General features: G+C 38.9%; 8 protein-coding genes across 8 annotated transcripts; 4 read left to right on the forward strand and 4 right to left on the reverse strand.

Moving 5' to 3' along the window:
- Positions 1–5,895: 5,895 nt before the first annotated feature.
- LOC120286051 (sugar transporter ERD6-like 5) lies at positions 5,896–11,069 on the reverse strand. Its single transcript, XM_039306589.1, has 18 exons — positions 10,757–11,069; positions 9,910–9,972; positions 9,419–9,508; positions 9,248–9,307; positions 9,029–9,094; positions 8,886–8,951; positions 8,728–8,803; positions 8,577–8,641; positions 7,845–7,937; positions 7,679–7,759; positions 7,507–7,591; positions 7,381–7,424; positions 7,240–7,302; positions 7,100–7,159; positions 6,950–7,003; positions 6,649–6,708; positions 6,428–6,542; positions 5,896–6,283 (listed from the first exon to the last, which is right to left on the reverse strand). Exons 1-18 carry the CDS (start codon positions 10,928–10,930, stop codon positions 6,135–6,137), a joined length of 1,464 nt encoding a protein of 487 aa, XP_039162523.1. The 5' UTR covers positions 10,931–11,069; the 3' UTR covers positions 5,896–6,134.
- Positions 11,070–17,772: 6,703 nt separating this feature from the next.
- Positions 17,773–23,224, reverse strand: LOC104432352 (sugar transporter ERD6-like 5). Its single transcript, XM_010044827.3, is given in 19 exon segments — positions 17,773–18,211; positions 18,356–18,470; positions 18,574–18,633; positions 18,873–18,926; positions 19,023–19,082; positions 19,163–19,225; positions 19,302–19,345; positions 19,423–19,507; positions 19,597–19,677; positions 19,764–19,856; positions 20,499–20,563; positions 20,650–20,725; positions 20,808–20,827; positions 20,830–20,872; positions 20,947–21,012; positions 21,167–21,226; positions 21,337–21,426; positions 21,821–21,883; positions 22,634–23,224. Coding segments are annotated over 19 exon segments (1,443 nt in total). The 5' UTR covers positions 22,814–23,224; the 3' UTR covers positions 17,773–18,086.
- Positions 23,225–30,944: 7,720 nt separating this feature from the next.
- LOC104432360 (autophagy-related protein 18h) lies at positions 30,945–38,460 on the forward strand. Its single transcript, XM_010044839.3, has 9 exons — positions 30,945–31,415; positions 33,165–33,620; positions 33,848–34,291; positions 34,619–34,864; positions 34,940–35,740; positions 35,810–35,985; positions 36,885–37,003; positions 37,093–37,623; positions 38,062–38,460. The coding sequence occupies exons 1-9, from the start codon at positions 31,242–31,244 to the stop codon at positions 38,064–38,066; spliced, it is 2,952 nt and encodes a 983-aa protein (XP_010043141.2). The 5' UTR covers positions 30,945–31,241; the 3' UTR covers positions 38,067–38,460.
- A 2,277-nt stretch (positions 38,461–40,737) lies between these two features.
- On the forward strand, positions 40,738–43,100 carry LOC104432359 (protein CROWDED NUCLEI 2). The gene has a single exon (XM_010044838.3). It carries the CDS (start codon positions 40,861–40,863, stop codon positions 42,772–42,774), a length of 1,914 nt encoding a protein of 637 aa, XP_010043140.2. The 5' UTR covers positions 40,738–40,860; the 3' UTR covers positions 42,775–43,100.
- A 1,577-nt stretch (positions 43,101–44,677) lies between these two features.
- On the reverse strand, positions 44,678–47,359 carry LOC104432357 (gibberellin receptor GID1C). Its single transcript, XM_010044837.3, has 2 exons — positions 46,971–47,359; positions 44,678–46,305 (listed from the first exon to the last, which is right to left on the reverse strand). The coding sequence occupies exons 1-2, from the start codon at positions 47,007–47,009 to the stop codon at positions 45,307–45,309; spliced, it is 1,038 nt and encodes a 345-aa protein (XP_010043139.2). The 5' UTR covers positions 47,010–47,359; the 3' UTR covers positions 44,678–45,306.
- A 12,327-nt stretch (positions 47,360–59,686) lies between these two features.
- Positions 59,687–60,878, forward strand: LOC104432356 (histone H2AX). The gene is made up of 2 exons (XM_010044835.3): positions 59,687–60,025; positions 60,432–60,878. The coding sequence occupies exons 1-2, from the start codon at positions 59,828–59,830 to the stop codon at positions 60,654–60,656; spliced, it is 423 nt and encodes a 140-aa protein (XP_010043137.1). The 5' UTR covers positions 59,687–59,827; the 3' UTR covers positions 60,657–60,878.
- Positions 60,879–61,518: 640 nt separating this feature from the next.
- On the forward strand, positions 61,519–67,606 carry LOC104432361 (probable protein S-acyltransferase 17). Its single transcript, XM_010044840.3, has 10 exons — positions 61,519–61,833; positions 61,929–62,022; positions 62,657–62,751; positions 64,008–64,175; positions 64,252–64,324; positions 64,404–64,456; positions 65,152–65,243; positions 65,322–65,374; positions 66,319–66,444; positions 66,962–67,606. Exons 1-10 carry the CDS (start codon positions 61,685–61,687, stop codon positions 67,244–67,246), a joined length of 1,188 nt encoding a protein of 395 aa, XP_010043142.2. The 5' UTR covers positions 61,519–61,684; the 3' UTR covers positions 67,247–67,606.
- A 1,808-nt stretch (positions 67,607–69,414) lies between these two features.
- On the reverse strand, positions 69,415–75,603 carry LOC104432362 (protein BONZAI 3). The gene is made up of 16 exons (XM_010044843.3): positions 74,738–75,603; positions 73,931–73,978; positions 73,151–73,299; positions 73,001–73,049; positions 72,099–72,155; positions 71,799–71,978; positions 71,561–71,695; positions 71,414–71,475; positions 71,250–71,346; positions 71,057–71,171; positions 70,889–70,965; positions 70,632–70,769; positions 70,362–70,526; positions 70,164–70,277; positions 69,958–70,054; positions 69,415–69,874 (listed from the first exon to the last, which is right to left on the reverse strand). Exons 1-16 carry the CDS (start codon positions 74,915–74,917, stop codon positions 69,768–69,770), a joined length of 1,770 nt encoding a protein of 589 aa, XP_010043145.1. The 5' UTR covers positions 74,918–75,603; the 3' UTR covers positions 69,415–69,767.
- Between the last annotated feature and the right edge of the window lie 52,501 nt (positions 75,604–128,104).

Consider the following 128,104-nt stretch of genomic DNA (forward strand, 5'->3'; position numbering starts at 1 on the left):
AGTATGAGCTAAGAGAGAGCGAGGCTAATAGGGAAAAATACGAGATAAAAGAAGCGATTGAAAGAAAATGTTTTCTCTGACCAATTCATTTTCGGTGAAACAAACACTTGAAAATCCAAAAAATTATTTTCCTAAAAATTATTTTCCACAAAACAAACAAAACTTAGGTATCCTATCATTTGGGAATAACAAACATAGATTAACTCCCCTCCACATATCTCCATTTGGCCCGTCAACCTCAGATTTGGGAGGCCAAGCGAGAGATTTGAGGCTCGAGTTCCAGTCAAGTCTCGGCAGCTTCACCACTCTTCCTCATCGAATATAATGATATAGTATGCGAATATGTAGATTTTGTTGGGGTGTAGTTCTTACCCCCTATCAATAATATGACACCAAGCAGGGTTTCGGGGCACCTTGAGCAAGGTTATAGGAGGCAACTCCCTATGAAACCAAAGAGCTTTTATAATTTGAATCCGTCTTTATTGATATTTTGAGTTTGAGCTAATAAATAGTTATTTAGTATATATAGCATATTTATCTTATAAGTAAGAGCCGTAACAAATAGGTGGGAGGCAATTCTTATAGTAAAATACTTTGCTAGATACAACTCTAATATAAGGCTAAACAAGGATAAATCGTGTGTTTTAAATTTCTCTTTCTCACCTTTATCCTATATTCGTTGTGTTTGTCAATTTTTTTTTTTTTTTTGGTTGTGTTTGTGTGCTTAATTATACCAAATTTATTGGTAGGCGAGAACTTGTTTTTCTAATGGCATCTTTCTCGCTAATGTGATTGAGGTAGTTAATGTAGATCATTGGGCCTCTCTTCTTTTTTCTCTTTTCTTTCTTCTTTTTTTTCTTTTTAGGAAGACCTCAGTCTAATGCCGTGCACTTGACTGATCCTGAATCAGCCACGTGCTTTATCGTGGTACCTTACATGAAAACCTGCAACAAGTGTCAGACCCTCCAACCCATCATCTCCTCCTTCCTTTGTCCCGAGTTGTGGGAGTGGGAAAATGTTACAAAGTAGTTGTCGGAACAAATTAGTACATTCTTAAATAATCCAGGTCAATCTGATGCCTTGGGATCCGCCCAGTGATCAAGAACAGGATACACAGGTGCTTCTTAAAATTATTCAGCACAAGAGGTTGAGATTAGAAGAGTGCAAACAATATCTAAGATGGGTCAATGTTTATGCTCTACTCTACCTTTTTATTGAGAAATTTTGGACAAAAATGATGAATGGCAATACCATTTTGAGAGATAATTCGAAGATATTCTATGTCACTATATTCCATGACATTATCAAAACGGATGATCTTGATGTTTTGAGAAAACTATGTTTTGATCGTGGCAATAAAATCACAATAAATACAAGCCAATTCAAATCAATGCTACATCAGATAGAGACACTTATAATGAGAATGATCATCTCCAAAAAACACAAAGTAGCGGGACACTCCCATAGTGGGAGTTGGAGATGGACCCCAAATGTCAAAATGAATTAAATCAAAAGGAACATGAAAGATAAATTCACTAAGATGAAAAGGTGAAATGTGATGATTTCTCAACTTACATGGTAAACAATCAAAATGCTTATTGTCAACAGAGCTTAGATGACCAGTAGAAATCAAATGACCAATCTAGAAAAAAAAAAAAAAAAAAAAAATGGCCTAAACAAGAATGTCAAGTTTCAAAGGATACCATGGCAACACAGCCACTAAGAGCATTTAGAATCTTAAGATAAGCTTGAATAGGCATCCCAGTTTACGACTTGTCCCAATTTCTATATGGCTAACTAACATTGTGAGTTATTAGCTATATGACTAGTAGGTGTTTGTGAAAGTAGGGACTTTGACTTAAACAAATTGATGTTCAAAATCATGTGATTGTAATGGGCAGAATAAAAAAACCATGAATCAAGACTACGTGGAGTCACAAATAGAGTAGAAGTGCTTGGGACATAGGAGCTAGAAGTACCAAATTCTTGAAGAATGTCACAAAGATCGTCTAAAGATAAAGTAACAAATGAGCTGCTAACCCTCAATGGTTACAATAGTGATGAATAAGCGTGTGGTCACCTTTGTATAAGAAATGTTTATTTGTCCCCATAGGTTGCCTAGGTTATCATCAATAGCAAATGGATGCAAGATGATCAGTTCAATGACAATATGTGCAATATGGTGTTCATGATGAAGAAGAGGCGGGGTGGTAAGCACTGCACCTATAGGAGTAGACAAAATAGGGCTGGGCGCCTTCAAAGTAGCAAGCCAAATCTCTTTAGTCAATGATTTTGAAACAACTACCTCAAGAGGAGGTGATGAATCTCAATGTTGAAGTGAAGCTCGTATAAGTTCAACTCATCATCAAGTGACATTAGAAATTACATAGCAGGCATACGATCACAATATTTAGCGAACTTGTGAGCATTGACATCAACTTTCTATTGTCGATTAGAGTAAGCTAGTTGATCCCAAATAGAATGCATATAGGACAAAAAAATCATTAATAGACTAACTTGTCTTTTGAGGCATGCGATGCAAATTTTTAATAGCTGATACTGGTGAGCAATATCCGAGGTGACATATTAGCTAGAAAGCAAATCCCATGCCTCTTTTCTTCAGCCCATAAAAGATAATTCTACCCCTTCAAGATAGTTTGAATGGGTATTGGCACGTTCATTTTATTAATTTAAATGTACTAATTTATATAATAAATACCAAGAAACTAGTACTGGAAATGAAAATATGGAGATAATAATGCCAAAAACGAAATCAGCACGTTGAAATACCTCGGAAATCGATCGGTCAATTTTGGGTCAACGATCAACGGTTAACGGTCAATTGTTAGTGGTGAGAGGCGGACGACGTGGCGGATCACACAGCAGACGACAACAGGATGACTTAATAGTGACATAAGCAGTACACGGCCGGACTTCTGATCACGTGAAATGCATGTGAGCGTGTAGATCTCCCGTTCAGGCTCCTTGGTGGCAAGGTTTGGCTAGTTGGATTCGTTAAGAGTGATGTCGAATCTGCTTGTGGTCTTGTATTATAAAAATAACCAGTTAAATGTGTCTAAAATTGACTTACAATTGACGGATTCATTGACTCTGAAACTACAGCACGTGGTGGAAAAACGAGAGCGACACGGCCTATACAGCTGACATCAAGATGATCATGGTGGAGCAATGCGGCCCATGCAGTTGGCGTTGCAAAGTAGAGTCAAATACACCGCCTATGAAGTTGGCATTGCAAAGCATAGTTGATTACACTTATCAAGAAAGAGGTTTTGATACCGAGTCAAGAATGATGCGGAAGTGACGAATTTGGAGAATTTTATGTGCATTTCAAAATATTTAATAATAAGAAGCATAAGAGCCTATTTATAGACTTTACAGGATGACCATACATAATAACAAAATATTAAACATCAATTACAGTCAATCACAAAAATATCCAAAAGAAAAATTATAAATCATAAATAATTTAAATATATCGAACGAGAAGGATTCTTGATAAACACTGTAATGGAACGACTACCTACCTGATGAAATAGCTCGTGGATGTGGTCAAACCAAATAATTTAAATATATCTAACAAGAAGGACCTGCTTAAATTACTTTTCGTACTGTTGGACAAATTATAACGCCTCCACCACCTACTAGGATTCAACGCATATAAAGGAGATGAGAGATGGCATGGAGGGATAATTTTTGAAAAATCGATAGCAAAAATTTAAAAGGCAAGGTGGCGGAGAATACTGAGTACCTCATCTAACATGCAAACTAGGCTCGTAGCATGTGGAATTGACAATAGAAAACCTATCGAATCCATGACGGATGTAGAACTTTTTTTCGTGGGCCAACCCTAACAATTAATTATATGTTTTCATATATTTTAAGAGTGCGTTTGTTTCATAAAAAACTTAGTGATAGATGAAAATGCTTTATTAGAAAGCATTTTCTAATAATACTGTTAATCTTCCATTGTTTAGTGATATATGATCGAAAATGTTTTTTGATGTTTGGATCTCATTGAAAAATTATTTCAACCTCATAATTTTATTTTAGGAACAAAAAAATTAATAATGTACAATATTTAATTTTAATTTTTTAAAAATAGATTTTTAAATTATTTTTCTTTTTCTTTTTCTTTTTTTATTTTTTATTTTTTTCTTTCTTCTTTTCTTTCCTTTTTTTCTTTTTCCCTCCTCCGTCGTAATTAGCTAGCGACGACCACAGGTGAGCTTAAGGTTCATTTGGCGATGGCCATAGGCAAGCCATGAGCTCACCAGCCTCGGTGGAGACCAAGCTCACTTGAATCTGGCAAGCCCGAAGCTCACTAGAATTGACCAAGCTGCAGCTCGCCTAAATCAAGCAACTCTCATGCTTGATGGCCTCAATCGGACAAGCTCACTTGGACCAGCTAAGCCTCCAGCTCGTTAGCCCACATCATGGCTAGTCACTAAGTCACACGACCAAGTGAAAGGAAGAAGGAGAAAGGAAAATAAAAAATAACAAAAATAAATTTGAATTTTAAAATGAAAATAATTAAAAAATTCTATTTTTATAAGAATAAACAATTTATCAACAATAGGAAAACATTTTGGAAAACGTTTTCTAGTTCTTTCAAAGGGAAAATCATTTTCTTGAATTTAAATTTCAATAGGCAAACATTTTTATGTTGATTAGGAAAATATTTTCCGTTGACTCATTTTCCTAAGCAAACTAAATGCTGGAAAATGAGGAAAATATTTTCCTCGAGAAGTTCCATTTGTTTAACAAGAAATGCATAATTTGAAAAATATTTTCCTAAAAATGATCACTCAAATCGTTTACAAAAATAAATGAACAAAAAAATGTTATCCATGAAAATGTTTAAATATAATTTGTTATCGATAATGAAAGGATTTTTATCAACTAAATTCCAAGCAATGCAAACAATAATTCTTAAAAACTGTTTTCTAAATCATTTATTTCTCATCAAACAAACAAAGCCTAATATTGTCAAACTTGCAGTATCTAAAATAATGGGTTACGTATGTATGATAACAGAATTTGTTTGTGAACTAATTATTTCTCAATAAATATATAATTGTCTATAAACGGTTCGCAATTAGTGGGGCAAAAAATAATGAAATGTGGGAATAAATAGCTTCTCTTGTAGCTTTCTTTTTAAACTCTTGTGAAAGATGGGGCAAATTGGACCAAAAAAATATTGCAAAATTTAGGCTGGTTGTCTATTTTATTCGTGGAAAATGAATAATTTAAGCCAAAAAAATATTTTCATGTGCAAAAAATGATCATTTATATCATTTACAAAATAAATGAGTGATAAATATTTTCATCTTCCATAAAAATATTTGGACATGAATTACTATTTGTTATAAAAATATTTTTCATTAATAATTATTTTAAGCAATATAAATACAAATAATTTCGAAAATCATTTTTCCAATCATTTTTTTCAGCAAAATGATTGGAGTTTTAAGGTTCAATAGTGGGCCATCAAACAACGAGTGGGGGAATTGCTCTTCGTGAAAAATAAATAATTTAAAAAAAAAAAACATCACACGGCATGGATCTGTCCCTATTGCCTTCATCAAAATCTTATCCAAATCAGCAAATCAAGTACCATGAAAAATGATTTTATTTCTAGATGTCACTTTTAAAATGGTCCTACCGCTACAAATCGAGTAGACCCAAGTTGGCGGTACAGGAGGGGCTCAATCATTCGATACCGGCATCAAAACTCAGACTTAATTGCCCATGCAGAACTCGACCGCACCTCGCTAGAACTTTTATTTCCCATCTCACGTATCGTAAATTGGAATTGATGAAATGGAAGTATAACTCGTATATAACATGCGGAAATCCGTAACAAGTAATCGGCGAAGTTGACTGAAGTTTTAAAGCCTTAATTGTTTGCACATCAATCGTCATTGGTAATGGCAATTTGCCAGAATCCAACAAAATTGACCTGAGCGCGGTGAAATCAATCAATGTAAAAGGTTAAACAAATTGCAAGGAAATCTCCTTTATTTTCCCCCCTTCTGATATCGCAAATGTTTGCCGCAATCAGGCACAAAAAAGTCAATCCTACATAAACGCTCTCGGCAGCCTGACGCAATGCCTTATATGGCTGGCAGCACAATGATCCTATTCCTGAAATGGGCAAGTGATGCTTGCAATTCTTCCAGTGCTCGCCCCTTGGTCTCCGGCACTAGCTTCGCAGTAAATAAGATAGTTAAACTGCAAATGCACGCGAAGATCAAAAAGGTTCCTGAAAGCAGGATTGTCAAGACATAGATTTGTTAGTATTTACGCCCGACGTAAGAACCCATGCAGTTCATGCATTTAGGCTCCAAAGAAGCATTGCCAGTGAATACTATAGAGCAAGAAAAAAAAAAAGAGGAGGACTAATTACCGGGTGCGCTCCATTCGAACATGAAGTTAAAACTGTAGCTGACGATCCAAGTACAGGACGAATTGGAGAAGGTAAGCAGGCTTCCAGCCGACCCTTTAACATTCACTGGGAATATCTATCGAGAATATGTCCACCAGTATAAATAGGCTTTTAATCCTTTTATATGGTCTTAAAATAGAGAGACTATAGAGTGAAATGTTAGAGAGAATGTATCTATTTACCTCGGACATGATGACCCATGGTAACCCCGCCATGCCAAGTGAGAAAGCTACGGAATACACCTGATTGCAATTATCATCTGTCAGCAACTTCAACACAACTAGTCCTGGAAAGACGGTTGAGGACTTAGAAGCAGCAATTTTATAACGAAGGTTTCTTTGTCAAAGTGTGCTCTCCTTCAATGTATTATTGCCTGGAGAAGTAGGATTGAGCCGCGACTCGATATGCCCTCAACCATGTAAGAGATAGCCGTGTGAGGGTTGAAAAACAAGAAAGCAGAAAATATTTGTTACACAGACTTACCATAATGGATACATACACCAAAATGGGAGTGACTTCTGTCCAGTACTGCTGGTCCTGGTTTCACATGAAGATATTTAACGAAAAAGAAAAAAATCAGGCTCTCTTTAAGAGATTAAGAAGAATGAGTAAGCTTGGTTAGCGTTCGAATACCTGCATGAAGAATGATAATGCCAGAACAAAGCAACTCAAGCTCATTCCAGCTGAAGAAATCTGCAAATGAAAGTCAGATTTGGTAAGCTTACGAGCAACTTACTTTAGGAGAATGCATCGATATGTATTGGCTTCTTCACCATTAAAAGTGGTCTTCTTCCAGCTTTATCCGTCAAAATTACACTAAGAGCTGTTGCCGGGATCTGCAAAACAGGTGAGAAAATCTTGAAAATGTGAAAAATAAAATTCCTCTTCCAGCTTAATTCTCCAGAGTTTATTACCTGGACTATAGCCATGCTTCGGCTACCAAAGCTGCTTGAAAAGCCTGTCAGGATAATTAGTAGAGATTACCAAGTCTTTGTTCTTTATGATTAACTAAACTCACGAATTTATAGCATGATTTTTACCAGCTGATTCAAATATAGAGCTCGCGTAGTAGACAAATGTACTAGCCCCTCCAAATTGTTGAAGCATCATCAATCCAACTCCTATCTAAGTTTTGAAAAAAATTAGGAAATAGGAAGAAAAAGTGGGGCGAAAAATGGCAAGCAATTTGAATATTCTGGAGGCAAGGCTTACTATGAGGGAATGAGCGTATCTTCGTTGAAACAAATCGAGAATTCTAGACTGGGAGGACTGTTCAAAGATTTCTGTATATTCCTATAAGACAATTGAATTGAAACATTAAAAAGCAAAAGGTAAAGGGAAAACTTTCTCCTATTGATATGCAAAATGGAGAAATTACTCTGATATCCGTTGCTTCCTGGGAAATGTCAACACTTTTGCCACGGAGTCTCTGCAATGTGGCTTCGAACTCCTTTTCTTGACCCACTTTTACCTGTCAGTCAAAAACTACACTAATCATCTTCCTTGCAATGGAAATTCCCGAGTCCTCACTCCAATATTCCTACAACATTAACTTCATTTCATTTTATGATTTCAGATTTTTAGATAATTAGTGAACTCTTACAAAATCTGATCATGCGAATTGTCTCGACATGGAAATTGTAATGCCTATGCCTCTGGTCATTCTCAGTTCACCACTAGACTTAAATTTCAGTCATGAGTAAAATTATTCTTTCATAAAATATTGACTTCATTACCACTCTTCCCTTTTTTTATAATTTCCAACAAAGTAATGTGTTTGTGCATGAGGATGTTCAAAATGATTTCCGTGCCTTGCGAGACATCAAGGTGGGCTACAAAATACTCTGCATGGCATGCAGCATGCTACTTGTGCTATTTAGACAGCCCCTAATTATCCGAGTTCCATTACGCCATGGTTACTCAACCATGAAATCGTCACCATTGAACGCCAAATCTGGACATAACACCAATGAAATCGTCACCGTCGAATGAAGCTACATAGAGCAAAGTGCTGGCCACAATCGAAATTTAAGTTTCAGATAAGAACGACACAAATCACCATATCACGCGGCTCCTCTTAAGTACTTGGTACACCCCATAAACAACTTACCAGCCATCTGGGCGACTCCGGGATAAAGAATAAACCGAAAATTTGAAGTACGCAGGGGATACAGCCTGAAAACAAAATCACGCACAGTGACCTTATCATGTTTCCCAAGATAAATCTAACAAAACAAAGCAGAAGAGAACTGAGACAGTACCTATCAAAGACAGGATACGCCAGGAAACAACAGTTCCAAGAAAGAAAATAAACGAAATGCCACAGCATACCAAGAACTGCAACCAGATTCAGCAAAGGTTGATAGGCAATGCATTGAGTTGACACCATTAACATTTTACAGGGGCCCAAAATTTTCACCTGATATAAAGCGGTGAACGCTCCCCGGACACTTTTGGGTGTTATTTCAGCAATGTACACAGGTACCTGTTTGGCAACAATATTATGACCAACGTCTTCTAGAAATTAATTAGTGTAAGAAATCCGAATGTTTGTGCCTTTACCACGTAACATACAATCCCAATGCCAAGTCCATTTAACAGTCTTCCAATATCGAGCCACCAAGCATTCTGCAAGGTAAGAGGAAATACACCATTAACTGCTTCTCAGCCTTTTTGGAGAATAGATAACTCAAAAACGTAGAATATGATTGAGTTTTGTGGACAGGTCATTGACAAACTATGAAGCAAAATTCTGAAGCGGAAAATAGACACAGCACAAACCTTGGCAAATGCTATAGAAAGCCATCCTGCAGTGCAAAAGATTTGCGAAATCCCCATTGCCTGCATCACATTGCATCAATTAAAAATTCTGAAAGATTTTTTCAGGTTCTTCGTTGAACATATATGATTTCAAATTCACGAATAGCTGGAAAAGGCTAGAGAATGACTTACACGTCTGCGACCTATCATATCTGTCAACCGCCCATTTACCAAAGCTGCTATTAACCCCCCTACTGTTAATATAGAACCAAAAAGCGAATACTGCAATACGAGAAGGCAGGAATATTAATATTAGAGAACCCGGATCGTGACTGAAAAATTCCCCAATTCCAACAGCATCATAGATAAAGAAGTCATTATTAGCTAGCTCTTTAGGTCATGAGATTTTTGGCATCAACCATCCTTTTAAGGAAAGGTTCAAATGAAATCACAATGACAATATCAGTGGTTCTGCACAAAATCTACTGAACAAGGAATCGACTGGCCATGTTTCATCATACTTCCTAGCATTGCACGGAGGACATCTAATATCTCGGTTCCTCACAGAAAATTTTATTGTAAGACGCACAATTCCCAGTATTTTCCCTTGAATAACAGAACTATACAGGGCTGAGAGCTAATAAAATGGCAGCCAGGTGGCATGTATGCTTAATAGGACTCACCTCTGCCGTGGAGAGCCCCAAGTCCTCCATTATGCCCGACTCGGTGGGTGATGAATAACCAGACTGCATTATAGAAATACATCGCTAGTTATGGTAACCTCTACTTGGTGGAGAGTAATCCCATGAGAAACTAAAGACTGAACAGAGCAATAGCCTGGGAGATCAAATTACAAAAGGAAAACATAAAAGATTACATTACCCAAAAATTGGTTTTTCAGAAGTATCTTTTCTCAAAAAATGCAATCCAAGTAGTGATTTGTGATAATTTCATGTCTCTTTGCCAAACCGAGTTTCCATAACAAAAGTAATTGATCATACAGGAGCAACTTCAGTTATGACATTTTTATTTTTAAACAATCCAGGTCAACCTTGCATCTTGGGTCAATTAAGCCATGTGATCCCACAACACGCCAGCAGGAGCTTCTGCAACATTATAAACTAATTTCCACCCCTCAAAAAGAAAGAAAAAAGAGAGAAAGAAAAAGCAATCAGACATTCAACGAGAGTTGCAGTTATAGATCTTGCTGGCTTGCTTGTTGCAGCATCATACGAATGCCAAAACAAGAACCACCATCTTGAATGAAAATGAAAGTTTGACCAATCACACGAGAAAAAAGACGGACATTAATCGAGCAATTTGTCTCTTCCTCTTTCTTTCTCTAACAAAACATTCACTCGAATTTGAAAGAACCTGTGACAGAAACGCAAAAAAGGAAAAAAAAAAAAAAAGGGGGGAAGGTGGGGTGGTGAAGGAAAGCAAGACAGCTCCACAGAAAACAGAGCCGGGTTCTTAGTGATCGAGCTACGTGCAAGCAATTCACGGAAAGTTTGATGCAATATTACTCACAGCACATCCAAGGACAAAAGATCCGCAAAGGGCAACCAGCGTGCTGAAAACGACGAGAGGCGTGACCGGGGGATCACTCGAAGGCGTGGAGTTGCCACGGTTGCCATCATGGGCATCTTTGAGAAGCAGAGAGCTAGTGGGCGACCCATCTTCTTCTGGGCTCTCCCTACCCATGCGTCCTTTTTACTACAAAGCTCTCGGGGAGAACGAGATTTGCCAAGCATGAAGGAGGCAAGAATCAGCTGTGCATGCCCTTAAAGAGCAATGGATTTGTGAGAGAAAGAGGTAGATATGGACTTGAAAGAAATGGACTGTCGGACGGCTGCATGGGGAATGTATCGGCCAATAGCCGCATCCGATCATCCAACTTTGCATTATTTTTGTCCTTAATTCTTTGTTTAAGCACTGGGTCGCTCCGCTGTCTCTTTCTTACTTCTAGACTTGAATAAAGTATCCGGTCGTCTGGGAACAAGGAACGTAGATTAAATTCCACTCCACAGATCCCGATCCGGGCCGTCGACCTCAGATCAACCCAAATCCGAGGCCGAGCAGGAGATTCAAGGCTCAGGTTCGAGGCAAGTTTCGGCAGCTTTGCCGCGCATACTCATTAGAAACAATGATATAGTATGCAAATATGTAAATTTTATTGAGAATGTGATTTATTCTCTCTATCAATAGGAAAGTACTGAACAAAGGTCCAGAGCACCCTAGGCGAGGGTCGTAGGAGGCAGCTACCCATGAAGCCAGAGAGCTTTTATAATTTGTGTCTATATTTTGAATATATATAAATATATATTATTTTTTTAATAATTAAGAGTTATAATAAAGAGGTAGAATGTGCTAATTATAGTAAAATACAATACCGAATGTAGCCCTAATCTTAGAGTAAATTGGGATAAGTCTCGTGTCGATTTCTCTCTCACCTTTACTATTTTATATTTTGTTGTGTCCGTCACTTTTACTGAACATTTCTTTGTATTTGTGCGCACCTTTACTATTTTATATTTTCTGTCACTTTTACTCTCTCTTTCCTTGTATTTGTCCGCATAATCTTATTAGCTTGATTGGTAGGTGACCTCTTTCTCACAAATGTGATTGAAGTAGTTAATGAAGATCATTTGTCCTCTTTTTTTTCTTTTCTTTTTTTCTGCAAATGTGAGTTTAATGCCGTGCACTTGACTGACCCTGAAGCAGCAACGTGCTTTATCGTGGTTCGTGTAGATATAATTATATGAAAACCTGCAACAAGTGTATCCTCCAACGCATCTTCTCCTCCCTTGTCCCGAGTTGGGAGTGGGAAAATGTTACAAAGTTGTTGTCGGAACAAATTATTATATTCTTAAATAATTCAGGTCGACCTAATGCCTTGGGAATCAGCCAAGTGATTAAGAACAGAACATACAGGTGCTTCTCAAAAAAAATTTACTATTGTTTGCACCAAAACAGTGACCATGTGGTCGATATGGGCAGACACATGACTAAAGCGTCCACTATCATCAAGTGTGTGACCCTTTGTCAACGATCACAAGGATCGACATCAATATTGGCGCATATTGGTGATTATTACCGATTAGTTGTCAATATGCGATAACGTATGATTAATGATGATCTGCAAGGATATTGATTAGTAATATTGAGGTAAGCCACTAAGGTATCAAAAGAAAGTAGAAAGCATAAGGGGCGTCAAGATGTGATTCCAAGTTTGAAGTCGGTGGAGAACAAAGCAATTGAGAGCATGGAACAACTAGCACATGTTTTTAAAGGAACAACCAACTAAAGGCAAGATTATGGCATCATGAGGATAAGGGCACAAAACTTTTGGAAATAAAGAAAAATGGATAATCACAAGAGAACTGCTTAGAGACAGTTATGGCATGACCATTATAAATACCATTGCTCGCCCATTAAAGAACCCCATGCAAATAAAAAAAAAATGCTTTTCTTTGATTATCTTTACTTTGATACACTGCACTTTTAGTTTCCAGACTCGCGTCATCAATTAAGTTACAAGTAGGTTTTTAACTATAGCTTTTATATCCGCATCATCGATTAAATTCCAATTGTATCTCTATTCTTAGTGTTGCATCGTTGATTAAATTATGACGTGGCATCTTTGCATTCTCAAGCTTTGTTGTCAATTAAATTTCAACATGTTTGTTTACATTTTTTTCCATTGTTGTGGTTGTACTTCCTAAGTATTGTCGTCAATTAAATTTTGGCACAATTTGTGCTTATTTGTGATATTTCCTATTGGAATTTGCCACAAAAACCTATCTCCCTTAATTAAAAACCAAAGAATGGCTTTCCGCGAAAGATAATTTGTTGCAGGAGAACTTCCGACAAAGTGTCTTTTTGGCATGCCAGGTGGAACGTTTATGGCCAATTTGCAGAAATACGATGGTGAGAACAAGGAATCAACTCGATCCTAACAATGGTGATGGTAACAACCCATCACCACCACTTGGCAATGACAGAATAGGATGTCCCGAGTTATCGACTACACAGCTAATGGCAGAACAACAAGAAGCGGAAAATATTGATATCCCAAGACAACTCACTAATGAGCATAAGAGGCAGTTAGAGCCTAATCCTATGATGTTGGCTACCATGAGGAGAGTTAAAAATGATGCGAAAGAGAGGAATATGGAGAATTTGTTGTGTATTTCAAAAAGTATAATAATGAGGAGTACATAAGCCTGCTTATAGACTTTATAAGCAAAAGAACGCTTCAAGTGTCATAACTTGGCACAAGGGGACACTTAAGTACCGTAACTTATGAAAGTGACAGTTAAGTGCCACATTTTAAGAAAAGTGAGACACCTGAGTGCCATCTCCGGCGAAGCTAGCCGGAAATCATACGTGACAATTAAATATTAATATTTCTCGCCGAAGTGGCTCGCCGGAGAGCTGAGTCAACTCTAATTCACCCAAACGACGTCATTTCAAGTGTTGGCCAAAATAGAGCTCTTAAATCAGCCAAAATGACGTTGTTTTGGCATAATTTGAATTTTAATATAATATAAAAATGTAATTAAATTAAATTAAATTAAATTAATAATATAATTTATATTTATTACCCAAAAAAAAAAAACGGAGGAGGAGGAGAAGGAAGGCAATCGGTGGCGAGGGCGGAGCCCTCATCGCCACCGCCTCCCGATGTCGCCGGAAGGTGGGGGAGGGTCAACCAGGGCCGCTGAGCCCTAGCCGAGGGCCGGCGGCCCCGTCGGCGCGGCGAGTGCCGGTTGGCCTACATGCCCTCTCCGCCGATCGGCCTGGGACCCACGAGCCCTCGGCCCAAGGCTCGGCGATCCCAACCCTTGCCGCCGGCTGCCCTCCCTCCTCCTTCCTCCTCCTCCTTCCCCCTCGCCCGGATCGGTGAGGGCTCACGGCCCTTGCCATCGATCGGTCGAGGTCGTCGCCCACAGTCGGGGCCCGGCAACCCCGGCCGACCCTCCCCCTTCGTCGCCGGCCCTTCACGGCGGCGGCGGACGAGGGCTCCTCGGCTACCTCCTTTTTTTCAAAAAGTTTTTAAAATTTTTTTAAATTTTTTTACTTTATTTTTAAATTTTTAAATAAATTTAGTTTTAAATTTTTAAATAAATTTAGTTTTAAATTTAATTTAATTAATTTTATATTAAGTTTTTTTACCACGTCGGCACCAAAACGACATCATTTTGCACTCGCTTCGCCGGAAAATTGACACGTCGGCATTTTAGCTGGATTTTGGCCGAATTGACACTCAAGTGATCCATTTTGCTCCGATTTTAACACTTAAGTATACATTTCATAAGTTATGTCACTTAAGTGTCCATTTCTACCAAGTTATGGCACCTGAGGTCCACTTCTCGATAACTATAGAGGTGTGCAAAATATCCGGGAACCGCCCGGACCGCACCGGCAGGACCGGAACCGCTCGGTACCGGCGGTTCTTGAGGGAACCGGTCCGGTTCCTAGTTCCAATTTTTCGGAATCGGTGGGTGCAGTCCAGTTCCCGGTTCCATGGGCGGATCCGCCCACCCGGACCGGATTTGGAACCTTTTAATATTAAAAAAAATTACTAAAAGAAATCATAAATTATATCTCATCTCCTCGCTCCCTTCGTCTTCGGTTCTCTCTCTCTTTGTCTTTTCCTCGGTTCCTCCTAATCCTATCGCCATTTCGATTCCTCCCCGAGCGTTGACGCCGCCGTTGTTACTCCTCGCCGCATTCTTTGTTCACCCCCTCGCGTTGGCCGCCACCAGCCACGAGAATTGTTTGCGACCGTTCTATGTTGAAAACTTCGACCATAAACCTCCTCCCATCCTTCCCAACTTATAGACCCGACCATTCTATGTTGAAAACCAAAATTATTTCGCGTCAAGATCAGTTCCATGGATCCACCCGGGAACCGGACCGGACCGGTGGTCCGGTTTCCGGGTGGATCCCGGTTCCAATTTTTCGGAACCGGTCCTTAGCGGGCGGTTCCTGGTTCTAGGTCGAGAACCGCCCGCCCGGACCATGCACACCCCTAGATAACTATATGTAGTAACAAAATATTGCAATATCAACTAAAATCAATCACAAAGACATCCAGAATATTACAAATTCCCAAAATATCATAAATAATCTAAATATATCTAACAAGGAGGATTTTTTACTAACACCATGATGAAACCACTAATTACCGGATGAAATAAATGTGATCAAGCCAATGATCATCAACACCTCCCATGAAGTCATTGATGGGCCAGGAGCATCGAACCATTCTATTTTTTATTTTTTTTTGGTCGAAAGGAAATTTTTTTTTTGCATTCATTCGAGCAAAGTTTGGACAATAGAAGCACTAGCTTCAGAACATAACAAGTCCAAAAGACAAGAGGGAGGATAAAAAACCCAATTAGCTGGAAGGGCCTTTCTATCGAACCATTCTATTCAGATGCGGGCAAATCCTACTAATTTTGCACCATTCGAGTATGTTCTTGCTCGAGTTACTTTTGATACCGCTGGACAAATTGTACCATCTCCACCGCCCATTAAGACCCGACGCATATAAAGGAGATGAGAGATGGCATGGAGGGATAATTTTTGAAAATTTGATACCAAAAATTTAAAAGACAAGGTCGCTGAGAATACTGTATTACCTCCCCCAAATTGCAAACTTTGTTGATAGCACGTGGAATTGATAATAGAAAACTAAGAAAATTCTAGAAAATTTAAATAAGAGCCCAAAGTGGATATTATTTCAAATAAAGGTCTAAAATGTCCTCATTTTCTCAAATAATGACCTGAAGTAAATCTTATTTAAATAAGGGTATGAAATAGTCATATCAGTTTCAAAAAAATGATTCAACTCACCGGCTAATGAAGGATAATTTCATCTTTTAGATTTTTAATATTTTTTTTCTTTGAGGCTCAGCGATCCTCGCCCAAGTCCCTCCTACTTGTAGCCATCGCCCCATCGTCGGTGAGGCAATGGCAATGGCCAGCAAGGGATGCCAACCAGAGGCAAGGACCAACAAACCACCAAAGGCAAAGGCCATTAGATCGAGGGCCCTAGGCGAGGGCCACCAAGTTTGTGCGAATGCCAACGACCTTCACCCAAACCAATGTGATGGCAGGCAACCGTTGCCCAAATTTGGGAGAGGGTCACTACCCTCTCCTATTTCTAGCGAGGGCCTAGCCCTCCCCTAGGCACAAATAGCCCTATTTTTTGCTTTTTTTTAAATATTTTTAATTTTTAATCTAATTTAATTAAAAATTTGTTTTGACGAAAAATATCCCTAATTGGCTATAATTTTTGCCCGGCTGACAAGGCTAATCCCTTATTTGAAACAATCATAATTATTTCAAACCCTTATTTGAAACATGATCTTTTTTATACCCTTATTCAAGAAAATAACGGCACTTCGACCTCTTATTTGGAATTTTTCCTCAAAAACCTACCAAATCCAGGATGAGTGGATATAGAAATCTTTTTTCGTGGGCCAAACTTAACAATGCATGATATTTTTCATAGATGTTAATAATCTAAATCTCCATTTGTTTTATAAATAATTAATAATTTGAAAAATATTTTCTTAAAAATGATCATTCGAATTGCTTACAAAAATAAATGAACAAAAAAATTCTATTGTCCACGAAAATGTTTAAATATAAATTTTTGTCAATAATGAAGATATTTTCCATTAATTAATTATTTCAAGTAATGTAAACAATTATTCTTAAAAAATCATCTTTTAAATCATTTATTTTTTATCAAACAATCAAATTTTAAGTTAATATTGTTGGATTTGTGGTATATAGTAATAATGGGTTATGTATATATGATAACAGAATTTTTTGTGAGCTAATTATTTCTTGATAAATGCACAACTGTCTATAAACGGTTCGTAAATAATGGGGAAAAAATTAAGGAAATGTGGGAACAAAAAGCTTCTCTTGTGCCCTTCTTTTTGAAACTCAGGGAAAATTTGAAAAATATTGCAAAACTTAGGCTCGGTTTCTTTCTTGAAAAAGGGATGATTTTGAAAATAGTTTCCAAAAATAATAATTTATATCGCTTACAAAAATAAATAGATGATAAATATTTTCATAATCCACGAAAATGTTTAGACATAAATCATTATGGGTGATGAAAATATTTTTCATTGATTAATTATTTTAAAAATACAAACCATTATTTTTTTGAAAAATATTTTTAAAATTATTCATTTTTTCCGAAACAATCAAAACCTTAAGGTCAAGCAGTAGGCCATCAAACAATGAGCGGAGGCAATTGCCTTCACATCACATGGCATGGACGCGTCCCTACCACAATAGCCTATGCAAATCGGAGTACCATGAAAAAGGATTTTCTTTCTAGATGTCGCGTTTAACATGGTCCTACCGTTACATAAATCGAGTAGACCCAAGTTGGCGCTACCGAAGGGAGTTGATCATTCGGTGCCGACATCAGAACTCGGACTTAATTGCCAATTAAAGCTCGATTGTACTACACTAGAACTTTCATTTCTCACCTCACGTGTCGTAATCTGGTATTGATGAAAAGAAAGTATAACTCGTATATAACATGCTTAATCGGTAACAAGTAATCAAGGTTTAAAGCCTCAATTTTTTGCACATCAATTATCATTGGTACGGCAATGTGCCAGTATCCCACAAAGTTGGCCCGATCATGGTGAAATCACCCAGTGTAAAAGGTTGAACAAATTGCAGGGAAATCTCTCTTTTCTTTTCCCCCTTCTGATATTGCAAATGTTTGCCGCAATCAGGCACAAAGGGTCAATCCTACAAAATGGCTTTCGGCAGCCTGACTCAATGCCTTTTGTGCTTGGCAACAACAGTATACCAATCATTGCAGAAAACGGCCAAGTGATGCTTGCAATTCTTCCAATGCTCGCCCCTTGGTCTCTGGCACTAGCTTCGCAGTGAACAAGATAGTTAATCCACAAATGCATGCGAAGATCAGAAAGGTTCCTGAAAGCAGCGTAGTCAAGACATAGGTTTGTTAGTACGTACGCTGACATAAAAACTCATCCAGTTCATGTATGTAGGCTCCAAAGAAGCGTAGCTGGTGAACACTATAGAGCAAGAATGGAAAAAAAGAGGAGGATTAATTACCGGGTGCGCTCCATTCGAACATGAAGTTAAAACTGTAGCTGACAATCCAAGAACAGGACCAGTTGGAGAAGGTCACCAGGCTTCCAGCTGACCCTTTAACATTTACTGGGAATACCTATTGAGAACATGTCCACCGGTATAAATAGGTTTCTAAACGTATATATGGTCTTGAAGTAGAGACTATAGAGTGCAATGTTAGACAGAAGGTATCCATTTACCTCGGACATTATGACCCATGGTAAACCTGCGATGCCTAGTGAGTAAGCTACGGTATACACCTGATAGCAATAATCATCTGTCAGCAACTTCAATACAACTAGTCCAGGAAAGACAGTTGAGGACTTAGAAGCAGCAATTTTATAATGAAGGTTTCTTTGTCAAAGTGTGCTCTCCTCGATATATTATTGCCTGGATAAGTATGATTGAGCAGCAACTCAATATGACCTCAACCATAAGAGATAGCCGTATAAGAGTTGAAAAACAAGAGAGTAGAAAAATATTTGTTACGCAGACTTACCATAATGCATACATACACCAAAATGGGAGTGACTTCTGTCCAGTTCTGCCGGTCCTGGTTTCACATGAAGATATTCAACGAAAAAGAAAATGAATCAGGCCACTTTATGAGATTAAGAAGAATGAGTAGGCTTGGTTAGTGTCTGAATACCTGCATGAAGAATGATAATGCTAGAACAAAGCAACTCAAGCTCATTCCGGCTGAAGAAACCTGAAAATGAAGATCAGACTTGGTAATGCTTATAAGCAACTTAATTTAGGAGATTCCATCGATAGTATTGGTTTTGTCACCATTAAAAGAGGTTTTCTTCCAGCTTTATCTGTCAAGATTACACTGAGAGCGGTTGCCGGAATCTGCAAAACAGGTGAGGAATCTTGAAAATGTGAAAAATAAAACTCATCGTCCAGCCAAATTCTCAATGGTTGCTACCTGGATGATAGCCATGCTTCGGGTACCAAAGCTGCTTGAAAAGTCTGTCAGGATAATTAGTTGAGATTACCAAGTCTTCACTCTTTATGATTAACTAACGAATTTATAGCATGATTTTTACCAGCTGATTCAAATATAGAGCTGGCATAGTAAGCAAATGCATTCGCCCCTCCAAATTGTTGAAGCACCATCAATCCGACTCCTATCTAAGCTTTGAAAACATTAGGAAATAGGGAGAAAAAAAGAACAGAGCAAAAAATGGCAAGCAATTTGAACAGTTGGAGGGAAGGCTTACTATGAGGGAATGAGTGTATCGTCGCTGGAACAAATCGAGAATTCTAGACTGGGATTCACGTTCAAAAGTTTCTGTATAGTCCTGTAAGACAATATCAATTGAAACATTAAAAAGTAAAAGGAAAAGGGAAAACTTTCTCCTATTGATATGTGAAATGGAGAAATTACTCTGATATCTGTTGCTTCCCGAGAAATGTCGACACTTTTTCCACGGAGTCTCTGCAATGTGGCTTCAAACTCCTTTTCTTGACCAACTTTTATCTGTCAGTGAAAAACTACATTAATTATCTTCCTTACAATGGAAAAGGCAGAATCATCACTCCAACTGCAACATTAACTTCGTTTCTTTTTATGATTTCAGATTTTTAGATAATTAGTGAACTCTTACAAAAAATGATCATGCAAATTGTCTTGACACGGAAACTGTGATACTTATGCCTCTGGTCATTCTCAGCACACCCCTAGACTTCAATTTGAGTCATGAGTAAAATTATTCCTTTGGCAAAATATTGACTTCATTACCACCCTTCCCAATTTCGGTCTAAAATTTTAACAGAGTAATGTGTTAGCGCATGAGAACAATTCAAAATGATTTCTATGCCTTGCGATACATCAAGGTGGGCTACAAAATACTCCACGTGGCATGCAGCATCCTACTTGTGCTATTCAGATTGTGCCATCATCTAATTATCGAAGTTCCATTATATCATGGTTACTCAACCATGAAATTGTCACCATTGAATGACAAATTTGGACATAACACCGATGAAATCATCACCATCGAATGAAGCTACATAGAGCAAAGTGATGGCCACATTCATAATTGAAGTTTCAAATAAGAACGACATAAATTACAATATTATGTGGCTCCTCAAGAGTACCTGGCACTCATAAACAACTTACCAGCCATCTAGGAGACTCCGGGATAAAGAATAAACCAAAAATTTGAAGTAAGCAGGGGATACAACCTGGAGATAAAATCATGGACAGTGACCTTATCATGCTTCCTGAGATAAATCTAACAAAACAAAGCAGAAGAGAACTGAGACAGTACCTATCAAAGCCAGGATACGCCAGGAAACGATAGTTCCAAGAAAGTAAATCAATGAAAAGCCACAGCATAGCAAAAACTGCAACCAGATTTAGCAAAGGTTGATCGGCAATGCATTGAATTGACACCACTAACATTATACAGCGGCCCAAAATTTTCACCTGATTTAAAGCTGTGAATGCCCCCGGATACTTTTGGGTGTTATTTCAGCAATGTACACAGGTACCTGTTTGGCAACAACATTAGGACCGTCTTCTAGAAATTAACTAGGATAAGAAATCTGAATGTTTGTGCCTTTACCACGTAACATACAATCCCAATGCCAAGTCCGTTTAACAGTCTTCCAATGTCAAGCCACCAAGCATTCTGCAAGGTTAGATGAAATACACCATTAATTGCTTCTCAGACTTTTCGGAGAATAGACAACTCAGAAAAGTAGAATATGATTGAAGTTTTGTGGATAAATCATTGACAATCTATGAAGCAAAATTCTGAAGCAACATTTAGACAGAGCACAAACCTTGGCAAATGCTATAAAAAGCCATCCGGCAGTGGAAAATATTTGTGAAATCCCCATTGTCTGCATCACATTGCATCAATTAAGAATTCCGTCAGATTTTTCGAGTTCTTCATTGAACATATATGATTTTCAAATTCACAAATAGCTGGAAAGGCTAGAGAATGACTTACACGTCTGCGACCCAGCATATCTGTCATCCGCCCATTAACCAAAGCTGCTATTAACCCTCCTATTGTTAATACAGAACCAAAAAGCGAATACTGTAACATGAGAAAGCAAGAACATTAAAATTAGAGAACCCAGATCGTGACTAAAATCCCAACAGTGCCACAAATAAAGAAGTCATCAGTAGCTAGCTCTTTAGGTCATGAGTTTTTTGGGATCAACCATGCTTTTACAGAGAAGTTCGAATGAATTCGCGATGATTATATCAGAGATTCTGCACAGAATCTACTGAACAAGGAATTGGCTGAACTGGCCAGAATTCATCATCCTTTCTAGCAATGCACTGAGGACATCTTATATCTCAGTTCCTGACGGTAAATTTTATTTTAAGATGCACAATTTTCAGTGTTTTCCCATGAATAACAGATATGCAGGGCTGAGACATTATGATATGGTAGCCATGTAGCATGTATGCTTGATAGGACTCACCTCTGCCGTAGAGAGACCCAAGTCCTCCATTATGCCCGACTCAGCGGGTGATGAATAACCAGACTGCATCATAAAAATATGCCACTAGTTATGGTCACCTCTACTTGGTGGAGAGTAATCTCATGGGAAACAACAGCCTGAACAGAGCAGTCGCCGGGGAGATCACATTACAGAGGCAAAACAAAAAACATGAAAGATTACATTAACTGAAAATTGGTTTTTCAGAAGTAGCTTTTCTCAGAAATGCAATCCAAGTAGTGAAACGTGAAAATTTCATGTCTCTGCCAGATCGAGTTTCCCTAACAAACCTAACTGATCAGAAAGGAGCAACTTCAGTTTATGACATTTTTATTCTTAAACAATCCAGGTCAACCTAATACCTTGGGTCTATTAAGCCATGTGATCCCACAACATGCCAGCAGGGACTTCTGCAACACTATTAACTAACTTCCACCCAAAATAAAAAAGACAAAAGGATAGAAAAGGCAATCAGACATTTAACAAGAATTGCAGGTATAGATCTTGCTTGCTTGTTTTTGCAACATCATACGAATGCCAAAACAAGAACCACCACCTTGAATCGAAATGAAAGTTCGACCAATCACACAAGCAAAAAGACGAACGTTGATCGATCGAGCAATTTGCTTCGTCGTCTTTCTTTCTCGAACGAAACATTCACTCGAATTCGAAAGAACCTGTGACAGAAATGTAAAAAAAGGAAAGCAAGACTGCCCGACAGAAAACAGAGCCGGGTCCCCAGTGATCGAACTACATGCAACCAATTCAGAAGAAGTTCGATGCAATAGTACTCACAGCGCACCCAGTGACGAAAGACCCGCAAACGGCAACGAGCGTGCTGAAGACGACGAGAGGCGTGACCGAGGGGTCGCTCGAAGGCACGGAGTTGCCATGGTTGCCATAGCCAGGGACTTCCCTGAGAAGCAGCAGAGAGCTTGTGGGCAACCCATCTTCTTCCGGGCTCCCTCTTCCCATGTTTCCTCTTTTATCATAAAGCGCTCGTGAAGAGCAAGATTTTGCCCAAAATGAAGGTGGCAAGAATCAGCTGCTCTGGCATATAAAGGACAGAGTGTTAGCGAGAGAGAGAGAGAGAGAGTTAGATGTGGAATTCGAAGACATGGACTTTCGGGTAGGCGAAAGTGCCGCAGAGACGGCTGCATGGGAGATTTACTGGCCAAAATCCGCATGTGCTTTATTCAGTGTTGTACTTCTTTTTCGTTCTCTGTCTTTATTCTTTGCTTGAGCAAGCGTGGCTGGCTTCCCCCTTGGTCTATTCTTTTTTTCTAGACTTGAATTAAGAATCCGCGAGAGGAACGTAGATCGACTCCCTCGGCCGATGTCCATCCCGGGCCATCGACCTCAGATCGACCCAAAACCAAAGGCCGAGTGAAGATTCGAGGCTCGAGCTCAAGTCGAGCCTCAGTGGCTTCGCCACTCGTCCTAGTCGAACGACAGTGATATAGTATGGAGATTGTAAGTTTAGGTGATTGGATTAAGCAAGTCCTTGCAAATGAAGAAGAAAAGATCTAGGCGAGCCCGTTTCGCCACTCCAGGGTCTATCTAAGACGAAAGAACCGATAAGCCCTCGCCTTTCATTTTACCTTAAAGTCTGGTTTTCGCTTTATCAGGTGGGGGTAGAGATGCGGTTTCATCGTCACGTTTGTCTGAATTCCGTTGTAGTTAGCCAAGAGGGTGAAAGCAACATGTGAAAAAGAAGATGAAGAAGAAGGAGAGACGGAATACTGAAAGGGACGATACGGACCAAAACGCCGGAAAATGGACCATCTTGAAATGTGGTTACGACAGGAAAGATGCCTGCATAAGATTGTCGGCTTCTCGCTTTTCAACTTGCAAGCACGGTCAGACTACTGGGGCTACTAGAATCATTAGTTGTCGATGGAGCCAATAAAGAAACAAGCGTGATCTGGGCCTAGGCAAATCAAAGAAGGGGGGCGTAAGATGGGAGTTGAATGTCGGATGAGGTTCGTGTCCGAACCGGGTGTTGGAAAGGTGGAGACGTGGAACGTGATAATCGTGTGGGATCATCGAAGGGGAAGGGGAAGAAGATACAGATTAGGTCCGTGAAATATAATATCCTGTCTTTCAAACCCCTCTCTCTCTCTCTCTCTACCTATCTACCTGTTTGGAGGGCGGACCAGATTAAGGCGTGAAGCAAGAAATGGGGAGTCTTTCAGGAGATGGGAGGATCTGATGAGGGGGGCCCTTCCGGGCTGCAAATCCTCTTGAGTCCACGGTGAGGGAAAACGACATATCACACGGACAGCAACCAGCCCGGCCCTGCTCATCGGAATGTCAACTTAGTTCTTGAAAGTTCCTGTCTAAAGCTGTGTTTGGTTCGCCTTTTGGGGAAAGTTTTGAGAAAATGCAAAGGATTTAAGCTTAAGGGTTTTCATGAAAAAGCAAATGAAGTGCAGAGTCAAAGGAGGAACTAAGCTAAGAGGTGGATGTGATGAACCGGGCAAGAAACCAATGCAGAGATGTAGATCTAGGTTTTATTTTTTTAGAAGGGGTAAAATTAGCCTTTTAATAAGTTTTAGTGGGCAAGAAAAGCAATTGAAATTTTTTTATTAATTGACAGAAGTTACCTATTGAAAATGCTGAAAGCCCAATATCAACTGGGGACTTTTAGCTTTGCCAAGGCTAATTTTCACTCAAGGCATGTGCAGAAAAGTTTTACCAAATGCCCTCAATTTTTCCTCCTAGAGATCCAAAATCCCTTAGGAAAGATAAACCAAACGCTGCCTTAATCCCCTAGGTCGTGCACTTGTGTTGAGGCGTAGGGGGACTTTCAATTGAAGAGACTCAAAGTTATCGGGATTTAACCGATTCACAAGACTTGCACATTGTTCCGTGAGTCTCTAGAAGCAATGGCTATGCTCTCGTACCCTCAATTATCAGAAAAAAGAATTGGACGATGAAGTTTCCATCTTAATAGAGAACCCAAACATCTAGATCTAAGGGCTCTATCTATGGGATGAATATTGCAGTACAAATGAACCCGTGAGCGGCTCATCTACTCTGATGAATATCTTAGATCGCCTACCTAAACAATGCAAAATAAATAATAAGCTTTGGCAATTGGTGAGCACGATTAGTATCTTTTTGACCAACTTGACCTTCTACTAAAGCTAGGACCTGTTCATGATGCTCTTCTTGACCATCACATTTTCACGTGAGTCTCGTTGCAATACCCGATCAAGGGCCTGCTAACATTTTGGGCGGGCTTGAACAAATTCCTAGACCCGTCAAATCGGGTCAGATCAGGCCCAATCAGGACCTTTTCAAGAGATGGGTGGGCTAGAGGACAAGGGGCTTCTTTTATAAACAAAAGCTCGACTAATTTTATGCAGATATGCTATTAATCTCTTTTATGTGTCAAAGAATCCTATTGTAGGCAAACTCAGAGCTCATGAACAATCAAATTGACGGTCCAAGTAAGATGCAAGCCAAAATATAGAATCCCACGCAATAAAAATAAGTTAATTTTTGGAAGGAAAACATGTTATACGTCTTATTCATATCTTCATGCAAAATCTATCGATTGCTAAAAGTTAACTCTTGGAATTTGTGAGAACCTAAATGAAATTTAAAGTGTTATTGGAAAACCCAGAGGAAGAAGGAAGGCATAAGACTGAAATTCCAGGAACGATGAAGAAAGCATCCTATGTGATTGGAGCATGTTTGTGCGGATAATACTTTTCCAACAATTCATAGGGCACGGTCATTGTCGCACTCGATCACGATCACAGGCTGACCCGTTATATGGGCTGGTTCCAATAAGGTTTCCGCGTCGAGTTGAGCAGGACTAGGCTGCAATAACCCAATCGAGACCTTTTTAATTTTATCAAAGATTGCGACTTTCTCATTTCCTTTAGTCTCGGCTTTAATTTCAACTTGGGCAATTGGTCAAAAATCAGCAAGTTGCTTCCTTCTTGGCCTGTCCTAAATCCGGAACCTTGAACGTCACGAAGTCCAGGCAATTCGGATTTTAAGGTGTGCAAGCGCGTGAATACACTTTCCTATAAATTACATCTGCCTTCATACGATGAACATTTGAAATTCAAAGTCATTTTAGGGCATACCAAAATCTCAAAGTTATAATTTTTATTCTTTTTTCGTGGTATTATCTAAAAGAATTAAGTGATCATCTCCAAGACTCCAACCATCATCAGCGTTGACAACAAGGTCGACAAAATAAAATAGCCAACTCTTAATTGCAATTGCCAATTGCCAATATAAATGGGTGCTTCGTTCAAAACTAGGTAGGTTGGAGATTAAGAACCCGAAACTAGAGTTGATTCCTAATTTTGGGATTGGGAATCAAATTGATTATATGATTGACCCTAAAACCGAGCCTAACATTTAACTAATATGACTATTATTTTATGGCAACAGATCACGTGATCAATTTATGGAATAATAAAGTAAGTAATATAACTTACGACCCAAAAAAAAAAAGCAATATAACTACTATATCTTATAGAACCAGAGTTTCACAATGAAAAAATCTAAAAACCAAACCAATCAAGATCGGTTACCTAACTTCGATCTAAGAACCTACTCGACCCTATGTAAATTAGTGGGATAAGACCGGTTTAGTTCTAATCTCGAATTAAATCAATCCAGTTGCTCACCCCTAATATCAAGATTGGTTGAGGTTCGTTACTAATTAATGCTCTAACCTAAGCCGGGTAGACACAAAAGCCTAATTAGATAGTGCAAAGAATCGCACGAGTAAATAGTAAAACGCTTTCGGTGCTAAAACGGTGCGTTTGGTTTGGAGCCGTGCAGGTGCAGTCTTGCAGAAGCCACCATTAATGACTTGTACGCAATCAACTTGCGTCCCTTGAACTTGGCAATCATTGGAGCCGTAAGGCCAATTCCTACGGCCTTTCTCCTACACAACAAGAAGCAAACCTCCAATTTGAGGACCAGTTTCTTGGCCTCATGTTGGACCAGGACGGAGATACATTTAATATGGAATGGTCTCATCTTTGTAGAATCGGTTATGCATGTCTGACACCAAAAAAATACCAACTCTTTACTATCGAGAGGTAGTAAATTCAGTCGACTAGAGCAAAATTGGGTCGAGACAGAAGTCATCGGTGAACAAGATTGATCGGGAAGCTACAAGCTTGTTGATAACATGGGAAAGTGATGATACAATATAGAAAGTCATCGATAAGAGCCTTCACCGAAACTTAAGAGAAGTTGATTGATGGAGTCATTGAGATTAAGCGACCTCGGATTTTGGTTATGTGTCGAGGTGGTGCCATTAATGAACGGAGCGAAAGTGTGCCGACGCACCAATTGAAGATAGAGATGGTGGATCAACACTGTTATAAATGCTAAGTTGTTAAGCTGATATTCTCAACATTTGTAAATTGTAGATAATCATTGCTAGATAACATACAATCGTGCATATAGATTGTAACATATTATCAGTATCTGCAAATAGGTTTAACAAGTTATTGATAAATTTAAAATCAGTAATTTCTTATAAGTAACCGCCGATGGCAAATAGGTTTACCTTTCCTGCATTTTAATTTCCTTTTTCAGAAAACTTTTCACTTTTCCGGTGAAACAATTTGTAACGCAGGAATAGTCGGTGATAGGATGAGATGAAGTTTACTTAATCGATTGCTTAATGCGTGTCACGCATATCTCTAATTTGTTATGATTGATTTAAATGACCCAGTTTCTATTTCGGGAAAAAGATTAATTCCATTTAAATTTTAAGCATGTTTTTGTTTTATTATCTGAAAGGTGAAAGATTTTTTATTTTATTTTTTTTGTACACTGGACGTAGTTTTTGCGCCGAAAGCCAGCAAAACTCGCCTCTTGGACTGCCCTGAATTTAAATGATATAGCATCAAGAAAAAATACATGACAAATCAAATTCAATCATAGTAATAAGTTGAAGAATAAGACCGACAAAATTACAAAGGAAGGAACATAAAAATTAATCCATGTTTATAAAAATCCATATTCGTACTTATCACGTGAACGAGATTGGTCAATCAAATAGCATATTTAATGCTTATATTGTGATATTATATTCAACATTGTGATTATCATCATTACATTGACACATAAAATTAATTAACTCCATCTGCTAACAATTATGTCTTTTTTTTTATAAGGCACAAGGTATCCAATAAATAAATAAAAATTGCGAAGCACTGAGCATATGTACTGCACAATAAATTCCATAATCTTGAAATCGGAAATCGACAGTATACTTTTTGAAAATAGCCCCTAGAAACCTACCCAATCAGGTCGACTTTCATGTAGTTCGTTCCAACACCCTAATTAATGAAAATAGCCAAGAAACGAGATTCCCACTAGGTCAATTCGATAGAACGAGGCAAACTCGCGAAACAGAATTTGAGCCAAGACTTTTTTCCGGACTGGAGTCCTGGGAGTTCTTCCAAAACTTAGGGCTTTTGGTTAGGAAACTTTAGGGAATAATATAGACTCTAGAGATGCAACGGTCTACTTAGTCCCTACTTAGTCCCTAGGTGCCAATTTTATTACCACTTAAATTAACCATCTTTTTCACACGCTAGTGGTGGTGAATTTGACATTGAAATGGAAGTAGAAATGGACATGTACCCCCCATCAAAATGCACATGACCACATGGATGGAATAGACCACGTGGGGATAGAGCAAAATGGGGTTGGCCATGGCATGGATTAGACGTGCTAGGGAGAAGCCATGTGAATTTGGGCAGTGTAGCTCAGAAAGAGGTTACTTGGCAACATCAACTTCCACGTCCTCTCACTTCCTATATCTATGACTTGTCAATTTCTTTTTCTTTCTTTCTTATTTCCTTTTTTGCACGTGGGCGATTTGAATCCCGACTCTATCCAATGTCCATGGATGTTTCGCACGAAAATTGCCCAATCTACGGTTAAAGAATTGCGAGCTTAATTACAAGATTACTTTGAGTAAGAGACACTACGATTTGATCATGAAATATGCTACTTCTGAGATCATCGGATGTTATTTTCCTTGACCCGTTTATATATTTATTTTTATAACTTGTAACCCAACGTGCCCAAATTATTAATGGTTGTGAAAATAACTTGGTTATCATATTGTTTGTCTTTCCTTTCCTCCTCACTTTCTTTGTTTTAAATTTGGTTAACCCTAACTCTCTCTCCATTGACAAAATAAAGCCCACTGCTTTATAATTTACGATTATTATACATATTTATTTAGGGCATTGTTTCACACACACACACACATATATATTAAGAAGGTATCTTTTTCCATCTGGTAAGAGACCAATCATTAGCTGTAGCCAGTCACTTTCATACCACGTGCCGTGTAATCAGGCTTCTGACTACGCGGTATGTACCAAGAGTTATCTCTTTTTTTTTTATTATTATTAGGAATTTTATTATGGTAGCATTGTTCATACAGAAAATTAACTTATTGTCAATTTCGACTTAATAGTACCATGTCCAAAATTATCCAATAAACAAAATCGAGGCAAACAATTAATATATCTTTTCGGAGACATTCGATGAATTGGAAAAATAAAAATAGAAATGAGCATCGGTACAACAACAAAACATAACAATTGAGATGATTAATGATTCTATAAATCTAACAGATACAAATACCAAACTAGGAACCTGCACACTGGGCCATTACCTTTCAATTTAAGCATAATCACAAGAATAATAAGTAGGAGAAAATATAAAGACCCAATTCGTTGCATACACCCCTTCGAAGAGGTTTTAAGACCCGATTCATTAATTGAATTATAGAAACTCAAACTCCCATACACATCTCGACAACCACTAAACCAAAAAAAGAAAAAAGAGAATTTAATACATAAATCGCACATTTATGGTATTTTAGGCGATACCCAGATCTACATACCATTTATCATCATCGTTGATTTGGATAGTTTTTAATTAATTGGATTCAAATTTACAAGATATCCACGTAGTTTTCTTCTTGCTTTTCTTTTGGGGGTAAGAATGTAAATAGGGGATAAAAGAGAGAGAGAAATAGGAAGAAAAGGATGAGAAAACAGCTCGACCGGGGGGGGAGATTGACAGTTGAAGGGTCGACGATATCCTCGTGAAATCAAATTTTCGGTTCGGCATCTCCCCTCCAGATATTCCCCTCCTTTGTCGTGACGTAACCCCTTGCTCCCCGCGCTTCCTGTTTGTAGCCCCGCCCCCGCACTTTCGAATAATCTCGTATCGACCCCACCATCGCCCCCCGGTCTTTTCAATCATACCCCCCTCCCCCCTCCATGATTGTGCTGTCTCGTCTACGTGACACACAAATCTTCCCTTAGATTAGAGAGCAACGTTTTTGTCTCCACCATCTCTATCTTCTTTCATTGCAACGTCATTCTAGAAAAAGTATAATAACTAAGTCGACTGAGCAACTATAAATTGGGCTATCATAAAGCAGATGAAATGTATTTATTGGATAAATGCATGCATGCAAAAATTATCATTTCGTCTAATCCGATTGCAAATGTGAACGGAAATACTTTCTATCGAAAGCAATGTATTACATGAAAAAAAAAAAGGCCGATCATACGTCAAATTTTGTGGATGAGCCTTCTAGATCGTTGTGGAGGACCACAAGTGCACTTCCTTTTACTGTCGATTTTATACTTTTGCCCTCAGTCCTCCTAGAATCCATTGTTGGCTTAAACATCGAAACCTTCATTTCTCGATCTAGGCTCGAGATCCTCCTCACATGCACGTGCGCTGTGGAAACATGTCGACTACTAAAAAAAATGACGGTCAATCATTTCGAAACTATTCATTTCACCTATGGATCCCATCGATGGACTCAGTTTTCATTACAATTTCGGCTCGGCAATCTGAACAAACTCAAACTTCCCAAAACATTGAAGCAAGAATAGAGCATCTAATTCTAGAGATCATTCACCAAAAACTACTCAAAAATGGGAATGGCAATTGAGTGAGAATAGGGAGAAAACTCCAGGGGCATTTCTGCAAAAAAAAAAAAAGTTTCTACAGGACTTGCTTGTACTGCAATTAACACCAAGCAGACGAGGAGAGAGAGAGAGAGAGAGGAGAGAGGAGAGAGAAAGGACGGGGAAGACGTTCTTATAGAGAGAGAAACGAAGCCAGACCAGAAAAGGAACCGTCTCGGTTAAAGGTCAAAGCACCAACCACAACCACCGCGACAAGGCCGACACGCCACCGCCGACCGCCGCGCCCCGCCGCCCCCGCCCCCGCCCCCGCCGCCCGCTCCGATTCGATCCTCCGGCGATCGGACGGGCCCCCGGCGCTTTATGCCCTGGGCGATCGCGCTCCCGGCAGCTCCCCGGTCACCGGCGACGACGACGACGACCACCGAGGCCCCGTCGGTCTGATTATGAAGAGCTACGGCACCAAGGCCAACGGTAGTTTCGCCAACCACAAGAGCAACACTAATGGATTCTTGCCTAATTCTTTGAAATTCATTTCCTCGTGCATCAAGACCGCGTCGTCCGGCGTCCGGTCGGCCGCCGCTTCGATCTCCGGCGAGGCTCACGACCGCAAAGATCAGGTTCCTCTCCGGTTTGTACACACTGTGTATAGCGAAGGGATGTGTAGTCGGTGGTTCGCGATTAGTTTAGGGGGATATCTTTTTCGAGCATCGTTTCGTCGTTTTTAGGTTTGTGATGGTAATCGGTTCCCGTTGTTTGCTTGTGAATTTCGCGATTGAATCGATCTTGAACTGATTCGGCGCTCGGGCTGATGCCACGCGACTTTCGAGAGTTGGATAATTCTGTGCTGAGGCTTAATTAGAGGTCTCGTTGCTTGTTCGGCGACAGTCGGTCGGTTCTGAATTTTGGAAGTTTTGGCTGTCGATTAGGTTAGGTCTCGAGTTGCAACTGTGTAGCTTTTGGGGTTTGGTTTCTCGGTAAGAGGAAAATGTAGATGATTTCATGGGAGCCAATGATTAGTGATTCCCATCGTGTTTCGTATTGTCGTTTGAAACTTTGATCATTTGACTTGGGAACATCCTGGGAGATCGTTCTACCGTGTTGCGATGAAGCTCGATTGTCTTTCAATCTGTTCTCGAGGCTTTAAGTGTGTGAGGAAGTTCAGGTCCATCTTGTGGGCATGCGGGAATCTGCAGTAGATGTATTTTGGTCTCCAGTATTGCACCTTTCTGGTTAGTGGTTATCGAGGGAGTCTTGGGTGAAGTCCATTAAAAGGGGGTCTTCTTTGTGATACTCATTCTGTAACAAAGTTGTGTTTTGAACTGGGTGTGGTGGTATTTTGTTAGCCCAATCACGGCTAAGATTTGTCATTTTTGCCGAATGATTTCCATCCGAGGCTCTATCTATTTCTAGAAAGTAAATGAGGAGGAAAATGAGATTTTTGCATGGTCGGTTGCATTCAGCTCTGTGTGCGCGTGCGCGCATGAGAGAGAGAGAGAGAGAGAGAGAGAGGTTCTTATATGTACTAAACAAAGATGATGTTTATTTTCACAAAGAAAAGATAGAAGTTTCAATAAACGGCTCTCCTTTTGTTTACTTCATAATTGCTTTAATATATTTTGATTAACGTTCTTTTATCAACTTGCTATTTCTGATGGTGTCTAGAGTGGAAAACTCCCTCTATGGCTAATTTAATGATTTGAAAATTCTAGGAATATGTTTGATGCTTTGGATTCTCATATCACGTGGGAGAAAAAGGAAAAATCGCAAGCATTGTGAAGATTTTGCCTTCCTTTTGGGATTTATGGCTAATTTAATGATATGAAAGTTCTAGGAATATGTTTGATGCTTTGGATTCTCATATCACATGGGAGAAAAAAGGAAAAGTCGCAAACATCGTAAAGATGTTGTCTTCCTTTTGGGATTTATGATTTATGAAGCTCGTTTTCATACGAAGAAACCTCTGAGTCTAGAGCCTATCGGTAGATACAATAGTAAATTTGGCTCAGAATAACCATGGAGACCAGGGTGTTTGATTGGGCTAGACCTTACGAAAAAATATGTTACAGTTGGATTGCATTCATGTAAGAATTCATTGTTTTCATTACTTAGTGATTTTTTTTATAATTCTCTCTTTCTGTGCATTGAACAGGATATGATCGCTTTCATAGCTTCTGACTGATAGTCAAATGCATGTACTCTCTAAATAATGAATCTGTGAACTGCACTGATGTATGTGTTTGCAATATTTTGTCCTTCCGTTTACCTGATCACAGGTAGGATAGGATGTACTTCTTTTGTTTTAGGTTGATTACTTATCATTGTGGCTCCGTACAGACATGGTCTAAATTTCTCATTCTGCCAACCAGGTGCTTTGGGCTGGCTTTGACAAAATAGAACTTGGCTCATCTTGCTTCAAGCACGTTCTATTGCTTGGCTATTCGGATGGGTTTCAAGTCCTTGATGTTGAAGATGCCTCTAATGTCAGAGAAATTGTTTCAAGGCGAGATGATCCGGTTACATTTTTACAGATGCAACCCCTCCCTGCAAAATCTGAGGGCTGTGAAGGATTCAGGGCATCACACCCTCTACTTTTGGTGGTGGCATGTGATGAATCAAAGAGCTCGGTTGTGATGCAAAATGGGAGGGAAGGTTTTCACAATGGCCATACAGAGGATCAAAGTGGGAACCTAATTCTGGCTCCCACTGCAGTTCGATTTTACTCTCTCAGGTCTCACAGTTATGTTCATGTTCTCAGATTCCGGTCAACTGTGTATATGGTCAGATGCAGTTCTCGAGTTGTTGCCGTGGGTCTTGCTGCACAAGTAAGCATTGGCGGTCACATGCGTCATGTAGTTAATGACATCCTTTCTTAAGAGAATTGGTGATATTTGCATTGTTTTTTATATGCAACTTTCTTACTTGGAGTGCTTTTGGATGGGGCAATAAGAAATTGAAAGGAAAAGATCTTCCCATAGGCATAGTTATGTATTCCTGCGCCTCCTATAAGACAAGCTTAACTTGCTAATGATTTTGCATATTTTGATGACAGATATACTGCTTTGATGCACTCACTCTTGAGAACAAATTTAGTGTCCTTACACATCCAGTGCCTCAGCTGGGAGGACAAGGAAGTATGGGAGTCAATGTTGGTTATGGCCCCATGGATGTTGGTTCACGGTGGCTAGCTTATGCTTCTAATAGCCCCGTGACATCAAACACAGGCCGCCTTAGTCCAAAAAGTCTTACTCCTTCTCCAGGTGTTAGCCCATCTACTTCACCCAGCAGTGGAAGTTTGATGGCACGGTATGCCATGGAATCCAGCAAGCAGTTGGCTGCTGGCCTGATCAACCTCAGTGACATGGGCTACAAGACCTTGTCTAGGTACTATCAAGAGCTCGTCCCTGATGGATCAAGTTCTCCTGTACCTTCGAATTCAAGCTGGAAAGCTGTCCGAGCTCAATCTCATCCAAGTGAAACAGATGTTGCTGGAATGGTTAGTCTTTTGAAATATGATTTAAGAAGCTAGTGATCTTCCTTCTCTAAACATAATCCATTTATTGCATCGTAGGTGTATTACATGGAAACACTGTTTATTAACCCACATATTGTGCTTTAGACTTTTGAGTTGTTGGATGAGATTTTTATTTTCCATTGAGGAGGTAAGTTTCATGGTGTATCAGCAGCTTCATGGTAAGGCTAGCAACAGAATACTTTTAAGTTTTGTTGGGGAAAACTTTTATGAGAAGGTTATTCTTTTAGCTACTGCTCTAATAGCTTTTTGGTGGTTTGAATATTTGTAACGTTTGACTGCTGATTGCAGGTGATTGTCAAGGATGTTGTTTCCAAAGCTATCGTATCACAATTCAGAGCTCATTCTAGTCCTATTTCTGCTTTGTCTTTTGATCCAAGTGGGACAATGCTGGTGACAGCTTCAATTCATGGGACTCATATCAATATCTTCCGCATTATGCCATGCCGCTCCAAAGCTGGATCAGGCACTCAAACTTATGAATGGAGCTCTTCACATGTGCATCTTTACAAGCTGCATCGTGGCATGACTTCAGCTGTGAGTTCTCCCGGCAATAATGCTTGAAGATAAACATATTTCTCAGTTTTTCATGTTTTTTTTTTCTTGCTACAGGTTATACAGGACATTTGTTTTAGCCATTACAGTCAGTGGATAGCTATTGTCTCTTCCAAGGGAACTTCTCATATTTTTCTTCTATCCCCTTTTGGTGGTGAGACTGTTCTACAGATGCAAAATTCTCATGTTGGCCAACCCACCCTTTCACCAGCCTTATCTCAACCGTGGTGGTCTACTCCATCATTCATGATTAATCATCAGTCTTCTACTCCAACTCCCACGCCACCTCCCATTACCCTTTATGTAGTTAGCAGAATAAAGAATAGCAACTCTGGGTGGCTGCACACCGTCAGTAATGCTGCATCACCTGCGACTGGAAAGGTTTCTGTCCCTTCTGGTGCAGTAGCTACTGTATTTTACAGTTCTACAGCGCGGAATCTGGAGGCCTCCCAGTCAAAGGTTCAAGCTCTGGAACACTTGTTGGTTTACTCTCCTTCAGGACATCTAGTTCAGTACGAGCTGCTTCCACCAGTGGGAGGGGAATCAACCGAGGCTATTTCTCGAATTCCGCCAAGTTCTCCATTACAGGTTCAAGATGAAGATTTGCGGGTCAAAGTTGAAACCCTTCAGTGGTGGGATGTCTGCCGAAGATCAGATTGGCCGGAAAGAGAAGAATGCGTTTCCGGGATTGCTTCTGACGGACAAGCTTCTGAGATGGTAATGGATATGTCTGATTCTGAGGACACTAATGCTGGGGACAAGGAATCAGAAAAATCGTATGAACATTCTCACTTGTATATAGCCAATGCTGAGGTACAAATGAGCTTTGGAAGGATTCCGATATGGCAACAATCTAAGGTATCTGTGATAAGGTAAAGTTTGCATTTTTGATGTCATTGGCCATACTCATGTACCCATTATTTGCAGATACATTTCCATGCTATCGGTCATGAGGGAGCTGAAGAGCGAATCCTCATTCAAGATGATTTTGCTGGTGAATTAGAAATAGAAAAGGTTCCTGTTCACGAGATTGAAATACGGCGAAAGGATTTATTGCCTGTTTTTGATCATTTTCAGCGTTATAATTCCGCCTGGAGTGAAAGGTAAGGGCCAGTCAATGTTGTGCTGTAATTTTGTTAACTATCAACACAATCGTTGTCAGCCGGTCCCACTTCACGGTAGCATCTCCACTAGTTAATAATGGCTCTGGTAGATTATATTTTTTCATGAATTCTGAAGCCAAGTCATACCCATGCTCTTATTTCTTTGGTTGATTTTTCAGGGTCAGCACCTTTATTATATTTTGCTGCCCTTTGTTTGGATTTTAAACAGTTGTTTTACATTATCTCTTATTTAATGGTTGGTCCTGTACACTGAAAACAAGGCGTCTGCAATACACTTAGAATTTAGTTGCTGCTTAATCCTCTTGCTTTTAGAATTTACTAACTTTTCTTTTTACTCATTTCAAGCATGATAAGTTACCATTTGCATGGATGGAATTATTATGTTCTATTAGATGATATTCATCTCTGTCCTTTTGGAAGATAGGTTTTTAAGCCTTGGTGGTCATTTGAAAATTTTAGTTGCTGCTTAGTCCTTCAAGTAATTTAGTTGCTGCTTTTCACTTTGAAAGGAATTTCAGTGGAAAGCCAAGATAGTAGGAAAGAAATTCATAATGGGGCTTTGCATATTCAAAACTGTTTGTGTAAAGGTAAGGTCCTGCATTTTTAAATATTGTCTTTAGGGCATGAAAGTGATTCCTGGAATGATGCCATGCTGGAACTGTTACTGGCATTGCAGAAAGAGGCCATTCGAACATATGGTCTGTTGTCTCTTGTTATCCAAACTAGAGATGAGACCTTCATGGCATGCTTCATATGGGTCCTTAGAGTTTCTGGGGATGCATAGTTGGACATAATATGTTTCAGCTGTATGTAGAAGTCATTAGTACCTGCTGCCAACTTTCTATTACTATGCTGATAGCACAGTTGCTTTCATTTAGGGGCTTCAATGTGGGCACATTTTCTCCTCCCTATTTTAACATGGACAAGGAGAAATCCTCCGAGAATGGAGTTATATCCTACCCTAAGTTGGATAGCTCAGTGGAAAACTCAGATGCTGGTGAGAGAGATGTCTGGAATTATATTTTTCAAATGTGTTTGAGTGATTTCCCGATGCATTGAACTTATCTCTGTTATCCTATTTATCAGGATGTTCACAGCACCCTTATCCAGCCACTGTATCAAAGGAACTTAAGAATCATGGCCTAATGAACGGACATTGTGGTCTAGCCCCAGCTTTGCTGAAGCAAAGTTCCCTTAATAAAGATAGTGTTTTGGTTTCTTCTGAGCATTATATGTTGGGTTCACCCCCTGCAGATTGTAAATACCCTAACATTGTGTCATCTTTGCCAAGTGGCTCGCTTCCTGCTCAAAGAAGCACTGCAGATGGTTTTAAGCCATCAGATAGTGGTGGGGCTAGTGAAGTTTCCAACACGAGTTCCAACCGTTCTGATTCCAGCATGAATATTATGGATGAGGGACTGACACATGGTTCTTTGGAATTCGAGCCGTATTTCCAAGAGGGATACTACCAAGCATCAGCTGTAAATAAATGCTGTGATTCAGTTGAAGCAGCTGCTGATGTCGATAGTAACAGCAATCCCTGTGAAAGAGAGAAATCTGAAGAAGATGGTGATAATGATGACTTGCTCGGAGGAGTTTTCGCCTTTTCTGAAGAAGGTAGGAAACTGTCTTATTATGTGCTATATGATGTTACTCATTACACAATTCCCATTGAATTTTACAAAATCTGCCAGCTTCTGCTAAATTCAATGTGTTATCTTTCAGCTCTCTCTCTCTCTCTCCAATGGGTTATTTCCTGTGCATCTGTGGTAGTTCTTTACTAGGCTGTTGTGCGTTAGTGTTATTTTGATATCTTAGAGGAAGCGATATGTTCCACTCTAAAGTGGTTAGTGATAGATATCGATAGCCAAATATTTTCCGCCCGCCGCTTGCTCTTTGGTAGTTATGCTTTCCTGTTAAGCATCCTGTTTGGCTTGGGCTTTTGCTTTAGCATACACAGCCCACGCAGATGAACGCGTCATGAATTGCGACCCCATATACCAAAGCTGTACTTGTGTTGTTGATTCCGTTGCAATCCCTCGGTCATTGTTGCAGGTTGACGTCATCCATCTCGTGTCCAACCTCATGATAAGCTGTAAGATCCAGATGCACCGATTGGACTATTCATTGGAAGGTTTATACGTGGGCGGACAGACTACATATCGTTCGATTTACTATGACTGACGGGAGAAGAGCGAAGTGACTTAAATCCAACACGGTATTGGTGTTGCTGAATATGAGCCCAAGATTTGATTCTTCTAATTGTCATCATGTACATACTGTAAAGTTGGGAAGGATATCGACCGAAAAGAAAAAGAAAATCAATTGGTGTGAACGGTTGTTTCGAACGCTTTTGTAACATTATTCATTCTTGAAAAGAAAGGAAAAAGAAGGAAAGGAATAAGAGGAAAAGGAAAAGGGAAGGGTAAATGTGATTAGAATTTTTTGTTGGCATGCTTTAAATGTGCAAAGTCTAGTAATGTCAATGAATTAGGTTGACAAGTCGATTATGAGACAACCGTGCGAAACACAGGTTAACCTAGCGGGAAGCTGAGGCTTTGTCCTCTCGCAGTATTTTGGTAATTTGGTACCGGATGCGTTTCTTATTTTAACATACGTGAGGTGACATCGGGGAGTTTCACCCCTCGAGGGTTCTTCTCCTTATTTCTTTTTTCTTGAGCCTTTTAAGGATTTACTCAGATTTAATACCAAACTCTATGAGTTAGGTTTGATTTTTTGAAAGGGGGATCAGGGGATGGGATGGGATGGCATGGCATGGCATTCAATTCTCTGAGATCTTCTATTTTTTTGTTATGAAATTCTGTATTCTCTCAAAGAGACGGATGAAACTCTAGACAGTAATTAAGGGTATGCTTGTTTTATCGAAACTTCGGTGATAAAAGAAAATGTTCCTCTGGGAAATTGTTTCCAAGAAAAACGGGTAGTTTTCACTTATTTTGTGATTTAGGGAAAGCAATTTTCTTCTGGTTAAAAGGAGAGGTTGTTTCCCTTCGGTCAAAGCTCGCTGTCTTCGATCCATGAAAAACGTTTTTTCGTAAATCGATAAATTTTTCGGACATTTAAACATCGGGAAGTGGGAAAATAGTTTTCAGAAAATATGTTTCTTTCGAACGAGTGGAACCTCAATTACGTTGAGATCATCCAATTTGATTTTCTTCATGGAAGGAAATGCATGTTTTTTTTTCCGGAGGGGAGAGAAACAGATTCCCCAAGGTTTTATAGTTACTACAGGCGATGAGAATGCACGAAGTCCAGCACCACAACAGGCCACATCAAGCATTTCACCTCACAAGATAGGGGGAGGATAGAGGGGATGGCCACAAAATGCAGATCCTCCCATTCCTTTTTGTGGATTTACACTGAATACTCCAGCACCTTTCATCTGATAATAGCACGCGCACAACGTTTGTTGACAAGTGTCTGGTCATGGGATTGTAGATTTTTCATGGGCCAATGGGTTGTGTCAACGAGGAGATACGAAGATATCCGAGTGAATTGATTTTTAGTGGTTCGAAATTGGCCCCCCTCCCCGATCAGCTGTGGATCGGAGAAAGATGGGCCAATGAATTACGCACGCTATCTCTTTCCGCTTTTTTGTCCTTCTTTCTCTCCCCTTCTTCTTTGTTTCTTTTCGCCGCTTAATTCAGTGGACAAAAATTCATTAAAAAAAGAAAAGAAAAACTACGGCTATTTCTTAGGATTTGGGAAATGTCTTCGCAGGATGGTGTCCACGTAAAAATGGCACTAGACCATGTTGGACAAGTGCTCATGAATCTGTCAGAGGAAGATATTGGGTATATGGTTGGAGACTCTGGAGAAAGTCGGTTGGATATGGCTCTTGATGAGTATGTGGCTCCACAACTCATTAATTTCTTTTTTCAAAATTAAACATCTAATCGCTCGAACAATTTGAGAGATTCATTTGATGCTCTCCAAAGAGATTTTTTTTTTTTTTTTCATTTTTTTCTAATTTTTATTTTAGTTGAAAGGTGGAATTTTTTCCCAGGTATTACAATCACACGAAAGAGAAATACTCTATGTGACTAGCAAGCAAATCACAATCACAAGGATCTCTTTCTTTCTTTTTCTTTTTGTTTGGTTTTGGTTCAAAGGTAAGATTTTTGTAGCCGCTTAAATTCATCACAAAAGAGGTGTTTTATTCATAATATACGATTGGAATGCAATAGTCGAACAATTAAAAATCCACATTACAGTTAATAATCCATTCGACTCGATATAATCACAAGCTCTTAATGAATTAACATCGATATTAAACCCGGATGATGTTAATTCATGCCACTACTTGAATTTAAGGTAACTAAATCATGTTATATTCAGATTTCTTTATTACTCACTATGTATCCCTTATCATATTCATATTTATACCATGTAAAACAAATCACAATCTAGAATAATATCGGATATAGGGTGCATTCTCCTTTGGACATTTTTCCATTTTTCTGGTACTAGCTTTAAACTAAATTCATGTATAATCATTTATTGCGAATCTCCAATTCCAACTGCATTCAAACCCACCCCCACATTTTCCAACACCCCCGTCAAATTTCCTCAAAAAGCAAACCCTAGAATCAATCCCCCAAATCTGTGGGCCCCAGAAATTTGAATTCCAAGACCTAACTCTCTCTCTCTAGAGTCCCTCCTCTCTCTCTCTCTCTCTCTTCCATTTAAAAAACTCCTCCTCTCCTCTCATCTTCCTCATCTCTCCATCATCTCAAGAACGCCTCCACCCTCATTTCTCCGCCATAGACGCCCTAGCAAAACCCTAGCCCTCCACCACCCACCACCACCACCAGCTGCCCCGACTTGCCAAGAATGGCCAAGAAGAAGGTGCACCACCACCCCCACCCCCACCCGCACGACACCCACGAGGAAGAAGACCACTCTCCGCCTAGCGAGGACACCCACCACCACCCCCACCAACCCCACCACCCCACCAAGGCCATGGACCATGACGACGACAACCCTTCGTCGGAGAAGCTCCAGAGCCTCAAGTCCCTCAACGCCATTCTCCTCCGGGAGACCTCCGACCGGCGGCACGAGGTCGAGTCCCTGGAGCGCGCCAAGAAGGCCCTGGAGAGCGAGCTGGCGAGGTTCGGCGGCGAGAAGGCGGCCCTGGAAGCCGAGCTGGGCCGCGCGGGCCGGGAGGGCGTCGGGGCGGCGCTCGAGAAGGCCGTCGTTTGCGCTTTCCTGGAGACCCAGATGGCCGAGGTCGGCGCTCGGGTGGCGGGGTTGGTGCAGCGGAGGGACGCGGAGGTGGAGGGGCTGAGGGCGAGGGTGAGCGAGCTCGTGGGTAGCCTCGAGAGGGAGAGGGCGGTTCTGGGGGACGTGCGCGGCGAGAGGGATTCGCTGAAGGCGGAGTGCGCGGGCTTGGTGGAGAAGGCGGGCCTGCTGAAGGAGAGCCTGAGTGAGGTGGAGAAGGTGAGGAGGAATCTGGAAGGGAGTTTCGAGAGGCTGAAGTTGCAGAATGAGAAGCTGGTCAGGGAGAAAGAGGAAGGGGAGAGAGCCGTCGAGGCGGCAATGATGGAGAGAGATTCCGCCGAGAATAGTTTGGCGCAGGCCGGGGTCGAGGCCGGTGAGCTGAAGAGTAGAGTCGAGGAACTTGGGAGGGTCAATAAGGATTTGGAGATGGAGAAAGATGGGCGGCAAGTGAAGATAGATGAATTGGAGAAGGAAATGGCTGTGTTGAATGAGGTTGAGGTGAGTTTGAGAAGAGAGGAGGGAAAGCTGAGAGAAAGGGTCTCCGAATTGGAGAACAAATGCGATGTGGGGGTTGAAAAGGAAAAGGAGATGGTAGGGCAGATTAATGTTTTGATTGAGGAGAAGCGGGGAAAGGATGAGAAGATCGAGGAGCTGAAAGAAAAGATAAATTCGGTGGAGAGACTATTGAAGGTGGCCGAGAAAGAATTGGAGGAGAAGGACCGGCTTATGGAGGGGATAGTTCGGAAGAAAATTGAGATCGAAGAGGCGAACTATTGTAAGCAGAATGAGATTGCTGGGTTGCTTAGAGAGGTTGGTGAGCTGAAGAAGGAGAATACTGGATTAGAATTTTCACTTCGAGATCAAGAGGACAAGAATAAGGGTCTGCTGTGTGAACTTGGCTCTTGTAGAGAAGCTTGTGATCGAGTCACTCTCGAGAGGAACAATGTCCAGAAGGCTCTGGACGAGGAGAAACAGAATGCCTCGAATTTGAGGTCTGTGGTTTCTGTAATGAAGAGCAGAGTTGACGAAACCGTGGAGGAGTTGGGTCACATCAGGACCGAGAGAGATGAATTGATCTCCAAGAACAAGAATATTCAAAGCAAATTCGACTTGTCTGAGAAAGAGAAGGAATTGCTTGAGAAGAAGGTCTTAGATGCAGAGCGAACTATTGAGGACTTGGAGGCAAAAATCGAATCTGCCAGTATCAAGTTGGAGAGAACTTTGGCCATCTTGAAGAGAACTGCAGCTCTTGTGAATGAGGTCAAGGACGGGACTTATGGTAAAGAAGAGGCGATTGAAGAACAGAAGCTCGAGGAAGATTTTCAACCATTCGCGAGAGAATATGAAGCCATCAAGAGTGCTTTCCTGACCAAAGAGTCCCTGGTGGAAGACCTAAAGCAGCAGATTGAGTTGCTGCAAGACTCTGCAGCCCAGGCACATAAGCAGAAGGGCTTTTGGACGTTGCTTTCCTCGGCAACCACGTTGTTCGCTGCAGCATCAGTCGCGTACTTTGCCAGGGGACGATAATCAGCAGTCGTTTCTACATTAGCCATAGCAGTCTTTAGGGCTAGTGAGTACTTTCGCTTGCCTGACAAACGCGATGAAGTTACGATGAGAGGCCGTTTTTGCTGTCCCTTTAAACATGATATGCAGTACAATAATGTACTCAAACACTCTGGAATTGCTTACTTAGATTCTCAGAGTTGTCTGAATCTGAATCCTCCAGTTGAAATTCCATGATGGTAGTAGTTTCTACAATTTTTCATGCTATGGCCGTTTACTTTTTGTCTCTGCTGATCTCTGTAGTGCTATTGCACAATTCTGTTGGTAATGGTTGTCCATGATTAGATGAATATGTCTTCAAACATCAAATGGATGATTTACTGACAGCCGGAACCATGAACTTTGCGATCAAGAAGCATCCTACAGTTTATATTTTTGTATAAAAATCTACCATCGCCTTAAAAATTTCTAATTTGCATCTCCTCCAAACTGAAAAAAACACATTGTACTTTGAAACCCTGCGCCCATCTCTTTCCTCTCTCTCTCTTCCTCACCCTCCTTCACACTCAATCATACAAAGCAAACTCTCTCCCACCCATTGCCGCGGCTACCACGCTGCTAGCTACAAGCTCAGTACAAGGCTCACGTGAGCCCAGCGAGGTCTGTGGTAGAGCTCACGGCGACCATGCGAGCTCTGTCACAATGCTCGCAGGTCACCCAAGGCAACGACCATCGCCTGCCTCAAGTTTAAGTTTGGCAGCGGTCGGGGACAGCGGGGGCCTAGGCGGAAAGGCGGTGGCCGACCGGCGATGGGAAGGAGAGTTAGAATGGAGAAAGAGAGACATGTGGGTTCGGATTTGTGGGTTCTCTTCGAAAGGAAATGACAATTTCTTGCTAGGATATGAACGAGTTCCATGGTTGGAGCCGATCGGACGTCCGAATACATACGATGGTCCGTTATTCTCACATTTCCATGTGTTGCACTGGTGCAGTTTTGGGCTCGCTTTGTTCGTCGCTCGTAAATTGGGATAAATTGCACTTCGAGGATATTTTATTGCTTTCTTTCATCATTGTAGATTGGAAAAGTCTTTCTTCTGGAAGTAAGGCTGATCAGTGGACACGTTTTCCAATCAATGTGTAAGGAAATTTGCATATATACCGGTTTTGTAGCTGTTGTTTTCCAGCTAGTACTGTTCATAATGTGGTGAAAGCTCAACTCCAGCACCCTTAAAAACCCTGGTGGAAGTTTTCAATGCTCAAGTGGTCCCTTCAACCCATCCAAGAACCAACCACGCCCATACCAACCATCCACTTCCAAAGTCAATTCAATTCCAGCATATTTCTTTCCTTTCCAAAGAACAGGGCATCCCAGAACCGACAGAAAAAGAATAAAATACCAAATCAAATCCCAGATAAATGCCAATTGGTCTTTTTAGAACGTCCTCTCAATAATTGAATCAACACCCCTTTATGTTTTGTGGGCACAATTCGGGGCTCAACAAGCATGCAACTTTCTATGGACAGAGATGGTCTGTGTCTGCTGGTTCCTTCCCACTAGCATGCACTTTGAAAGCTGGTAGTGAACCTACGGAGCTGACCTGGTATTCACTTGTGTGCGTAAGCATCAGAGAAGACTGCACTAGGCGCATAAATCCTGAATGACAGCATTCATGCCAGCTTAACATGAAATCAGTATAAGTGATCACTTAGCTCTCATGGTTATTTGAGTAAGACAACTGAAGAAAAGATCCTTCAGGAAAAGACAGAACAGGAAAAGTGGGGACTTCACTGACAAATTAAGTCATGGACCTGGTTTCGAGACACAGCAACATACGCGAGAGCAATCTGTACATTTATCTGCTTCTTCTAGTTGACAGAGATCTCCCACAGCTTATAAGATGAATGAGCAAGCATTCAGGGGAGAAAGTCAAACTAAACTAACAAAATATATTAACCAGAAGAGTACCATAGTTAAGACCAGTCCATCGAGAGCTATATTACACATAGATTATACGTTCTATTTACACTTGCCACAAGGGGTAAATTACAAAGATACATAACTACGGAAAAAGCCAAACAATTTTACATATATGGGGACACTTAACTATATTTGCTAGGGAAACACCATGGATGATTCCAAATCCATGAGTTCAAATTAGCCATATGATGTTAGGCAGGAACAGCGATCCCAGTTGGTTAGCCCGCCAAATGCTATTGCCAAACCCTTTCTTTCCGTTTCACCAGAGAAGTGGCAATTTGAATTTGGTGGGTGTAGCGGACCAAAATAAATAGCTGCAGAATCACTTGAATATTGCAAGGACAGAACAAAAAGAGATCCAGCTAGATGCTGAATATTGCAAGTACCCAAACAGCCAGCCTAGTTATCTTAACCAAGAAGAACGAGGCCAAAATGGAGCAACTTCAGAGTAATATCATGATAAGAGCCACGAGTAGTAAACAAACACTGCGCATTATATAATACTTAAGCATCACCACCATACCGAACCAGAATTTCAAACTGCAAATCCCATAGCCAATCCTCATTCACGGATGAGACTATTTGCCATTGGGATTCACAAAGCTACTGATTTCATTCATCACTGTGTAGAAATGGTTGTTGTTTGGCAGCAAGTAGAATCCAATTGTTGCCTGCTCCAAAAACAGTAGCTTCACCTCCTGGCCGGCCTTCTCTAGCCCTTTAGCATAAGCTAACTGCCAATCCTGAATTAAGTCCAAACCAGCCACAACAACGAGACTCTTGGGAAACTTAATCCCTTCCAGACTTTTCCCTCGGGGACCAAATGGGTTGCATGCAGGATGATCCCGATTCTCACCTTCAGGTAAGAAGGCTCTCCAGTACCAGTCTCGTTCTCGTATGCCAACAAAATATTTCCCATCTAATTTTTTCTCAGACTCAGTTCTCTCCTCTCCACCAAACATTGGATTGAGCAGTATGTTTCCTGACACTTCTATTTCAGCTTCAGCAGCTCTTAGAGCAACACTGTGAACTATGTTTCCACCAGAGCTGTCGCCAGCCAAAAATATGTGCACTTTCGAATCAATTTTACTTTGGAGCCAAGATCTGGAGCTCACCCATTTGAGAGCCAACCACCCATCATCATAGGCACAAGGATATCGATTCTCGGGTGCACGGCGATAGTTCACAGAAACTACGATGGCCTTGCAAATGCCTACTAATCTTCGGCATAAAGTATCATATATGGCACTGTTAGCAGATGAATGTGCGAAACTTCCCCCATGGAAAAAAACAATGACTGGAACAAATTCAGCGTCCACAGGCTTCTCGAGATCAATTAAACTTGGCTGAGGTTCCTCAGTAAAGGCCGGGCGGTAAATCCGGCAAAGGAGGTTCATCGTGCGATCAATTATAACATCAAAGGAGAAGATGCCATCAACAGGGTTCGCATTTGCCGGAACCTTCCGATCAAGGAACTCTGCTAGATGGCGGTCAAAAGTTCCATCAGGGCGACGGAGAAGATTGTACTTCAACTTGAAATTGGAAATTAGGACCCACATATTCAGAGGAACAACCATCTGGGCAGACGAAAACAGCAAACAATGTTGGTATTGCTCATATATGTAAGTAAATACCGTTTTGAGTACAGAATGGATAACAGTAGTAGCAAACCCACCTAAGCTAACAAAAGATCATTGACCTACGTTCCTACTGATTACTCAAAACAACACGTCATAAAATAAGCATATAAAAGTATTATGATCATACGGTGGGAATTCATCGACACAGAGCCTCACGAAATAGCGAAAACGAAACACCCAAACTGGTACATCCATCGCGGATAAGTCGGTGAAACCTCAGATTAACAAAAGGAGAAAGACACCCCTTAAATGATCATCCAGTCCAAACAGCATCACAGAAACTATCCAAAGCCGGAACGTCAGAAAAATCAAACCTTTCACAAGCAAGATGACAAATTCAGAGTCATAGAACATCCCCCTCAGCTGATACCAAATACACAACCATCCTCCAAGCTCCGACCGAAGTCACAAAAAGGGCAAAAGACTTTACGAAAAAGCATCATAACCCCACGATCCAAACACACCTCACTACACAAGATGACAGGACGACAGAGCAATCCCGTGCTCATCATCTCTTTCACCCCGAGGAAACACACTAGAACAAGGAAAGAGAAAAAGGGAAACGAGCAAACATCACAAAGAAACGACCAGAAACGAATTACCTTCGATTCACTGAGACCGACTCCATTGCTCCCAGCCATGACGACCACCAATATCCTCGCACCACAGCCCCCAGACGGTCAGATCCTATCTGCAGACACAACCCAGTTCGCGAGCTGGTCACATACCACAGACCCGGAAGGAGAACGAACCCAACGGACCCAAAACAGCAGGACCTCGCTGCAGCCCACCCAGGTGCGGGACTCGCTCAATGCGTGCTCGAGACAGGAAAAAGATCGGTCCTTTTTGTGCCTTTGTCCCACGAAAAGGCGCCGGGCGTCATCATGAATCTGTCTCTACAGAGATAATGGGGGAAGATCAAAGAGGGAAAGTGAAAAAACGGGATGTCCTATGGAGGAGACAGAGACAAAGGTAAAATGATAAAAACCTCCCTGTCGCACTTCAAAAGGAGAGTACACAGTGAGAGAGAGAGAGAGAGAGGGTGGGGTGGGTGAAGGATAAGGAGGCGGGCGCATTTTAGCTCCTCATGCGGGGAAGATGCTAAAGTGAGCTGGATGATGGTTTGCCAGCGAGGGAGTGAGGGGATAGAGCGCGACACAGAGATTGTGGCTGAAAGTGGAACTGTTCCTGTGGGGGCACACGTCAAAGCCAATCTCCCATCACTCAAAAAAAAAAAAATTTTGCTTTTTTCCCTTTTAATGTTTTGAATTTGCCTTTAATATCTACCCAGATATTTCAGAATATTAACAAAAAGAAGAAACATATATATATATATATATATATATATATATATTTACTTTTCATGTTGAAGGAACTTGGGAGAAAGAGTTTTGTGGAAGGGGGTTTGGTTGGATTGTAGAAGAAAGACAGACAGGGTACAATAAATGTAGGTTTAATGGGGTTCAAGAGTTGATGAGATATAATGACGAGAATGAGAGAATGAAAAGGATCCTCAAGCTTAAGCGCTTTCGATGTCTTAGTGGGATAGCTTTCGGGAGAATTTCGGGAGAAGTGCTTGCATTCATCTAGATGAAAAGGACTTTCGACTCCAAGTACTTTTCCGAAATGCAAATAATGCCCTCGCTCTCCATGAGTTGGAAGATGCCGATGAGGACGCCCTCTCCTCCCTGTGACGTCCCTTTCGCCACATCAGTAGGGGCCGAAAGGTTAGGAGCCGGGCGATCGAGTTCATCCTCCAGCTCTGCCGCCACGAGACGCCTCCAGTTCCGACCGAACTCTCCATTAGCCCCACCATCCCAACCTCCCCTTGTCCATCACCGCCACCCCAAGCGAGGCAATGCTGCCCATCTTTCGAGCTCCTCCATGTGTTCCCAACCACGATAGTTGTCTCTATCCACAACAAGGGTAAAATAGGAACCCCCAAAGTAGTGAGGGCAAGATTGGGAGAATATAATTCATTGAACCCCCAAAATAGTATCTTGGGAATGCTAAAACTAAACCTGGTCCATTTGTATTGAGTTTAGAGTATTTTCAAAACTTATCTTTACACTAGAGGCCATTTAGATTGTATTGCCAAAGCTTTGGCACAAGCTTAATGATGACCCCTACTCATACATTAATGTGGCGACAAACCAGCCTCAGTATAAAAAGATGGGAAAATTAATGAAGACCTTACTGATAGATTGCAAGCATGATTGATCAAAGAGAAAAGTTCATATGGTGTGTTTGTGGGTAAAGGTGACTTGTCTCAGGGTCGCACGACCTCAACTAAATTGGGCCAAGGTACTGTGACCCTAGTGAGATCATGCCTAGGGTCACACAGCTCCAACATCATCGGATTAGGTGGTGGCTATGCCTGCGGATTTAAGGGGTTCTATATTAAGAAAAATAAAGAAAGAGAAAGTAAATCTAAATTGAGTATTTAAAACTAAGGAAAGACTGTAAATGATATCCAAGTTACAGGATAATAAAAGCAAATAAACATATTGTGAAGCCAATCATATTAGTGGTAGATGTGATATTAAAGCGATGAAGGTTTACAAAATGAAATAACCAAAGAACAAAGATATTTTCATTTGGAATAATAAGTTTCTTTTTTTCTTCTGGACATTTCAACTTTATTTTATTTATTTTAGCAATGGATTCATTCTTCGATCAGAAATTGATCTATCCTTTTCAAGGGTATTTATTTGATCTGGGGTTTTTTCTATGATGAGTTTCTTTATTTAGAAGTAGAGGCTCATTCATTACTTCTTATGACAAGCCATTTTTCTTCCTTTCTATAACTTTAATAAATTTTAAGCTATATTCTTTAGCAAATTCATATGTTTTGGAAATTGGTGATTTAAGAATTTCAGTTTTGATGGATTATTTGGCCAGAAGGATTTTGGACAGAACATTCTTTTCTTTGTAATTGCTTGGTACGGAGATTTTGGTTTGTATAATTGTCTTGTTTAATTATATTTCTAGTATGTAAACTATCAGTTTCAGAAGCTATTTTGAAAGGAGAAGCTGTTATTCCATTTTGAAGATACTGGATTTTTAGTTTTTCTAACGGGAGGGTGATCGTATTCAATAATTTGGTTGTTATCTAATTTTCGTTTGAAAAGTTTATATAGGGCCCGGATTTTTCTTTTCAATAAAATATTTGTCAAGCCAATGTAAGAAAAAAATTCAGGCTTCATGTCGAATTTTAGTATTTTAATTTGATTTCTCGGATATGATTCGAGAAAGTGTTAAAAAAGTCATTGTCGAATTTATGTTTTTTCTTCTTAATTGAATTGTTGGTTGACGAAGATATGGCTTGAACCAAACTGTTTTTCAATAATAAGGGGGTGCATGACAACATTTATGTTCCAGAAACTATTTCTGGAACAGAAATGAATTTTTCGATTTCTATTTCTGGACGAGTTTCTAAGGAAAAAAAACTGTTTGATAACTTAATAAAATTTCTATTTCAGAAATAGAAATTCGTTTGATGAGCCAGAGGAGAGGCGGAGGAGAGGCGAAGTAGAGGCGGAGGCGGAGGTGGAGGAGAGGTGGAGCAGAGGCGGGGGAGAGGCTGAGGCGGAGGCGGAGGCGGAGCTTGAGGCGGGGGAGGCCGAGGCGGAGGCGGAGGCGGAGCAGAGGCGGAGGAGATCTCGTTGTCGAGGGGTGCTCGAACAACAAGCGGGGGCAGTGGGTCGCGGCGAGGGGGTGGATTCGCAAGCGAGATGTGGATGAGCAAGAGAAGAGGCGGAGGAGAGGCGGAGCAGAGGCGGAGGAGATCTGTTGTCGAGGGGTGCTCAGACAACAAGCGGGGACAGTGGGTCGTGGCGAGGGGGTGGATTCGCAAGCAGATGTGGATGAGCAAGAGAAGAGGCGGAGCAGAGGCAAGAGGAGATCCGTTGTCGAGGGGTGCTCGGACAACAAGCGGGGGACAATGGGTCGCAGCAGGGGGTGGATCATAGCGGATGTGGATGAGCAAGAGAAGAGGCGGAGCAGGGAGGTGGAGCGAGGCGGAGGGAGAGGCGGAGGCGGAGTAGAGGCGGAGGCGGAGGCGGAGGCGGAGGCGGAGCGGAGGCGGAGCGAGGCGAGAGGCGGAGGAGAGGCGGAGGCGGAGGAGAGCGTAGAGGCGGAGTAGAGGCGGAGTAGAGGCGGAGTAGAGGCGAAGGCGAGCACAGAGGCGAAGGCAGAGGCGGAGGCAAAGGAGAGGCGAAGGCGGAGGCGGAGGCGGAGGCGAAGGTGGAGGCGGAGGCGGAGCAAAGGCGAAGGAGAGGCGGAGCAGAGGCGGAGAGGCGCGGAGGAGAGGTGGAGGCGGAGCGAGAGGCGAAGGAGAGGCGGAGGAGAGGCGGAGGCGAGACAGAGCAAAGAGGCGGAGCAGAGGCGGAGGAGAGGCGGAGGCGGAGTAGAGGCGGAGGCGGAGGAGGAGGAGGAAGCAGAGAAGAGGCGGAGGAGGAGGCAAAGAAGAGGCGTACGAGAGAGAGAAGAGTGAAATTAGGGTTGGGAGAAATCGAAATTGATTTCTCCCTCAATTTCTATTTCGGAATAGAAATCTATTCTAGAAATAGAAAATTTAATAAGCGTTATCAAACAAATTTCTGTTCCGAAATTGGTCCGGAATAGAAAAATCATTTTTAGAACGTAAATAATTTTTATCATGCACCCCCTAAGAAGCTCAGTATTGGTTTTTGATTTTCGACCATGGATGTGGGTGAATGATTTGGAGAATCTAATGTTTCCAAATTCCAATCATTTTGTTATTGGGAATAAATGGGTGTAGAAATTCCAAATCTATTATCAAGACCACTAATACTAGCAACAACTTTTGGGTTGTTAATAGAATTGATTTGAATATTATAAGTAATTTTGGGATTGAATGAGCTACTACTACAATTTGTTAGCAAAGAATAGTTTATAATTCCCATTGATTGATTTAGGAGATCATGGTTCCAATTGATGGATATAGAATAATTATGTTGGCTGTAGGAATATCTTCTTGAAGGAGAAGCGTTTCTCCTTTTGGATTATGTCTTTGCTTCCAAAAGCAGAGAGCATAATTTTGTAATGGATTTCTATAAACAAGCACTAAAGAAATAGATCCATTGACTATTTTATAATTATGCATTCTTATCTAGAAAGTTAACACTCCGAGAATGCTATTATCTAAGAGAAACTGAAAAATCGGGATAACAATCATGATGGATTAATCCATTATAAAATCTTGTTTTTAACAATTCCAATGATTGATTCTTCATAATTCAATATGCACGAATCTCTACCACCGCCTTAGTGGCCGCGATAGTTTGGGCTCTCTCCTCCTAACAAAGGGGAGGAGTTCGAATCCCCTCATGGTCGCTCTTAAGTGGGACGTTGGGGTGATGGGTTCTCCCGCTTACGTGGTCATATGTAATGTAATTATATTTTCGCTTATGTTTTTTCATGGAAACCTGATTAGAAGTTGAATCATTTCATGAGAGTTTGAAGAGGAACATCTTTTTTCTTCTGTTTGGATTACATACTTTGATTTTGAGAAAAAAAAAGTTGCATTTTGATTATTAATAATTTGATTATGTTGAATTTTAGGAATTTCCTAGTTTTTTAGTGATTTGTTGAAATCTTTAATATATTTTTTTTTCTCTATAGATAGCTCCGTAATCTAGAGACATTTGTGATATCGAACTAAAAGAAGATATTATTGATCGCCTTAACAAATTTATCTTAACAAATATGTTTGCTCACCAAGACTACTAGCTAGATGGTCTCACTACCTATGGGAGGGATTTACTGTCGGAACCATTACTAGGTAAATTAACACCTCTCTCTCTCTCTCTCTCTCTCTCTCTCTGTGGATTCAGGTTTTATTTTTATGAATAGACAAAACTTTCTAATATTTAATCATATCATCACGTGAAAAATACACTGTATTGACCTGTCCCTCCATACCAGCATTTTTTAATCCTTTTTTAACGAAAGGACCAATTCAAACCAAAAGTATATAATTTAGAGACCCAAGTACAATTCACCTTATTGAATAATTTGCAATAATTCATGGATCCCCAGTCTCTTTATCCAAGAAATAATTAGCCCTTTTTGCTATTGTAATTGAACAGATTGCTTATTATTAACAATCTTGGCAATCAACAAATTATTGCTTTGATAGTGAGCCCACATCACATATCGACAAACCCAGAGATTATGAAATGCCTCACCAACTTCATTGGAGTTGCTGATACAGCAGTTAAAACTCGGATGGATGAGACGAAGATAAAATTATTTGTACTTGAGAGTATGAGTAATCAAATCCATGCATGCACTAGTTCCACACTCACGAGTACGTTCTCAATACACTATTTTTTTTTTTAGAATAGACAAAACTTTCTAATATTTTATCCAATCATCACAAGAAAAATACATTGCATTGATGTGTCCCTCCATGCTAGCATTTTTGTATCTTTTTTTTTAACGAAAGGACTGATTCAATCCAAAAGTATATAGTTTAGGGACCAAATACAATGTACCTAATTGAACAATTTGCAAAATACATGGAGCCCAACCTCTTTATCCAAGAATAATTAGCTCTTTTTGCTATTGTAATGGAACAGATTGCTTATTATTAAAAATCATGGTAACCAACAAATTATTGCCTTGATAGTGAGCCCACATCACATGTCGTGAACCTGAAAACTATGAAATGCCTTATCAATCTCACTGAAGTTGCCGAGGTGGAAGTTAAAAGCCAAATAAATGAAATGAAGATAAAGATTTTAATACTTGAGGATACGAAGAATCAAATCCATGGATGCACTGCTTCCACATTTGCAGGTACGTTGTCAATGCACTTATGATGTTCATAAATACTTTATATGCTCACCACAGAACCCATGAAGAAAAAGAAAAAGAAATTGATGCCCACTTCATTTGAAGGCATATTTTTCACGATCTGGTTGGTAGATGCGCTTGTGTATTGGCAATGCTGGCTGGTTTTGAGCCATAAACGAATTGGAAGCTTTCATCCTGCAAGAAGGGAGAGCATCTTTCTCTTAGGTCGCTCTCCATAAACATCACTTTCACCAATTGAGCTCTGCTTTGGATGGTTTTTGCCATTATTGCTGAAGCTGCGAGAAGTGCTTGGATGCATTTGGGACTGGGTCAACAGCAAGGGAACAGTTCTTGGATTCTTGTGAATTGGCCTTTTCCATCAGTCCACATAGTGTCAATCCTCACCCTCTCATTTGAAGAAAGAAAATTAGACATTTTTTTTCACGGTCCAGGAGTACGAGCCCTAAATTCGACTACCTAGAGACCCCATAAAACATGATGTCGATCCCATGAAATGGTTAAATCCAAATGTTTAGTATGTGTCGATGGCTTTGACTTATAGTAGTTTGTACATATTTAGTGGGATTCGAATTACTAATCTTTAGTTATTAAGTTGGAAATTCCTCGAGGCTATACACAGCTATGGCAATTTGGAGTTGAAAAATGACAAATCATTTCTATAAGGTTTATGAAGTTAAAACTTATTGACATGATAAAATTTTTTAGCAAATGATTTTCAACGTAAAATATGCATATCTCTTCCGAATAAATATTTACTTACTTATACATATGCTAACTTTCTGAGATGTAGTAATTGGAAGTTTTAACAATTTTTCACTATATGATGACATTTGGCAATCTCATCGGCAGCCAAGTGATGTATATTTGTCCAAGCACCAAATGCAATAAGGCGAAAAAAAAAAAGAAATAAAAAAAAAGGAAAAAAGAAAAAGGGACTAAATTGAGAACATTGAATTCTTGTATAATTCATATTAAAAAATTTAAATAAAAAAGGTTAAACTCAATAACGATTTAGTAACTATTTAATTGATAGATGAAGATAAAATAATTAATTTACATGTGTTAAACGAACTCAAATTACTTTAGGAAATGAACATGAAAGATGGTAATTTTTATTCAGATAAATTTACAAATTTTAAATTGATTTACCAACATTAAAGAATATGGGCGACACATCCTGATGGGTGAACCGCCTTGGCAAATCGGTGCCTCACAATGATGATAGCAAATCCAAAATGAATGACTGTAGTTTTTAATATCATTGAAAGGAGAAAAGAAAAGAAGAAAACTGAATAAGGACAGGTTTGATATCTAAAAAAATTCTTTAATTGTTAATATATAATAACCCAATTATCGATATTAATTATATATGTGTAATCTCATAATTATATGCTCATTTTTAGTATGTATCTTTGAAATAACAATTCCTTGTGATTAGAAGTGATTACTTTCGTCTAGTCTAGTCCCAACCTAAGAATTGAGAATCAAATGAAACGACCAATCCCCAATTTTAGGACTGTGGATCGAATCTCATAGTCTTGGGACCAAAAACTGTATCATGTGGAATTGATCACTTAGCAAAAATGGTTAAAAAATACTAGAATTATTATTATTTTAGAGTTTATTGTTATTTTAAAATATAAAAATATTTATTTAAAAATAGGAGTCACTCTAGTTCCCCTCAAAATCAGGAATTGAATTGAAAATCATTGATTCCATTTTTATAGAACCGAGAACTAAACTAATGCCTCTAAAAATCGGACCAAATCAGTTAGTCTGGTTTAGGCAATTCCTAATTTGGATGATCTGACATACTCATCCCCACTTGTGACATTGTTGGAGCAACTAACGAGGGATCTTTTTTATTTTTGTTTTTTCTACCTCAAAAATGTTAAAAAAGAAGAAGATAATGATCTGATAGATGACCTCATAATAACTCTCAAAGAGATTTAACGGAAGACTAATGCATAACTATTTGTAATATGCAAATCATTTTAAAAGTTTTTCCAAGTGAAGAAAACACGAATCCCTCGAAATTTGAAACTATCAAAAATACTAGTTTAGAATTATACCTTTTTTCCTACATGTATTTAGTTAACTACGAACGTATTTCTTATTGAAATTTAGAGGAAACGCCATTCTATTTTCCCTTTTTGGGCGGACATGAATTTATGAAGACAGGTTGGAGGTCTTCTTTTGTCCAAAAACAAAGGACATTAGTTATCCCATCCGACGTACGATGACGCGCTCGAGGTACGTTAATCCAGATAAAAAGTCAAATTACTTGCTTGGCCTGCCTCGGGGTGATGTTCATCCTGTACCAACCGTGCCACCATTGGCTGGCTCGAGGTACTCGAAGCTCTCGAGTAGTCACTGCACGATGGCTGTCCCTCTCAAATGATTACTGTTCAATGTTTGTCTAAAATTCATCTTTCCCGATTTCGGAGATGAGTAGATTTGAGATTGGCCCACTATCACCGGCAACCACTGCATGGGTGGTCACACACCCTAGGCGATGGTGGCCACCATGGTGGCCACTATGGTCTATTTCTTATGTGAAGTATGTCTCTTCTTTCCCTAACGCTCAATACAAAAATAGATATGTTGTAGTGGTCTCAAGCGACCACGGCGACAAAGAGTACCATCATCAAGGTGATCACGACAAATTGGCGATTATTACTTTGCCTAGGTCTAATGGAAATTTTACTATAAATCTTAATTTCAAGTTTGATTCTTTTTCAATCATAATTATTCAGCTTACTATGTTTTCACTATTTGTTTCAAAAAATATTTCCATATCCTACATAATTTACCAAACAAATGACTATATATAAATATAGTTTGGAGACCGACCAAAAAAAAGAAAATAGTTTGGAGATTTTATTATCCCATCTTATCATATCCAATCCTAATTCCTGTCCAAACAATGGTCACACACCCTAGGCGTTGGCGGCCACCATAGGGTGGCAAATAGATCTCTCCTCTTTCCCTAGTGCTCAATGCCAAATAGATCTATTGGCAATCTCAAGCAACCACAACAACAAAGAGTACCACCACTGGGTGGTCACCATGGGTTGGCGACTTTTGCTCCACATAGATCTGGTGAAGGTTTCACTATAAATCTTAATTTTGGGTTTTATTTATTTTTTCAATCCTGATTATTTAGCTTTCTATGTTTTCACTGTTTGTTTTAGAAATATGTCCACATCCTACATTATGTCTGATAACTTACCAAACAAGTGATGAGATATGAAAAAGTTCAGAGAATTTATTATCCCATCTTAGCCTATCCTTGTCCTGACGATCGAAAGCATCCTTGCATGATTCTATACGCCCTTGGGACTAAAATGATCCGAAAATTGAGAAATTGAAGACACAGAGGCCGGTGCAATCCCCGAATGGGCTAATTCATAATTACTTTTAATTGGGCCGTTGCTGGCACTTGCATTGGCCCAAAAAATTGAATGGGCCTAGTATTACAAGACGTGATTTTTAGCTTATTTAGACAATTGGGCATGGTACTTCTAATGAGGTTTTCATAAAATAAATATTCCTTATGGCTCCATTTGTTTTTGCAAAACGTGAATGAATTGAAAATTATTTTTCTAAAAATCATTGTAAGATGAATTAATGAAAGGTAATTTCACCATTCATGAAAATGTTGATAAATAAATTGTTGTGAATAATTATAACATTTTTCATCAATTAATTATTTAAATCAATAAAAGCAATCATTTTTAGGAAAGTCTTTTTTAATCATTTATTTTCTACGAAGCGGAAGGAACCTAAAATAAATGAAAAATAGAATGAATATAGTTTTTCATCATTGTTTTATAAGTATTGCATTGTTATACATTTAATTAATTGAATTTTCTATTTTTAAAATTTATAATTTAATTGAATATATTTTATTTTTTAATCGAGTCAAATGGTATCTAATTCAATTATTTTGTTCCATGAAAAAAAATTGTTTGATAACTAATTCAATTATTTTTTCTTAAAAATAAATTTTGAACAGAATCAATAATTAAAAAGTTTTACTTCTTTGTTTTCGTGAAAAATTTCAAAATCAAGCCTATATATATATACATTTTGTATTTTTCTTTTATTCCTTTTCTCTTCCTCTTGTTCTTCCCCTAGTCAGTGGCTAGCAACCAACCATACAAGGTCCAACAATCTTGTTAGCCCCCGACTAGGCTGACCTTACGATGACTAGGTGAAGTTGAGCCTTGCTAGTGGTTGGGTGAGGCTCCCTCGAGGCCAATGACTGGCTATGGAAAAGAAGAATAGAATGAAAAGGAAAAAATGATAAAAGTATTTAAAAATTAAAATTAAAATGTTGTGCCAAATATATTTCTATTTTGATAATATAAAATTTTGACAGTTACCTGACACCTTTAAATGCTCATAAATTCATCAAGTGAATAGAATGAAAAAACTATTTTTGAACAAAAATTATTCATAATAAGTAAATAGTTACCAAACGTACCTTAGGTACAAACTAGAGTTAACGAGAGACAATAAATCGAATAATTAGTTATAACACATCTAAAAATGTGTGTAAAATATAGAAAAGATAAACAGTCTACGATACACATTGTTTGGGTATTTTATTCCAACATTACTTGTGTTTCATAATAATTTCAAAATAAAGCCAAACAAAGCAATTTGAGAATGTTGCTTGGATCACTCGAGTATGTCTATTTTTGCCCATGTCATTTTACTCTTGGAAGAATTAGATATGCAATTAATTTTATTCGAATAATGGTCATTAAATCACGAGAATCTAGTGGTTGTTAAATAATGGGCATTTTGTCAACTCATATCAATCGAATTGTGAGGGACAATTCTAAGCATTCAACGAAGAAAATCACTCACCAACTCTCATTTCAGAAAAGATATAGAAAAATTCACTTGCTCTCAACCCAAAAATGAAAAAGAAACGAAAAATACTTGAAAATCCGTGGATTAAGCAATCCATATAACCAAAAGTCCCACAAAAGTATTAGTATTCAAAAATAAATTAGACTTAACTTTAGAGTTAATATCACGAATACTACAAACAAATAAACATGACAGATTCATCTAAAACAAATTTTTTGATCACAGAAAACTCTAGAGTAATACAGTTTTGATAAATTTATTACAAAAAATCATAAATAAAACATTTGTAATAATTTTACACTAAATTAATTTTCATTAAATTTGATTAATATCATGATAAATCATAAATCGGTACATTTACGATAGACATAAGACAAAACCCAAGTTAGTACACCGATCGACTAACACATATTATCCAATTCGGTAATTTGATAATAAATCTAATGAAAACTAATGGAAGGTTATTTTGCAATAGATGTATTAGTTTTAGATTTTTGATTGTCAAAAAATTAATTAAGGGCAAATTCATCATAGAGTTTTTGTGGTATTAATCTATAACTTTATATTCCATTACGAGAGAAGTGAGGGAGGTAAAATGTGACGTTTGGATATAAATTTTTGGAGTGAATTTACTTTTTATATTCCGAATTGGGGGAAAATGTATTTTCAAAAGGGTTAATATCCCGAAACCTCAAACCAATATACCGTGATAAATTTACCAAAAATTATTTTTTTAACTACCAAAAAACCCAAAACTGATATATTTTTGACAAATTTACCCAAAACCGATACACTTGTAACAATTTTACCTTATGTTAGTTTTTATTAAATTTTACAGTTAAATTATTAAGTTAAATGACACGTGACGGTTGATTAGTATATCAATTTGGAATTTTACGTTTCGTTTGTTACAGTTTACAATTTTTGTGATTTTTTGTAGTATTAATCCAATTTAGCGGAGGGTATATTTGTCACGAGTGTATCAATTTGAGATTTTTTGCTGTCGAATAAATTAGTTAAGAGTAAATTTGTTATAAATGTACTAGTTTAGGGTTTTTTTATAGTTAGTCGAGGTAAATTTGTCACAAATATATTAGTTTGTGGTTTTTCATGGTCAAAAAAATAGTTTGGGGTAAATTTATCACAAATGTACCGGTTTGTAATTTTTCAGGGTATTAACTCTTTTCAAAATGCTCATTCCAAGGAGAAAAATTATGTATGTTTGTCTATCGTATATGAGGAGAAAAATGATCTAATTACCATCGTTTTAAGTCATTACAATTTTTTTTCCGACCAAAAAAAAAAAAAAAGAAGTCCGTACATTTTTAAATTCAAAAGGCTAGGCTTGGCTTCGGCTTCAGGACAAAAGGGAAAAAAGTGCAAAAGAATTTCCACAGGAGTCCCTCCAAAAGAGAAAAAAGGAAACGAAACTCCCTCTCCCCAATTTTCCCCCGCCAAAGCGGGAAATACGAAAAACAGCGAGCCCCCCTGCCACGCTGGCGATCCGCGGCACCCCCGCTCTCCGCCAATCGGATCGCCCCCTCACCACCTATAAAATCCACGCCCTCCATCGCTCCTCTCATCACCGAATCAAAACCCCCGCGCTCTCTCTCTGTCTCTCTCACAATCGTCGTCTGTCCGTTTAACCGGCTCCTTCACCGGCGAAAATTTCCGGCTTCCGGCGGATCTAGGGTTTTCTGATCTTCTCCTTTCTCCTTCGTGGGACGCCAGCATGAGTTCGAAGGAAGGAGGCAAGGGGGGCAGGGGCAAGCCCAAGGCCACCAAGTCCGTCTCGAGGTCGCACAAGGCGGGCCTCCAGTTCCCCGTCGGCAGGATCGCCCGGTTCCTCAAGGCCGGCAAGTACGCCGAGCGTGTCGGCGCCGGGGCCCCGGTCTACCTCTCTGCCGTCCTCGAGTACCTCGCCGCCGAGGTATCCTCTCCCTGATCCGTCTCTCGTTCCGGCTTTTTCCGTTTCTTTTTGCCGATCGGCTGTTGCTTTCTAGATTCTCTTTTCGACTGCTGTGCGATCTCCTCTGTTCTTTAAGCCAGTGGAAGTGATGTCGATGGCTTTTGCCTAGCTTTGTCGCGATTTCCGCACTTAATTTGGACGTTCTATTAACTGTTTTGGCCTCCTCTGGCGGCGGATTTGATCGAAACGCTTTTCCTTGGGTTTCCGATATAACCGATCTTCAGTTATACTTCGATTCGCATCGATGAAACCCTTCATTAGCTGAAAGTTTACCCGTAATCGTCTGAAATGCGTTATCTTTTTTCGTGAAAATTCGCCGACTCTCTCTCTCTCTCTCTCGATTTTAACGTTCGGTGCGCCGTTGCAGGTGCTGGAGCTGGCTGGGAACGCGGCGAGGGACAACAAGAAGAACAGGATCGTGCCGCGCCACATCCAGCTGGCGGTGAGGAACGACGAGGAGCTGAGCAAGCTCCTGGGCTCCGTGACCATCGCCAACGGCGGCGTCCTCCCCAACATCCACCAGACGCTGCTGCCGAAGAAGACCGGCGGGAAGGGCAAGGGCGACATCGGGTCCGCTTCTCAGGAGTTCTAGGGGGCCTCCTTCATCTCCCCGCCTTCCTTCTTTCAATTTTTTCTTTTTAATTTTTATATTTTTGGGTGGGTTCTTCTTCGATCTTGGTGTAGGACTTTAGGGTTTGATCTTTGCAATATACGTCTGCAATTTCTTATTTCTTTTTTTCCTTACCCTTTTGGGTTGCTATGTTAAACCAAGAAAAGTAGTAAAAAGGAGCGATTTTTCATTTCTCGGTTCAAATGGTGTTGTCTCTCGGTCCTGTCTATGGAGGGATTCTTCTCTAATCATCGAACTTTTGCTTTGGCATTTTGTGTAATATCGGGCTGTCGGCGAAATTGCTATTATTGGCTTCATCGCGGAAGAAACAAAATAGGAGAGATTGAGGAAGAAAATTCCTGTAAAAGTAAGCCGGCCTTTTTATTTAAAACCCACTTCAATTTGAATTGTTTTGGGAAGGTCATGGGCTTTAATTTATTACTTAAATTCTAAATGGTAGTAAAGGGAAGACCTTGACTTTTAATATAGCCATCATAAAATCGGATGGAAATGCCTTATAGAAATAGGACATTGAATAAAAAATTCATGTGCAAAATTAGTACGAGGCCGGCAGCACTGCACAGTATGTGTAAGTGAGAAAAAAAGAAAGAAGAAATAAAAAATTCTTGAACTTGGTAATTTCTGCACTCGACAGTGGAGAAACCAAATAAAATATATGTAAAAACCGCAAAAATAAATATAAATAACCCACAGTAAAATAAATACCGGTAAAAATGCGTTCTTTTTTCATAAATGCCCGTGCAAAGCACGTGCGGCGCTGAGCCGCTCTTTTAGCGTTTTGCAAAACGGTCGGACTTTTCCTCGTCTATGGGCCCATTTCCTCCCCTCCGATTCGTCGTCGATCGAAACACATCGATTTCGATTTCCCGCAGGAAAGCCGGTCGTCTTCGTCGGACGGAGATGTCCCTCGAATGAATTTTTGACCAGTTCGATCTGAGCTTCGCTCGCTGAAGAGGAAGAGAGAGAGAGAGAGAGGGAGAGAGAGGGAGATGGCGGTGCAGTGGGTTCTGGTGGTGCACGGGCTGGCGACGCTGGTGGTGGTCGTCTCGTTCCTGTGCGGCCAGTGGCCCATCTTCCGCCGCACCCCCATCGCCTCCATCCACCACTTCCTCACCGTCGGTGCCTACGACTACCTCCTGTACTCTCTCTCTCGCGGAGCCTACTTTCCTTGGTTCTATCGTGCGTCTTGGATCGAATTCTCAAATGGTTCTTTTTTTTTTTTTTGGGGTGAAGGAGGTGTGTTGGGGTGCTGTTTGGAGTGAGAGGCACGAATGCGATTCTGGAGGTGGAGCGGTTCTGCTGCGATCGCCCCAACCCTATTTTGCAGGTTCTCGCTTTTTGCGAAAGTTCTTTCTTTTCTCCCCACCCATGATGTGCAGTTCTTGATTCTTGTTGGAATCGTAGGCGGGGAACCGCTTGTTTCCGAAACACTTGATTTTGGAGCTTCTATCGCCTGTGGTCATGCGTGTCTTTGAATTTGGAAGTGGGAAATGGAATGTTTTCTGGTGGTTGAAGTCTAGGCTTCCGCTCGCAATGTTGAGTTTTATGTAATTTCACGTGCTTTGACCATTGATGTTTACCCGAAATGGAGTGCGGTTTCTGTTTTGTTGTAGTGAATTCGAACTCCTAGCTGATGATGATTTGCATTTAAGCGAAGGAATTGGGATTACACTTTCGGTATATGTCAGTGGAGTTGGATGGATTTTATGCAGAATGTTAGTCTTTCCTGTATGAGATGGGATTCTTTTAATAGGTAGTGTTGGGTTGAGAATTATGTGCTATTGACTGTATTGTTCATTTTAGAGTGTTCTCGCCATCAAATTGCAGTGATACTCTGCTTTCTGCATTTCTGTGGAAATCTTGTCTCTAGCAGCAGCAATATGCGACTGGTAGCTTTTATTTTTTTTGGAGTGTTCCTCTAATAGCAACAGACTTTGTGGTTTTGGTTTGCGTGTTTGCAGATAATATACTTGGCAATAGTTGGAGGAACTTATTTCATTGTGGCAAAATCATGCTTCAGCTATATTCCTGGATATTATTTAAGTGGAATTCACAGGTACTGTTCGAAAGGATTTATACAATTTCTGTTATGAGTCAATTTGCTGGTGTGATCAAGGACAAACACTTGGTTTGATAGCCCAATCATCTTGTGGTGGGAAATATTTTTGGCTTTATTTGTCATCTGTGTGATTTTTGTTTGGGGTGTCCTTGCATTCTTCTGATTGTCTTTGAGGTGGAAATTTTCATTTGGAGCTTGAGGTATTGACATTGGAAATGATCAAGAACTTATGAAGAACCAATTTTCCTGCCAGTTGTATGCCTGCCTTTATCTGAATACGCATACCCATGAGTCTCTTGATCTCTGTGCGCCTCAGCGGTAGAGTAATTTAATGTGGAATCCATCTTTGGATGGAAACTCTTGAAGGTCAGGTGCCCTTTGGATGGCTTGGAAAACAAATGCTTTTGGGAGAGATATGAATGAGTGCAAATAACTCCCTGGAAAGGCAGAAAATGGGAAGTGGCTGTTTCACAAATTTAGGCTTTCATAAGACAGAAGGAATCTATTCTTTGGAAAGAAAAAGAATATTTGGCTCTTTACATCGAAGACAAATGTTGTGGCATGTGAAGCATTTTTGCATTCCTTTTTTATTTATTTTGCTCCTGCCATATCTGGGTTCCAGCTTTGGAGGTCCTTTTGTTTGCTTCTTTGTAAGCAGGAAGATTGATTGTCCTCTTACTTGATGAATATTTTGTGCTTGCTTACGTATTTCTCTGGATTTTCATTTTTCTGCAAAATCAGGATTCTTCTTTCATTTGTTGCATGAGGTCAATTATCAATCGATATTTTGTGCTTTCTTTATATACATATCATGCATTTAGCTTCTGGCATTCCTGGGTTTTGGCTCCTTAGTATATGTGTTGGATATCTTTTTTGGTTTTCTTCTGGATTAACCTTGGCTATTCCTTGTCTCTGATTAAATGGATTTCTTTCTTTGCTTTGAAGTTTATCTAGATCATGTTTCAGACTTTCACAGAATCAGGATTTTTTCCTTCCTTTGGTTGCATGAGCTCAGCCATCAGTCTGCTTGTTCCTATAGATTGGATTTGACTCTAGTTAGGATGATGAGTCTACTACATTGCTGCAGTTTTATCCTTAGTTCTATCAGTGGGTATCATTTTCAGTGAAGCTCACTAGTATTGGACTAGGTGATCTAAAGGCTCGTGTTTCTTTTTCTTCTACAAGTATTACTGTTTCTTGTTGTGGGCTAATGACATGGCCTGACATTGATCAGCAGTTCCTTGTTAATGCAGGCACATGAGCTTGTTGGCAGTTGGCATTGGTGTCCTTCTCTTTGTATTGACTAGCTTTTCTGATCCAGGGACTGTAAAGGATGACAATGTCTCTCAATATCTTACTGCTTACCCCTATGATGATATTATTTACTCTGAGAAAGAATGTCCAACTTGCAAAATTCCAAAGTGAGTTTTTTTAGTATACCTTTCAAGATAAACCTTTTTGCTTTGTGAAGCTATTCACTATGTTTTGATTCTCCAGACCTGCCAGGTCCAAGCATTGCAGCATTTGTGATCGCTGTGTTGCAAGATTTGACCATCATTGTGGGTGGATGGTACGCCTTGCTTTTTCATTTATTCCTTGAGAAGGATATAATATGGTATCGCTATCAATGTGCTGGTATTTTCATGCAGAATAATTGTATAGGGGAGAGAAATACTCGATACTTCATGGCTTTTCTTTTATGGTGAGTTTCGCATAAATGGCGGCAATATATGTGCATTGTTTAGTGAAGGTCCAAATATTCCCTCGTCCTATCCTTAGAACAGATAAAGTTAATAGATTTAACATATGGTTTTCAGCTTGAGTTCTTCTCTGAACATGACTACTAAACAAAGAGTTCTGATCTACCAAAAGAAAAGGACTGAGCAGGCTTCTTTTGATGTTTAAGAACTTAAGCATCTAATGATATAGCTTGTGCATGGTTCTGGTCAAAGAAAATCTTCAAGAGTGGTCATGCTGGGATGTGTCATGATTGTATTTTTTTTGTTGTAGAAGACACGACATTGATAATTTTGAATTAAACGGCATGGCAACTTTATATTGTCATATTTGTCTAGATTAAGCTTATTTTTATTCCCAGATAGGTAAAGGTCTAAGCTTAAATTAGGAGCCATTGCAGTTCGTAAATGATCACTGTGGTGCAAGATGCCATGTTCTCTTTATCTGATGAATTGCAACGATTATTGTGTTCAATTGATATAAAATCACTGGTCAGAGACAGCTTCCAATAAAGAATGAGAGAATATTCCTCTAAGCTTAAAAATACAGAAGATGCTGATTACTCACATAAGTTGTATTAGAAGTGGATTAGAGCTCCTCTGCCTTAACAGCTATACATGAGCAAACTTTGTGTGTATTCATTTGGCTACTTTTTTCCAGGCATTTTCTACTGTGTGTATATGGGGCTGTTGCCATTGGATTGGTTCTTGCTGGACAGCTGAAGGAATCAAGAGTGATCTATGTACTAACTGGTACATATGCTTTGGCCTATATGTCTTGTTTGTTGATCAATTATGGGTTTTAGATTTATTTGCTTTTCTTTCTTGCAGTGTATTATGGCATAGAAAATTCTTTTCGTAGTTTAGCTCCTCATGTGCTTCAGGTTAGTATTTATTTGATCGTTTCTGATCATGTCAATAAGCCTTTGTTCAGAAAATCTCTTGCTCTTCAATGTGTCTGAGTTACGTTAAAGAACTCAGAGAAATATGACATATATCCTTTTGATTCTTCCTTGGAGTTGAAACGGCTCTAAGATACTTCTTCATGGATGGGATGATCATATAGTTACTTACCTACAACTGAAAAGAAAGTCCATTTTTGCTGTTGGATTTGACTTTAGTGATGTGTTCTGACCTTACAATATTGCAAGTTAATGATGGCGCTTATTGCCTTATCATCAATTCAGATATTCAATGTTTTAAGAATATAGTAGTTGATAATCACCTGATTGTTACGTTAAGGGATCTGAAATAGCAGTTCATCACATGTACAGGAAATGAGTTAATTAGCATTAATTTTGAGTAGAGAATGGTAGAAATGACTGCTGTGCTATGAAGTTTCTGATTTTTGGATCCTTTGTTTAATGCCTTTTCTTCTGGGATGTTATTGGTTGCAAAAATGGAGGCTATATAACAGGTCTCTTTGGACAATTTTTGGTACTTAATTATGTTTAGGATTGGGGTTGATTATGGTTGCTTGAAATTGTCTAAGACTATTGTCAATGCAAATTTTTACCACTATGTTGGATTATGGTAGTTGATTGGGCTTGGTTTTTTTTTTTAATAAATAAATAAATAATTTTTTTGGGGGATGTTGGGGTTTGAGATGGCATTTTCTTCCATTACTGCATCTTTTTCTTTGTCATACCATATTCGACTGGTATCTGATTTCCCCTTCGTGTTCTTTTTGAGAATTGTTATGTGGCTATCATCTCTTTCAATCCGTGTTCTTGATGTTTTAGTGCTAGTGCTTTCATAATTTTCATCTGTGTTTTCCTCAGTCAATTTTTTTCCCTTTTTTAATGTTTTAATCTCTGGTTCGAAACAGTGGTTTGTTGGATCCTATGATACTCAAATATTGCTTATGGTGTTCCTTGCAATAGTCGCGCTGCTACTGGCAGGTTTCTTTGGCTACCATGCCAGCCTCTGCTTCACAAACACTACCACTAATGAGGTTGGTGTTGCCAATACTCTTGCTGATTTCCTATATGCCCTTGACTTGTTTTGTACCGAGTAGAATTTGTTGTTACTGAATTCTATTCAATGATCTTCTATCCTCAGCCTAAATGAAGTTTCCTGGTTCAGAATTATGAACTAAGAAGTGTGAAAAAGCAAGAAGTGATGTACTTTGGTCTGCTTGTAGGCTACATTAGAATTTCTTCTTCTTTTTTTTTTTTGGCCTCCGCCTGGTGATCATGGAAAACTGCATTATTTAAAGGGAGAGAAACTGGAAATATATAAATTGTCAGTCAAAGAGTGAAGAGATTAATGTTAAGCTCATCAAGACTTAATCGAAGAATGAAGGCTCGATCTTACTAGTTTAAGTAACTCATCCATCCTTAGCTTAAGATTTTAGATGTGCCTGGTTCCATCTCCTGTTAACAAACATACTAATTTCAGAGTTTTACCCTCAAAAACATAAGATGTCATGTGATGATGGAATATGGTCTGATTGCTACATGTGGTTGCAGACTTTCAAGTGGCAAGAGTACATAAATTGGCAGAGGAAGCTGAATGAAGCAAGAGCGAGCACCGCGGCACTCCGAGCCAGTCTTAATGGGATGAGCAGTGAGGTGTCGCCTCGCAAAAGCAAATGGAGGGCTTTCTTTAGAAGATCACCCTTGGAAGATGCTAAGCTTGTTGTTAAGGAAAACAAGTATGATAAAGGACTCATTCAAAATATCAACGAGATCATTGTTCCTTTATCATCGAGATCGTCATTTTCACAGAAGAAACCTAAAGTCCGTCGAGAATGATATTGGGCACTGTGACTATAGTTACTGCTGCTAATCTTCTTCACCTTCATTTTCTGAAGTCCCTCAAAGTAATTGGTTGATGCTGTATTTAGGCCTAGAGAGGATAATACATCAATGACTTGAAATATTTGGTGTGGTTACCCACCTTGTTGTATCCTATGCAACAGAAGAGATGTAGTTAGATGTACAGGGCTTCACTTTTTTGGCACTGAACATCAGCATTTAGGAGGAGGTGTTCAGATATTTTGGGTTTTACTTTTTGTTATTTTGACCCATGACAATCTTTTCATGGATACCAATTGTCCTTTCCATCGGTAATTTCACTGATTTGTATAGGAATTCTCTCATTTTTTCGTCAAAGTATATTATTTTCGTAAGTGAACAGTAGAATTGATAGAGGAGAGTGGTCATGCGAATTAGAAAGTTATCAATTTAAGAAGAAAGTTACTAGTTGCCAGCATTAATATGGAACCATAGATAAATTCTGTGAATTTATTGGCAGTGCAAGTGCCTACCGTTTTCCTTTTATTGATGTCATCTAGATTTCTGGTTCGGATGTCCAGTGCACTTGCTGATGTACAATGTGTTTTCTCTCTCTCTATACTTGTGTGATTGTGTGACAAATAAGTTAAAGCATCATATCTTTAACATCGATGTGTATTGTCTGGTAAGAATCAACAAGATTTTGACGAGAATGCATGTCAAAGTCCCTGAATAATCGGCAGCCTGTTCTTGGGTTCCTCAAGTTCAATACTGTCATCGCCCATGCAGCAAGCTGTGTCCTTAGTTTGTGGTGCGGTACTGAGAACTGGGGGCCTTTGCGGCTTTGAGAGGATTTACTCACATGTTGATATACTCCCTGCTGTATAGAGATGTGATAGCCCAATTTCACCCAAAACTTGAAGAAAGACCTCCTCATCTTACCATCCGTTAGCAAGTCACTCCTATCTGCTAATGCATTTCCCTTTTGTTGCGGCTGTTGTCTTAATCCCTTGTCAGCCCTCTTTTGTTCAGGCTTTTCATTCTGATTATCTGATACTCCCAGGTATCAACACAACTGATAGGAAATTAATACTTGATGTTGTTGCCTCATTGGTCTTCTTAGGTGCATTTTTTATCTTTTCTTTTCTTTGGGCACAATGAATGTGTTGCCCGTGTGCTTTGTGGAGTTGCTAATTGGTGACTAACTAGCTTATCAATGAAATCACAAGTAGCATGATAGCATTGTGTCGGCTGTGTCGTAGACCATCTTAAATGTTTTCATTTTATGATGATACACTACAAAGTGTCTTATGCTAAAAAAATGATTTGGTTTATAATATATTCATCTTATTTGTATGGATAATCACATGTTTCCAAATCAATGGCAAGTTTCATATAGAGTGGTATGGACTATAGTTAGGCTAGGTGTTCTATAAAAAGGTCTCGATTTCTATGCGCCCTGTCATCAATTTAATTAACAACTGCAATGGATGAAGTTTCTTTTTAAATCGGTAGACGAAAACTAAATGAAAATTGATTGATGAATGAAATAATTAGAAATATAGAATTATGTTAATCCCATGCACTTTCTCATCGAGAATAACCACATCAAGACTGAGCAGCTTCCTAATCACTTTGCAGTTGATTACATTCTATGGTATCGATTCTTGTACTTTGGTTTTGAATGATCTTCTCCAATCTTAAACCTTTTCAACAGTGAATAGTTTACATCTCTGGCTAAACCGCATAGGCCAAAGCGGCATGAAACCTATTCGACACACATCGTTTTATGTGAAGCATGTAATAAGAAAGATGAGTCTTGAAAAATCTTGAGATTAAAATAGATGTACTTGAAATTGAAATAGGTAAAGGGCTTTTGTCTTCGTCTACTCTAAAGTAAACTAGAAATTAACATTGATGTAGGTTTGGTCATTCATTTTGTCATAGCTAAATTCTCCGGCAGTTGAAAGTGTCGGTACTATCATTTTTTTTTTTTCATATAAAATATGGGCTATCAGGACGTATTAGGTTTCCCAATACTGTCAAAATCTTTGAAAAAGAATAAAATAATAGTCCTCTCCATTTAGGGTGAAAGGGATATCTACTTTTACACATAGCTAGTAAATGATCCAATCTTAACTCTAGGTTAACATTGAATGCCTGTACGTACTCTTTTCAGACAAGGCTGACGGGCATAAGTTCCATATTTATTCTCAAGTTTTTCTTCATCACAGAGGTACTTCAGGAACAACCGCAAAACTAAACTAGACTTTTATTCATGATATTGTCAATCATATTCACGTACTCGCGATATGATTAGCAATTTACAAGAAACCACACTCAGGCGCTCACACTGCTTCTGCCCTTCCCAGTTTCAACTAATCTAAAGAAGCTGTATTGACAAGAAAAAAAGAGATATTCACAGAATTTCAACCCTTCAGTAGCAGCTGTAACAAAATCAAGCATGGACATTATTCCTTCGTTCATCTTTCTGGTGTTCAAGCCACTTCAGCATGAACGAGACTTCGCTGGGAGCTGCTCAAAGAGGCATTTGGGTGAGTGGTTCTATATGTCTAACCCGCATGTAGGTGAGAAATTGTCCAGGAAGCTCCTCCAGAAGAGCTTGAACCACTGATAAACTCCCACCTGCCAACGACATTATAATTTCGCGTAACTTATTGTTGAGAGAAGACAAACAAAGAAAAAAAGTCAAGAGAAAATCAACTCACGATGAACTTCTCGCATTGGAACAAACTGTACAATGTCTCTCGTGGCTACACGACCAGTAGAACTTTCTAATCTGACTCCATTGTCAGCATCAAGTTTCTGAAAGGAGTACAAAAATTAGACCGTTAAGTTCTCTACATCCTCTATAAGAAATATTTTGATGTCACATAATAGGAAGTCTAACTTAAACGACAGAAAACAAACCTACCTCCATTTGTGTAAAATCAGCACCCCCAACTCCAACTATCAGAACTGAGAGTGGAAGATCTGATGCCCTCACCAATGCATCCATGGTTTCTTGTTGATCAGTGAGAACTCCATCCTAAACAAGAAGAAATGACTTCTATTAGCCACATAGAAAAACATATAAAATCCAAGAAAGATTAGATGTTTCTTCACACTTTACCGTTATTATGAGCAGAATGTGGTACTTGCTATTATTGTAAGAGAGTGATTGGCCTGCAGTTTGAGCAGCCCTATTGATCACTGGACCAAATAAAGTGGGTCCTGCCAGGGCCACATTGTGCAAAGCACCAGCATAAGCAGTCATAATGCCTTCTACTCCCTCAACCTATCAATAAAGAATTCTAACTCAGAATTATGGAATTGGATATGATATTTTAGATGTTATCCGAAAGTGAATACACCAAAGTTTCTGCAAATTCAGTTCACCTACCTCATAGCCATCTGGACTTCCATTCAAGTTGAAACAATGGGATACGGTACCACCATATGTCCTTCCTCCAAACCCCCATGCAGAAAATCTTCTATCTGAATCGTAAAACTGTATCACTTCTCCAACTTCCATTATAGCCTAAAATGTTAACAACAAGAATTACTCAATAGATAGACTTACGACATCAATTGGTAATTAAGACAGAAAAAGCATGTCAACTGACAATGGACCATGTTCAGAAGGCAATTTAGACTTACCTGCTGGTAGGAATTATATCTTCCTGAAGGATCAATGTAATGCAAAGAATCTGGATTTCTGGGATTTCCATTTGAAGCTGAATAGTCCAGAAGCATCAGAACCAAATAAGATCGAGCAACAAATAGATAGAGTTCTTTAGGATAAACAAATTTTCAAAGGTTGATTACCTGTAAAGTCAACAGCAACCATAAAATTGAGCTCAAAACCACTTGATATGTAATCAAGAAAGCTGTATAGTTGCTTCTCACAGAATTGATCCACAAAAAGCTGACTCTTCAGAACCTAAACAGAGAAGTCTTAGATATGATCAAAAGGCTCATCAGAATGAAGAGTACAAAACTATTTAAAAAGGACAGACACCTTTTCATGGCTGTGATGAGAAACTGGTAAAGTAAAATTTGCACCATTTCTTTCTTTGTGAAGTTTCTCCAAGTCTGCCATGGACTTCTGAAGTTTACTGTAATGAAGCAAATTAACATACAAGAAGCTGAAGCACTATAAATTGCATGAGAATAGGGATTTACCCTATAAGTGCATGGTTCCCACTGGTATTGAAGTCAAAGCACTCAATGACTAATGGATCCTCCTGCAACAAGTCTTACAATGTCAAATCACTAGTGCCTCCAGTAACATATTAGACAATATGATGACAGGCTATGTGTAAAACTTGCCTTGCTTCCGAATTGCTGCATGCTTAGACATAAGGGCCTCCAAATAGGGTTCAAGTCGTTGTTGATGACTTCGGTTTTGCAAATAGGAAGAGTACCCCCAGACTCAACTACTCTTGATATTCTCAGGAAAGGATCCTAAGAGAAGGTAACACCGGAGAACAAGATATAAAACGATGAAAAGATATGGCAAGGAACAATATCAAACAGGACCTTCGAAGAGAGATTTTGGAGAGCTCACACTTTTAGAGAACATATCTTTGTTTTCCAAGTGGGAACAGAAGAATCTTATTTCAACAGCAGTCCTGGAAGCAACAAATTCCTCAGCATGGATAGTCAGAGTACCCAGATTTCTCAAGCCTAGTTGTGAATTTTTATTATGAAGCGACAAAGTCAAACTCCGACTTTTCTTTGTGACGATCTGCGGGAAATAGAAAGGAGAAGATGCATTGGACAAGATCTAGATGGATTACACCTGCACTTCACTGAACTTAAGTGCATGGACAAGGACACGTTCATAATGTGAATGGGGAGTAAGTACCTCCGACAGCACACAGCTAGCTTCTCCTAGAAAATCTTGGTCACTCAGCTTTAACGTCTGCAATGGAATCCCAATTAAAGATACTATTGAAATTTCTTCTTCCTCAAATAAAAAGACAAAAGGCAAATAGAGACACAAGTAATCAGAATGGACTAGTAAATATTTCACAAATAAGCATGATTGCAAGGGTAATTGCAAGTCATGATTACTTAATTGCCATTTAACATTTGAATTCCTAGGCAAACATAAGATTGTCCAATGCATTCATTCCGTTTTTCCAGAATTCCAAGGATGCAACAATCTGTAGACTACAAGACAACCAATGCCAATTCACCCCAGGAAAAGTGTCATCCAACCACATTTGAACATCAAAGGTAAGAAAAAGATGAGCATTTATCTTTATATATTCTGACTTCATGACAAAACCAAAAATTCAGCGGATTCAAAACCATAGTAAAAGTAGCTAGCAAATAAGTTGGAGAAACTCGGCAATCGATCTGAGACCACTCCCCATTTTACTGCAAACTGTCTCTGCATTTTCATACAATTTTTAGTTAAGACCTATAGGAAGAATTTTTCTTTTTTTTTAAACTAAAATGTGACATAGAAATGCAGTCGGAGACATTGTTAATGTATAACCAGGAAAGGCCATGCATAGCACATAGCTTCACATATTGATTTAGAGGGGAAAAAGAACCAAATATAAGGAAAAAAAAGAAAAGAGAAACAATGTTAGTGAAAATCTGACAAGGATATCAAAAGATATGATCAAAATGACTGACACACCTTTGAAGTTGTTAATGCATAACCAGAAAAAAGCATGGCTTCTAACATAAGATTTAGAGGGGAAAAAGAACCAAAGATAGGATAAAGATATGGAATGATTAAAATGATTAACACACCTTTACTGGTACGTTGTGATATTTTGTGTCGACATCATATATATGAAAGCTGAAAAGAGATGAAAACAAACAACCAAATGGTTTTACATAATATAGTCAAGGAAAAACACAGACTGATAAATCGTACTTTACTATATATAGAAAACTCACACCAAATGCTGAATGGTCTCAAAGTGATAAGCTAAAGAAATCTTTCCAATCCATGTGGGATCCAAGCTATTTAATATAACTTCTGTCCTCCCAAGTTCCTCAAGCATCCCATCTCTTTTCCTCAAGTACACAACTGCCATTGGGTCACTCTGCAAGAATCAATTGATCAAAGTTCAGAAACTTTAAGCAAGCTTGAATTTTTTTCCTTTTTTTGTGGGGTGGGGGGCAAAGAAAGGTGGAAACACAAACATGCAGAAATCTCCTGGAATCAGTCATTTATTATAATTATGAGCTACTTAACAATATTACTTCAGTTTCTCACATAGCCTGAAACTTGATCAAGAGTATATATGCAAGTTTGGACATGAACTGAAGTGATATAACAGAAAGATTGGCAGAAGACATTTCCTGTATATGAAGCACACAAATGAAAAAGAAACTAACATAACATAAGAAAGAACTGTCCTAAAAGTGTTTTCTGCATCACAGATCAGTCTTCCAGTCATAAGTTAATTCCAGCAACACACCGGTATGAAGACACAAATAACAGAGATCAACCATTAATGTGTACATCATATGCTGTGATGTCCTAAATTTTATAAGCATAAGCATACGCAGAAGAAGAAGAAGTTATTTGCTTCTTCTGTGACAACCAAATCAAAAAGAACCAAGAAGATCCCAGGTGCACGTGAAAGCATGATACAGACAAAATTGAAAAACTACATACTAGTAGCAAGATATACAACAAGTCTGCTGAAAATGCTAGATGACGTTGCTCACCTTTGACATGACGTCTCGATCACGTAATTTCGAAGCGGATAAGGATAACTGCAGCAAAGACAGTATGGCACATCATACAAATTGTGGGCACTATATTTCAAGATTGATACTCATGCAGAACACCATATGTAATGTAATGCAAGAAGTTTGTTGTTGGAAAGTTCATATGCTTAATTTGTACTGGCTCCCTCCCTGCTATGCTTAATCAGCAACACCAAATTTAAATTTCATAAGGCAACACACAATTCAGATAGTTAAAAAACTGTTTCTGCAGAATGAACAATGCAATTGCGTATAAGTCCAAGGCTTAGTTAGATTTTTGTCTTAGCAACCCCTTTTGAATAAACTGACGAAAAATCCCAATTAAACTTGTTGCAGCATGCAATGCATGAGTTCCAAAAGGCCACGGCTCAAGAAGCAGACCAAAATTTTGGTTCAAAGAAAACAAATCAGATTTACTGAAGTCAAGTCTGATGAGGAATCCAAGAAGAAAACTCCAATTAGACGACCATGTTTTCTTTAGATCACGCGCAAAATTTAACATCATGTCGTTCAGATAGCGAGGTTTGAGTAGAATCCACATTGTGAATGCTTCTCAGTTTTTCTGCGAACCATCCTCCGAAAGACAGGTTTTTTCTGGCCACATCATCGGTTCGCGCGAAACGACAAGAGTAAAATACCGACAGGTGACAACATTGACTCAGGCCTCAAGAGAACGAAGCGCATCGCTATGCAAAAAAGAAAAAAAGATTCTGCAGCGAAAAAAGCGCGCATGCATGATTACATGGGCAGGCGACAGGCACAAACCTCAATTTGAGAGAAGAGAACGGGTTGACCGCGAGCTCGGAAGAAGTGGTCAACTGCGTCGTTGGGACCGCCGTTGTTGCCTCCTCCTCCTCCGCCGACTCCTACGCCTCCCATGGGGCCCTGTCGGGTCCCCCCGACCGCTTGTTGACCTCCTTTCACATCTGAAAAGCAACCCCCCATGCCCTCTCCCTCCCTCCCGAGCAAGTCCGATTTCACCTCCTCCGTGGATTCGATTCACACCCGCAATTGCTGTCTCTTCCTATCTCTCTGAAAACCTCTGTTTTCCCAGAAACTGCTTCTGGTGAAAATTGTGCCCCCACCCACTCTCTCTATCCCTTTATTTGAGTCGACAGTAACGTCAAAGCGCGTGGGGTTGGTTGTGACGTGTCGATCGAGGTTACGAAGTTGTCTATCCAACAAGCGAAACAATCGTTTGCCCTTCGCAAAAGCTGTTTCCTTTTTGAAGGCGTTCGAAACGTATCGAAACTGAATCAAGCTCGATCCCAATCAGGGAAACAAACCCTCGTCGAAAGGATCGTGCGCACAGATAAGGTAAAAGCTGTTTCCTTTTCGGAGGCCAAGAACCGTTTCAGAACTGAATCAAGGCCGAAGCTTTGCGCGTGTCTGGGATTCTTGTTGAAGTTTGTTGCCATATATAGATGTAGGAGTGCAGGCAGATGTGGGATTGGGTGCTTGATTCGCGCGTTTGACGTTTCCCATGTTTTTGTTAATCCGTTTTTCGATGACCAGGACCAGAAGACCAGGCTGCTGTTATCCCCTTCGCTGGGGAAGTTTGGGAGAGAGGAGAAGAAAACTAGACGAGGGAATGAGAGAGAAAATGATGGACTGACCCATAAAATTATTTTAAGTCGTGCTGGGTTTCGTTTCTCCTGGGTTTCAAGTCTTTGTGTAATCTCAGGGAAAAAGCTTGGATGACCGCTGACTCGACCGGGTCTTTGAATAATTTGACGGATAAGGTCAATGTTTGGATTTGACTTTCCATCGCTGAGCAGGGGGAAGGGTCAGCAAAAGAAAAATCAACACGAATGGCTCCTCAATTTTAGTCTGACGTGTAATATTATCATTAAAATTTTAATTTATGTAATATAATTCATGAATTTTAATCTAATGAAAAAATAATACTTTAATTTATTCAACACGAAAAAATAAATTTATTCAACACAATCCTCGAAATTTATCTAAGTTTGTATATATTTTCATATAAATTAGGGATTACAATGAATATTTATCAATAATTCAATGATCGCGTTTGTGTTTTTGGTCCGTTAGTTCCGTTCTCCCATTCAACACGTGTTAGTATTGCGAAATTGCGAAATAGGAAAATTGAGTCCTTTGATTATTTAGAATATATATATATATATATATATATATATATATATATATAAATAGGAAAAGTTTTTTTTTTATAATAGCCCTTTCTTTCCCCCTATCTTTTCTTAACTCTACTTGTGGAATTGAACTGAACTTTTTCCTTCAATAGGTAAAGTGTTTTTTCCTTGATCAGTCAAAGACCAGTTACACCGAATCAATTATGAAGTTCTACCCTTGGTACCAAGCGAGGATTGGGGGATCACTTTCATTCGAATCGCCTTGCTCTGCCTTTGGCATTCGAAGGTGGGTGGCCCGCCCCTCCTAGAACAGTCATGTTTGGTAGTTCTGAAGGGCACCTATTCATTCAAATTCTATTCAACCTATTTCCCTTAAGTAGTTGATAATAGGGGCTACCGGATTTTCGAATGAATGCTGGGCTAGGCCACCTCGAATGGCGTGAGCCACATGCAAATTTCCTTTGAAGTGGATACCTGAATGGCAAGTATGGCTTATAATAATCTATCTTTTGGGATATTAAACTTTTCTTTTATTGGGAGCATTAGACCGTGAAAGATTAATGATGGTCTCTCAAATGCCGGTTTTGTATAGATTCATAACGCATAGCCAATACTAACAAAGGTGGAAATTGGCAAAGTTTTTGAGCCATTGTGTATATACATAAATCGATGTCTGCCTGGTTTAGACAATGAGAGTATCCGCTTGATATCTCAACACCGTGTTTTCCTAAGGTTAGAAGGAGATTATATAAACTTAAAAAATTGTGTCTCTTGATAATACGTGACCAGAGAAGTCTTTAATTATTTGGTTGTATTGATGAATTGTTTTGTCATAGGCACAACGGTTCGAACTTTACTTTTGATGAGTGCACGAATATGCTTTGATCACTCGAGCCTATCTTGAGCTTCACGCTCTCCAATGATATATATTAATTTCATGTTTTCACATGAGAGACGGCTTATAAAATCAACAGATTAAAGAATTTTAACTATTAAAAGAGTTATACGTGACATAACACATCTAGCAATTGACCCATGGAAAGACATGTTTAAATATTACCATAATTGGAGTCACTCCCTTGGAATGATAATCTTGAGTTAACATGCAAAAATTTAATAATAAGTCCTATTATCCCGATGTCTTTTGCCTATCCAAAAGTATTACCATATTTTGTGGATCTTTAATCTTATATTTGAGTATTCCTTATTTACGTTGAACCTAAATCCAAACCAAGAGATTGCACATATAAGATGATGGTGATCGATGCCTCTACTTTCACTCTAATATTATCCAAAAAAGCCAGAGAAAGAAAATCACGGTAAAGTTGCTAGAATCTTAAACTCTAGGACCAGGATGTTTTTGTGGGCAAATTGCTTCCAATTCGATCATTACTTTTTGGCTAGAGTTTTTGCATAGCTTTGTGATCCATGACATTCATGATAATCTGCTCCTTGACGATGCCGTCTAAGGGCCGTGAGGGGAAGTAGACCAAGGGTAATCGAAGCCCCTTAGGGTGAAACCCCCAGGAAGATCCCCCTGGTGAAAAAATCTATCGTTGACCGAATACAAAACGATTCATGATTCAGCCCCTCACGGGGTTCTACACGTGCACCCCCCTTCCTTTTTTGCGCTCTGCGCTCGGATGTTTCACCGGGGAAGGCCGCTGGAATCTAGGGTGGCTTCCCTACCACCCCCCCGAAGGGGGGTTGTGGCGGGTAAGCCCGTGGGTTATCTAATTTTAATCGAGGGGATAACCATCCTCTAGCCCGTCTGCTTCCGGGCTGTCAAAGCCTTTTAAGGTCTTGCTCAGGACTAATTTTTTATTTTATTTTATTTTATTTTTTTACAGTGCCCCTTTCGAGGCACCCTCCTTCCTTTTCTGCGCTCCGTGCCCGGATGTTTCACTGGGGAAGGCCGCTGGAATCCAGGGTGGCTTCCCTACCCCCCGAAGGGGGGCTGTGGCGGGTAAGCTTGTGGGTTATCTAATTTTATTGAGGGGATAACCACCCTCTAGCCCGTCTGCTTTCGGGTTGTCAAAACCTTTTAAGGTCTTGCTTAGGACCAAATTCACAGTGCCCCTTTTCGGGGCACCCCCCTTCCTTTTCTGCGCTCTGCGCCCGGATGTTTCACCGGGGAAGGCCGCTGGAATCCAGGGTGGCTTCCCTACCCCCCGAAGGGGGGTTGTGGTGGGTAAGCCTGTGGGTTATCTAATTTTATCGAGGGGATAACCACCCTCTAGCCCGTCTGCTTCCGGGTTGTCAAAGCCTTTTAAGGTCTTGCTTAGGACCAACACAGTACCCCTTTTGGGGCACCCCCTTCCTTTTCGCGCTTTGTGCCCGAATATTTCACTAGGAAAGCCTGCTGGCCAGGCTGGCTTCCCCCCCCCAAAGGGGGTTATGGCGGGTAAGCCTGTGGGTTATCTAATTTTATCGAGGGGATAACCACCCTCTAGCCTGTCTGCTTTCGGGCTGTCAAAGTCTTTTAAGGTCTTGCTTAGGACCAAACACGGCTTTGTGATCCATGACATTCGTGAAAATCTGCTTGCTCTCTAGTGCTGGTGAACCTAAAGCATAGTCATGGCGATATTGCCAAGGGAAATTACCGGATTCACGGTTTGCTTTTTTTTTTTTTTTTTTTCTTGGTCTGTTTTATTTTCATTTTCAACTCAATTTTAGATTTTTACCCTGTCTCTTTATAGGGCTGAAAATAGAATCTCACACTTGCATATTTGAGATGCAGCAAGTGCATTGTCTTGAAATCCAGGTTAAAAAAAAGAAAAAAACGATTCCTAGTATGTAGTTAATGTGCGGATAACCTCTTTTGGCCTCTAGCATATTTGTATCAGGATCCTATCAAAGTGGATAATTGGATGGAAGTTGTTCTATTTCAATGGCTGAGATCCTTGTCATCCCAATTGAAGGGTCCATATTTGTGGGGACGGCACAAGATCGTTGCCATTGTTCCCTTTCATCTGTCAACTCGCACTCGTGATTCATGACTAGGCAAAAGGCAACCCACTTTCCTTCCCCCCAAATCACAATCGCGCCAAAAGGCAATACCCTTTCACCACTAGACTGTCTTTTTCAATTTTTAACTTCATTATAAGTACACATCCACTTTTAAAGGTTTCATTACAGAAATTTATTAGCAAATATTTCAAGATACCACTACGAAGAAACCAAATGAAAAACTAAATTTCCAAAACATTAAATTTGCCAATCGAATATCTAATCAGCAAATTCTGAAATTAATTATGTTTAAAATAATCCTTCTTTCTTATAATACACATTTCGCAAAAAATATAGATAACGGGTAGAATTATTTAAGTCTCAAAAAGATTTTCCAATTTTTTTCCCAACTCATAATTACACAATCAGGGTCGAAACTTCCAAATTCCCTCGATCAAGATATAGTAATAATTATCCCTATCCACTCCTTCCCACATATGTCCTTCCTCCACATTAAATTTCCAAGAACTTGCCCCCAAGACTTGATTCATCTTCTCAGGATTTGATCCAAAACACCAACACACGCCTAAGTCAATCCAGCCTCTTAAGACCTCGTTTATCTCTCTCTCTCTCTCTCTCTCCTCCCTCCCTCCCTCCCCCACAATAATAAACGAATTCCCGTTATACGTTCATATTATGTCAAGTCCCCAAGATCATAAGAGAATCAATCACTATACCTCTAAGCATGGAGTTTCTCTAGCACTTGCGTTTTTTATGGCGAGAAGAGTCTTTAACCTGAAAGATCCAACAAACATTTGCAAATCGACCATAATGAATAAAATGGCTATGATACATCATTTTATGATTAGCGATTTAATTGATTCGTGAATTCTTGTTGAAATATTTTGAGTTGACCAATGATTCTGTGAATGATTCCGCCCCTCAACTTTTACAAGAGCACAAGCTAACAAAAACTAATCTGTGTACCAGGCAACATTGCCAGTTTGTTGGAAACAATAATGACCACGCAATCTAGGATATTCTTCCTTTGCATTCACAAAATTCTTCCCATGAAAGAACAATTCCATAAACAAGTATACAAATGGCGATGGGGAACATAGTTGGAGGATTCAATGCAGTCTCTTGAACACCGAAAGCAATAAGCATTCAAGACAAACCAACCTGATTTTGCTGCCACCTGATATCAAAGCCTGACTTCACCAAGTTCCGCCGAAGCACACTTGGTATCTAACTCAAATGTTGGCCTTACAGCGCACATATGTCCAGGGGAAAAATAATAGAGTATAGGTACCTGATTTAGTACTATTGTGACAAAAGAATTGGATGACCAATAAAAAAAGAAGTTCCATTTTATTTGCAAAAAAGTATCTGTGATATCGGTCGATGACAAACTTGGGGTACAAAACTCCTCTTGCATCTACATCGAAAAACCACTAATGGAATCATGCTAAAAGAGAATGCTAGTCTCATATTCATTGAAGAGCTTGAGTGCAATTTCTTATGTATGAAACTAGCCAATTTGATCTAATCGATTTCCAACAACTGCAAACATCGTCAGAATTCGGTATTTTGAATTCGGTATTTTGAAAGAATCAAGGGTAACATGAGAAGAAGAAGCACTTGGTTAATGACACGGGTGGGCACACAGTTGCAATTGGACAGCTTTTGAAGAATGAATGTTGACCTCCATGATTTTTAACAGATATTCCATCTATTATTTAGTAAAACATGCATGTCAGAAAAATGATGAGAAGGCTGCTGTTGGAGTATTTTTTTGGAGACCGATCATTGATCAGAGAGTTCCAACCAATTCTTGAGCTCTATAAATGTGTGCTACATTGCAAATGTTCACGAAACAAGAAAGTTACTAAAATTCTAATATGGAGTGAAATGGAGGTGGCATTTGGGGGACTAAACATGAAGACCAAGAAGATTCAAGTATTTGAAGGACTTGTTGAAGGATAATTTTTGAATTGCGGCACTAGAAGCAGATGAGGGCCAGCCGGTTACACTTGCTGGCATTTAGTAAAAAAAAAGAGTAAAGAAAAGAAAACAAAAAAAAAAAAAAGAAAAAAATTATAAAAAAATTCAAAAAATTATTAATTTTTTTTTTAGAATGTCTACGTTAGTGCTAGTTATATCATGTTGGACAACTGACATCCACGGCATCGATTTCTAGCTAAAATTGACTGGTTGGACTTAATTAGAAAAAAATGAAAAAGGTTTATGAGTAAATTGATAAAATTGAAAGGTTTGTGATTGAATTGACATTGATATAATAGGTTTGAGACTTTTTTTTTTGTTAATTGTCCCATACAAAATCATTTGCACTTATTGTTAAAAAGTTACCGAATCGTCGGTGAATTTCTATCATATGGTGCTACCTCGTTATTATTAACACGAGATGGTATGAGAATGCCCCCATCTCGTAGACTTTAAGGATATTAATTGGGTCACGTTGTCACATAAATCAAAGTGAAGTTATTTTCTGTTCATGGTGATGAAAGAATTCAGAATTACGGTTTTGTCCAAGACTCGCTCAAACGAATATTTGCATATCATAAAAGACAAGTGGAGCAAGGCGAAAAGAAATCACAACTTTATCAAAACACCATAACTTGCAACCAAGAGGTTTGATTAGAATACATATGGTTGCGAATTGGTTTTTTTGCCTTGGAAACCTTCTCAAATAATTGGTCTTTTGCTGAAAGACTTTTTGATCAATGCTGGGGTCTTTTGCCATGTTGACACCTAAATTTTGCATAAAAAATGAGTTAATCTTTGCCCAAAAAAATAAAAATAAAATTGCATATAGTTTAGAAACATTTATTTTATTTTATTTTATGTTATTTTATTGGACCAATGGTAAGCGTTGATAAGACGTGAGATTTTTCACATATTCCGGTGAGATTTTTCACATATTCAGGTAATATATATTGATGGACATTTTTGGGTGGAAAGGAAGGTTTCGGATGAATATTTGAAAAAATACAAAAAAGAATATTGCACGAGGTGCATATATTTCAATGATATATTTAGGGGATTATGTACGAGCAAAATCAGAAACAAAATATACTGCGAAGATCAAATTCCTCTCCTATAAGAAGGGTTGTGCTTGTACGGCAAAGGGAGTCTTTTGCTGGGGTTTATTAGAGTTGGAAATTCAAGAGAGAAAATAAAAAATTCGTTTGTGGGAAAGAAAAAAAAGTCAAAAAGAGTGCTGCAAAGAGTGGACGTGCGGCCAGAGAGAGAGAGAGAAAGAAAAAAGAAGAAGAAGAAAAAAAAAACAAAAAGGAGAGGAAGAAGAGGGAGCAGCCCCGAGCGTCGACGCCGCAGCTTCTGCTCCGCCCCCAGCCGCGACGCTTCCGTCAGCCGGCCTCCGCTGCGCCGGTCGCCACCGCCGTTCAGCCACCTCCGTGCAGCACCTCCGCGCCGCCGCTCTGTCAGCCCACCCAAGGCGGCCGCTGTTCTGCCCGCGACACCGGAGCTCCGCCGCCGCGTTTGCCGTCGCTTCTGCCGGCCGCCGCGTCTCCGAGCGACCCACTGCACCAGAAACGACGCCCTTGCTCCGCCTCTGCTCCGACGCCCCTGCTCCGCCCTCTGCTCCGATGCCCAGTAGCCCTCGCCGGTCACTTCCGCTCCGCCCTGCTCTGCCAGTCACCGCCAGCAACCCACGAAGCTACTGCTGCTGGTCCGCCGCTTCCGCCCGTCGTCGCCGCCACCACAGCAGCTCGCCTCGTTACCGGCTCCCTCTGCCAGCCCTGGCGTTGACGTCATGTTAGGGAAATCCCTTATGATGTTTTGAAGATGACAAAATAAATCAAAGGCTACTAACATGTTTGATGGTTGAGTAATAGACCATGCAGATAATAGAACATGTAAAGGATATTATCAAAGTCGAAGACCGCAGGACTCAAGACTCAAAGTCCGAAGACCGCGACTCGAGACTCAAAGTCCGAAGACGAGACTCTATCTTTGAAGCCGAACTGGGTATTGGACTCAGATTGTAAAGTCTGAGACTCAGATTGTAAAGTCTAAAGACCCAGGTTGTAAAGTCTCAAGACTCATATCGTAAAGTCTCAAGACTCGGACTTTACATCCAGATTCGATGAATCGTAACTCAAGCCCAATCATACAACGGCTAGTGATCTGGTTTGGATTCCACATCAAGATTGATTTGATTGAAGACAAGATCTTTCTATACGAAGAAGCTTTACTTATGGAAACCAAGATTTCGTTTGTATGGGCGATCGGAATCAATTTGGGATTTTACCTTTGTCACTCAACGGCTACCAAATCTTCTAAGATACAGAGCTGTCCAATGGGTATATTGGAAGACGATTCTCCGGGATGCTGTCCAACGGTAGTTTGGAAGTGGAGGAGTATTTAAGGAGATCATGGACCGATGAGCAAGTAAGAGACGGAGCGTAGAATTTATAATTCCAAAGTCTAAGCGACTTTAGATCATATACTTGTCTCTTGAGAGCTTAAACGTTTGTAATCGTGAGAGAAATACCAAGAGAGTGACTTAGTGAGATAGTGTGATCTACTAAGTGTTTGCACTCGGAGTTGTAATCTCTTGTTGATTGCATAGTGGAATCCAGCCAAGAAGGCTGTTATCGTGGGAGAGTGGACGTAGGCTTGGATTAAGCCGAACCACTATAAATCTTGTGTTCTTATTCTCTTCCTTAACTCCTTTATTTTGTTCATACTAGCACTCTCACGTCACCCGTCCGCCTCGCACGCTGCAGCCCCAGCTCTGCCGTCTCCGCCCGTTGTCCGAGCACCGGCATCCCTGCGCGCTGGTCCAAGCTACCCGCTGTCGCTGCTCGGTCCTCCTCTGCCCGCTGCTGGTCCGCGCTTGCTGCCCCTGCACCGCAAGCTCGGAACTGCTCCTTGCCTTAAGCCCGTGCCTCACTGATCCAAGCCAACCCCCATTCGTCGTCCCCAGCTGTTCGCTGCGACGTCTACATTGTGACAGCAGGGTGGACACTTCCAGCGAGCACTTTCAAGCGAGATCTTGGCCCTGCGTGGCGTTCGTGACACCAGCTGCTGCTCATCACGTTGACTACAACACCAACAGGCCGTCAAAAATTTCAGATTACGTGTGTGTGTGTCAGGTGTCTTCTACAAGTCTTTCCAGCGAATTTCCCACGACGAGTAGCCTTGGTTGTGCCACATCAAGCTGCAGCAACATCATCAGCCACGGAGTCCCTGGCGAGCTCATTGACTCGCTGTTGCCCTGCCGTGCTGAGCCACGAAGTCCCGACGTGAGCTGCTCTAACGCCATTTTCTAGCCCAACGTCAAGACAAGCTGCCGTCCCGTTGAGCTCATCCCCGAACCAAGCATCCCGTGAAGTTTCTGTTTTGTGGGTTTGTTGATCGTAAGCACCACCGAGAGATCCATCGGCCAGCATCACTATGAACCACCACGTGACCCACCGCCACTCAAGTCACCACCGTCAGTTGCGCCATTGGCCACCGGTTGCGAGCCATCCATTGACAAATTCCAATTTTGAATTATATTCGAAACTTAGGGCAAAAATCTCATCCAAATTTGATTTAGATATCATATTGCCTAGGTTGATGAGATTGATATCTAATTTAATCTTTTTGAGTAATAGGCATAATGTCAATTAGGATTTATTGCCTAATCCGCAACCGCACATCAATTGGTTATTTCATCTATAAGGCTTTAGATGAAATAATTAATTATGCGGGAATAAAATTAATTTCTTGATCTTTAAGGCTTAAGATTAATTTATCGATTTTATTCTCGAAATAATCAAGTTGATTAGATATCTTTCTAGATTCAAACCATGGATAATATTTTTGATGATCATGAATGATTTGGTGCTTATCTTTTAATTTTTTTGTTTATCCCAAAAATACCAAAAAATTGCATCCGCATTTCATGGAGATTAATTAATTCTTTAAGATAGATTGCATGCTCATTAAGAAAACACCAAAAAAATGACTTTACTTCATATAGTTTAGGCTATACTGCAATGTCATATCACTTCTTGTTTAACATTGCATTGCATATAGATTGCATGCTCATTAAGAAAACACCAAAAAAATTACTTTATCCATGTCATATAGTTTAGGCTATACTGCTATGTTACATCACTTCATGTTAACATTGCATTGCATATAGATTGCATGCTCATTAAGAAAACACCAAAAAAATTACTTTACCCATGTCACATAGTTTAGGCTATACTACTATGTCATATCACTTCATGTTAGATTAGTAACATTACATTGCATATACGATTAGATTGTCATTAAATAAGTGAAAACAAAAATTGAGTGATTGCATCTTAATTAGAAATCATATCTAAGACCGTTGATATGAATTCTGATTTAATAACGTAGATGTTTTCGGTGCTATGAAATAAGTTTTGCATTTTTTATTTGCTTTATTGAGTGGTGGTAAGTAAATTAAAATCAATTCATGCTGCCTGCAAAACATTTTTTTTTTCAAAATAAAAGAGAAAGATACTGAAATGGTGTTAGAGTAATCTAGCATAATCAAGTCTCTGAACTCATAAATATCTTGTTTGCAGGAGTAAAATGAATCTCTTATTACTTTACTTGAGTTTCTAATCGACCCACCGAAAATATATTAGTGGCGATTTCTAATTAAAAAATCATTTGCATGTTACAAACTTGAATCTAAGTCGCAAATTGCTATGGGCTTGGGAGAGCCCGAGTTAAGTCTAGGCTTAACAATCCATTAGCCAAACACTAGGTAGTTTACTCGAAATTTTGGTCGCGACAGGCCAAAAAAGAATAGTATGGCGATAGTTATGTTGGAGTCTCGCAATAATTTGTTTTCTTGGTAACTTTCGCGAAATGTTGAGTAGTATGTTTCGAAGATGATGGATTAATTGAGAAATATATTAAAGTTGTGCCGTTTCAAAATTATTATGGATATATCTGGGAAAAAGATTGGGTAAGATCAACGTCAGATTTGACTCTGAGTCACCGCGGAGAGGGAAGAGCCAAGCAATAGGAAGGACCATAAGGTTTACGTTTTACTTCGATTATTAGCGTGAAATGACTCATTATTGAAGATTTTTAATTCATGCTTGATGATTTTAATAAGTGATTTAATTGTTTAGGATGCGTTGGTAATTTATTATATTATTTTGGGGTAGATGATTTTAAAGTCGTGATTGATCATTTTTCTATTATAATTCAGGGAATGTGAACGTATAAATGCAGCTATTCAAAGGTTCATGAAATAACTTGCAAGTGTCATGAACTTATTAAGTTTGGGCATTTTGCTTATGTAGGTGGTTTTAACTTAGAGCAATTTGTATGTAGGATTCAAGCAATCATAGGAGAAGAACCCAAAGCAATACATCCCTAGTGTATAACCATGCCTCTAGCTCTTTTCATACAACTTTTGGAAAAGGTTCAGGGATAATGGAATTGCTAGTGCCTTTACTTTTTCAATTTCTTTGTTATTGTCCATGTACTCTCTCTCTCCGCCGATATGGTCTCTAATTTATATTTTTTTTCCTGATAAGTTAGTCCTTTTTTTTATTTATTGTAAAGATGCTAACGTATCGTTTATTAGTGCTGTGTATAGGCTGATCGAATGAACTAAAGATGAAATGGAACTCTTTCGTTCACTAATTTAAATTTATTAGGAAATTAAAGAAAAAACTTAAGCACTAAGTGAGAGAGAAGCTACCCTTGTGATGGAAATTTAACAATTTCGAAATATTAGTTATCACGAATATAGTTAAGCACAGTAAATGCTAACCCAAAATTTATGAGAAGGGAGGAAAAAAAGCAGAGAATGTAGAAACGACAAATAAGGCAGATGTATAGATAAGTTGGGGGAAGTAACTAGGAAGAGCTCGTGGTGAGTCGCACGTGGTAGCATTCATCTTTGAGGTTAGATGCTACAAATGAGGTGGAACATTTGGAGTTATGTGGGTGGGTGTTGTATGTGCAGGAGAGAATGGTTATTCTAAGTATTTGGTTTATAAATACCAATGTTTTGGGATTGAAAAGCCCTCTCCTTCCACGACCAAGTAAATCTATAATCTATGTTTATATTTAATTTTTATTACACCTTTTTATTTTTCTCAAAATTTACCCTTTCAATGCAGTTTACATTTTATTTGCAATTTTCTATTTTTCTCCGCACTTAGCTCCACATTAATTCACACTCCATTGAATCCCCTTCTTTATGCACTTTGAGAGCGACGTATATAACCGTGAAGCGACCTCGGTTGCTCGTGGCGCTATTTTTGTCTTTACTAAATATTGATCAAAATTTTGGATGTCTTTTCGTTAAAATAAATTGTCCCTTATAATTTTCTCTCAAATGTTCATCAATATTGGGAGATAACTTTACAAATCTCAATTGGACAAATATCAATAATATTGGACCTGATTCTGAACTTGTGCTAAAAAATTTAAACAAAACCAAAATACGGAGATGTGTTTGTGACTATTCGTGTCCCTTGTTCAGTGATAGTTATGACAAGTATAGAGTTGGTGCTACATGAGGTTATCAACAATTTGTTATGATCCAAATGAGATTCCCTAAAACTCAACGATGCTTACCATATTATCTTGTTCATGGAGAAGTAAGAAGCTTATTTTCTTTCAAGTTTTTGTAACCAGATACCTAGTGATCTTTATTCAGGATACAGAGGATGATGCCTTGATCTAGAAAAGGATGACAAAATGTGTTAAATAAAATAATCAAGCCAAAATCTAAACTATAATTTTCAACATCTGATCTATCATAAGTTATTATATGAGGTTGAGAGGTACATGGAGCCACAGCAAGTCTGGTTGAGTTTGGTTAGATAATGTTGTGCAATTTCACATGCTAAGCATAATAAAATATAAGTCTTAAGTCATGATAACATGGACGTCACCCATATTTCTGTTTGCACTTAAATGATCCATAATTTGTAATTCTGACTAAAGGCATGGTTAGATAATGTTTCCTACAATCAAGATGTACGAAAATACAACCCTTTTTAAATATAATATGCTAAATTTCATTTTCTCTTTTGTTATCAAATTCAGTTAGTCTGTGTTTGCATAAGACTCTCTATCTCTCCATCCACATGTTTGAAATGTATGTTTTTTGTGGATCCTCTCGCTTAGAAGAAGGACGAAGCGGGCTTAAAATAACGATGTCTAATTCCCCATTGTTGTAATATACATATATACTTGTACTTTGAATGGTATTTTATAAATTAAGAGCGAGGTCGTCCATTAAGAAATTCGATGAATAGATATATGAACCAAATGTGAGGGCTCTTAATTAAAGATTTTCATATACCCACCGTTCAAGAAGAACAGATAATTTTAGTCAACTATTCTAGGTCTGATTGTAGGCAATATTTTGAAAATGTTATCAAAGGTTGAACCGGAGTATGGACCGGCATTCAATTCTTCTAGTTCGATTGACCCAACTGTTTTTACCGATCAGTTAGAATAAAGAATCAAGTAAGAAAAATAAGCAATATTTGAAATGATTTTGAAAATGTTATGAGAGAACTCACATGTAATATTTGCCCGCTTTAAAGTATTTTAAGAGTTCTACAATGAGTTTTTTCCTGTCACTTGCAGGAGGCTAAGTTGTCTAAATGGTGCGAGTAGAGACATGCTAATTTTCCAAGATCAATCTATTATTTTCAAGCCGCAAATTAGGCTACCAACAAGAAGATAGCTAAGCATAATGCAATGCAATGGAAAGAGACGGCACTTCATTTTTTTTTTCCCATTGACTGTGCTGTTGCGACTTGGACATAGCCAGTTGCGAACAACGAGGGTTGGGGCTAGTGGTCCTGGTGGGTTGGGTCATCATCTGAAACTTACACATAACTGGTGTTGCTGTTATAATTATGGTTATAATTATGATTATAATTATGATTATTGGATCAACGAAAGCTAATAAATTAAGATATGTCTTTTTTGTTCACATATTTTTTTTGGATTCATGAATTTCCTAAACTTTTTTGTCCACGTATCTATTGAATTCATGAATTTCCTAGATTCATGTATTTTTAAGTTCATGTATTTATTGAGTTCACGAATCTCTTGAATTCACGTTTCTCTGGATACATGAATCTATTGGATTCACATATCTCTTGATTCATGAATTTCGTGGATACATGCGTCTATTTAATTCAAGTATCGTTTATGTACATGAACTAAAAAGCTCTATAAATAGATAGGAGCATAGAGCTTCATTACGTTTTTGGTTTTTGGTTTTTTCGACTCGATTCCAAAAAGGCTTTGATTTACTTTTCTACTCTTCTGATTTCTCTAAGTGTATTGGTTCAATTGAATGGTTCGACTGAGTCTTGTTTGCATAGTGCTAATCCAAACAGGTTTGAGATGTTGTATCTTGGGAGGCATAGTTCGTGAATTTGTGGAGCGCCATTGGTAGGAACTAATTGTCTTAAGAAGATTCAGATATCTATACCTTACCTCCAATTTCATGTTCTGATTACAACAAATAGTTTGTGTTCTCTGGATTAATTTCCAACAATCTTAAGGCGATTACTCACTTACTGTTTGTTGTTCTTGTCAGATTATTGAGATGGCTGAAAACCATCAAGTGCACTTCAATGTCTTGAATGTTTCAAGAGACGTTCCTATGGTCAATTCGATCATTGCTATAGGAGATGTTCAACCCTCAGGGTTTGAATTTGTAGCAACCAATGCTACAGGCCCTTGGGCCAACACCAATTTTGGTGGTGTGAGTACAAGTCATACGACTAGTATGCTCGGGACTGTTTTTTAGAACAGTATAGGCCAAATAGCTTTTGGCTCTGTTTCTGGAGGGACGGTTCAACAAACCTTGCCTACTGTGATGGCAACACTTCTAGTTACAGCTAATGAAAAATCGGAGAAATTCATCGGAGTGGGCTTTAAACAGTGGCAGCAGAAGATGTTCTTCTATTTGACCATGCTCAATCTGACAAAATATTTATCAGAGGTGTGTTTGATAATTAGTCCGGATGAGCAAGATGTCACGATGCTCAGTGCATTGGAGGCTTGGAAGCATGGGGACTTCTTATGCCGAAATTATATTCTTAATTGTTTAGTGAATTCTCTTTATAATGTTTATTGTAATTTTGAATATGCTAAACAATTATGGGAGTCCTTAGAGAAAAAAATACAAGATTGAGGATGATGGCACCAAGAAATTTGTGGTTGCCAAATTCTTGGACTACAAGATGGTGGATTCTAAATCTATCATGAGTCGGGTTTAAGAATTACAATTAATTCTGAGTGACATCTCTGTTGAGGGAATGATATTTAGTGAATCATTCCAAGTGACAGCTATGATTGAGAAACTATCTCCGGGCTGGTTAGACTTCAAAAATTATTTGAAGGACAAACGGAAGGAGATGAGCCTAGAAGATCTCATTTTGCGCCTTAGAATTGAGGAGGACAATAGAAGGAGTGCAAACCCTTTTTCTGAGCCAAAGGCCAACATTGTGGAATCTTTCAAATCCAAGCAAGATAAAAAAGGAAGATGTCTTTTCAAGGAAAAGGCAAGCAGAAGGAATAGTTCTAGAAATTCCAAGGGACGTGTTTTATATGCAACAAGCCTGGCCATCGTGCTAAATATTGCAAGAAGCGCCCGAAAAAAAGGCAAGAACGATGGTGCAGCTCAGCAACTGAATTTGATAGAACATGACAATATTGAGAGACTATTTGCTGTGGTAATGTCTGAAGCATCTCTGATGTCGAACACTAATGGCTGGTGGCTAGATACAAGTGCCACAAATCACATCTGTGTAGATAAACATATGTTCTCATCTTATGAGAAGGCTGAAGAAGATGAGAAGCTTTATATGGCTAACTCTACATTAGCAAAGATTGCTGGAAGAGGAAAGGTGATTTTGAAGTTTACATTTGGGAAGGAGGTCGCCTTGCTAAATGTGTTGCATGTACCAGAGATTCGGAAAAACCTAATTTCTGGCCCCATACTTGTCAAGAAAAATTTCAAAGTTGTATTTGAATCTGACAAGTTTGTACTTTCGAAAGGAGGGATGTATGTGGGAAAATGGTACTTGTGTAATGACCTGTTTAAAGCTAATGTGGCTGTCATTGATGTAAACTCGAATTATGTGTACCAAAAGACTATTAATAAAGAAAAGACTTAAGTTTACACTATTGTGTTTCATTATCTATGGCATGGTAAATTAGAACATGTAAACTATGGTACAATGAAGAGAATAGCAAACTCCGGGTTAATTCCAAGATTTGAGTTGGATGCTCGTTACAAGTGTGAGACTTGTGTTGAGGTCAAGTTTGCCAAGAAACCTTTCAAATCTATTGAAAGAACAAGTGAATATTTACAATTAATCCATAGTGATCTATGTGATTTAAAGTTTGTAGAAAGTAGAGGTGGAAAGAAGTACTTCATCACGTTTGTGGATGACTCTACTAGATTTTGCTATGTTTATTTACTAACTAGCAAAGATGAGACTATAAGCATGTTTGTCAAGTATAAAAATGAAGTTGAAAACCAACTTGATAAACGAATCAAAGTGCTTAGGTTTAATAGAGGAGGAGAATATAGTTCAATTAATTTTAGAGAGTTTTGTGCTAGTTTTGAAATAATTTTCCAAACGATTGCACCTTATACTCCATAACAAAATGGAGTTGCTGAATGATTGAACATGACACTAAAGGAGATGGCTAATGCCATGCTTTTGAGTTCAGGTTTACCTTAGAACTTGTGGGGGGAGGTAGTTTTAATTGCAAATTATATTCTTAATAAAATACCCTACAAAAATACAGGTAAAAATCCATACGAGTTATGGAATGGAAAGTTGCCATCCTACAATTTTCTAAAAGTGTGGGGGTGCTTGGCCAATGTGGCAATTCCTCCTCCTAAACAAACTTGGGTGTGACCTAAAATGGTGGATTGCATATTCATTGGTTATGCTCAAAATAATAGCGCATATAGATTTTTGTTTCACAATTCTGAAAATGCGGAAATCCATGTCAATACAATTCTAGAATCAAGAGATGCTGAATTTTTTGAGGATATAAATCCTGCAAAAAGAAATCAAGGAGAACTTTCTCAAAAAAGGCTTAGAGAATCAGAATCTGAGAATGATGAAGTTGTGACCAAAGAAGCCGAACTTCGAAGGAGTAAAATGTTTCGAATTGAAAAATCTTTTGAACCTGATTTTCTAACATACATGTTAGAAGGTGAGCCCCAAACATATAAAGAGGCAATGTCATCTTCAGATGCTCATTTCTGAAAAGAAGCTGTTGACAATGAAATCCATTATATCCTAAGTAACCATACTTGGGAATTGGTTGATCTTCCACCTAGAAATAAACCAATTGGATGTAAATGGATATTCAAGAAAAAACTAAAAGCTGATGGTTCCATTGATAAGTACAAAGCTCGGCTTGTAACCAAAGGGTTTAGACAAAAAGAGGGTCTTGACTACTTTGATACTTATTCACTTGTCACAAGAATAACATTAGTAAGGATGTTGATTGCTATAGTTTCGCTATACAATTTGTAGATACATTAGATGGATGTGAAAATTGCATTCTTAAATGGTGATCTCGACGAGGAGATTTATATGGAACAACTTGAAGGGTTCAAGGTCAAAGGACAAAAACACAAAATGTGTAGACTAGTTAAATCATTGTATGGACCTAAGCAAGCTTCTAAGCAGTGGAATAAAAAATTTGACCGGGTAATGATTCAAAAAATGGGTATAGAATCAATGAGTGTGAGAAATGCGTGTACACTAAATCTACAACTATTGGATATGTACTTATTTATCTATATGTCGATGACTTACTAATTCTTGGAGATAATATTGAGGTCATCAAAATCACCAAGAACATTCTCAAGAAGAACTTTGAGATGAAAGATTTAGGTGTAGCGGATGTTATACTCAACATAAAAAATTCTAAGGAATTCTAATGGCTTAGGTCTAACATAATCTCATTACATTGAAAAGGTATTTGAGAGATTTAAAGGATTCGGTATTGAAAATGCAAACAATCATTTTCTTCCACACCTAACTTTAAGAAAGAACACTGGAAATAGTGTAAAACGGCTGGAATACTCTTAAGTAATTGGCAGCATCATGTATATCATGAATTGCACTAGATCTGATATTGCATACTCAGTAAGCAAACTAAGTAGATATACTAGTAAACCAGGTCACGAACACTGGAATGCTTTGATGAGAGTATTAGGATATTTGAAAAGGACAAAAGACTATGTTCTACAATATGGCAAATATCCAGTTGTTTTGGAAGGTTATTGTGATGCCAATTGGATTTTAGATTCTGAAGAATTGAAATCGACTAGTAGATATGTGTTCATGCTAGGAGGTGCCATGGTGTCATGGAAATCCTCTAAACAAACTCTAATAACACGCTCTACGATGGAATCAGAGTTTATTGCTTTGGATAAAGCTGCTGAAGAAGCAGAATGACTTCGACATTTTTTAGAAGATGTTCCAATGTGGCCAAAACCTATGCTTGCAATTTGCATACACTATGACAATCAAGCGGCAATTGCAAGGGCACATAATATGATTTATAACAGTAAGTTTAGACATATTCGTCATAGACATAACACCGTAAGTCAGTCGCTCTCAAATGGAATCATTTCTTTAGACTTTGTAAAGTCAAAAGAAAATATTGCGGATTCGCTAACAAAAGGTTTGTCAAAAGAGCAGATAAATTGCGCATCGAGGGGAATGGGTTTAAGAGCCTTAACCCAATAAAGAGATTCCAGGATAGAAACCTAACCTATGCGATTGGAGATCCCATGGTCTAGGTTCAATAGGACAACACAAATTTTGGAAACTCTAGTGTAAGCACTACCTCCCATTCCTATAATGCAACAGTGCTTTCCTACAACGTTATTAAGGGTACGCTATGCGTTTAATGATTCCTATAAGTTGGAATGTAACATCCAAGTAAGATATGGTAGGATATCTTTAATAGGAATGCACCTATATGCGTGGAGCTAGCCAACTCTATAAAAATCTTTTAAGGCTAGATTTTCTAAAGCACGCATGAATCCCGAGAGGTTCAGGGCTGAAAGAACGAACACAATCGAGAACCACTCTTGAATTGGAAATACTCTGTGTAAGGTTTATTGTCTAGACTTATACAAACAACTGGCAATTCAAGGCTTAGTCCATTGACTTATTAAGTAAGTCCGATAGGCTTTTACTAAAGAAGGTTCAAGGCGAAAGTTACCTATCTTGATGCAGTGTATTTTAATAGGTATGCTCAGATTTCTTTGAGTAAAAAATGTTTTGTTGATCCATCAATGGGGGGAGGATTGTTATAATTATGGTTATAATTATGGTTAATGGATCAATGAAAGCCAATAAATTAAGATACGTCTTTTCTGTTCACGTATCTCTTTTGGATTCATGAATTTCTTAAATTTTTATGTTCACATATTTATTGAATTCATGAATTTCCAAGATTCATGTATTTATTGAGTTCATGAATCTTTTGAATTCATGTGTCTCTAGATACATGAATCTCTTGGATTCACGTATATCTTGATTCATGAATTTCGTTGATACATATGTCTATTTAATTCATGTATCTCTTCTGTACATGAACTAAAAAAGCTCTATAAATAGAACTTCATTACGTTTTTGGTTTTTCCGACTCGATTCCAAAAGGTTTTGATATACTTTTCTACTCTTCTGATTTCTCTGAGTGTGCTGGTTCAATTGAACGATTTGACTGAATTCTGTTTGTATAGTGCTAATCCAAACAGGTTCGAGGTGTTGTATCTTGGGAGGCATAATTCGTGAATCTGCAGAGCACCATTGGCAGGAACTAATACTAATTGCCTTAAGGAGATTCGGATATCCGTACCTCACCTCCAATTCCATGTTCTGATTATAACAAACAATTTGTGATCTTTGGATTAATTTCCAACAGTTGCAAGGGTCGATTACAGGGGTGACAACAAGAGATCCGTCAAGACATGGCTTGCAAGCAATCTTGATGGTGATTACCAGCACTGTTCATGTGATTGCTATGAGCAGGTTTGCAATTATGGCCATTCCTTTTGCCAAGTGATAAGAGACACTAGACATCCGGTCCTGATTAAAAAAACATGTTAAAATTGCGAAACATGTCAATTTTCTTTTGGTCTTTGGTCAAAAGAAAATCCACACTTATGTTAGATTCAATAAGGTTCATTGTGGAAATAGACTTTTAAAAAATGCGATTATTTAGGACCTACATAATCATCTCCTTTACTGGCAATTTTCGAAAGATGAAAGCTGAATATTATCAAAGGCACTCGCTAGAACGAAGAGTATTAAACTATTTAAGAATGACACACCTCTTCATAGCCTTAGTGAGAAGCTGGTAAAGTAAAATTTTCACCATTTCTGGTGAAAATTGTGGCACCCACCCAGTCTCTCTATCCCATTATTTTAGTTGACAGAAACGCCAAAGCGCGTGGGGTTGGTTGTGACGTCTCGAGGCTACGACGTTCCTTATCCAAACCAGTGAAACAAACCCACATCGAAACGATCGCGCGGCCAGCGAAGGGATGTAAAAGCTGTTTCCTTTTTGAAGGCTACGAACCGTATCGAAATTGAATCAAGCTCGAAGCTTTGCACGTGCCCTGGAATTCTTGGTGAAGTTTGTTGCCATATATAACAGGAGTGCGATTTGACGTGTATTAGGTGTTGATTAGCACGTTGGATATTTCCATCTTTAGTTTATCAGTTTACGATGACCATGACCAGCATCGGGTGCATCACCTTTGTTAAGGAAGTTGGGCAGAGAGAGGAGAGGAAAGGAAGGTAGGCGAGGGAATTGAGAGAGAAAATGTGGGATTGACCAAGGAACGTACTCAAGTCGTGCTGCCTTTGAATCGTCGGAGGAAGTCTCTGGGAAAAAGCTTGGACGACTTCCGAGGGTTGACGCATGGTGGGTCTTTTGATAAGTTGATGGATAAGGTCAAATTTCGGATCTTGACTCTCCGAATCGCTCTGGAGGGAGGAAGAGAGAGAAGGTAGCAAAATCCTTCCGACATCACCGTTTCTTGGTCTTTCTTTTGAATGTTTAATAATTGAACATGTGCGAGAACGTGCGAGAACGTGGGATTAGTCGACGATTGAACATGAAATTTCGTGTGTGTTGAGCTCACGCTCCCGGTTGAAGCTCTCTCCCTTTTTGTATCCGTCTTTGATAAATGGATGGAGTGCTATTAGCATGATAGTTAATACAATTTGTGAGTTTGCTTTTGAATTCCTCGATGAGATTTTGAAATGTATTTTCTTTTGATCTTTAATTTATCGCACCCAGGATAGCCTCATGGTATAGCCGGTCAGTAAATGCCAAAGCTTATTTGAATGGCCGGAATTATCATTTGATCTCACGAAAGAAAAAGAGGGCACAAGCTTATGCATGTGCCAAAGAAAAAAAGAGACAATGCCCACGGTTAAAAATTCAAAGTGATTAAAGAAATGAGAAAGTATATCTTTTAATGACTAAAAGATTTATTAAGTTATTAGATTTGTAACTATGAATATCTTACTCAAAATTCTTATTATCACATTCAAATTATTAGAATGTTATATCTACATTAAACATAGGAATAAGTGAAATAGACGGATTATTACCTTTAAAAGGAGGATCTCCCTTTTCGTATAATAATACGGATATAGATTGACGCTTAATATTTAATGGATAAATTGATATATTCATGAAAATATTGGTCCCTTGGTTTCCTTCCCCTATCCATCTGCAATTAGACTTAATCCATCCGGGAGAGCATTATTAGACAATGAAAGATTAATGACATGTTGGTCTCTCAAATGCTGGTTTTTAAAACAAATTCTTAACAATAAAGGTAAAATTGGCAAAATTATTTGAGCCAGAATGTAAATGCACAAATTGGTGTCCGGGAGAGCATTCACTTTGATATTTTCACACCATGTTTCTCTAAAGACAAAAAGTAGACAATATATACTCGAGAAATTGGGTCTCTCGATAATGTGTGACTAGAAAAGTCTTTGAGTATTTTCTTGGCTGAGGTTGTGTGTGTACACCAACAACGAACGTCGAACGGAAGAGAGAAGCCGGATATTCTCCACTTCGATTGTGCTAGCAATCACGTGGAAATGATCCACCGTATCCTCGATGTATTATAGTCACGGCCCGAATGAGAAAATGTTCTTCTTTCTTGCGTCTCAAAAACACAAGAACACGCACACAATTTGCTCTCTGTTTTCAGCAAAGTATTTTCTCTCTAAAAACACAAATGCACACCCACCTTTTCTCTGTTTTTCCAACAACCTCTTTTCTCTTGTCCCTCGTTCATTTTTATATTAAAAATGACCAGCAACGGTTGCTGATCAATGGACGATCAGCAACCGTTGCTGATCGTCCATAGTGGACGATCGTGCATGAGCAACCGCTCATGCACGATTGTGGCATGATGGTCAGCGGTTGCTGACCATCAATGCTACGTGCATAATGGTCAGCAACCGCTGACCATTACGCTTCGTGCATGCATGAAGCTTTATCTTTTTTTTTTTTTTTTAATAAACAAGTTAATATAGTGCATAATACTACTAACAATCTCCCACTTGCACTAAAGCTAACTTATTTGGTATGTTAACATATATCGACTTTGGGCATGCGTGTGCATCATATGCAAGTAGGCTCGTGACTATGATATAAATTAAATTAAATCTCATTTAATTTAATTTCAAATCGACTCAATTCGATTGTAGTAATTGCAAACACATTTGCAAAATATTTCTCTCTTGTTCCACGTCATCCTAGTTGTTTATGGTGTGTGACATCCCTAGGTTCATCACCAAGCTGGTAGTAAGACTTGTACTAACACATTAGTACTTCCAAAAGAATTAATTGTCCCAATTAATCTTTTAGGTCCTACAAGCCACGATTGACATCTAGCAATATGTCATGGCTACCCAGATAGTGTGAATGCTTTAAGAACATAATGAACCATCAGCTTTGGCTACGGTGTAATTCAATCCCTCTGTCTTACTATGTCCCGATCAAACAAAAACCATGGAATATTTGTCAAGTCATTAATTCGATCATATGCACAAATCTAATTGACATGCATTTTATTTGAGACATAAACAATTTATTCTCGGTTACAACCCCGGCCGAGGATTTCAATGCAGTGTCACAATTAGATCGCATAGGACATCATTATCATACCTTGAATATAACAAGGAGACAGATTCCATATTGCGCACACGTGTAACTTCGTATATGAACAAACTATGACCATCAAGTATAAAGACGGATCAACGACCCGGCATTATGTGCACCCGTGAACCATAGTTGTTCGATACACAAGTTAACACTGCTTGTGCCTCAGGTCTAAGGATTATTTACACAAGACCAAAACATGAACAATTAGACATTGACCACGCTAAAAGCTTCCATGTCGCTAATCGTTCCATATGCGTCACGTTCAGTGAATTTGTCTAATACAAACACCTGTGTTCTAACTCAGGCATCATAATACCCAATGACATGTGACTCATCATTCCCTTAAGTATCCAATACTTAATGGCGAAGTTAAGAACACACCGATCTCAACAGGATTATTAATATCCACTTAATAATCCATCGACCGAGAACAATTTAAAGATTCAGTCTAACTATGAACCCGTCACATATATTCTTGACGTCTCAAGAATAGGTCTAGTTGCAACTGATCTTATGGAATCATTCATCAATATAAAATAATTGGACAAATGAATGAATACGTCATTGCCATTAATTAAATAATAATAATGAAAGTACAACTGAAATCCCTAATATGTAACTATTACATAGCAACTTTAGGGCATACATCTAACAATTTCTCACTTGCACTAAAGCCAACTTGTCTGGTACCTCAAACCCATTTTGTCAATATGTCTTTCAAAGAAGGCGAGGTAAGGCCTTAGTGAAGGGATCTGCCATGTTTTCTGCTGAGGCAATTTTCTGCAAGGCGATATCACCTCTCCCAACAATTTCTCGATGAGATGGAAGCGTCTCTCAATATGCTTGGACTTACGGTGAGACCTTGGTTCCTTAGCTTGAGCTATCGCCCCATTGTTGTCACAAAACAATGTGATCGGTTGCTCAATTGAAGGAACGACTCCAAGTTCAGAAATAAACTTCTTCATCCAAGCGGCTTCCTTTGCTGCTTCGGAAAGCTGCTACATACGCCTCGGTGGTGGAATCAGCGGTTATACTTTGTTTGGAACTTTTCCAACTAACTGCACCACCATTGAATGTAAAGACAAACCCAGATGTAGACTTATAATCATTAGGATCCGATTGAAAATCGGAATCGTATAAGCTACAACTTTAAATTCTCCTTCTCCATATATCAAGAATAAATCTTTAGTCCTTCGCAAGTACTTAAGAATATTCTTGATTGCTATCCAGTGCTCTTCTCCTGGATTAGACTGATATCTGCTAGTAATACTTACAGCATGTGCAATATCAGGTCTAGTACATAGCATAGCATACATTATGCTTCCAATAACGGATGCATATGGTATCTTTGCCATCCGCTCTCTTTCTTCAGGAGAGTTGGGACACATCTCCTTAGAAAGACAGATCCCTTGCCTAAAAGGCAATAATCCTCTCTTGGAACATTGCATGTTAAACCGTGTTAACACTTTGTCTATGTACGTAGATTGTGAGAGGCCAATCAATCGTCTCGATCTATCTCTATAGATCTTGATACCTAAAATGTAGGTTGCCTCTCCTAAATCTTTCATGGAGAATTTCTGTGACAAGAATAGTTTTATCGATGATATCATCGGTACATCATTTCCAATCAAAAGTATATCATCGACATATAAAACCAGAAATGCAATTGCACTCCCACTGATCTTCTTGTATACACAAGGTTCATCCGGATTTTTGACGAAGCCAAACGATTTGACTACCTCATCAAAACGAATGTTCCAACTTTTGGAGGCTTGTTTGAGTCCATAAATGGATCTCTTAAGCTTACACACCTTCTGTTTTTCACTATTGGATTCAAAACCCTGTGGCTGTTCCATATAGATGTCCTCATCGAGAAAACCATTTAGAAAAGCCGTTTTAACATCCATCTGGAATATCTCATAATCAAGGTGTGCAGCTATAGCCAACATAATCCGAATGGATTTTAGCATGGCCACAGGTGAGAAAGTTTCGTCATAATCAATTCATTCTTTTTGACGATATCCTTTCGCCACCAGCCGTGCTTTATAAATTCCAATTTGACCTTCAACATTCATCTTCCTCTTGAAGATCCATTTACAGCCAATTGGTACAATACCATCGGGCAGTGTCGGTCAAGGTCCAAACCTCATTGGAATACATTGAATCCATTTCGGATTTCATGGCTTCTAGCCATTTACCAGAATCGATGTCCAACATCGCCTCCTCATAGGTTTTAGGATCACCGGGTTGATCACTATCATTCACAATGAATAATGGTTCAATATGATCAACCGAGTGTCTATAACGAGCAGGTGGGCGAGACGTTCTCGCACTTCTCCTAAGAGGTTGTGTATCGAAGCTCCCCTTTGAATCGAGATTGGTATACGAACTCGGTTGTTTGATACTTCATTATTTTCTTCTTGTAAGACTATTTTCCGCCCAGCACCACTTTCTTGGACGAACCGATTCTCCAAAAGAAGCGTGCTTGCATACCAAAATTCTTTGGTCTGAATGAAAATAGAAATAATATCCAAGAGTTTCCTTTGGATATCCAATGAAGCGACCTTGTTCAGATCTTGCCTCCAATTTTTCCATTTTCAGCTTTTTCACAAAAGCTGGATAACCCCAAATCTTAATATGATTAAGACTAGGTTTCCTACTATGCCATATCTCATAGGGCATAGTTGGAACAGATTTGGACGGCACTCTATTCAGTATATATACAGCTGTCTCAAGGGCATATCCCCAAAGGGATATTGGCAAATCGGTGTAACTCATCATAGATCGTACCATATCTAATAAAGTACGATTTCTTCGTTCAGATACACCATTATGTTCTGGAGTTCCAGGAGGTGTCCATTGTGATAAAATGCCATTCTCTTTAAGAAAGTCTAGGAATTCAGTACTAAGGTATTCACCTCCTCGATCTGATCGAAGAGCCTTAATACATTTTCCTGTTTGTTTCTCAACTTCAGCCTTGAATTCCTTGAACTTTTCAAAGGATTCAGATTTATACTTCATGAGGTATAAATAACCATACCGTGACTCGATCATCGGTGAAGGTAATGAAGTAATTATAACCACCTCTAGCAGATTCATTAATTGGTCCACATACATCTGTATGTATTAATCCTAATATGTCAGCAGCTCGCGCACTTTGTCCCACAAAAGGCGCTTTGGTCATTTTTCCTAGAAGACATGCCTCACAAGTCGAGTATGACTCAAAATTTGCAGGATCAATGTATCCATCATTACTCAACTTGTTAATTCTGTCTTCTCCAATATGACCTAATCGGAGATGCCAAACATACTTTTTATTTGGACCGTCTCTAGGGCGTTTATTAGTTATGGCATTTATATCAATTCTATTTTGCTTATTGACATTGGTAATCGCATTACCGGACATTGTAATGGTATAAAGATTGTTGGTTAATAAACTAGAACCAACACATATTCTATTATGATAAATAGAACATACATCATCAGCAAAAGAAAATTCATAATTCTCTTTACCCAGACGAGGTATAGAGATGATGTTCCTAACAGCATTCTTATAATGCAAACAGTTCTTTAAAACCAATACATGTCCAGAAGGCAAACATAAATGAAAAGTCCCTATAGCTAATGCAGCAACTCTTGCTCCATTGGCAAATGTTAGGACAATCTCATTTCGCCCTAGCATCCTGCTTACTTCCAGATTCTGCAAAGACATACAAATATGTGAAGTTTGCAGAATCTAGAACCCATGAGCTGGATTCAGCACTAACCATAAGATTGGTTTCAATAAGCATAGACACCATACCTTCATAAGGTCGGTTCTTCGGCTTGACCTTCAAGCTCGCGAGGTACCTCTTACAGTTCCTCCTCCAGTGCCCTTTGACACCACAGTAATGACATTTCCCTTTATCAATCATGGGTTTTGGTTGCACAACAGGTTTGGCAGGTCTCTTCCATTTATTCTTCTTTAAAACAGACTTACCCTTTGAAGAAGAAGCCTTAGCCATAGCCACTACATTTGGCCTCGTGTTATGCATTTCCTTCTCATAAACTACCAACATGCTATGTAACTCAGCAAGAGTTTTCTCCATCTTATGCATGTGGAAGTTTTGGACAAAACCAGAGAAGGAATCGGGTAAAGATTGGAGGATCAAATCCACAGCTAACTCATTGTCCATAACGAGATTCAGCCTAGCCAATTCTTCAATGTGCCAGATCATTTTCAAAGCATGATCATTAACAGATGATCCTTCAGCCATCCTCATACGGTACAATGCCTTAGATATCTCATATCTAGAGGTTCGACCATTCTCATCAAAATATTCCTTTAAGTGCAAAATGATCGACCCGGCATCTTCCATAGATTCATACTTCTTCTGTAATTCATTATTCATAGAAGCAAGCATATATGACCTAACTTTTAAATCATCATCACGCCACTTATCATAAGTGACACGCTCCTCTTGGGTCCCACCCTCAGGAAAAGAGGTTGGCATCTTTTCATCAAGCACATACCCAATTTTTTCTGAATTGAGAACAATTCTCAAATTCCTCACCCAGTCAGTGAAATTGGGTCTAGTCAAACAATTCTTGTCAAGTATAGAAGCGAGTGGGTTTGTGGTCACCATTTTCAGAGTAATAATATATCTGTTGCAGAAAATAAATTGTTAGCCGTTGTATCTTTCAAAGTAACTATTTCATTTTGGCCTTTAAATGAAATAGATCGTCCCACTAAATTTATATTCGAATCCCATACTCCTTAAGATGGGAAGCGGTAATCTTTGTTGGGTAAAGATTACTAGTGGGGATTGGAGTCCCACTAGCCCAAAGTCCACCTCACCCTAACAGTTATTGGTGTCCTATGAACTTAGTGAGTGAACCAGCTTGTTCAACACATCATATGTGAATCCCAATCATAACTTCGGCCTCTAGACCATGAAAGCCTCACCTAACAGTTATTGGCATCATGATCATAGTTAAGTCTAGCCCATCGTCTCGTGCAAGTATTGAAAACACAAATAATTCCCTCACCTGACAGTTATTGGAAATCATTTGGCTCCAACCCCATAACATCATATGCATAATGGAGTGGTCCAATATTATAAATGGTAATTAACCCATATGTATCCATAACCAGTTAATTAACCACTATAATATTGGATCAAACCACGACAATGGAAGGCCACGAGTCCGAAACCCGTTTCGACTTAATGTTCTTTGTAAGGAGATTTGGGTCGTTATTAACGGTCTCACTTTGCACATTAACCGGTTTAACATGCACGATATCATAAACAATAAATAAATAGATATCACATAAACATCTATCCTATGTGGTGATCATGGAATTATGGTTTAATGGGTCTCGAGCCAAAGAGACCCATTTAGCCATTTTAATGTTTTAATTATATGGACCTGCTCTTCACTTTTTCTTCAATCTTTGAACTCTTCAAAGACCGGGCCCAAAGAGCTCACCGGTTTAATGGCTTCTCCAATGGCTCCTCCTCTCTTGTAGTATTTACATCAACAATTGAAATACTAAACTATACTAAAATTACATATCAAGAAAAATTAAAGTAAAATAAAAGGAAGGACGCAGCCTCCATTTAATAATTACATCCCCAAAAAGAATACCTGTAATCATCATACATTCATCCATATAACAATCACAATAATTAGGGATTTTTCCATGATCACCACCCTTCCTTATGAGCCATAAATTCAAAATTTAAAGCTCTGGAAGGCATGCATAAAATTCTGCATATTATTTGTAGAATATAAACACGAAGTACAACAAGTTATGGATTTTTTGATTCAAAATTGATTTAGTTCTAATTTTTGCTTAGTTGATTAAATTTATCACATAAATGTGTGTTAGTGAATTGTTTACTCATAGGCACGATAGTTGCAATCATACTTTTGACGAGTACACAAAGATGCTTGGATCACTCAATCCTATCTTAAACTTGATGCTCTCCAATGATATATTATTAATTTCACGGCTTCGTAATCCACGACATTTTTGATAATTTGCTTGCTCTCTAGCGCTAATGGACCTAAGCATATTCCTTTTCATTAGACCTTTTGCAAAGTCATAGTCATAGTGATATTGCTAAGGGAAATTGCCGGAGTCATGGTTTGCATATATATATTTTATTTTTTTATTGTTAATCTATCTTACTCTAACTCTTGACTTAATCTCAGACTTTCGTGCTGTCTTTTTGTAAAGTATGAGAGCTATACCTTACACTTGAAACTGATGTCTTCACCTCCAACCCCTCTCGAAAAGGTGAGAAATTGAACTCTACATCTCCTCCTTTTCATGTGGGAGGCAACCCTCGGTGGTCATGGTTTGCATATTTGAGATGTGGTAAGTGTGTTGTCTTCAAATCCATATTCAAACAATTCCTAATAGATGGTCCCACTTAGCCATCTATTAAGGCGCACTTGTGATTCACGACTTGGCAAAAGGCAGGCTACCTTTTCACCATAGTGGATTGTCTCTTTGCAATTTTAAACTTTATTATACATCCTCTTTAATTTAAAGGTTTCATTACAGGAATTTATTAATAAATATTTCAAGATATCTACTATGAAGAAACCAAATGAAGAACTAAATTTTCAAAACATTAAATTTGCTAATTGAATATATAATCGGCCATTTATGAAATTAATTATATTTAAAATAACCCCTCTTTTTTTTTTTTATATGACACTTTTCGTGAAAAAAGAAGAAGAAGAAGATAATGGGCTGCAATTTTCAAGTCCCAAAAGATTTTATAATTTTTTCCCAACTCATAATTACTCAATTGGGGTCAAAATTCCTAAAACCCAATGAAGATATTATAAACCACTGGGATTCGCCCAGTGGCCACTCTTTCAACATGGAAGGGGGAGGTGAGGGGTTCAAATCCCCACCTTCTCAGGGGGGATGGGATGAGGACGCGTACGTTTCAGGAGTGGGTTTCGACTCCCACGCCCTGTAAGAGGCAAGACAAAAGTCTGAGAGTGAGTGTAGAGTAGGAATAAAGTAGGGCTGACAAAAAAAAATCAAGATATTATAATAATGATCCCTATCCACTCCTTCCAACATCTGTCCTTCTCCACAATAAATTTCCAAGAACTTTACCCAAAGGCTCATTTCGTCTCCTCAAGATTTGATCCAAAACACCAACGTATACCTAAGTCAACGCAAGAGTCAAGCTAAGCACATGAATTGCTCTTAACACCTCGTCATCTCTCCTCCCCTCCCCTCCCAAAAAAAACGTAATAAACGAATTCCCATTATGTCTGTTGGAATATAATACGCGGAAACGACATGATCTTACAATTTACGTTAACGCAAAATCACCAGAGAAATAAACGAGAAGTTATAAGGACATCGGAAATTTACGTGGTTCAGTCCGAGTATCGGTACCTACGTCTACGGGAAGAGCCAGCAGCAAATAATTCACTATAATCAGAGAATCAAAGTTTACAATTACAATCACTCATGCTCAAGTATTTCCCATACCTAGATTTAACCCAAAACCCAAAATGTTTATAAATAAATAACTCACTTGGGTATAAACTCACGGCACAAAATTATCGTGCGTCCCTTTAGCTCAAAGTATAACGCGCGCACCTCTCTCTTTAGCTTGACGTGCAGCTCCTATGTGCAGCTCCTTTTCTTTTCCTGGTTACGTAGGCTTTAGCGGCACCGTCCTTCTCTCTATGTGCGGCTTGTAGCTTCTCACGAAAAATTCCAATATATATATGCGTGTGCCCAAAAGGTCAAACCTTTGACCCGGGGCCCACCTTTTTCTTTATGGCTTCACGTGGGAAAGACGTTGCAGAGGCTTCTTTCTACTTTTATACGTGTTCCCAGGTCAAACTTTGATCTGGGCCCACCTACGCTTGGATTCATGCATACGTGCAGAGGACTCCATCTTCACGTTTCGGATTCCGCAGCAAAGAAGAAAAACTTTGCTTCCTTTTCTTTTATTTTATATTTTCTCTTTTGAGCATCTTCAAAAGTCCAATGAATTTTCTTCTACTTGTGAAATCTTTATCAACATATTTGATTTAACAAATCGTTATCCGAATCCAAACTCGAGACATTAATTTAACAATTTTTCACCTTGGCTCGATATTTGAAGCCAAGTTACAGTGCTAATCATCTATGTTGCTTTCCCAACCCCCCGACGGGCGCTTACTCTCCACATACGTCAATAGAGCTCAAGCAAAGCTTGAGCTTCGCCAAAGGAACAGACTTAGTCATCATGTCTGTCGGGTTATCTGCTGTAATAATCTTTTTGACAATAACAATACCCTTAGCTGAGGCATCTCGAATGAAGTGGTACCCGATGTTGATATGCTTCATTCACTCGTGATAAACTAGATTATACACCAAATATATCGCACCTTAGTTATTACAGTGTATATCCATACTTTTCTATTCTAACCCAAAGTTCGAGAGCAAACTCTGTAGCCACATCGTCTCCTTCGCTACAAAGATTAGTGCCATGTACTTTACCTCAGTTGAAGACAAGGTAATGTGATTTTGTAAGGATGTTTTCCAACTAACTACACCACTTGCTAGCGTAAACACGTATCCTGCTAAAGATCTACGATCATCCAAGTCACCGGCGTGATCTGAATCCACAAAACCAGTGGTCTTATGGCTATTATTGTCCCTTCGATACACTATACCCACGTCAGTTGTTCTCTTCAAATATCTGAGAATCCACTTCATAGCTTCCCGATGAGTTTTACTAGAACGCTTCATGTAGTGACTAACCATGTTCACAACTTGTGAAACATCAGGCTTAATGCACACCATAGCATACATATACTACCCACGGCACTAGAATAAGGAACATGGGACATATGCTTCTCATTCTCCTTAGTTTGCGGTGATAATTTATCTAAAATTTTAAAGTATTTTGCTAAAGGTGTACTTACAGATTTAGCTGATTGTATATTAAAACTTGCTACGATTTTCTCAATATATTTCTTTTGAGATAGACGTAAAACTCTCGTAGTCCTGTCACGCAAAATCCCCATATCCAAAATTTTCTTTGCAGCACCTAAATCTTTCATCTCAAATTCAGCATTTAATTGACGCTTCGGCACATTAATATCAAACATATTTTTAGCTGCTATCAGCATATCATCAACATATAAGAGTAAATAAATCAAAGAACCATTCTTCAATCTCTTATAGTAAACGTAGTTATCCATTTGACTTTTTGTGTAGTCTTGACTAGCCATGAAAGCATCAAAACGTTTATACCACTGTCTAGGAGATTGTTTCAGCCTATACAAAGATTTCTTCAATAGGCAAACATGATCTTCCTTACTTGGAATAGCAAATCTCTCTGGTTGCCTCATGTAAATTTGCTCCTCCAACTCATCGTGAAGAAACACAGTTTTCACATTTAGTTGCTCTAACTTGAGATCCTGCAAAGTAACAAGTAAAACACGAATAGAAGTATGTCTTACCACATGAGAGAACACCTCATTGTAGTCAATGCCCTCACACTGTGTATACCCCTTCGCCACAAGTCTCGCCTTATACCTCACTACCTCAACATCGGGAATGCCCTCTTTCCGTTTGAAGACCCATTTACTTCTGACAATCTTTTGGCTCTTGGGTACTTTGACTAGCTCCATGTTTGATTTCGATAGGGTGATTCCATCTCTTCACTCATAACCCCTAGCCATTACGACGACTCCGAACTAGCCATTACCTCAGAGTAAGACAAAAACTCATCTGTCTCCATCTCATCACTTATAGTCAATGCATAAACAATATCTGTATAACCATTATGTACCAATGATTTAATTTGTCTTCTCTGTTTATTTGCGACTATAATGTGCTGCGACTTTGCTTGTTATTCATTATCACTGACTTTAGAAATTGTGGCTTCATCTGTAGTCTCAACATCAGTTACCTTTGAAGTCTAAGGAGTCTCCACCTGAAACTCCACCTCACTAATGACACCATGATCTGTCTTCTCTGCTGGTTGTGTCTCAGAACTCCTCCGTTGAAGCATTGCAATCTCGTCGAAGATCACATCTCTGCTGATTAGAAAACCGGGTGATCAAGGATCGGTGCACCATAGCCGGTAACTTTTCACCTCATGTGCATAACCCAGAAATATGCACTTTTTCGCCCTTGGCTCAAGCTTACCATTACTCGCATGAGGATACGCAAGATATCTGAATATACGTAATCCAGAATAATTAATAGGTTTCCTCGACCATACTTCCTTAGGAGTCTTCTACTTGATAGTAGATGATGGATATCGATTAACTAGGTAACACGCCATGTTTACTGCTTTGGCCCAAAATTCTTTGCCAAGTCCTATATGCAAAAGCATGCATCGAGTTCGCTTACGCAAAGTTCTGTTCTTCCGTTCTGCCACGCCATTCTGCTGTGGTGTCCAAAGTACTGTGCGGTGTCTCATAATATATTCTTTCTCACAGAACCCGATAAAATCTTTATCACGGAACTCCATGCCATTATCAGTTCTCAGGCACTTAATTTGTTTATTTGATCGCTTCTCAATCAATGCCTTAAATTTCTTGAACCGATCAAACACATCATATTTGTGCTTCAGAAAGCAAACCCATACCTTCCTCGAATAATCGTCGATAAATGTCAATATATATCGGGCACCTCCTTTCGAAGGAACTGAAGATGGACCCTAGACATCTGAATGAATATATTCAACTGGTCGTTTAGTCAAATGAATAGCTGTAGTAAACTTAACTCGGTGCTGCTTCCCAAAGATGCAATGCTCACATAAGTCCAGCTTCTCTGTCTTTTGATCCTTCAACAACCCCATTTCACTTAGCATTGTCATATCTGCCTCATTTATGTGCCCTAAATGCATATGCCATAACTGAGTCAAGTTAGAGTTCGACTCACTTGATGAAACTGCAGTGGTTTCGATCACGGTCTCTCCTAATAGATGATAGAGAGTATTCATTTTCTTCCCTTTCATCACTGTTATGGCATCTTGAGAGATCTTCAGTACTCCACTTTTAGCGGTGTATCTATAGTCGATGTCATCGAGTGTTCCTAGAGAAATAAGATTCTTCTTGAGCTTCGGTACATGCCTCACATCTGTCAATGTGCGCACCACCCTATCGTGCATCCAAATTGTCTATATCTCCACAGCCTTACAGACTGCATTATTCCCCAAAAGAATTCTATCACCATCTGCAGTCTGGTAAGTAGTAAACCAGTTCTTATGAGGCGTCATATGATAAGAACACCTCGAATCTAGCATCCATTCGTCTCTTGATGAAGTAGCAGTCACACATAAAACAATTTCTGCATCACTATTGCTCCCTTTGGTAATGTTTGCCACATTACTTGTAGCATTCTGCTTATCAGTTTTATTCCTCCGCTTTGGACAATCTCTCTTAATGTGCCCCTCCTCGTGACACTTAAAGCACTTCACGTGTTCTTTGGATTTTCTATGGCGTGATTTCGATCTGCTTTTACCTTTGCTGCTACTAAGCCCTCGATGTTATTCTCTATCTCAAATCGTCAATGCTTACGCTATTCCTTGCGCCAGACCATCATCTCGCAACTTTTTTTACCACTCTTTTGAGAATAAGGCGAACTTGACCTCTTCTGAGGTAATTGTAGTACACCCTGCAACAATGAATCAGTAAAGTGCTCCCATAATCCTAGTAAAGAGACTAACAACATCATGCCATGTTCTTCATCATCAAGTATCTTATTGACATTCTTCAAATTCATCTAGGTGGGTTTTGATAGACGTACCTTTAGTATATCTAAATTGAAACATCTTCTTCAACATGTACAAGCGATTGTTCAAACCTTTCTTCACATAGAGTGCTTGAAGTTTTGCCCATAACGCCGCGGCATCATTCTCCTCGGTAACCTCTATTAAGACCTCATCCGACAAATTTAACAAGATTGTACTATTTGCTTTTTTCATTAGCTCTACCCTCTCCAAGGCTTTCATTATAATAGGCAACTCATTTTTACCATTTAGTGCCTTGGCCAAATCTCGTGTTGTCAATAATACTCGCATCTTGATGCTCCATAATACAAAGTTGTTGCTCCCGTTAAACTTCTCAATTTTAGATTTCCTCTTAGACATAATTGCAATAACAGAATTTCCAAATAATAATCAGACAAGCAAAAGTTCCAAATCACAATCAAGAAATCCAACTTGATCCCAAGCTTTGATACCAATTGTTGGAATATAATACGCGGAAACGACAGGATCTTGTAATTTACGTCAACGAAAAATCATCAGAGAAATAAAACGAGAAATAATAAGGACACCAGAAATTTACGTGGTTTGGTCCGAGTATCGGTATCAACGTCCACGGAGAAAGCCAGTAGCAAATAATTCATTATAATCGGAGAATCGGAATTTACAATCATTTACGCTCAAGTATTTCCCACAACTAGATTTAACCCCAAACCCAAAGTGTTTATAAATAAACAATTCACTTAGGTATAAACTAACGGCACAAAATTATCGTGCGTCCCTTTGGCTCAAAGTATAACGCGTGTGCCTCTCTCTTCAGCTTGACATGCGGCTCCTACGTGCAGCTCCTTTTCTTTTCCTGGTTACGTAGGCTTCAGCGACACCGTCCTTCTCTCTATGTGCGGCTTGCAGCTTCTCACGAAAAACTTTGATATATATATGCGTGTGCCCAAAAGGTCAAACCTTTGACCTGGGGGCCACCTTCTTTTTCTTTATGGCTTCACATGGGAAAGCCGCTTCAGAGGCTTCTTTCTCCTTTTATACGTGTGCCAGATCAAACTTTGACTTGGGCCCACCTACGCTTGGATTCACGCATACGTGCAGAGGACTCCATCTTCACATTTCGGATTCCGCAGCAAAGAAAAAAACTTTGCTTCCTTTTATTTTATTTTATTTTATATTTCCTCTTTTGTGCATCTTCAAGAGTCCAACGAATTTTCTTCTACTTGGGAAATCTTTATCAACATATTTAATTTAATAAATCGTTATCCGAATCAAAACTCTAGACATTAATTTAACAATGTCGAGTCCCCAAGATCATAAGAGTATTAGTCACTAAATTTATATGTATGGAGTTTCTCTAGCACTAGCATTTTTCATAGCGAGCAAAGTATTTTAACTCGAAAGATCCAACAAAGATTTGCAAATTGACAATAATAAAATGGTTCTGATTCATTATTTCATGGTTGGATTTGGATTTGATTTAGTCTGGTCCTATTTTGTAAAAGTCGGCAGTTGGATTGATGTGTGAATTCTTGTTATGACATTTTGAGTTCACAGATGATTTCGTGAATGATTTTGTCTCTCAACTCTTTACAAGAGCACAAGCTAAGTGAAAATAATACGTACCGGTAGTTTGTTGGAAACAATAATGACCACACAATCTAGGACATTCTTCTTTCACAATCACTAAAATTCTTCTCATAGTGAGAAGAGTGTTTAACCTAAAATATCCAACAAACATTTGCAAATCGACCACAATAAAGTGATCATGATACATCATTTCATGGTTGGATCCAGATTTGATTTAGTATGATCCTATTTTGTAATAGTTGACGGTCTAGTTCTCGAGGGTGTCGGTCTAGTTCTCGGTTTCATAAAAACAAAACCAATGATTTTTGGTCTTGTTCCCGATTCCGAGGGAGAATCGGACTAGACCAACTCTTTTTTTTTTTGAATATTTTCTTATGCTTGTAAAAATAGTAATAAAACATACAATAGTAACAACTATAGTATTCTTTTTTTTTTTTTTTTTTTTTTGGCTAAGTGGCAAGTTCCATTAAATTGGATTGATCGGTCCAGTCAGTTCAATCCCCTATCTAAATAGTGGGAAGTGATCCTTGGTTCGGTTCTCGTTTCCTAGGTGGTATTGGACTGGTTCCTATCCAAATAGTGGGAAGCGATCCTCCCGGTTTGGTTCCCATTTCCTAGGTGGGATTGGATTGGACTGGGAATCGATCACCCCTAGTCAACATTGGTAGTTTGTTGGAAACAATAATGATCACGCAATTTAGGACATTCTTCCTTCACATTCACCAATATTCTCCTCATGAAAGAACAATCCCACAAACAAGTATACTGATGGCAATAGGGAACATAGTGGGAGGGTTCAATGTAGTCTCTTGAATACCAAAAGCAATGAGCATTTAAGACAAACCAACCTGGATGATTTCATTGCCACCAGATATCAAAGCCTGACCTTCGCCAAATTCTGCTAAATCTAACTCAAAAGTTGGTCTTACAACGCACATATTAAAAGGGGAAAATAACAAAGTATAGGGTCACAATTTAGTATTATTGTGACAAAAGAACCATATGATCGATAAGAAAAGAAATTCCATTATATGTCCAAAAATGCATCTGTAATATAGGTCGACGACAAACTCGGGGTGCAAAGCTCCTCTTGCACTTGCATGCAAAAACCACTAATGGATGTTGCGACCTCCCAAAGCCCTACCGTGGGCACAGAGGCTAATGATTGGCGCTAAGTTTGGACTTAGTTCAGGCTGTCCTAAGCCCACTAATTTGTGATTTATGATATGAATTTTTAACTTGTAAGTCATTTTTATTTATGAGTCGCAACTAATTGATTTGAGTTGAGTTGATTAAAAATCTAAATAAAATATTGGAAGAAATATTTTACATTTTCGCATTCAAAGAAACTAAGATTAAGAATTTGATCACACTAAGTATCAACTAATGTCCTTTCGATATTTAATTTTGTTTAAAGTTTGAAGTTTGATTTTTTTGACAAATTTTTCATGCATTAAAAAAAAAAAACTCCAAAAAAAAAAAAAAGCATTTTTAGGCCTTTCCCTAATTTGAGAAATTTTTCGAATTTTTTAATTTTTTTAATTAATTTTCCATTATAAAATTATAATAACACGATAATATAAACCTGCCCTGAATCGCGCATCCGGATGGGCCAGAGAAGAGCCCCTTTTTGTCCCTTTTCATTCAATCTTCTTAGCTTTCTGTCTCTTGTCTTGTCCTATCTTGTGCGTGTGGTCATACTGAGCCGCCCTTTTGTACTCTAGTGACCAAGCGACGGAGGGAAGGAAGAAGAAGAAGAAAAAAAAAAAAAAAAGGGAGACTTATGATTTATGGTAAATGTGTCACACAAATGAAAGATTAGGATTTTTTTATTTAATAAAGTTGTCACCCCCCCTCCTCCCCCCTGTTTCTTTTCATTTTCATTTTATTCCTTTCTTTCACGCTTCCCTCTGCTCCCCGACCATCTTCTTTACGACCGGACCAATAACGCGAGCAAATTCAAGTGGTAAGAGGAACTCAAAACTCAACCAAAGCTCGGGTACCGCTGCCGGTCGCGTTCAATCATCGCACGGCCATCACTGTGACCGGGGCCGCCACCACCCTTCAATCTCGCCGGTCAAGAGTTGGTTGCTTGCGGAAACATGATGCGCAAAAGGAACGTCGAAACAAGAACGTAAGTAGCGAAGGAAGAGCTGCGTGGTTCTATCAAAACGCATTTCACCAACCACGAACGCCCAAAATGGACGAAGGACTGAGAACAAGCGCGCGCACTTCAGTTAGGCGTTTCGTCGAACAGGTAAGTCGCATTAACTAAAGAGGGGGAAAACGAACCAACAGAGCCCCGACTCACGCCGAAGCTAACAACAATCGGCAAGCAACAACCCAAGAGTCGCAGCATACCCACGAACGGGGCCGGAAATCATGCGCGCTGGACAAACGGCGACACTCGCGACGCGGCAAAACAAGGCACGAAACAGGGGAGGTTCGGCCGAGGGTCCCTACCCGGCTGACGGCGTCGGACGGCGGACGAGCCCGAAGATCGGGGCACGTCCGTCCGCCTCGCGCGTCCCCGAGCCGAGATCCATGGGAAGCCGACCCCGAGTCGGCACAAGCAAAAGAATCGGAACACAACCTGCCTACCGTGGGTTTGGTTTGGGAAGTGGGGTAACGTCAATGGATCGTCGGCCAGGTTTCAAGTGTATTTGTCACTGGAGAACACTCGCTCTCAGCTTCGCTCTCGGTTCTCTCTCTCAGATCTCACTCTCCACCCTTGGTTTTCTCCTATTCTCTCGGCCTCGCTCTCTAGAACACCCCCCGATTTCTCTCTCCTCCACCTCCACCTCCACCTCCCAGCTCTCAGACCTCACTCACTCTCTGAAGAGCTCCCCCGATTTCTCTCTCCTTCACCCGGGAAGGAAGGAAGGAAGGAGGAGAAGAAGAAGAGGGCCGGGCCGCGAAGTCACCGAGCGAGATGGGCCCTGGGCCCGCACGGAGAAGAGAAAAGGGGCTGGGGTTAGGCCCACCCCCCAAGCCAACTTTTTTTTTAATTGATTAGTAATAATAATTTTTAAAAAAATTATATTTATCCGAAAAACAGTAAAATAAGGGAAAATAAAGCAAAAATAAAACTTAGTTGATGCAAATAATATTAATGCCTATGTGATGTGAAAATCTTTTTTGATAAAACCAAATTGACTCCTAATTTTTTTATGCAATTTTAATTATAAATATTTAGTCAAAATTTATGTGTTAACAATGGATCATACTAAAAGACATAGTGACGGCAGAGCTTGAGTGCAACTTCTTCTACATGAGACCAGCCAATTTCTAATCTAATCAATTTCCAGCAACTACAAAACATCATTAGAATTCAGTATTTTGAAAGAATCAGAGGTAACACACGAAGAAGAAGCACTTGGTTAACGACGTGGAGGGCCACTTAGTTATTATTTGACAGCTTTTGAAGACTGAATGTTAACCTCCATGATTTTCAATAAATATTCCATCTGTTATTTAGTAAAACATGCACGTCAGAAAAATGATGAGAAGGCTGCTATTGAAGTATTTTTTTGGAGACCGATCATTGATTAGAGAGTTGCGACCAAATCTTGAGATCTGTAGAAGGGTGCTACATTGCAGATGTCCATGAAACAGGAAAGTTACTGAAATTCTTAACCTAGAGTGAAATGGAGCTAGCATTTGGGGGACTAAATAGGTTTAGTAATGTAGAAACTAGAAAGAACAAGAAGATTCAAGTATTTGAAGGATTTGCTGAGGATAATTCTTGAATTGCAGTACTATTAGTCTAAAAAGAAAAGAAAAGAAAAGAAAAGAAAAGAAAAGAAAACGAAAAGATTTTTTTTTAAAAAATTATTAAAATATTTTAAAAATGTCTACGTTAGTAGTTGGCCGTGTCACGTTAGACGATCGGAGTCCACGTCATCAATTTCTAGCTAAAATTGATTGAATTGGAAATATGTGAAAATGTTTAACACTAAATTAATAAAATTGAAAGGTTTATGACTGAATTAATACGGATATAACAAGTTTAAAAATTCTTTGATAATTGTCCTATACAAAATCATTCGTACACATTAAAAGTTACCGACTTGTTGGAGAATTTCTATCATATAATGCTACCTCATGCTCATTAACACTAGATTATACGAGAATGCCCCACCTCGTAGACTTAAAAGAATGTTTATTTGATCACGTAGCCACAGAAATTAAAATGAAGATATTTTCTGTTCATGATCGGGACAGAATTCAGACTCGCGGTTTTGTTCGATGCTTGCACTAATGAATGTTTGCATATCGTACGAAGACAAGCGGAATAAGGCAACAAGAAACCACAACTTTATAGACACACAACAACTTGCAATCAGTGCTCAGGTCTTTGGCCATCATAATACTTATGTTATGTTCCCCTAATCATATGCTTTACTGGCAAATTTCGCTGGCGTTGAGTAGTATGCTTCGAAGATGATGGATTAATTGATAAATATAATAAAGTTGTGCCATGTTTGAAATTTTTGTGGAAATCTCTAGGAAAAAACTTGGGTATGGTCAATGTCGATTTTACTCATAATCACCGTGGAGAGGAAAGTGCTAAGCAATGGGGAGGACCGTGAGGTTTACATTTTACCTCGATCATTAGCGTGAAATCATTAATTATTTGGGATGTGTTGGAAATTTTATTTTCATTTTTATTTTATTTTGTGATAGATGACTTTAAAGTCATGATTGATCAATTTATTATTGATAATTTAGGGAATATGAACATGCAGACCCAGTCATCTGGAGGTCAATGAAGGCTGCGTTTGTTATTGTTTCTTTTTTCTGTTTTTGAACACTTTTTGTGTTTTTTTGTTCTTGGGAACAAAAAAGGAACAGAAACGCATTTGCGTGCGTTTTTGTTCCTAAACTATTTTTTTGTTCCCAGAAACATACATATCTGGAGGAAACAAGAAACAAAATTTTTTTTTTTTTTGTTTCTAAAACAAAATTTAGAAACACTTTTTATTTTTCTTTTCTTTTCTTCTTCTTTTTTCTTTCTTTTTTCTTTGGCCAGTCGCCGGCCCCCGGCGAGGCTCGGCCTCGCCTTGGCTGGGTGAGCTCGAGCTCGCCCAGCGGCCAGTGAGGCCGAGCTCGCCCAGCCACTGGCGAGGCCGAGCTCGCCCAGATCTGGTGAGGCCGAGCGCCGCCGAATTTGGGCGAGCCCGAGCTCGCCCGGCCAAGGCGAGGCTCGGCCTCGCCGGGGCCGGCGAGCCTCGCCGTGGTTGGGCGAGGTTGTCGGTCCCCGCCGGCCGATCGCCGGAGGCCGGCGACCGGCCAAAAGAAGAAAAAAAGAAAAAAGAAAAAAGAAAGGAAAAAAGGAAAAATAAAATAAAAATATTAAAAAATTAAAAGAAACAAAAAAAGAATATAAATTTACCAAATGTGTTTTTATTCATTTTTTATTGCCGGAACAAGTTTACAAAACGCATGTTTCTGGTAAAAAATTGTTCCTCGGAACGGAAACATTTTTTTTTTAATTTCTATTCCCTGAAACAATTTTTGAACAGAAACGTTACCAAATGCGCTCGAAACAACCTACAAGTGTCACGAACTTATTGAGTTTAGGCGTTTCGCTTATGTAAGTGATTTTAATTTAAAGTAGTTTGCATGTAGTTGGCGGGATTCAAACTAGTGGCTTCCAATTATTGAACTGGAAAGTCTCATACCACTCACAATTGTAGACAAAGAACTCGGAGCAATACACTATCATATAACATATCTTCTAGAAAAATCTTTTCATAAAATTATTTGAAAATTTTAGGGACAATGGAACTGCTAGTGCCTTTACTTCTTCAATTTGTTCAATATTGTCCATATATTCTCTTTTTCCCAATGTGGTCTCTAATTTATATATTTTTTAATCGAGTTAGTCCTTTTGTTAAAATTGCAAAGATGCTGACATATCATCCATTAATGTCACATTTAGGTTAATCGGATGAACTAAAGATGAAATGGAACTTTCTTGTTGACTAAGATAAATTTATTAGGAAATTAAAGAAAAATCATAAGCACTAAGTGAGAGAGAAGCTACACCTGTGATGAAAATTTAACAATATTAAAATATAAGTTATCATCAGAAGTATAGTTATGAGAAGGAAGAAAATACAGAGAAAGTGGAAACAACAAATAAGGCAAATGTACAGTTAAGCTCGGGAAGTAACTAGGAAGAGCTCATGTTGCACGCTGTAGCATTCATCTTTAAAGTTGGAAGTCGCAAAAGAGGTGGAATAATTGGACTTATGTGGGTGGTTCTTGTATGTATAGGAGGGAATAGTTATTCTTAATATTTGGTTTATAAATACCAATGTTTTGGGGATTGTAAAGTAGGGGTGTCGGGAATCGAACCGAAAATCGAACCAAACCGAAAAAATCGAATTTTTTGATTCGGTTCGATTTTCGGTTCAGTTCTCATTAAAAACTTTTTTTTTTTTTTTGGTTCAGTTATTATCGGTTAACCGAACTGAACCGATATCTTTTTTGTTGTTTCAGCCAAGCAGCTCAGAACCAGCAAACCCACCAATCCAACCATAGCCGAATCAACCTAAACCGCATAAGCCGAAGGAGAACTCAAGGGAAGGAAGGTTCCGACTCACATCATGGGGACGCTGGTGGAGATCTCGGGCCAGTAGTAGTCGACGCACTTGTTGAGGTTGGAGAGGGCGTGGAGCTTCAGCCGCGGGTGGTTCTCGTTCAGCATCACCATCGTCGCCACTGCCATTGCTTCATGACCCGAGCTTAAAGGCCTCCTCCTCGTCCGATTCGGATCCCTCGAGGACGATTCTGGACGGCAATCGGGATCGCGATTTGAGGTTAGTCGAGAGGATTTTCGAATTCGGAACCCTAATTTCCAGAAAGCGAGAGAAAGAGGGGAGGAATTTGCTTGCTTTCCGAAAATCAAAAGCTAAAAATTAAAAACTGAAAAACCGAACCGAAATGGTTCGGTTCGGTTCGGTTTGGTTTGGTTTGTATTCAATTAATGTCTTATTCAGTTTGGTTCGGAAGTTTTTTTTAACGGTTCGGTTCGGCTCGGTTTTTCAAATAAACCTAATCGAACCGAACCGTTGACACCCTTGTTGTAAAGCTCTCTCTTTCCACAATCAAGCAAATTCTATAATCTATATTTATATTTATTTTTTAGTGCACCATTTTATTTTCCTTGAAATTTTCCCTTTCACTGCAATTGACTTTTTCCTTGCAATTCTTTCTTATCTTTACTTGCACTTAGAACCACATTAATTTGCACTCAGTTGAATCCCCACTTCGTGCACTTTGGGAGCGAGGTATGTAACTGTGAAGCGATCTCGGTTGTTCTTGGCGCTATTCTTTCATTGCTTTAATAAATATTGATCAAAATTTTGGATGTCTTCGGTTAAAATCAATTGTCCCCTTTAATTTTCTCTCATATGTCATCAATATTGAGAAATAACTCTACAAATCTCACTTGGATAGATATCACTAACTTTGTACCTTATTTTTAAGGTGTGCTAAGAGAATTAATTACTCAAAAAAGAAAAAGAAAAAAAGAGATGTGCTTGCGACCATGTGCATCCCTTGTTTTGTGATGAGCACGACAAGTATAGAGTTGGTGCTACTTAACAAGATCACTGAGGTTATCTACAACTTGCTACAATCCGGATGAGTTTCCCTAAAGCTCAATGATGGTTACCATCTTTTCTTGTTCATGGAGAAGTAACAAGTTTACTTCCAAGTTTTTAACTATAACTAGATACCTTGTGATCTTTATTCAAAACATAGAGGATGATGCCACGATCTAGAAAAAGGATGACAAAATGTATTACACAAAATAATCAAGCTAGAAGTTGAACTATAATTTTCACCATCTGATCTATCAAAAGTTGTTACACAAGGTTAAGAGGTAAATGGAGCCACAACAAGTTGAGCCTAATCTGGTTAGAAAATGTAGTCATCTGCAATTTTATGTGCTAAGCGTAACAAATTACAAGTATTAAGTCACGATAACATGAACTTCACTCATATTTTTATTTGCTTGAGGTGATCCATAATTTATAATTCGGTGACTCAACACATGGTTTGATAGAGTTTTCTACAATCAGGATGTATGAAAATATAGCCCTTTACGTGAAGTATGGTAAATTTCATTTTTACCTTTTTGTCATCGAATCAAGGATGTTCAGTTAGGGCGCGTTTGCATAGGACTCTTATCTCTCCTTCCGCATGTTTGAAATGATGATAGTGAATTTGTTATGCGAGAACTCACATGTAATATTTGCATGCTTTAAAGTATTTTAGGAGTTCTGTGATGGGTAATAATCAATTTTCTCCTGTCACTTGCGTGAGCAGAGATATGTTAATTTTACTAGATAACCCTATTATATTGAAGTCGCAAACTAGGCTACCAACAAGAAGATATTAGACACGATGTCATGCAATGATGGATGGAAAGAGATGGTCCTTCGTTTTCTTTTCCACTTTTTTTTACATTGACGGTGCTATTGCGACTTGTTCATAGCTAGTAACGAGCGTGGGGGCCATTGGCCATGGTAGGTGGGGATGTCATTTGAAATTTACACATAGCTGGTGCTGTTGGGGTCAATTGCAGCAGCACGAGCGTGAGCTTGCTATTTTCATCGGTAGGGTCGTAATTGGGGTTGAGAGATCTGTCAAGACGCGGCAGGCAAGCGGTCTCGATGGTGATCACCAGCACCGCTTACGTAACTGCTATGAGCAAGTTTGCGATTATGGCCATTTCTTTTCATATACATTTTTTCTTTTGCCAAGTGATAACAGAGACCATGAGCCAGAGCAAGACAAGACTAGGCACCCTGTCCCGATCAAAAAACATGTGAATATCGCGATAGATGTGCTCTAAGGGCATTGTCGATATTAACTTATCTAGCATGTTGTTATCAACAATTAGGTCTTTGGCCAAAAAAGAATCCAAACTTATGATAGATTCAATATGTTCATTGTGGAAACTAACTTTTAAATGATGCTATTATTTAGAACCTACATAATCATCTCCTTTACTGGCAACTTTTGCAAGATGAAAGTTAAATATGATCAAACGACTTGTCAGAATGAAAAGTATTAAACTATTTGACAGACACCTTTTCATGGCCTTGATGAGAAGCTGGTAAGGTAAAATTTTCACTATTGCTTTCTCTGTGAAGTTTCACCATGTCTGCTATGGACTTCCGAAGTCTACTGTAATAAACGAGAAGCAAATTAACATACAAAAGGCCCAAGTACTACAAACTGCATGAGGAAAGGCATTTACCCTACAAGTGCATGGTTCCCACTAGTATTGAAGTCGAAGCACCCAATGATCTAATTGATTCTCCAGCAACAAGTTTTACAGTATGTCAAATCACTAGTGCCTCCAGGAACAAATTAGACAATATGATGACAACTTCAAGGAAATAGGAAGAGAAGCCCCAGAATAAACTCCTCTGGATATTCTCAGGAAAGGATCCCAAAGAAAAGGTAACACCAGAACACAAGATGCAAAGCAATGAAAAATATGGCAAGGAACAATATCAAACAGGACATTTGATGAGAGATTTTGGACAGCTTGCACTTTTAGAAAACAGAGCTTTTTTTTCAAAATTGGGAACAACGAAATATTATTTCAGCAGTCCTGGAAGCAACAGATTCCTCAGCATGGATTATCATGAGTAACTAGGTTTCTCGAGCCTACTTGTACATTTTTATTAAGAAGCGACAGGGTCAAACTCCGACTTTGCTTTGTGACTATCTGCAGAAAATAGAAAGAAGAAGATGCTTCGGACAAGATCTAGATGGCTTCCACTTGTACTTCACTGAAACCAAGTGCATGGAAAATGACATGTTCATAATGTAATTTAGGAGTAAATACCTCTGATGGCGCACAGCTAGCTTCCCCTAGGAACTCATGAATAACGTTTTACTGCACAATCTTATTATATAAAGATTATGTTAAAAATGTGGAGATTCGACTAGTGTAGAGATATGCAGTACGTTGAGTGCAAACATGTCATGGTAATGAATATGGTGCTTTAAGTTTGTGAGCTATTTGATGTATTTTATGAACTCATTCGAAACAATTGAAGAGTCAGATTACTAAGAACTCTCAAGATTGTGGACCCCAAATGATATTTTTTCCTAGCTAGGCGAGGATATTACTTCCAAATTCAATTAAAAAACAATTGAATAGTCCATATTGGCGTTTATGGAAAGAGCTATGAGGATGAAGCACCAAGAAGCTTTGAATACGACTAAACTCCAACAAAAGCAGAAGAGCAGAGTTTGAACATTATCTGGTAAATAGCAACTAGCAAGTGAGCCTTTCTTCTCCATACTAACCTTCCGAAGAACATATGAAATTACAGTATGCTCAGTAGCTGAGTGATCCTTAGATAATCTGCTTTTGCAGTGGATGCATCTAAAATAGGTGATTCGCAAAGCAATTATATCACTTTCAATCAACTAACTCACTCTCGCTGTTTCTTTGGGAAAGATTGGACGCTACCTGTGAGCATAGGATTTTGGACATATCTCTATTTTACCTGATATATCGCCCAACCTCCAGGGAAGAGGATCAGAGTAAAATCTGGCATCCGATTAGTAAATCTCAAAAAGTTGGGATGGGTGGTTCCTAAAGGAATTCTACGGAAAACTGGATCCAAGGCCTTTTTTCTCTCTCTTTAATGGTCTGAAGAAGTTCTAGCTTGAACTCATTGCAATTTGGAGAGACTCTCATATCGACATGGTTGACACTACTGTTGTGGTTAACCCACGGGGATATTAGAATGGCATCGAACTTTTAAAGAACGTTTTTCTCAGTTCCCACCATTGTAAAATTGGCAAGAATTTACATTTAAAAAGCAGCAGATCGGAGAAGTTCAGAAACAGAACAAAAAGAATGACTAAACAACACGTTATATTCAGTGTCAAAATTTTCTACAAGAATAAGATAACTAAATCATGTTATATTGAGTCAACTGATTATCTATCATCACGACACAAAGGCAGACAAAGTAATATCAATGTATCTCTATTTTATGAACTCTAGTAAAACAACTGAACAGTAGATAGCTAAACTAACTTAAGTTATGATAATTCACGTGGGATATTACTTGCCAATCCATGTTATGATAGTACTTTGGATAATCAACAACTGTGGACCTAACCTTTTAACAATTGTTTGCTAAAAGAAGATGAACCAAACAAACCATCATGGCATGGACATCCAAAACGTTTCAAGAGCAGCAAAAGAACCAGCATTACATCTTGCATATTCTTAAAACAATGTCAAAGATGTCAGTATCTTCCTATTAGGAGTACTGCACAATAACAAGATCGTGCAGAAGGAGATAATAACAGTTAAATTGTAATATCAATGCCACTGTCAATCAGAGATTGAACTATTGCCCTGGTTCTCCCTTCAAACTTGTCCCTCTCTCCTGGAGTATAGGAAGCTTGCACACATCAGCTTCCCTTGCCCAGTCTGCCAAAACCCGGCCTACAGCCAAACATGCTGGTATGTCTGACTGAGACTTGAGCACAGCTTTGATGTCCTTAGAATTGGTACTTGCAATGGCGATCTACTTGCACGTGACCTTGTGAGTGAGTGAAGCCGAGATGAGGCGCTTGGAGATGAAAACATTTAACGTGAATGGCTCCATGTAGGCTATATTCTATTGCTTGAAGGACACCTGCTTATTTGGATTCTTGGACTTCTTCCCCTTTTGGTCAGTGTATGGCTGCTGTTGTCATCATCCAAATGGTCTAACTCCAAAAAACAGCTTGGCGCTAAACGATGCTGCCCACAAGCCAACACTCATACAAAATCTCTATACAATTCGATAAAGGATAGAGCACCCCCATATTCCAACCATTATGCTACACCAGTACCATTATCAAGGAAATGACAGAGAGGACATTCCAAACTAGAAAAATAATGAAATATTCAATGAAGCAGCTGCCCATTGTGAATACCACATGTCGGCACAAAGACACCATCTCAAGAGGCATCAACACCATGATTAGAACACTATTAGTGAACACGTTGCAAAAAGCTCCATTCAACATCTTCTTACAGGAGACACTTTCTAGCAAATGAAAGCAGCCACTTAGATCGTAGTGAGCATGACACCTGAAAGAAACAACTATTGTCTGTAAGACATGTCTAACTATTGACAATCCTCAAGATTAACCAGAGAGGTGGGTAAGAACACATCGCCATACAACAAAACCTCACAATCTTCGAAGCTGCACTGACAGAGGTCATGGTATGCATTTCATCAAACAGCTAGAATGTATGGGTGAGTAAGTGCTCAACAAGCCCTAATTGTCGAATTGTGTGACAATTCCTTTAAAACCCAATCAAACATTCTTTTAAGAAAGATTGACTTCGTATGAGCCAATATAGAATTCGAAGAATGCAAATTTCTTCCTTTTGACACCAAATTCAAGTAGACACGATTAAGCAAACAGATTCACCTACCTTACTGAATTCGTTGTGGATCGTTTAAAGCAGATAAGGTTTGGATGGTGGTATTAAGGTCGCCCTCCCAATGTCCTTCATCATCCTCTTTGGAGAGGAGTACTTCATCTAGCTTCGGTGTCCTCAAGGCACCCTTGCAGAATATATTCATCTTGGGGCACTTTGTGACAACAATACGCACCAACGATGGGAATCTCAAGGCACGATTTGTGTTTGAGAAGCTCTCAAGGCTTGGTAAATCGTCGAGTATCAGCTCTTCTAGCTTGGGGAAAGAGATATCCCCTGCTCCATTTCCATCATCTGTTACCACGTCTTCCATCGCACCACAATTTCTTAGGGATAGCCAAGTAAGGTGCACCAGACTTGTCGCTGCTGAGCAAGTCCCCATATGAACTAAACCACTGCAATCCTCCACTCCTAAATACGCTAATCTCTGGAATGAAATTGGGGATGGAAGTACGATTGGTAATCTCGGGCACTATAACCCACAGAACTTCAATTTGTTTGAGAATTTCAGTCATCAAGGAGCCATCTTTCCAAACTCGCTTTAGGTTATGCAGGTTATACAGGTTAAGTTGCCTAAGATTTCGCAGTTCTTGGAGAGGTTTTGCCATGTCAGTTAGTTCTCCATAGGGAGTCGCTCCCCCATGCCCAGACAAATGTTCTGGAAAAATTTCCTCAAAGGAACTACATCTCACATCAAGCTCTTCTAGATTGGAGAATCCGCGGAGAAGGAAGTTGGAAGGAAAAGCAACGTTTTCATCATGGTAGCATGCCAAAGTCAGCTCTTTGAGATTATGGAAGACGTAATGCTGCGGTATCATTGCAACATCCTCCCTTGCTAATGTCAATTCCTCCAAGTGTGGAATGACCTGCAGGAGGGAATCCGTTTAATTAGGCCACCAAAAGTCCAATGACTAAAATGTCCTTCTATTTAGGGAAAAAAACGAGAAACACAACTTTCTTGAAGGAGACGAGCAAAGCATCGATGGCCATTATGCGAGGGATGATTGTTGTTTGTGGTATGCAATTTTTTTTTTTTTTGGTCAATGTGGTGTGCCCAATTCAATCATAACATATTTCATTAATTTGGATAAAGAAAGTTATTAGTCAATGATACTTGAGCTATTTCAATTGTCAACTAATTAAATCCAAAAGGCAAGATAACATTTGCTTGTTTTAACGAGTCATGTTATTTTTATAATTAGTATATGTGTTTCAATAGTAAGATGCTGTATTGCACATTGTTTCCAAAGCTACAGTTCTCATATCTATTTTACTACATATCATAAGAAGAGTGCATTGGAACTCAACAAATGACAGAAAAAATAAAAAAGAAAAGAAAATAGAAGAAAAATCGAATTGACGGGACATGGGTGAAAAAGTGACAAAACAAAATAAAGATTATAGTGCAAAATTTCGATGGAAAAAGAGTAAATAATGAAGACAAGTTGTTCATTCTTATAAAAGCAAAGTCAAACATTAGATGAGCAAAGAAATAGACCAAAAGCACATAACCCCAAATAATGGATGTTTTTAACGTTCATTGCCGTTAAAAAGGAACCTAATTCCGTGTTAGTATATAACTTATGTACCACTCAAATTAAGTTTGGCAATTTCAATTCAACATTTGTAACTTCAAAAGTATTGGCCAGCCATCAGAATAACATGGGTAGATTTTTCACGTACTTGGTGATCTTGAAAATATAAAGATATATTAGTACTTTTAAAGATCTATAAGATAAAAAGTTGGTTAGTGAATAAAATCCATTAATATCTTAATTTGATGATTGTTGGTACATCAATTAGATTTTCATTTGTAATTTCAAAATAAAGTTTGTAATTTGAGAGGCGTTGGCTTGTCACAAGAGTAAATATTGGTTGATTATTAAAGTAGTTTGTAATTTTGAAAATGCTGGTACTTTCCAACCTAACAAGATAATAAGGTGGCAATAACTAAAGTCAGGTTGTATTTTAGAGAAAATGAATGTTTTAAAAATGATTGCTTAAATCGCTTGATGATAATTAGTCAATGAAAATTCTTTTCATTGTTGATGAAAATTTATATCTAAATATTTTTGTGGATTATGAAAATATATTTCGTTCATTTATCTTTATAAGCGATAAAAGCGATTATTTTTAAGAAAACATTTTCCATATCATTTATTTTTCATGAAACGAATAAAGCCTTACTGTGACGAATATTGGTACACCAATCAAACTAGGTTTAGTAAATTCAAATAAAGTTAGTAATTTCAAATACGTTGTTGAGCCACAAGAGTAAAAGTTGGTAGATTATTCAAGTAGTTGGCGATTTTGAAAGTAGAAAAAAAGTTTGTCCTTTTTAAGCCTATTGATGAGTTACTAACATGTGACCAGATAAGAAAATTATCCACGGTGCTTGACAATTACCAACCATGTTCAAGATGTTCGAGGATGGAAATTTGTTTTGTAGCTAAGCTAGCAATATTCCAAGTGAACATAATACCATTTTTTTTTTTTTTAAAATTTGGTGGACAAGGTTGGTCAAATTAAATTAAATAGGTAAATCTCAATCATAAGATACAAGTGGCTCATTAGAAGCATAACTATCTATGCAAGTTAATTTAATAAAAAATGTTTTTCTTCAAAGTGAAAGCTAGGATCAATAGATTAAATACCAAAGAATATGAACCGGGAATGATTAACTGCAAATGATCTTTAAATTACTAAGCAATTCATAGGTGTGGTTAGGCGAGTATTAACAAGTATGAAATGTTTGACAATTTCAATTTCCTAGAGAAAATAACAATGCACCAAGAGCCATGCACATAAACCAATGAAGACAATAGCAAAGAGTTAGAATCATTGATAAGGGCAGTACCTTTTCAAAAGAAAAGAGTGCAGATTGGTTCTCATTGGTAGTTGTACCTTGGCAGCCTTGAAATTCACAAGCAAATAAGAATGACCTCATCTTGCCGCAGCATCTCACTTTTAGTTTCTTCAAGAGTGGCCATATTGAAGTATGATTATTCCTATAGAAGGACTTTAATTCTGGCAACTCCACTAACCTTAGGTCAGTTAATCGCGGAAAGAAGAGACTACCTTCACTAGTCCCTATTCCGTCTTCCTCCGCGACAATTTCCTCCACCCCACATTCCCACACAAAAAGTTCTTTGAATTGTGTCATATTTTTTGCCACCGAGCTTGGAAATAAACTTTTGAGACTCTCACACTTGACAACCTCCATGCATTGTAAGCGTCCAAAGGTAAGACCTCCTTGAGGAAGTCCATTCCACACGTGTTTCATTTTGGGAGTTGTCAAAACTATTTTTCCCAATTGAAAAGAATTTGTAGAACAAGTTTCGCTAAATTCAAACTCTTGGACTTGAAATGCTACTTCTAAGGATCCACAATTGGTCACATTTATCTTCTTTAGGTTTTGAAATCTTGTGAGCATATTATAAGATGAAAATATGGATAAAAGTTTCTCACAATGCTCCACTACTAGTGTTTTGAGTTTGCCAAAGGCATTTGAATCAAGATCATCAAGCCATATCTTCTCCATGTTATCCATGTGCAAGATCTTCATCGACTCCATATTAGGAAACTCAACCTGTTATTTTTAATTTAATTAATTAGAGCCAATTCTCTATTCCTTCTAAAAAAAGAGAATACTTTGATTTCAAGAACAAAGAAAATCACAGGATGGATATTATCAAAAATAGAAAGAAAAGAAGACTAGACATGTTGTTATTTTTTTAGTAGATGCCATTCCCTAAAATCCATTCACCCCCTGCATTCATATATATTTTCAAAGTAGAAAGCATAAATTTTTCTAATATATATTAAGCATTATGTTTAAGCAGTAGCATAACCATAGCCTTCTTAGTTAGACAACCATATTCATTTCATGCATAATTTGTCTCCCATGAACCTCAAATTTAGCCCATCTTAGATTTGGCTCATTACAACACTGAAAAACACAATAGCCAATATGTTGTCCCATTTCTTTGAATTGCAACCG

Source organism: Eucalyptus grandis, chromosome 2 (assembly GCF_016545825.1).
Source record: "Eucalyptus grandis isolate ANBG69807.140 chromosome 2, ASM1654582v1, whole genome shotgun sequence".
In the NCBI taxonomy this organism is placed as follows: Eukaryota; Viridiplantae; Streptophyta; class Magnoliopsida; order Myrtales; family Myrtaceae; genus Eucalyptus; species Eucalyptus grandis.

What these genes read in the sequence shown, in the direction of transcription:
- LOC120286051 (XM_039306589.1), bottom strand. Translation starts at nt 10,930, where the DNA reads ATGGGTAGGGAGAGCCCAGAAGAAGATGGGTCGCCCACTAGCTCTCTG. An exon ending in AGGAAGCAACGGATATCAGA is followed by an intron (nt 7,760 to 7,844) that starts GTAATTTCTCCA and finishes ATTGTCTTATAG; the next exon opens with GAATATACAGAAATCTTTGA. An exon ending in GATACGCTCATTCCCTCATA is followed by an intron (nt 7,592 to 7,678) that starts GTAAGCCTTGCC and finishes TTCAAAACTTAG; the next exon opens with ATAGGAGTTGGATTGATGAT.
- LOC104432360 (XM_010044839.3), top strand. Translation starts at nt 31,242, where the DNA reads ATGAAGAGCTACGGCACCAAGGCCAACGGTAGTTTCGCCAACCACAAG. An exon ending in CGATATGGCAACAATCTAAG is followed by an intron (nt 35,741 to 35,809) that starts GTATCTGTGATA and finishes CATTATTTGCAG; the next exon opens with ATACATTTCCATGCTATCGG. An exon ending in AGTGGAAAACTCAGATGCTG is followed by an intron (nt 37,004 to 37,092) that starts GTGAGAGAGATG and finishes CCTATTTATCAG; the next exon opens with GATGTTCACAGCACCCTTAT.
- LOC104432359 (XM_010044838.3), top strand. Translation starts at nt 40,861, where the DNA reads ATGGCCAAGAAGAAGGTGCACCACCACCCCCACCCCCACCCGCACGAC.
- LOC104432357 (XM_010044837.3), bottom strand. Translation starts at nt 47,009, where the DNA reads ATGGCTGGGAGCAATGGAGTCGGTCTCAGTGAATCGAAG. An exon ending in TCGGTCTCAGTGAATCGAAG is followed by an intron (nt 46,306 to 46,970) that starts GTAATTCGTTTC and finishes TCGTCTGCCCAG; the next exon opens with ATGGTTGTTCCTCTGAATAT.
- LOC104432356 (XM_010044835.3), top strand. Translation starts at nt 59,828, where the DNA reads ATGAGTTCGAAGGAAGGAGGCAAGGGGGGCAGGGGCAAGCCCAAGGCC. An exon ending in TCGAGTACCTCGCCGCCGAG is followed by an intron (nt 60,026 to 60,431) that starts GTATCCTCTCCC and finishes GCGCCGTTGCAG; the next exon opens with GTGCTGGAGCTGGCTGGGAA.
- LOC104432361 (XM_010044840.3), top strand. Translation starts at nt 61,685, where the DNA reads ATGGCGGTGCAGTGGGTTCTGGTGGTGCACGGGCTGGCGACGCTGGTG. An exon ending in TATTTAAGTGGAATTCACAG is followed by an intron (nt 62,752 to 64,007) that starts GTACTGTTCGAA and finishes TTGTTAATGCAG; the next exon opens with GCACATGAGCTTGTTGGCAG. An exon ending in TAGCTCCTCATGTGCTTCAG is followed by an intron (nt 65,375 to 66,318) that starts GTTAGTATTTAT and finishes GGTTCGAAACAG; the next exon opens with TGGTTTGTTGGATCCTATGA.
- LOC104432362 (XM_010044843.3), bottom strand. Translation starts at nt 74,917, where the DNA reads ATGGGGGGTTGCTTTTCAGATGTGAAAGGAGGTCAACAAGCGGTCGGG. An exon ending in ATCACAACGTACCAGTAAAG is followed by an intron (nt 72,156 to 73,000) that starts GTGTGTTAATCA and finishes ATTCCATTGCAG; the next exon opens with ACGTTAAAGCTGAGTGACCA. An exon ending in TCCAATGCGAGAAGTTCATC is followed by an intron (nt 69,875 to 69,957) that starts GTGAGTTGATTT and finishes TGTCGTTGGCAG; the next exon opens with GTGGGAGTTTATCAGTGGTT.